General features: G+C 43.7%; 2 protein-coding genes and 1 non-coding gene across 5 annotated transcripts; 2 read left to right on the forward strand and 1 right to left on the reverse strand.

Moving 5' to 3' along the window:
* Positions 1-15,801: 15,801 nt before the first annotated feature.
* trnaa-agc (transfer RNA alanine (anticodon AGC)) lies at positions 15,802-15,874 on the forward strand. Its single transcript has one exon. It is a non-coding gene; the product is annotated as a tRNA-Ala (tRNA).
* Positions 15,875-25,712: 9,838 nt separating this feature from the next.
* Positions 25,713-80,458, forward strand: kif20a (kinesin family member 20A). Of its 2 annotated transcripts, none has more exons than XM_067996487.1 (18): positions 25,713-25,804; positions 35,639-35,929; positions 38,671-38,790; positions 46,300-46,438; positions 46,542-46,726; positions 48,010-48,127; positions 50,984-51,181; positions 51,925-52,036; positions 54,664-54,732; positions 61,509-61,652; positions 62,155-62,320; positions 64,943-65,125; positions 65,599-65,738; positions 66,854-67,016; positions 70,528-70,726; positions 76,173-76,264; positions 76,561-76,698; positions 79,100-80,458. In XM_067996487.1, exons 2-18 carry the CDS (start codon positions 35,663-35,665, stop codon positions 79,418-79,420), a joined length of 2,754 nt encoding a protein of 917 aa, XP_067852588.1. In that variant the 5' UTR covers positions 25,713-25,804; positions 35,639-35,662; the 3' UTR covers positions 79,421-80,458. The 2 variants fall into 2 exon arrangements, with proteins under 2 accessions (XP_067852588.1, XP_067852589.1); XM_067996488.1 differs by lacking the exon at positions 25,713-25,804 and adding an exon at positions 32,952-33,142.
* A 1,139-nt stretch (positions 80,459-81,597) lies between these two features.
* On the reverse strand, positions 81,598-103,902 carry cdc23 (CDC23 (cell division cycle 23, yeast, homolog)). Of its 2 annotated transcripts, none has more exons than XM_067996489.1 (16): positions 103,762-103,902; positions 101,294-101,366; positions 100,653-100,790; positions 98,997-99,039; positions 97,665-97,770; positions 95,985-96,117; positions 94,914-95,091; positions 92,983-93,080; positions 91,080-91,161; positions 89,697-89,850; positions 88,542-88,661; positions 87,590-87,665; positions 86,954-87,015; positions 85,837-85,915; positions 83,999-84,118; positions 81,598-82,743 (listed from the first exon to the last, which is right to left on the reverse strand). In XM_067996489.1, the coding sequence occupies exons 1-16, from the start codon at positions 103,863-103,865 to the stop codon at positions 82,576-82,578; spliced, it is 1,734 nt and encodes a 577-aa protein (XP_067852590.1). In that variant the 5' UTR covers positions 103,866-103,902; the 3' UTR covers positions 81,598-82,575. The 2 variants fall into 2 exon arrangements, with proteins under 2 accessions (XP_067852590.1, XP_067852591.1); XM_067996490.1 differs by lacking the exon at positions 103,762-103,902 and adding an exon at positions 101,063-101,137 and having other exon boundaries at positions 101,294-101,365.
* Between the last annotated feature and the right edge of the window lie 40,277 nt (positions 103,903-144,179).

The following is a 144,179-nucleotide window of genomic DNA, read 5'->3' on the forward strand; positions in this document are numbered from 1 at the left end:
TATTGACCTACCTACTTAGCAGTGCAAGTGTGGTACTCTGCATGGGGGTAGTAAGTGGATTTAAGTGGAGGTGGTCAATATAACCATGAAGATATGGGCACATGACACCATAGTCCAAGCATAGTGATGATCTGGGTATTGAAAGAAAATGGAGGGCCACCTCTATGGGTAAGTATTACCTTGCAGGGGAGCATGAGGTGACAAGGTTTAATGCTGCTCATTGACATTGGGTTAGATTTTCAACTTGCCACCCTGGAGTAAAACTGGCATTACAGAAACTGGCCAATTTTAATTTCCATTATGTTGAAAATCTATCCCAATATCTCCAGGAATGTTACAATGTAAGAATTAAGAGTAAATAAACTCAAATCTTATTGCATGTAACAGAGCAGGACTGACTAAAGGAACAAAAGTCACTCATCAGACTTGTGTCTAACAGGAAATTTTGCACCACAGCCCCAGTCATTCAGGTTTTTGTCTGCAAGCCTAGTTAGGAAATTATCTAACCTTTTCCAACTCATTGGAAGAGTTTAATGCTGCAAGCAAGAAATTGAAGATAAACTAGTTGCTGAATCAATCTGTGTGGACTCATGGAAATGCTAATGTTAGATGTGTGGTGGGAGCTCAAGCGGTCAAACCAACAGATTAATGATCTAATCAGTTTCTTATGGGGTTATGGTCAATGTTAGGAGGTCAGTGCACATCCCAGCCAGATTATAGATCATGCAGTTTTGTTAACAATTTATAAAATTCCTTACATTCTTCCTGCTTCTTAGGTCCCAGGTTACAGACCAGCCCCAGACTCAAAGGTCAGGTAGACCACCCAGTCCCAGGCCACCACCAATATCATTCCTGAGCCGGCCACATGCTTACATGGCCCATGCTTATTCAACCTTCATTTTTTTCCCCTCCCTGGGGGAAAATCCCCTTCAGCACAGCATAGACCAGGATCCACATCACCACCACATGGGAAATGGTGGATACCTGCTCACCAACATGGCACCCCAAGGAAAGGATGTTCTTTGGAAATCTGATCAAGGAGAATTTTTTTTTTTGTTGGAAGTAATACAATATACAAAATAACACTTTTTTTTAAAAATGATTCCTCCTGGGATACTGTGCATTAACCTCCTAACTGGGCAGCACTGGAGTAAATTCAGCATTTGTTATTTTCCAAGAGTTTGTGCTTGTAAGGGAGCAATGTTGTCTTTCCCCCCCTCCCCCACCTTGATTGTCACCTTCTGATGTTTAATCAAGTGCTGTTACATTTAAAGGGCCTTCCATTTCTTTGGATCATATTGAAGTGGTTAGACTGGAGACTCCAATAGGCTCTATTTAATTGCAGTTGGGCGCGAGACTATCTTCTCCCCATGCTATGCACTGTAACCCAGCAGCGAGGGCGAGCAGGCCTCCCCCAGTGTCCCAGTGAAACCATGCAATCGGGACCCAGAGTGATTCTTCCTTTCCTGTGAGGAGGCACCTGTCCTCTGTCCATGACTCACCATGGTGACCCAGAGTGATCCTCCTTTTCCTGTGAGGAGGCACATGTCCTCTGTCCATGACTCACCATGGTGGCCCAGAGTGATTCTTCCTTTCCTGTGAGGAGGCACATGTCCTCTGTCCATGACTCACCATGGTGGCCCAGAGTGATTCTCCATTTCCTGTGAGGAGGCACCTGTCCTCTGTCCATGACTCACCATGGTGGCCCAGAGTGATTCTCCCTTTCCTGTGAGGAGGCACCTGTCCTCTGTCCATGACTCACCATGGTGGCCCAGAGTGATTCTCCATTTCCTGTGAGGAGGCACCTGTCCTCTGTCCATGACTCACCATGGTGGCCCAGAGTGATTCTCCCTTTCCTGTGAGGAGGCACATGTCCTCTGTCCATGACTCACCATGGTGGCCCAGAGTGATTCTCCTTTTCCTGTGAGGAGGCACCTGTCCTCTGTCCATGACTCACCATGGTGGCCCAGAGTGATTCTCCCTTTCCTGTGAGGAGGCACATGTCCTCTGTCCATGACTCACCATGGTGGCCCAGAGTGATTCTCCTTTTCCTGTGAGGAGGCACCTGTCCTCTGTCCATGACTCACCATGGTGGCCCAGAGTGATTCTTCCTTTCCTGTGTGGAGGCACATGTCCTCTGTCCATGACTCACCATGGTGGCTCAGCTTAAATCTGAAACTCACTGTGTGGGACAAACATGGGTATGGAACTGGAAGCACGATATGACTCCACCACGGTGATTGCTCCAGAGCGCTGCGCCATCGTATCGTTCAACGCTGAGTCCTCTGGCAGAAACCTACAGGAAACGTTGCAAACCCATTTGGGAAGGCTACAAGTCTCTCTGTTTATTGGTAGATAAACTGTCACTTACAAAAATATCTGTCTGTAAATCTAAACCTTTGACTCTCTCGCACAGGTGCTATTATTGCAGTTACTCTTTCAGTATAAAGCATGATGTTGATTGGATTGAAAGTTTTCTGCTGGGTTTTCAACAAATGTTGATGAATAAAGGAGAAAAGAAAACTATGATGATCTCTTGTCTATTTTCACCCTTCAATTGGTGGCTGGTGATTAAATCAAACTTATAAATCGGTGAATAAACAAGAAGATTTTCTTTTAGTAAGCTTCCATCAGATCTCCCATGGTGCTGCTTGTGATATTTTACAGTGACAGGAGCGTTATACCATAAAAACAGGAGTAGGCCATTCAGCCCCTTGGGACTGCTACCCCATTCAATTAGATCATGGTTGATCTGTACGTCAACTCCTGCCTTTGCTCCATATCCCTTGATACCCTTACCTAACAAAAATCTATCGACCTCAGTCTTGAAACCTCCAATTGACCCCCAGCATCCACGGCCTTTTGGGGAAGAAAATTCCAGATTTCTACTGCCCTTTTTGTGAAAAAGTGCTTCCTGATTTCTGTCCTAAATGATCTAGCTCCAATTTTAAGATTAGGTCCACTCATTCTTGGTTCTCCCACCAGAGGAAATAGTTTATCTGTATGTACAATATTGAATCCTTTTAATGTTTTAAGCATCTCAATCTTCTATACTCATGGGGATACAACCCAAGTTTATGCAATAAAAACAGAAAATGCAACCTGTCCTCATAATTTAATCCTCTAAAACCCATTACTATGTAACACACACTATTATTCTGCTGCTAAAGTGCAGTTATTTATAAACTGGCCTGTAAGGTCACAAAGTCTAATTGTTGTAAAACCTGAAGACAATTAAAGGTTCGTTGCTGTTTGGGCAGGAAAGGTTGCAGACAGGCAGGTGCTTCTAAACTTCCAGCTCTACAGCGAGAAAAGAACAGTATGAAATGATTGCCTTTCTCTTTTTAAAAAAAAAATGTTTTCTGAAATGTGACAAACACATGCTGGACACAAGACATTGGGCCGGATTTTGCTCTGAACAGCACCTGCTGTTTGTTAGACTTACACTGCTCCATGCTCCCAAATGGTTCTTTGCTGCAGGAGGAGCATTGGAGGATTGCCCCTTTAAATAGGGCTCCTCCCGCTGACAGCCTGTAATGCGGGTGCGCAGTGCGCCCGCTGTGCAGGTCTGGAACGGGAAACCCGGAACCACGCGTAAGTAACTTCAATTAGGCTGCGGAGCACCCCGATTTCACTGGGGCGTTACCCACGTGCCCAGTCGACCCCCGCTGCCAACCCGCCTCCCTCCTAATATCTGGTCCTAGGTGTTTGTGAGCACTGAAAGATTGGTGGGATCGAAGAGTGGGGGAGAGAAGAAGTCTTGGGAGATCTTGGTGTCCAGCATGACTCAGTAGGAGCTTTGGGGATTGCTAGGATCTGGCTGTATTGGGGAGAACAGAGCATAACATCCTGGAAGGGAAGGGTGCCCAGAAAAATGGGACACAACCATTCTTTCAAACCATCAAGTCCCAACCCCCCACATATTCCCACATATCAGGTACTGATCATCTACCAGTTGCCTTCAAGCATTTAAACGTAAATTTTCTACTTGTTAAAATTAACGAATGGAAAATCATGGGCTGGGTGTGCACTTTCTTGATGTGCTCGCCTATGTGCACCAGGTGTGCATTATAAGTGTGTTCACTGACTTACACAATCTTTAATACACGAGTTTCGATGACCAAAAAAATTATCTCATGAAACACTCAAAAGTTTATCTTTTATGCAGTTTCCAAAATTTTAATATGAAAAATGAATTAAGCCTCAAAAATGGTTTGGGGGGATTTTTTTTTAACTGAGTACGTACAATGTAAAGAGATGACTGACTTTAAACGATTTATTCTCTATGAATAATCTCTGCTTCTTTTTCTAACCAGAAACAGTTGTTACTGTTTCCATGTACTGCTTCTGTTTTTCTGTGAGGAGTTCATAATAAAATAGCACAACTCCTGTATAACTTCATCACTTCCCTGAAATAAAAGCTTTGAGAATTCGGTCTCCAATTTCTTTCAAAATCTTTTGGAAAAAAAACCTCAAATTGCCACATGATGAAGGGATATCTTTCGTCCCTTTCAACTCCTGCAAACTGCATGTGCTCAGAATTCATAGATGTGATTGAAAGCTCTCTCCTAACTATTATGAGGTTAAAGTATATGAGTCGAAGCTCAGGCTTTTGAGACTTTAATAAAAAGGAATTAACCAACACTGAGGACAATTCAACAGATAAATTTAATCACATTATTTTGAAATATAATTGATGCTTTGATTTTAAAAAAAATTTGGTTTAACCCATTATTTTGGACATTACAAATTTCAGTTACTGAGGGGAAAAAAAATTTCAAATCAAAAGTTTTCAGATGTAGGTTGATAAATCTGCTCCACAATGCCACTTGGTGATTAGAGTGTGGAACTGCAGGCAGTCTCAAACCAAACTTTTTAATAGGAAATTGGAGAGTTACAGACCTCTGTGACTGAAAAATGGGACAAAGGGCTGGGTGCTCTAAATGGATAAACTAAGAGCAGTATTTGCCTCGTGCTAAGGTTCGGTTATGTACTAAATATTAATGATATTAAATACCACCTGCTTAATCTGGCATCAAGTCCGCACACGTACGATGGTGAAAAGGCATGTTTGCAATAGGCAATATGAAAATAGTTGACAAAATGATCAGAGATCTGCTATTACCATTGCGTAGTGTCCTTTCACTGGATGTCCTCGGGGCCCTGTTCAATTGCATGGTCTTAACAGCGCCCTGTGGTAAAACCTTATTACAATGCCAACTATAGGTGTCACAGGCGATTACAAATGTAACATGGGTGAGGACACACTATGTTGACAAGTGACAGGACATACCAATCTTAATAATATACAGATTGCATGGTTGAGAAACTAACCTCCACCAGCAATGTTCCCTTTCCCACTGCTCCTGCACTGATTGTGCTCTAATCAACCTCTAGAACCTTAAACTATTTTCAAATAATGAAACTCATTAAAATCAGCCAGGATTCCCACTCCAGGGGCCTGATTTTAGCACCCGCTACCGGGTGCGTTCTCGGCGTGGGGGGGCCCCGAAAATCCCGAAATCCAGATGCGGGACCGGATCGCGCCTCGATCCCGCCCACTTCCGGGTTCCCCGATGATGCGCCGGCGTGCGCGCGCAGCCCCCGCTGGTGGGAATCCCGCAGGCAATTAAAGCCAGCGGGATGCCACTTGAGTGTATTTACTTTGGTTGTTCAGGTCATTAACTGACCTGATTAAGGGACTGTGTGTGATTTTGGATAAACATGGGACTGTTTCACACACTGGGGGAAACACTCCCAGTTGAAATGGACGTGTTGCAGCCGTCAGCCTGTGGCAGCTGCAAAGGTCCATTTGACAGGTGGGGTGGGGGGGGGGGTGGGGAGGAGACCCTCAGCCATTGCAGGAGGCCGCTCTGTCACTTGGGACAAAGTTTGGCCTCCACCACCCTCCTCCTGATGGTCGAAGTCACCAACTTGCACACTTACCCCGGGGTCTGGAGACATGTACCTACCTTGCGGACCCCCTCAGATGTACACCTTGCGGGTGGGGGCCGCCGTAGCTGCAGTCATGACCTCCTCGGAGGGCGAACAGCATCACCAGCCTCGCCATCCACACCGTCCACCTCTGACACGTGGAGCTCCACAACACAGTGCTGTGACACATCCACCTGTACAGCAGGAGGGAGGGCTACCGCAGAGAGAGATGCGTCGCAGAGGGCACTACCCTCCGCACAGGGTCTACAGACCGAGGTTCAGCCTCCTGGACCTCTCTGAGCAGCAGTGCACACGGAGGCTCAGTCAGTCGACATGTAGTCATGGACATCTGCAGCCTCCTTCATGCCGAGCTGGTCCTGGCTGGCCCGAGCACCATCTTCCTACCTGTCGCTGTCAAAGTCACCACTGCCCTCCCGAACTTCTGCTCCACAGCCTTCCAGGCTGCAACCGGGGACATCCCCGATGTCTCTCAGTCGTCTGCGCAGAAGAGCCCTGCAAATACACCTACACCCACTCTGCAGTGACACACTGGGTGGCATCAGTGGTGGGTCCTCATAGGGATACCCAGGAGCGGGCATTATTCCACAAACCGGACAGGATTCGCAAAGACATGGCAGTAGTGGTGCCAATATAATGTGTGATGTGAGTTGTTCTTTAATTCAATAGAAGTAAGAACCATGACAAACCCACAAACACCCTTGTGCATCCCCTTCATGCTCACGACACGTTTGCCTTACGCTGCCTACTGCACATATGTGATGCATGCCCTGTGGCTGCAGCACAGGTGGTGGCAGGTTGAGTGAGGCTGGCCGTGAGAGAGATGCACGAGAGGGTGAGTATGGGATAGAGCCATGAGATTGTATGAGGATTGGGTCGCGTGTTAGTGGCAGGATGAGTACTGGCGAGGTGAGTAGGTGGAGGTAAGATGAGGATGGGGTTTGAGTGGGTATGAGGGGTCATGTGACAGAGTAGTGTTGGCAGTGCCGAAGGAGATGTGGGGTGGGGGCAGTGTTGTGGCAGACGGAGTGTAGGGGAAAGACTACGTGTTCTCACTGTGACTGACCTACTGAGGTCATTGGAGCGCCTCCTGCACTGTATGCAGGTGGGCGATATGTTGGTGGTGCAGGTCACCTCCTCTGCCACCTCGAGCCAGGCCTTCCTGGTGGCAGAGGCAGGCCGCTTCCTCCCGCCCGCCGGGGGGAAGATCTCTGTCCTCCCCCTCCTCCTCACCCCATCTAATGATACCTGGGGTGAGGCATCATTAAACTGGGAGCAGCCTTCCCCCTGGGCTGCTCCATGCTGTAATTTTTGCTGTTTGTGGCAGCATCTGTCAGTGGAGGACTGCCCCTTTAAATAGAGCGCCTCCAGCTGACAGATCTTACTGCGCATGCGCAGCCCGCCCGACGCGCAGATCAGCAGTGGGGAACCCGGAGGAGCAGGTAAGTGGATCCAATTAGTGTGTTGCCTGCTACGATCGCGCGGGCAACCCACTAATTTCACCGGGCGCTTTTTCAACGCGCCCGCTGGCCCACCCGCCCAGAACCCGCACCCCTGGTAAAATCGGGCCCCTGATCACTAACAGTCAATTGACCCCTGTTGGAAAGTTTGTGCACATATGTGTGGATCTCAACAAAAGATAGGGCCTCGATATTAACCCCCCCACAACGGGCAGGAGTGGGTCGGGAGAGGTTTAAAGACGTGTCCCCAACTCGCATGCACGTGCCCACCGCCTTTTTTGTGGCGGCGGATATTGTGGCGTCTGAGTGTCCAGCCCTGGAGAGGTGGGACACCTCATTAAATATATTTAAATCAGGCTCCTACAGTGCAATTGGGAGCCCGGTTTAAAATTGCCTGTTGCTGCGTGGATTTCCCAGGGGTTGGGAAACCCAGCAGTGAAAGGGAGGCGGGAGCTGCCGGCTCCGCAAGGTAAGTGCCATTTTCAGCACTCCTTGTGGGCCGGGAGGAGCAGGAGAGCTCTCCCCCACATCTTCCATGGAAGCCTTCGGCCTCCCCCCTGCTGATTGCTGGCTCTCCAACTCGATGGCCTCTCCCTCCCTCCATCCCCGATGGCCTCTCCCTCCCTCCATCCCCGATGGCCTCTCCCTCCCTCCATCCCCGATGGCCTCTCCCTCCCTCCATCCCCGATGGCCTCTCCCTCCCTCCATCCCCGATGGCCTCTCCCTCCCTCCATCCCCGATGGCCTCTCCCTCCCTCCATCCCCGATGGCCTCTCCCTCCCTCCATCCCCGATGGCCTCTCCCTCCCTCCATCCCCGATGGCCTCTCCCTCCCTCCATCCCCGATGGCCTCTCCCTCCCTCCATCCCCGATGGCCCCTCCCTCCCTCCATCCCCGATGGCCCCTCCCTCCCTCCATCCCCGATGGCCCCTCCCTCCCTCCATCCCCGATGGCCCCTCCCTCCCTCCATCCCCGATGGCCCCTCCCTCCCTCCATCCCCGATGGCCCCTCCCTCCCTCCATCCCCGATGGCCCCTCTCTCCCTCCATCCCCGATGGCCCCTCTCTCCCTCCATCCCCGATGGCCCCTCTCTCCCTCCATCCCCGATGGCCCCTCTCTCCCTCCAGCATCAACAGCCAATCTCTCCAACTGCCAAGTCCTGATCGCCAACCTATCCCCCCTCCTGTTTGCCGGACCCTCCCCAAGGGTCCCCGGCTGCAGCCCCCTTACGCTGGTTTTCCCTCCCAGCCGCCGGCCAGTCTGTCAATTTGACCAGCTGCAGGGCAGGGAACGGAACAAAAAAATGATAACGAGGTCCTGCCGTTAATTTATCAGGATCTCCGCGTTGCCGGCCTTGCCGGGTTCCTCCGCACCATCCCCGCCTCCCCATAAATATCAGGGTTCAGGTCTCTCTGAAGCCCTCTGGTTGAATTGACTGTCAACATTAATGATGGGCGGTCTTTGTGATGGAGAGGATATGGGGTCAGAAGTTCAGCTCATGATCAAATAGGACACCGAGGTTGCGAACAGCCTGGTTTAGCCTGTGGCAATGGCCAGGGAGGAGAATGGAGTCGGTGGCGAGGGAATAGAGTTTGTGGTGGGGGCCAAAGACAATGGCTTTGGTCTTCCCAATGTTTAATTGAAGGAAATTGCTGCTCATCCAGGACTGGATGCCGGACAAGCAATCTGACAACACAGAGACAATGGAGGGGTCGAGAGAGGTGGTGGTGAGGTATAACTGGATGTTGTCAGTGTACATGTGGAACCTGACTTCATGTCTTCAGATGTCGTCGCCGAGGGGCAACATATAGATGAGAAATAGAAGTGTTGAATGATAGATCCTCGGGGGACTCCAGAGGTAACGGTGTGAGAGCAGGAAAAGAAGCCATTGCAGATGATTCTCTGCCTACAACTGGATAGGGAAGAGTGGAACCAGGCAGTCCCACCCAGCTAGATAATGGAGGAGAGGCATTGGAGGAGGATGGTGTGGTCCCTGTGTGAAAGGTTTCAGACAGGTCTAGATGGATTAGGACGGATAGTGCACCATGGTCACAGTAGCAGTAGATGTCGTTTGATAAGGGCTGTTTCAATGCTGTGGCAGGGACGGAATCCTGATTGGAAGGGTTCAAACAAGGAATTGCGGGAAAGATGGGCATGGATTTGGGAGGTGACAATACGTTCAAGGATTTTGGAGAGAAAAGGGAGGTTGGAGATGGGGCATTTGCAAGGACAGAGGGTGCAAGGGTGGGTTTTTTGAGGAGGGAGGTGGTGATAGCAGATTTGAAAGGGAAGGGGGAGATAGTTTGAGATTTCCACTACCCTTTGTGTGGAGAAGTGCTTTTTGACGTCACTCCTGAACAGCCTAGCTCTAATTTTAAAGCTATGCCCCCTTGTTCTGGACTCTCCCACCAGAGGAAATGGTTTCTCTCTATCTACCCTATCAAATCCTTTAATCATCATAAACACCTCAATTAGATCACCCCTTAATCTTCTATATTCAAGGAAATACAAGAATAGTCTATGCAACCTGCCCTCATAATTTAACCCTTTTAGCCCCGGTATCATTCTGGTGAATCCATGCTGCACCTCCTCCAAGTCCAATATATCCTTCCTGAGGTGCGGTGCCCAGAACTGAGAGCAATACTCCAGATGGGGTCTAACCAGAGCTTTACATAACTGTAACATAACTTCCACCCCTTTGTATTCCAGCCCTCTTGAGATAAAGGCCAACATTCCATTTACCTTTTTTATTATTTTTTGTACCTGTCCACTAGCTTTTAGTGATTTCTGTACTTGGACCCCTAAATCTCTCTGTTCATCCACAGTTCCTAGCTTCTCGCCATTTAGAAAATATTCTGATCTATCTTTCTTAGGTCCAAAGTGGATGACCTCACACTTCCCCACATTGAACTCCACCTGCCACAGTTTTGCCCACTCACTTAATCTATCAATGTCCCTTTGCAACTTTCTGCTCCCATCTACACTATTTACTGTGCCACCTAACTTAGTGTCATCACCAAGATATACAGCTCTCTGTTCCTTCATCCAAGTCATTTATAAATATAGTGAAAAGCTGCGGCCCCAGTACAGATTCCTGGGGGACATAATGCCAATTTGAGTACATCCCGATTATCACAACTCTCTGCCTCCTACCTCCTAACCAATTCCCTAAGCTAGCCAATAGGTTGCCTCCAATTCTATGTGCTCTCATTTTTGTTAACAGTATTCTCTTATGTGGAACCTTGTCGAATGCCATCTGGAAGTCAATATAAATAACATCCATAGACACTTTATGTACCATGTTTGTTACAACCTCAAAAAATGTAACTAGGTTCTAGAAACTAGAGAAAAATATGAGTTCAGGGCTAGAGCAGGGAGGAACCTTTGGGGAGGCTTGGCTTGGTGAGCAAGGGGAAGAGAGAAATGCAGCAGAGGCAGTTGAATGGATGGTCTCAATATTAGTGAAAAAGGAGTTCATGGCCTCCTCGAACTTGTTGTTGGAGGTGTGGGTGGAGTGGGCAAAGGAGAGGGATTTAAGGAGACCTTTGGTAGCAGAGAAAAGAAGCCTGAAGTTATCTTTGCATTCCAGGATAATCCTGGAGTAGCGAGCAGTTTTGGCCGAGGAGAGAAGGGCCCGATAGTGCTTAATGTGGTCCAGCCAGATCAGGTGATGAATGGCTAAACCAGGTTTGTGCCAAATACTTTCAAGCCTGCTCCCCTTGGACTTAAGGGAGTGAAAATGGGGGCTGTACCAGGGGGGATGACCAGGTTGGGAGAAAGTAAAGGTTTTGCTGGGGATAAAGGTGAGGGTGTGATTGAGCAGATCGATAGCCGCAGAAGTGGCGAACGGAGGGTAAGGACAAGTTGATAAGGAAAATAAAAAGCATACGAGATTCATGGCATTATAGATAGGGGCATAGAGTACAAAAGCAAGGAAGTCATGGTAAAACATTATAAATCACTAGTTAGGCCTCAGCTGGAGTATTGTGTTCAGTTCTGAGCGCCACACTTTAGGAAGGATATCAAGCCTTGGAGAGGGCGTTGAGAAGATTTACCGGAATGGTACCAGGGATGTGGGACTTCAGTTACGTGGAGAGTCTAGAGTACCTGGGATTGTTCTCCATACAGCAGAAAAGGTCAAAGTGAGAAACAGTTTCCGTGGCAAGAGGATCGACAACCAGAGGATTCAAGATAATTTTCAAAAAAGCCAGGGAGGAGATGAGGAGAAATTCATTTACACAGTGAGTTGTTATGATCTGGAATGCACTGCCAGAAAGGGTGGTGGAAGCAGATTCAATAGTAACTTTCAAAAGGGAATTGGATAAATACTTGAAAAGGAGAAATTTGAAGGGCTTTGGGGAAAAAGCAGGGGAGTGGGACTAATTGAGTAGTTCTTCAATGAGCCGGCACAGGCAAGATGGGATGAATGGCCTCCTTCTGTGCTGTATGATTCTATGATTCTTTGAAATGAAAGGAGGCACGACTGGGTAACAGGAAGGGGAGGAGACAGGAGGGAAAGGCCCAAGGTGGGTAAAGAGGAAAAGGGGGATAAAAGTAATAAGCTCGGGTCTGGAACGGCAACCAAAATACACAAGGACACAGGGAAACTTAGGCACGACAAAGATTAGGATAGATATATCCTGGTTGTAAACGGAGAATAAAGAGGAGACAATAAGAGAGAGTCCAAAGTTAAAAGGCAGAGGTCCTGCGGTGGAAATTGACTTGTAAATAGGGTGGATTTAGCTTGCAGCACCGATGAACTATTGTCCAGGTTTGAAGGCAGGTATGAAGAGCAAGTGAGACCAGGAGCTCCTTGAGGGGCAGAGTATCAGTGGGCGCAATGCAAAAGGTTTTCCCATGGAAAATGGAGAGGCAAGGAGGTGTGAAGAATCCACCATGAGCCAGAATAGGTTGATCCAGGGGTCCAGCGGATGTGAGTAATGACCTTGGGGATTAGTAGTGCACACCAACGGATCTAGTATATCAGCAGAGGGACATCAGCAACAATGGGAAGCAGGCGGAAAGCGGCAGAGGATAGCATACAGGATTTGGAAAGACTATTCTAGAATCATGAGCGCACACCAGCCAGTCGCAACTCAAGGGAAGCGACGCTGAACCGGGGTGATGGCTTTGCTCTGTGTCCTTCCATTTTGCTTGTTCCTCCTTTCTCCTTCAAAATCCATTTTTGTATTGGCCCTTAAATACTCCAATTCACATCACGTCATGCGGATGCGCAGTACGCCCGCCACGCAGCATGGAGACACGAAATCCGGAAATAAAATTAAGTGCCTTCAATTGAGTTGCGATCGCTCAATCCAATGCGCTAAAATTATTTCCGGGTTTCCAACGCAACTATTTACCCACCTACTGAGTTCCCGCCGCCATGCTAAAATCACACCCCTAGTTCACAAGTGAACGGACATTCTGAGGGAGATACGGAGAGGGACGATGATAGCTGATCTGCTAGCAAAATCTACAGGGTCAGCGCGGAGAGAGGCAAATGGGAAGGGAACCCATTCTAACACTCTGCTGGGGTGTGGGGATTTACTGTAACCCAGTCTAACACTCTGCTGGGGGTGGGGATTTACTGAAACCCAGTCTAACACTCTGCTGGGGGTGGAGATTTACTGTAACCCAGTCTAACACTCTGCTGGGGTGTGGGGATTTATTATTGCAGTTTCTGGCATTCAAAAAGGAATTGGATAAATAATTGAAGGGAAAAAATTTGCAGCGCTACGGGCAAAGAGCAGGGGAATGGGACTAACTGGATTGCTCTTACAAAGAGCTGGCGTGATCTCGATGGGCCGAATGGCCTCCTTCTGTGCTGTAACTATTCTATAATTACAGATGAGGAAGCGCATTCTACCCATCTTAGTTCTTCCATTCAGAAAGACCCCAAATGATGGAAATTATAAGAGAAAAAAAAATCAAGGAAATGCTAAGAGAACATATAAGTTTTATTTGTCTTCGGGAGCAATGCATGTTCCTATATTCTATACAAACAGTAGTTGAGCAGAGTGCAGATAGTGGGATCACACTGACATTTGTGGTAGGGCTAATGGCTGTACGTAGGGTTGGAAAGTTGCACAGGAAGAGTACTGCTGGGTTGCATAAAAAGATCAAGTTGACTTGCAGAAGTTGCCATTTTCAGTGGGAACTTGGTTTGAAATGACCTATAAACAGATGAGTGAAAGATTGAGCTATGGGAAAAACAGCACATTAAGGTTGATCATAAGAGCAACAGTGAGTTAGCCAGGGAGAAAAGACTAAGGAGGATCAAAGCTCTGGGAACAGAGCGCATAGTAAGGTAAAGCCTGTTGAAAATGGGGAGACCTGTGAACATGAACATTGATGAATGTATGGTATTATGTAATGGGAAGCCAACTGTAATGTCAAGTTTCATATTTGTTTTTCAGAATTCTTGAATTTTGTATGTACAAAATAAATTTATATGTGTTATATAAATTTTATTGAAGGGGACATATACTTGGGTGTATGAGCAACCAAAATCCAGTGGCTGGAGTCATACCTGGCACAAAGGAAGATGGTAGTGGTTGTTGGAGGCCAATCAACTCAGCCCCAGGACATTGCTGCAGGAGTTCCTCAGGGCAGTGTCCTAGGCCCAACCATCTTCAGCTGCTTCATTAATGACCTTCCCTCCATCATAAGGTCAGAAATGGGGATGCTCGCTGACGATTGCACAGTGTTCAGTTCCATTCGCAACCCCTCAGATAATGAAGCAGTCCGTGTCCACATGCAGCAAGACCTGGACAACATCCAGGCTTGGGCTGATAAGTGGCAAGTAATATTCGCACCAGGCAAGTGCCGGGCAATGACCATCTCCAACAAGAGAGAATCTAACCACCTCCCCTTGACATTCAACGGCAATACCATCGCCGAATCCCCCACCATCAACATCCTGGGGTTCACCATTGACCAGCCAATAAACACTGTGGCTACAAGAGCAGGTCAGAGGCTGGGTATTCTGCGGCGAGTGACTCACCTCCTGACTCCCCAAAGCACAAGTCAGGAGTGTGATGGAATACTCTCCACTTGCCTGGATGAGTGCAGTTCCAACAACACTCAAGAAGCTCGACACCATCCAGGACAAAGCAGCCCACTTGATTGGCACCCCATCCACCACCCTAAACATTCACTCCCTTCACCGCCAGCGCACCGTGGCTGCAGTGTGTACCATCTGCAGGATGCACTGCAGCAACTTGCCAAGGCTTCTTCAACAGCACTTCCCAAACCCACGACCTCTACCACCTAGAAGGACAAGGGCAGCAGGCACATGGGAACAACACCACCTACACGTTCCCCTCCAAGTCACACACCATCCCGACTTGGAAATATATCGCCGTTCCTTCATCGTCGCTGGGTCAAAATCCTGGAACTCTCTTCTTAACAGCACTGTGGGAGAATCTTCACCACATGGACTGCAGGAGTTCAAGAAGGCGGCTCACCACCACCTTCTCAAGGGCAATTAGGGATGGGCAATAAATGCTGGCCTTGCCAGCGACGCCCACATCCCATGAACGAATAAAAAAAAAACATTGAAAATATCTGGGAAAACTTTGGGAAATGCTCAGAGACAATGAAGTAGGTGTTCTTTGATTGGCTCCTTGAAAATTTGAGCAAATTAACTCCAACCTTATCAACAGGACAAAAATGTTCCTGCACCCTACATTGTGCACACTCAGATCTTCCAATTAATAAAAGATTGTGATTTAAGAGGGACAGATAATACATTTACTTAAAATAGTTTTCTTCTTAAGAATGAGAAACACCAAATCCAGTCAAATTTTTAAATGAAATTCGGTTAGTCTTACTTCAAATAGGTATGACTTGATTGGTCTATATTTTATCTGCAAAAAAAAATCACAATTCTTTAGTGAAATAAATTGCATTTCATGGACAGAAACAAGTACATTTTGTACTAGGTAATAGCACTGGGCATCATTTAATTTGTTCCATGGCAGTAAGTTTGCACATTTATCATAGACTCCTACAGGCTTAATCACAATTGTGTGTGCGTGTGCATTTAGTTATAGCGGTTCTTGTCCTTTCACAATTCAAGTGCTTCCACCTTCTGGTCTTAGCCTTTAAGAACTTATATAAAACAATCTGGCGTATTTGTGCTGAATAACAACAAGATAAACCAATCAGAATGATCGCTGTAATGAATTCCCCCCTCCCCCTCAATACCGCCTATTTCCAACTCCGATTGGTTTACACGGGCAGCACTGCCGGAGGCGCGCGACCCTCCTTGTCTCAGCTCGCTGTCAATCAACAGTTGTGTTCACGCAAGGCGGAAATAGAATGAAACGAAAGTGATGTCATGGAAAGGTATAATACTCCAAAGGAAGTAACGGAAGCGCTTGTATCTGACGGGGGATTAGCTCAAATGGTAGAGCGCTCGCTTAGCATGCGAGAGGTAGCGGGATCGATGCCCGCATCCTCCAGCAACTGTTTTTTTTATCTTTATCTTTTAATTGTGTATATTAATGTAAAATGACATTCGCAACCAATTGATAACTTTGAATTATTTTTATTATAACATTTGTTTCTGGTTTCAATATACTTTTAACATCGATAAATTGCAGGATTATTATATGCACCATTGAGTGTGTGCAGTGTAGTTAAAGGCTTTTCTAGAGCCAGTGCTAAAAGCAGCATAATGTGTATTTTGTTATTTATTTTAAGCATTATATTATAGAGCTTTACAAGAAACAGAGCACATATAATCAACATTACATTTAGCACGTGATTAATCCTGCCTGTAGGTATGTCAGTTGCTGCTCTTGCCCTTCAGTAATACAAGTTGAACCACTTAGAATCATAGAATCATACAGCACAGAAGAAGGTCATTCGGCCCTTCGTGCCTGTGCCAGCTCTTTGAAAAAGCTATCCAATTAGTCACACTCCCCTGTTCTTTCCCCATAGCCCTGCACATTTTTCCCTTTCAAATATTTATTCAATTCCCTTTTGAAAGTTACCATCGAATCTGCTCCCACCACCCTTTCAGGCAGTGCATTCCAGATCATAACTACTCGCTGCGTTAAAAAAAGTCCTCATGTTGCCTCTGGTTCTTTTGCCAATTACCTTAAATCTGTGTCCTCTGGTTACCGACCCTTCTGCCACCGGAAACAGTTTCTCCTTATTTGCTCTATCAAAACATTTCATGATTTTGAACACCTCTATCAAATCTCACCTTAGCCTTCTCTGCTCTAAGGAGAACCACCCGAGTTTTTCTAGTCTCTCCACATAACTGAAGTCCCTCATCCCTGCTCCATTCTAGTAAATTTCCTCTGCACCCTCTCTAAGGCCTTGACATCCTTCCTAAAGTGCGGTGCCCAGAATTAGCCACAATACTCCAGCTGTGGCCTAACCAGTGTTTCGTAAAGGTTTAGCGTAACTTCCTTGCTTTGTACACTATGCGTCTATTTATAAAGCCAAGGAGCCCATATGTCTTTTTAACAGCCTTCTCAACTTGTCCTGCCACCTTCAAGGACTTGTGTACACACACCCCTAGTTCTCTCTGTTCCTGCACCCCCTTCAAAATTGTACCATTTAGTTTATATTGCCTCTCCTTGTTCTTCCTACCAAAATGAATCACCTCACATTTTGCTGCGTTAAATTTCATTTGCCATGTGTCTGTCCATTTCACCAATCTGTCTATGTCCTCCTGAAGTCTGTCACTATCCTCTTCATTGATTACTACATTTCCGAGTTTCATGTCATCTGCAAACTTTGAAATTATACCCTGTTTACCCAGGTCCAGGTCATTAATATATCAAAAAGTACAGTGGTCCCAACACCGACTCCTGGGGGACACCACTGCACAATTCCCTCCAGTATGAAAAACAAACATTCACCATTACTCTCTGCTTTCTAACCCTTAGTCAATTTCTTATCCACTCAGCCACTGCCCCTTTAATCCCATGGGCTTCCATTTTGCTAACAAGTCTATTATGTGGTACTTTATCAAACGCCGTTTGAAAATTCATATACACAACATCAACCGACCCTCATCTACCCTCATCAACCTCTCCGTTATTTCATCAAAGAACTCAATCAAGTAAGTCAAACATGATTTTCCTTTAACAAATCCATGCTGGCTTTCATTTATTAACCCATATTTTTCCAAGTGCCAATTAATTTTGTCCCAGATTAGTGATTCTAAAAGTTTCCCCACCATCGACGTTAGGATGACTGCCCGGTAGTTGCCAGGTTTATCCCTCTCCCCTTTTTTGAACAGGGGTGAAACATTTGCAATCCTCCAGTCCTCTGGCTCCACTCCTATATCTATGGAGGATCGGAAGATTGTGGCCAGACCCTCCGCAATTTCCCTCGGCAATTTATGATGCGTCCCATCTGGTCCAGGTGATTTTTCTACACTGAACGATGCCAACTTTTAAAGTACATCCTCTTTATCTATTTTAATCCTATGCAATTTCTCTACCACCTCTTCCTTTACTATGACATTGGCAGCATCCTCTTCTTTAGTGAAGACAAATGCAAAGTACTCATTTAGTACTTCAGCCACGCCCTCTTTCTCAACAACAAGATCTCTCTAATCGACCCCACCCTTCCTTTTACTACCCTTTTATTATTTATATGTTTATAAAAGACTTTTGGGTTCCTTTTTATGTTAGTCACTAATCTATTCTCATACTCTCTCTTTGCCCCTCTTCAGTTTTTCAGTTCTCCCCTGTACTTTTTGTATTCTGCCCAGTTCTCCACTGAATTATGAACCTAACATTTACCATGAGCCTCCTTTTTCTGTTTCATTTTAATCTCTATATCTTTAGTTATCTAGGGAGATCTAGCTTTGGATGCCCTTCCATTCCCCCTGGTGTGAATGTGACTAGTCTGTACCCAAATTATCTCCTTTTTGAAGGCCTCCCATTGCTCATTTACTGTTTTACCTGCTAATCTTTGATTCCAATCCACCTGGGCCAGATCCTTTTTCAACTTGCTGAAATTAGCCCTCCTCCATTTGAGTATTTTCACATTTGAATGTTCCTTGCCCTTTTCCATAACTACTCTAAACCTAATGATATTGTGATCACTGCTTCCTAAATGTTCCTCCACTGAAACATGCTCCACCTGCCCCATTTCATTCCCCAGAACTAGATCCAGCACTGCTTCCTTCCTCATTGGGCTGGAAACATACTGATCAAGGAAGTTCTCTTGTACACATTTCAGGAATTCCTCCCCCTCTTTGCCCTTTACACAGTTATTTTCCCAGTCTATATTAGGATAATTGAAGTCCCCCATTATCACCACTCCAAATTCTTGCATCTTTCTGCAATTTGCCTGAAAATTTGCTCCTCTATCCCCTTCCCACTATTTGGTGGCCTTTAGTACACACCCAGCAGCGTACCAGCTCCTTTATTGTTCCTTAATTGTAACCAAATAGATTCTGTCTTCGAACCCTCAAGTACATCATCCCTTTCCTGTGCTGTAACAGTATCTTTGATCCCCCAGCTGCCACCCCACCCCCCACTTTTTTCCTTCCTTATCTTCCCTGAATATATTGTAGCCAGGAATATTAAGTGCCCAATCCTCCCCTTGTTTGAGCCAGGTCTCTGATATTGCCACTATATCATGTGGCAACTTGTGCCTGCAGCTCACCAACCTTATTTACCATGCTCTATGCATTTATGCACATGCACGCCAAACCCATCTTAGTCTTCCTCATATTCCCCCCTGTCTGGTCTCTCCTATTTTTGAACTACTCTTTATCCTGTTGCTGTTCATCTCTCCCAGTCCTCTGTGTATCTTGTATCTGCTCTCTAATGCTTCATCCTGGTATCCCTCTCCCTGCCAAATTAGTTTTAACCCTCCACCACTGTCACAATACTTCTATGTAAGTCCAGTGTTGGCATATGTGCCCTACTGGAAAACCAGAAAAAGCTGACTACCAACTCCCAAAAAGCTGACAACGCAAGAACGCCCTGATATATATGTGTGGAAACAAGTCGTTACATGCTTTTGTAATCTACGCTGTAGGCATGCACAACATTCCTTTATTGTAGTGGAGGAAAAGATACAAGTACAGGAACGCCTGGAGGGTAAAATCCAAAAGCATAAGGCACAAAGTTGGTGGTGCATTTCTAAGAGGGTGTGGGGTCATGACCCCTACCCCCCGGAAACTTTTGGATGTTTCCATTAAAAATGATGCATTTTGGTTAATCTCAATCACTTTTCTAATTTACAATTAATAGATTTTTTAATGTTAAAATATGAAAAACAATTCCCACAACCCAATTTAAATTTGTTCTTACCCTCCCGCCAACACTTCTTCATCCCCCCAGTTCCAGCTGGCACTTTTTTCCCCCTCAAAACTCCTCAGTTCAATCTATGCCCTTTCCCCTTCTACCCACAGTTCATGCTCGCACTCATCTTCCCCTTCTTAGTTAATGCTGATGAATCAGTCCTCTTCCATGTTGAGCACCACTTGGAGGAAGCACTGAGGGTAGCAAGGGCACAGAATGTACTCTGGGTGGGGGATTTCAATGTCCATCACCAAGACTGGCTCGGTAGCACCACTACTGACTGAGCTGGTCGAGTCCTAAAGGATATAGCTGCCAGACTGGGCCTGCGGCAGGTGGTGAGTGAACCAACACGAGGGATAAACCTACTTGACCTCGTCCTCACCAATCTACCTGCCGCAGATGCATCTGACCATGACATTGGTAGGAGTGACCACCGCACAGTCCTTGTGGAGACGAAGTCCTGTCTTCAAACTGAAGACACCATCCAACGTGTTGTGTGGCACTACCACCGTGCTAAATGGGATAGATTCAGAACTGATCTAGCAGCTCAAAACTGGGCATCCATGAGGTGTTGTGGGCCATCAGCAGCAACAGAATTGTATTCCAGCACAATCTGTAACCTCATGGCTCAGCATATTCCTCACTCTACCATCACCAACAAGCCAGCGGATCAACCCTGGTTCAATGAGGAGTTTAGAAGAGAATGCCAGGAGCAGCACCAGGTGTACCTAAAAATGAGGTGCCAACCTGGTGAAGCTACAACACAGGACTACGTGCATGCTAAACAGTGGAAGCAACATCTATAGACAGAGCTAAGCGATTCCACAACCAATGGATCAGGTCAAAGCTCTGCAGTCCTGCCACATCCAGTCATGAATGGTGGTGGACAATTAAACAATTAACGGGAGGAGAAGGCTCTGTAAACATTCCCATCCTCAATGATGGCAGAGCCCAGCACGTGAGTGCAAAAGACAAGGCTGAAACGTTTGCAACCATTTTCAGCCAGTAGTGCCGAGTTGATGATCCATCTCGGCCTCCTCCCGATATCCCCACCATCAAAGAAGCCAGTCTTCAGCCAATTCGATTCACTCCACATGATATCGAGAAACGGCTGAGTGCAGTGCATACAATAAAGACTATGGGCCCCAACAACATCCCAGCTGTAGTGCTGAAGACTTGTGCTCCAGAACTAGCTGCGCCTCTAGCCAAACTGTTCCAGTACATCTATAACACTGGCATCTACCCGACAATGTGGAAAATTGCTCAGGTATGTCCTGTCCACAAAAAGCAGAACAAATCCAATCCGACCAATTACCGCCCCATCAGTCTACTCTCAATCATCAGCAAAGTGACAGAAGGTGTCATCGACAGTGCTATCAAGTGGCACTTACTCACCAATAACCTGCTCACCGATGCTCAGTTTGGGTTCCGCCAGGACCACTCAGCTCCAGACCTCATTACAGCCTTGGTCCAAACATGGACAAAAGAGCTGAATTCCAGAGGTGAGGTGAGAGTTACTGCCCTTGACATCAAGGCAGCATTTGACCGAGTGTGGCACCAAGGAGCCCTAGTAAAATTGAAGTCAATGGGAATCAGGGGGAAAACTCTCCAGTGGCTGGAGTCGTACCTAGCACAAAGGAGTGGTTGTTGGAGGCCAATCATCTCAGCCCCAGGACATTGCTCCAGGAGTTCCTCAGGGCAGTGTCCTAGGCCCAATCATCTTCAGCTGCTTCATCAATGCCTTTCCCTCCATCATAGGGTCAGAAATGGGGATGTTCACTGACGATTGCACAGTGTTCAATTCCATTCGCAACCCCTCAGATAATGAAGCAGTCCGTGCCCGCATGCAGCAAGACCTGGACTTGGGCTGATAAGTGGCAAGTAACATTCACGCCAGACAAGTGCCAGGCAATGACCATCTCCAACAAGAGAGAGTCTAACCATCTCCCCTTGACATTCAATGGCATTACCATCACCGAATCCCCCACCATCAACATCCTGGGGGTTACCATTGACCAGAAACTTAACTGGACTGGCCACATAAATACTGTGGCTACAAGAGCAGGTCAGAGGCTGGGCATTCTGTGATGAGTGACTCACCTCCTGACTCCCCTAAGCCTTTCGATCATCTACAAGGCACAAGCCAGGAGTGTGATGGAATACTCTCCACTTGCCTGGATGAGTGCAGCTCCAACAATACTCAAGAAGCTCGACACCATCCAGGACAAAGCAGCCTGCTTGATTGGCACCCCATCCACCACCCTAAACATTCACTTCATTCACCAATGCTGCACCATGGCTACAGTGTGTTCCATCCACAGGATGCATTGCAGCAACTCACCAAGGCTTTTTGGACAGCACCTCCCAAACCCGTGACCCAAACCTAGAAGGACAAGGGCAGCAGGCACATGGGAACAACACCACATGCATGTTCCTCTCCAAGTCACACACCGTCCCGACTTGGAAATATATCGCTGTTCCTTCAAGGTCGCTGGGTCAAAATCCTGGAACTCCCTACCTAACAGCACTGTGGGAGAACCTTCACCACATGGACTGCAGTGGTTCAAGAAGGCGGCTCATCACCACCTTCTCAAGGGCAATTAGGGATGGGCAATGAATGCTGGCCTTGCCAGCGACACCCACATCCCATGAACGAATTTTAAAAATTGCTGCACTTTCCTTCCCATCTCTGTCTTTGTTAATGCTTGAGCTCTCTTACTTCCTGCACCTCAAAGGCTGCTCCTAGCTCTCTCTTCGTCCTTCTAAAGCACCATTCTCAACTTCTGTACCCTTCCCTCTCCCCTTCTTTCTCCTCTTTCTTTTGCCCTTTATTTCCATCTATTTCCCTATCCCTTCACTCTCTCTCCTTCATTATCATCGGTTACTCTTTCCCTTCCATCCATGCATTCCCTCTTCCTTTTGCTCTCCCCTCAGCAGCACTCTTACAAATTGCTTCTGCTAATGAAGTGCTTCTGAGTGCTCCATACTGCAGGCAGAAACTCCTGTTCTCACAAGAACTGCTGTCCGTGTTAAGCAGAGACCAGAATCATTTCAGTAGCAGTATGACTCGAGGAGTGGAGTTGACGGGAGAGGGACGCAGACGGCGTTGATTTTTGTCAACAAATGCTAACATGCCATCCGGCTCCCAAAACACTGACTGTTGGTGTCAAATGCTGACAGTTGGCAATTAATTGATTGTCTCTCATTCTGCTGCAGGTGTAAGCTGTGAGGGCTAGTCCTAATGCCTCTTTCCAACCTTCTCCTGAGAGGGGTAGCAGGTCAGGCTCCCAGAACTTGCATAAATTTTCCTTGGCACCTGCTGCAGTTCTTAACATTATTAAGCATAGAGCTGAGGTGTGCCTGAGAGATGGCTGTGTTGTAGAGAGCCAGCTCTAATGCTGTCAGTTTGCACTGGACTTCACAGAGCACGGTGGGATCCTGAAAGTTGGAGGTGGTGGAAGTAGTCAGAGGTAGTTGGTGATATTAAATTTGTCAGCCAGCTGCTTGGAAGGACGTGATTTGCTCCTGATGAAGCAGTTCGCCCAGCAATGCTCTTTTCATGTCATACTTAGTAGCTCCTGGCACAGAGATCCTTAAGATCGTCACTGTGTGCTATAACTGGGTGAGATCAGACAAGCCCTTTCTCACCTTCAGAGTGCCATAGGTTTCCCTCAAGATTGCCAGGGTCATGGATACTACGGGTGTTTCTGGGCACCTATTGATCTTTTCTAGGGGCTTGTGAAGGGGATAGTTGGCAAAGTGGCATTTGCTTCCATGTCGACCTAGAGGACATTAGTGTTGGGTTTTATAACATTTGGATTTTCAACAGACCAACCACTTACCCAAAACATATCCAACCCCCACTGTTTAAGTTCGCAAAGCCACTCCAGCCCTCTAGATCCAGATCAGAAAATCTTTTTACCCCATCCACCTCTCCACCCTTCATAAAGGCACTCTGTTCTCCATCAACCTTCCCAGTTCATATTGGTGCTCTTCTCCCTCTCCCCAACAATTCAAACTGGCACTCATCTCCCTTCCAAATCTGTTAAGTTGGTACTCTTCTTCCACTTCCCCATTCCATGCTGCAATCTTCTTCCCCCCCCCCCCATTATTTGTTGGTACTCTCCCTCTCTCCACTCCCTTTCAGTTAATGCTGGCATTCTCCTTCCTCCCATTACCCAAAGTGCCTGTAACAAATATATCGCTGTGTATATAGTAGTTATTTATAGAGCAACAGATTAGCATTTATTTTGTGAACATTTGTTAATTTCCCTTCAAGGAGATAGATGATAGGATTTCTACCATAAATACATATATGTTATATCGCCACTTGTTCACTGTTTGCTTAATAAATGTGCTTAACAGTTTAAAACTAGAACGAAGTCCGGTATGATGTTCTATTGCTTATTGCCGACTGTCAGCATGAAACACCTATACGATTGACATGTATGGGTTAGTAATAAATGCATTAGGGGAGATTATAAGAATGTTTTCCCGCAATGCTATTAGAATATGGATTATGTTACAATAAGTGGCAACTGAAGCTGAGTCAATTTAAGGATGATTTAAATACTTCAAGAAAAATATTACCAAGGGTATGGAGAAATGACTGGAAAACAGGTTAGAGGAAAACCAATGTGGAGCTAGTACCAGCATAGTTGTCCAGAGCTGAAATTTCTATTGCCCATCTCCATCTTTACATCAGCTTATCTTCCGCTAAAACCCTCATCCATGCCTTTGCCACCTCCAGAGTTGACTACTCTAATGCTGCCCTGGCTGCCCTCCTATCCTCTACTCTTCGTAAACTTCAGCTCATCCAAAACTCAACTATCCTGCACCAAATCCTATTTTTTTTTATTCGTTCATGGGATGTGGGCGGCGCTGGCAAGGCCAGAATTTATTGCCCAACGCTAATTGCCCTTGAGAAGGTGGTGGTGAGCCACCTTCTTGAACCGCTGCAGTCCGTGTGGTGACGGTTCTCCCACAGTGCTGTTAGGTAGGGAGTTCCAGGATTTTGACCCAGCGACAATGAAGAAACGGCGATATATTTCCAAGTGGGGATGCTGTGTGACTTGGAGGGGAACGTGCAGGTGGTGTTGTTCCCATGTGCCTGCTGCCTTTGTCCTTCTAGGTGGTAGAGGTTGTGGGTTTGGGAGGTGCTGTTGAAGAAGCCTTGGTGAGTTCCTGCCGTGCATCCTGTGGATGGTGTACACTGCTGCCACAGTGCGCCGGTGTTGAAGGGAGTGAATGTTTAGGGTGCTGGATGGGGTCCCAATCAAGCGGGATGCTTTGTCTTGGATGGTGTCGAGCTTCTTGAGTGTTGTTGGAACTGCACTCATCCAGGCAAGTGGAGACTATTCCATCACACCCCTGGCTTGTGCCTTGTAGATGGTGGAAAGGCTTTGGGGAGTCAGGAGGTGAGTCCATTTATTCGTCCATCGTGCCTGGTCTTACTGACCTAAATTGACTCCTGGTCCCACAACACTCAAATTTAAAATTCTCATTCACTGTTTAAATCCCTCACCCCTCCAAATCTTTGTATCCTCTTCCCGCCCTACAGCTCCCTCCCTCTTAATTCTCCGTTCCTCTGACTCTTCCTCTTGTGCATCCCTCCCTTTGCTCCACCATGGTAGCCATGCCTTCAGCCACCTAGGCCCTGGAATTCCTTCCCAAAACCCCTCCACCTCTCCACCTTCGAGACCCTCCTTAAACTCAACCCCTTTGACCAAGCTTTTTGGTCACTCCTCCAATATCTCCTTCTTTGGCTTGGAGTCCATTTTTCATTACACCTCTGTGAAGCGTTTTGGACGTTTGTCCAGTTAAAGGCGCTATATGAAAGCAAGTTGTTGTTGATTCTATGAGAGGGCAGGAAAGAGTAATACTTTTTTTTCTGCCCTTACTAAATATGGCGTCACCCGTTCTCAAATCGGCACGGTGCCATAGTGCGCATGCGGTAAAGTGAAGTCACTGGACAGTGGACGGCGATTGGAAGCTATAGGCTGCAGCGCGATGTTTGAAAAAGGCGAGTCGTTATAGCGCAGCGCGCGGAGGTGAAGGACACATCTGGAGACGGACAGCGGTGCGTGGGGACCGAGAGGCCGCGACTTCCAGGTAAGTCCCGGCCCCCGCTCCCCTCGGGCGACGGGGCGAATTGGGTCCCTTTCCCCCCCGCGGCGGATCCGGCCTCTGCCTCTCCATGTCCGGACTCGGGTTGTGCTGGGGTCGCTATTTGACGTTTAGTTATCTTCAGGCGGCCGCTCCAATAACCTGTGAGGCAGGATGTCGGGCCGGGCAACTCATCGCGCAGCGCCTCCCTAGCACCGGGACTTACAGTGGTGCAGGTTCACAATGTGACCGATCAAAGCGGCCTCTTTACAGGGAGGTAAAAAGGCAAATGATCATAGTGGGTAAAGCACAGGAGACGGCCATTCGGCACATCGTACAAATGCGAAAGCTTTGAAAGAGTTATGCAATTAGTCCCAATCCCCAGCTCTTTCCCCATAGCCCTGTAAATTTATCCCCTTCAAGTATTTATCCAATTCTTTTTTTGAAAGTTACTATTGAGTCTGCTCCCGCCACCCTTTCAGGCAGTGCATTCCAGATCATTACAACTTGCTGTGATTAAACATGTTTCCTCATGTGGCCTCTGGCTCTTTTGCAGATCACCTTAAATCTGTGTCCTCTGGTTACCGACCCTTCAGCCACTATCAAAACTGTTCATGATTTTGAACACCCCTATCAAATCTCACCGTAACCTTCTCTGTTCTAAGGAGAACAAACCCAACTTCTCCAGTCTCCATGTAACTGAAATCCCTCATCCCTGCTCCATTCTGGTAAATCTCTTCTGCACCCTCTCTAAGGCCTTGACCTCCTTCCTAAAGTGTGGTGCCCAGAATTGAATGCAGTACTCTGTCTGAGGCCTAACCTGTGTTTTATAAAGGTTTAGCCTAACTTCCTTGCTTTTGTACTCTATGCCCTATTAATAAAGCCCAGGATCCCATATGCTTTTTTAACAGCTTTCTCAACTTGTCCTGCCACCTTCAAAGATTTGTGTGTATGCACCCCCAGGTGTCTGTTCCTGCACCCCCTTTAAAATTGTACCATTTATGTTATATTGCCTTGCCTCATTCTTCCTACCAAAATGTATCATTTCATACTTCTGTGTGCTAAATTTCATCTGCCTATGTCTGCCCATTTCACCAGCCTGTCTTTGTCCTCCTGAAGTCTGTTAGTATCCTGCACATTGTTTACTACATTTGAGTTTTGTCATTTGCAAACTTTGAAATTATACCCTCCATATCCAAGTCCAGGTCATTAATATATATCAAAAAGAGCAGTGGTCCTAATACTGACCCCCTGGGGAACACCATCGTATACTTCCCTCCAGTCTGAAAAATAACCGTTCACCACTACTCTGCTTTTTGTCCAATTTTGTATCCACATGGCCACTGTCTCTTTAATCCCATGGGGTTCAATTTTGTTACCAAGTCTATAATGTGGTACTTTATCAAATGCCCTTTGAAAGTCCATATTTACAACATCAACTCCACTACCTTCATTAACCCTCTCTGTTACTTCATCAAAGAACTCAAATCAAGTTAGTCAAACATGATTTTCCTTTAACAAATCTGTGCTGACTTTCATTTATTAGCCCATACTTTCCAAATGTCAATTAATTTTGTCCCAGATTTTTGTGTCTCAAAGTTTGCGCACTACCGACGTTAGGCTGACTGGCCTATAATTGTCGGGTTTATCTCACTCCCCTTTTTAGAACAGGGATATAACATTTGCAATCCTCCAGTCCTCTGGCACCATCCCTATATCTAAGGAGGATTGGAAGATTGTGGCCAGGCCCTCTGAAATTTCCACTCTTACTTCCCTCAATAACCTAGGATGCATCCCATCTGAACGGGGTGACTTTTCTACTTTGAGTACTGCCAATCTTTTAAGTACGCCCTCTATTTTTATCCTATCCAATATCGCTAATACCTCCTTTACTGCTATAATGGCAGCATCCTCTTCTCTAGTGAAGACTGATGTGAATACTTCACAAGAAGATCTCCTTTTTGGTCCCTAATTGGCCCCATCCTTCCTTTGACTACCCTTTTGCTATTTATATGTTTATAAAAGACTTTTGGGTTCCTTTTTATGCTAGCTGTTAATCTGTTCTCATACTCTCTTTATTCGTTCATGGGAAGTGGGCGTCGCTGGTAAGGCCAGCATTTATTGCCCATCCCTAATTGCCCTTGAGAAGGTGGTGGTGAGCCGCCTTCTTGAACCGCTGCCCCTCTTATTCCCTTTTTAAGATCTCCCCTGCACTTTCTGTATTCAGCCTGGTTCTCTACTTTATTAGAACCTTACATTTGTCATAAACTTCCTTTTTCAGTTTCATTATAATCTCTACATCTTTAGTCATTCAGGGAGCTCTAGCTTTGGATGCCCTCCCTTTCCCCCTTGTAGGAATGTGTCTACTCTGTACCTGAACTAACTCCTCATTGAAGGCCTCCCAATGTTCAATTTCTGTTTTGTCTACCAATTTTTGCTTCCAATCCACCTGGGCAAGATCCCTTTTTAACTCACTGAAATTAGCCCTCCTCCAGTTAAGTATTTTCACATTTGATTTTTCCTTGTCCTTTTCCATAACTATTCCAATCCTAATGATATTATGATCACTGTTCCCCAGATGCACCCTCCACTGAAATGTGCTCCACCTGCCCTGCTTCATTCCCCAGAACTAGATCCAGCACTGCTTCCTTTCTCATTGGGCTGGAAACACACTGTTCCAGAAAGTTCTCCTGTACACATTTGAGGAATTCCTGCTCCTCTGTCTTTTACAGTGTTACTGTCCCAGTCTATATTAGGATAATTCAAGTCCCCCATTATCACCATTCTATAATTCTTGCATCTTTCTGTAATTTGCCTGAAAATTTGTCCCTCTATCTCCTTACCACTATTTGGTGGCCTATAGCATACACCCAGTAGCGTAATAGCTCCTCTATTCCTTAATTCTAACCAAATCGATTCTGCCTTTGACCCCTCAGCTACATCATCCCTTTCTAGTGCTATAATAGTTTTTTTGATCAATACTGCCAACCCCCTCCTTTCTTTCCTTTGCTATCTTTCCTGAATACCTTGTAGCCAGTAATATTAAGTACCCAATCCTCTCCTTTGAGCCAGGTCTCTGTTATTGCCACTATATCATAGTCCCATTTGGTGACTTGAGCCTGCAGCTCACCAGCCTTATTTACCTCGCTACGTGCATTTACGCACATATGTTCTAAACTCATCTTAGATTGCCTTGCATTTGGCCTCTGTCTGATCCCATCTATTTATGAACTCTTCTTTACTCTAGTGCTATTTGTCCCTCCCAGTCCTCTGTGCTCCTGGTTTCTCCTCTCTAATGTTTCATCCTGGTGCCCATCTTCCTGCCAAATTAGTTTAAACCCTCCCCCACAGCACTAGTTAACCTTACCACGAGGACATTGGCCCCAGCTCTGTTCAGGTGCAACCTGTCCATCTTGAACAGATCCCTTGTGCCCCAGAACTGGTCCCGATGTCCCAAGAATCTGAAGCCCTCCCTCCTGCACTTTTCTCCAGCCACGTATTTACCTGTCATATCCTACAATTCCCATACTCGCTATCGTGCGACACTATACTGGAAAATATCAGGTCAGTCAACATCTACAGGAAAAACAGACTGGAGGGCCTTGAACCACTGGTTAGGTGTTTTGATACAACCGAGTGGCAGGCTAGTCCATTTCAGGGGGCAATTAAGAGTGTGGGACTGGAGTCATATATAAGCCAGACTAAGTAAGAGCAGAATGTTTCCTAAGGGCCTTCATGAACCAGTTGACTTTTTTTTTTAATGACAATCTGACAGCTTTTTATTTCCAACTTTTTGAAAACTGAATTCAAATTCTCAAACTGACATGGTGGGATTTGATTTTGTGCTGTGTGGATTAATAGATTACTACTCCAGGAACATAACCACTACGCTACCGTACCCTGTATGGTCTGATAAATGTGCTCACCCATTGGAGAGGTGTGCTCTGGGGTATTTTTTTTTTGATCACTGGAGATAATAATTCCAGAGATTCTAGTTCTAAATGCTCCAAAATTAGAAACTGCAAACTCCACTGGAGGAGATCTTGTACAGCAGGCAATATGGAAACAATTTGACAAAGAGGCCACCACAAGAGAAAGGGAAGGAAGTAACCTGTAATAGAATTCACTTAAAGTTTAACCATTCTGCCTAAGGGCAATGCTTTGATTCAGGGTAAGATATAAAGAGACATTGGAGCTGATTTTATGAATGTGTGCTACTTGCAGACAGCCTTGTCTACTGGCTGCAAATATCAGCAAATCTTGGGCATGCTGCCCATGGTTTTCTGAACATTAATTTTAATTGGGTGGAAAATTGTAGGCAGCATGCCTGCAATTTCCTGATGCACACAACTGGTTGGTGAGATTCCCTGCTGATAGTGTGCATTTGTAATATTGACTCTTAAATAATGAAAAATATGCCTGGCCACAGTAGAATAGCTTTAGTTCTTGGTGTCCGGATGTTCCTTTTATAGAACGGCTGTTCAGGGAACTGCAGACCTACAGTTCTCCCTTGCTAATCACACAAACAACAGAACCTGTGGGGAGAATCACAAAAATTCACTAAATACTTTGTTCAATTAAGACCCTCTTCCAGCAAAGTACATGAAGTTGGTCTGTTGCATTTTTACTCACTTGTGTCTCTGTTATGTAGCTGGGTCTATTAGCATGACAGAGACTGGCATCTAATGCAAATGTTAAAAAGGAAGAATGGCTCATGGAGGTCACTTTCCTGATATTAAGAGAAGTGCAAGTGTTCCTATTATTTGTTATGGCTTAAATTCATCTGTTGTAAGTGGATTTGATACTTAGCTGTTAGAGATGAACTAAAATAAGTGTGTCTTGTTGCATGTTTGATCTCTTTGTGGTATTCCTAGCATGTTTGTGGTTTGATATTAAAAGTTGCCTATTGCTGGTTTAAATTGTAAGGGATTTTTTTTGTAAACAATTTTAATTGGCGAGTTTACCAGATATCTGTGTGCTGTATATACAATGGTTGGCTGTTACAGCAATTCTTTTAATGAAGCTCATTTATATACAAATTCTGTTTGTGCATGATTTTATTTTCAAGAACCCAAGCCTGTCTATCAGTAATGGACTTTGTAAGCATTTTTTTGCATGTCAATCCAGCTTATGTGCAGCAAAATTTGGCTTCAATTTGTAGCCAGTTTATACTATCCGACAGCTTTTGTGGAATTTTGTATTTTCCTGCTGTGACTTTCATGCTGCCATGGTGGAGTTGTGGAATCTAGCAGCAACCTTTGACATGGGGAGGTCAACCGAAATGCTGTTTGCAAAGGAGAAACATGTGGTAATGCACCCCCCATTCTCTGCCAAGATACCTTTGCTTTGAAGTAAGGAGAACTAACTCCCTGTTCTCTCTAAGAACTGAGAAGACCAGTTGATTTGCGATGGTTTAATTCAGTTACTATAGGCACATATCTAGTCTTAAATATTAGGACTATTAAATTGGCTCCCCCGATGGCTGAGTTTACCTGGTAAACAGCTGAGCCACACAGACCAGGCAGATCCTGGGTTTGAGTCGTGTATTGAATTGGCTAATCTCAGCTGGAGTGGTGGTATGGGCCTGATAATTGGCTTCAGTGCCCCTAGGTTAGGGCATGGAAAAACTGGTCATGATTTGCTCTTCTAATCCCTGTCCAGAGACCCCTGTGGACGTCTGGTAAGAATGAAGAGCCACTTGGGTAAGGTACCACAGGTGCTTGTGGAACTGTACAAGATTACATAGTAATAGGAACACGACTAGGCCATTCAGCCCCTTGAGCTTTTCCACCATTCAGTTAGATCGTGACTGATCTGTATCTTAACTCCATTTACCTGACTTGGCTCCATACATCTTAATACTCTTGCTTAATAAAAATCTATCAATCTCAGTTTTGAAATTTTCAACTGACATAGCCTCAACAGTTTTTTGGCGGAAGAGGGTTCCAGATTTCCACTAACCTCGATGCCTTCGTTGTCAGCTTGGTTCAGTTGGTGTCACCCACCTGAGTCAGAAGTTGTAGGTTCAAGAACTAGAGCTCATAATCTAGGCTGATATTTCCATGCCATGTTGAGGAAGTGCTGTGTTGTCAATTGTGACAGCTATCAGATTAGACATTAAACTGTCTGCCTGTTCTGGTCACTCGGGTGAACATAAAATATCACACTTAAATGGCACTATTTAAAGACTAGCAAGGAGTTCTGTGTTCAAGTCAACATTCCTCCATCAACCAACTACCCTAAAACAGCTTAACTGATCATTCAGCTCGTTTGTTTGTAGGTTCTGACAAAAGGTCATAGACCTGAAACGTTAACCCAACTTTCCTCTCTCCACAGATGCTGCCTGACCTGCTGACTGTTTACAGCATTTTCTGTTTTTATTTTTGTTGTTTGTGGGACCTTACTGTGCAGAAATTGCATGTGGCGATTGGCTATTTAACAAGTGGTTGCATTTTCAAAAGTAATTCATTGGTTGTGAAGCACTTTGGGACATTGAGGAGGAGGAGGAAACGCACAGCTTTTCATATAAACATAAATAGAGAATATAATGAGAAAAATATTAAAAACAAATAGTACGGCAAATGTAAGCTGAACTCTCTGAGGTGTAGATAAGTAGGGATAATGATGATCTGGATAACTGAGATTCCACTGGGTTTTGAAAGCCCTGGTTCCGTAATCTTTAATGTTTTTAGTTCAGATTGAATTGCAGATATTTTCAGTTCTATCTGCGAAAGCACACTTGAATCATTTTGTCAGTTGTGAATGGTCTATTTTCCTGTGCAAACATATTTCTTTCCTGTAGCAGTTGCATTAATTAAAACAACTGTCAAAGTAGATGTTTTCTTTTTAACTAAATGCAGCCATTTACTGCTCTGGAGAGATCATTAGCTGCAAATTAATGACCATCCTGCATTGTGGATAAGGGGGCAAAGCTTCAAACACCCAAAACTCTCATTTCCTTGCAATCACAGTAGGCAGTGTTACATTGGTGATAGAATTCTGCTAATGATCTCCAGTATAACGGCAAATCGCTGCTTCCTCTTTGAAACTTTTTTATTGTGATTATAAAACAAAATTTGTGCCAGGAGCCTCTGCTGGAGCTGTGCTCAGTGTGTCAGATAGTAGTTGCCTGGAGCCTGTTGTTTTCCCCTTGAGTTGTGGGATGATTAATCTAAACAGAAACCGACCAACATCTGGTTTTACTCCAAAGACTGTTGGATGTGAAGTCACTATGTTTAGTGCTTGGAGTAACTGGGAGCATTCTTGCTTGGGTCAGAATTTTGAATTTAATTGCTAGCTGAATCACAGGCGAATGGGAAGCCTGGTACAGCCCACTTGAATTCGGTGAGTCAGCTAGATGAGCTTAAGAATGTAAATTCAGTTCATAACAGCTAACTTCAGCACCATTGTTTCCTTTTTATATTTCTGGCTGAGAACTGCAAAATTTCTTCATACACTTCTGCGAATCATGTGATTATTCTGCTAATGATCACAGTAGCCTCTTGGTCTTCAGTGTAACTTCAGCACTTTTTGTAATCATTGACATTGTTTAAATTGAGTTCACTACTGTGTGTCTGGAATTATGAGTAGAGCAGAGTGTGACATTGAGGGGGTTTAGATGATGTGCTTCGCTTGCACTTCTTTGGTATTGTCTGAATTCTGAGGTGTTCTGTGTTAAAGGTGCATAGCAGTCTGCATTCTCTTTCTCCCTCCCCTCCCCTCCCCTCCCCAGAGTTTTCTCTGCTTTCCTGTAGGTGCTGATCTTTGGGGTTACAATTCCACAGATGCTAACAATCCTCTGGTAACTCACTGACTGACTATTTTTCATGTGAGCCCAGACAGTGAATGATGGAGGGCACCATCCTGTGTTTACGTAGGAATTGCTAGACGATAAAAGACCACGGTCCATTTAGTTTGGCTTCTACCATCCTGGTAGTCACATGATATAATAATGGAGTTAATTGGTTATTCATTGCAATCAATCTCTATCAATTAGTCTACAACCGACCCAGACATGAGTGAGGAAAACCACAGTGGTGGAAAGTTTTGGGAACCATAGGTTAAAAGTCACCTGTTTCTCCAAAACATGCTGTACTTACCACGTCATATCTCAAATTACTTGTATACTGTATCACAAAATATTATTTCCTTAACACAATCAAGCTAATTTGCATTTGAATGAATCAATACAATCTGTTTCCATCACTCAATACTGTTTCCATGGATTAGTTTTGAATTCCCACCCCAACCCCCTCCCCTTTCTACCTGAGTCCTCTGGTTCTACTTTTCTGGAGAAAGTGAAACAGCTTGTCATGGCTTACATTATCTAGTCTCTAGATAATGTCCATAGAAGAACATTTTCCAGCAGAGGTTGCCAGATAGCAAACCGGAGCAGAAGCTGTGGCTTCCCAATTTAAACAAGGCATGTCGTCAAGTTTGAATGATGTCCCAATTGAAGATTTTGACAGTGCACTGGGAAGTGAAGTGAAGATTTCATTCAAATGCACAAAGCATGATGCATAGAAATTACGCAGCAATATTTGTTTCTATACTAGGTTCTCAATCAAATGCTGACTTAATTAGGATGAATAATAAAGTTTGAAGAGAGGCTTGAAAAATTTGGGAGTGAAATTGGCCTTGGACGGTAGTGCAAAGCAAGCGATAGCGAATTGGCAGCCCATTTTATGCTCCATGGAAAAGAAAATCGGGCAGAGTGTAAAACGGGATGCCGATTCGCACAACCGCCCAATACCAATTTCACCCCCTTGGTGTTTTCACTGAATAAAGTGGATAACTTCAGTTGAAGAGCCAGCTCTGGCAAGGGCACAGTGGGCCAAAAAGCCACCTTTCATGCTGTAAATTCTAGATTGTGTGTGGACGAAAACTTGTTCATCTATGTCTTGGGCTGAATGTTGTGTATAATAGCCATAAGATTGACTGGATGGAAATACTTTGCTGACTAAAGCTGTATTTCGTTATCATAAAGTTGCTATGTGAAATTGAGCTATAGTTGGCTAAATGCTTCATTACCTACCAGCACTGAGAATCAGCAATATAAATATTTGATAGATCATCACTTGATTTTGAATTGAGATGGGTCATTTTATTTTTCTACATGCCAATTGGTTATGTTCTGCTTTTATTTGGCATGTGGACATTTTTGGAGGGCTAAAATTGCAAGAGAAATGGCAATTGGAATTTGCTCTAAAGCCGAAACAAGTTTTTTAAAATTCAACGTAGACTATTATCTTATTTGATATTAGACAACTAGGCTAGATTTGTTTGACTTTATATATGAATCCCTTCTTTATCAAGTGGGTGGTTTACGAAAGAATGGGGGAGGGGGGGAGGAGGGGAGAGATGTGGTGTCTGTCATTCTCTTTCCTCCTGCTCCATCTGTATCCAGAAGAGAAGTTTCAAGTAAAAATAATGGGAAATACCTGCACATATATGCTTTTTGTGAATAACTCCAGTTTATTTCATTCAAAATAATCTATCTCTAAATGAGGTGGCTAACTGCAGAAAATGAGCATCTATTTCTCCAAATTTTACATGACCATTCTTTTTTCTTACATATTGCTGTACTTTTTTTTTGGTTTTGTTTTTCATTCTCTATGACTTGGCTTCTTTTGAGGCACTGCTCAGTCACTTTGTTTTATTCCCTACCTTTCTAGGGGCCAATGGTCATGAGTTGACAGTACAAAACCGCTTGACAATTTGGCCTTCAAAGATGAAAGTTAAATTTTGGGACGCTATTGCATTTGCTGTATTCTCTAGCTCAATAATAGACGATGTGAAATGTTGTAAGCCAGCATTATAATTATATGGTTTATATTTCAGTGCGGGGCAGTGGCTGAAAAGGAAATGGCTGCAGGAATAATTTCTCCAAATGTATTCTCCGATGATGAGGAGGCTCCCGTTTGGGAATCAACTGCTGTTGATACAGTGAATGGTGCTGTTGTGAACAAGCAATTGTTGCCAGAACTCTCTCTCATCTCACCAGGAACCAACACGACAAGATGCCCTGATCCAGGGCAGACCCCTGTGGAAACTTCTCCAGAAGAGAGAGTGAAGATTTACCTCCGAGTTAGACCTTTCACCGAGACTGAGCTTGAGAAAGGAGAGTCGCAGGTCAGTGGCAGACTGCAGAAATTGTTTTCATTGTATAACATTTTGTTTTGATTCAATTCACTGAAAATTGTTTTCATTTCATCAGATGAGGCGTTAAACAGAGGCCCCATCTGTCTTCTCAGGTGGATGTAAAAGATCCCATGGCACTATTTCAAAGAAGCACAGTGGAGTTCTTCCCTGTGCCCTGAATAATATTTATCCCTTAACCAGCATCACTAAAACTGACTATCTGGTCATTTTCACATTGTTTGTGGGAGCTTGCTGTGTGCAAATTGGCTGTCGTGTTTCCTACATTACAACAGTGACTACACTTCAAAAGTAGTCACTGTTGTAATGTAGGCTGTAAAGCGCTTTCTGTCGTCCTGGGGTTGTGAAAGGCGTTCTATAAATGCAAGTTCCTTCCTATATAATTTATCAAATTAGAAACATTGTAACTATTTTCTTCCATTTTTATTTAAGAAAAATTATTTAAACTGCTGGTGCACAAGTTTGCATCATAGAAACACAGAAATTACAAAATGGAAAGCGGCCATTCAGCCCAACCAGTCCATGTTGGCGTTTATCCTCCTGCGAGCAAATAGTTCTAATCAAATTTTACCCACCCTGTTCCCCTATCGCTTCGGCCCCTTTTCCTTCATCCACACATCCAATCTAATCGTGAATGTTGACATAGTTTCTGCCTCAATCACTAACCCTGCAGGTGAATTCCACAGCCCCATAACTCTCCGAAGAAGTTTCTCCTGCCCTCTGTTCTAAATCTCTTACATTTAATCTTATAATCTATGGCTCTTCAATCTTGACCCCTCAACTACTGGAAGTGATCTGCTTCCATCTACCCTGTTTCATCCTTTCGTAATTTCAAACGCTTTTATTATATTGCCCCCTAATCTGTGATGTGCTAAGGAAAAAATACCCAAGTCTGTCTTCATTTTTGTATTTCCTCATACTAGGCAGCATTCTTGTGAATCTGCATTGAATCATACAAATATTTAAAAAGAAGGAAGGGGAAAGTCCATTTAGCTCACTTCAGCTGCCCCATCCAGATGTGATGCAACCATGTACACCATGTACCTACCCACGTAGTCATGCAATCTCCAGGGAGGCATAAAACCTGATGTCAATTTGGGAAAAAATACTGTGAAATTCCTCTTCGACCCCTGAAGGCAGTATAATGACGCTTCAGGATACTACAGCAATTCATTAATATCTATATCTCAGCTACCTCTTGTCTGAAAAGAAATACTGGTATTTATATTCTTCATATATTCCATATGCTTGCCCCATTGTGTTCTCATGTCTAACAGAATCTAATCCCGTCATCATTTTAAAAACTTCAAGCCTATATTTTTCTAATTAAAATAACCCTAATTTCATGATCATAATCCTTATAATTAAGAGCCCTAAGACTCTATCATTTTAGTTGCCGTCTGTTGTACCTTCTCCAGGGCCTTGGTTATCCCCTGCCATGCATGGGGACCAAAAGTGGATTCATATTTTACTCAGAGTGGTGAGAATGTGGAAATCCCTACTACATGGAGTGGTTGAGGCAATTAGCATAGTTACCTTTAAGGGGAAGCTGGATAAGTACATGAGGGAGAAAGGATATATTGATGGGATGAGATGCAGTAAGGTGGGAGGAGGCTCGTGTGGAGCAGAAACACCAGCATAGACCTGTAGGGCCAAATGGCCTGATTTTGTGCTGTGCTGTAAAATTGTATGTAATATTCCAAGTGTGGCTGTACTGCGTTCTTGTACAGCATAAGTATATGTTTTTAGATTTATATTGTCCTAGCAGTACAACCCTATTTGCCTTCCTAATGGATTTGTCATACTGATTGTGGACCTCAAGTGATAGCTCTGGCCCTAGGTTGCTGTCCTGCTCTGCAATTTTTAGCAGGAGTCCCTGCATTGTGTCTCCCAGAACCAAATGTATAACATTGCACCTAACCACCTTGATGGACATCTGCCACATATGGGCCCATTCCCCTAATTGATCTCAATTGGCTTCTAACCTATATGGTCTAAAATCCCAACCCCTGTGCATATTTGTCACCTGTAAGCTTGTAGATGGTTCAATTTTAATGCCTTCATCAAAATCATTAAGATTCTTTATGGTCCCAAAACAGGTCCCCGCGAGATTCCGCTTGAGCTGGTCTCTGCAGATCAACTCCCATTGATAACTACCCTCTGAGTTTGCCACCAAGTAAGAGGATCCTATATAAATTGAGTCTGGTGCTATCTTTAGCCAGGTACCAGTCTGAGTGGGTCTGCAGTACACAACTAGCTATAATTTGGCACACATCCTCTGGGGATTTTTTTCTTCCCTCCCTGTAACTAATTATTCCCTTTTTATGTATGGTTTTGTGTCTACTTCACCTACAAAATTATTTTTGGCATCTATTGTACTATTGGTGAGGCTCTGTATGCATACAGCAGCTTTTCTTTGAGTATCATGATTTCTGGGGTTACTGGGCTAGTTTATCAAATGTGAGGCAGCAGGTTCAATGCTAACAATCGCACCAAGTCATATAAACAAGGCATTGTTATCCAAAGGGAAACCAATTGGAACTGAATCAGTCCTTCTTTCTACCCTGCTCTTTCAGATTTACCCTGAAGGTCTGTTATGCTGAAATAATGAAACATTATCATGAGAGCCCCCAATCTAATTGAATCTTTAATATTCATAGCTTTAAATTCTGGAAACAGTTGCTCAATTGTGAATATTTCTGAATTCTCCACAGGGTTGTGTTCTCATTGAGAGTTCTGAAACACTTGTACTGCAAGCTCCCAAGGACTCGTTTGCCATGAGGAGCACTGAGCGGGGGATTGGCCAGGCTGTGCACAAATTCACCTTCTCTCAGGTTTGAAATAGAAATGAGATATTTTAATGAGCTGCGCCGAAGTCATCGGAAGTGAGCCAACCAGTTTGTTGAATGCTTTCAGTACATGTTACAATTGAATTGTGATTAACTTTCATATCCTGCTTTGTATTTTCCTGTCTTCTGTTTTTGACACCAGGAAACCTCATTTAACTGAAAACACAGTGGGGGGTGAAAGTAATTGGGTTACATGGCAGTTCAGCAGAACAAGTGAATGTACTGTGCATAGTACATTAATTGCTAATTGCAGATTATGGTTTGAATCATTCACTCGGCGTGCTGGGACTGACTTCACTAGTCAGTAAATTAACTCTCTCAAAAATGCATCTGGTAGTATCTTCCCATCTGTCTTTCCAGTTCTCAAAGAACAGAAAGCAGGCTCCTCTAATACACCGCCCCCCACCCCCACCCCCCAAAAAAAAACAACTACAGAAGTGCATCCTAAAGGTGCTCTGGGCTTCCTTTCAGTGATTCCCATCGATAGATTAGATCACACAGCAACATCAGATTTGCCAGCTCTCAGCACCACATATATATTACTTTTGATTTTAAAATATTTCAACTCCATGCTTCTCATCAATTCCTTGAGTGCCAGCAGATCTTCAGCACCCACTCAGCTGACTAATAAAAATATAGCTGTAATTGGAGCTTCCTTCTGAAATTGACAAGCTCTTTAATTACCTATAAGGGGGGGCTTTTGATTATTTGTTGGCCTCCTGTAGGTGACCATCAGGTTTTAAAGAGTTGTATTTTTCTAATCTGCCTAAGTACTACTGGATAAATTCTACATCAGTACATATAGAATTACATAGAATGTACACCACAGAAACGGACCATTCTGCCCAACAAGTCCATGCCAATGTTTATGCTCCACACGAGCCTTCTCCCTCCTTCATCGAACCTTATCAGCATAATCTTCTATTTCTTTCTCCCTTGTGTTTATCTAGCTTCCCCTTAAATGCATCTACGCTAGTCGCCTCAACTATTCCTTGTGGTAGCGACTTCCACATTCTAACCACTCTCTGGGTAAAGAAGTTTCTCCTGAATTCCTTATTGGATTTATTAGTGACTATCTTATTTATGGACCCTAGTTCTGGTCTCCCCTATAAGTGGAAACGTCTTCTCTACGTCTACCTTTCATAATCTTGAAGACCTCGGTCAGGTCACCCCCCTCAGTCTTCTCTTTTCTAGAGAAAAGAGCTCCAGCCTGCTCAATCTTTCCTGTACGTAGTGCTTCAATTACCTTTATCGGAATGAAGAACTATTTAGAGTAGTGACGTGGCTCCTATTTTGATAAAAGCTGCTTTTATATTGATCCTGGGCCACCAGCTCCCAATGCATGGGTCTTGAGCAGTTGCTGGCAAGATTGAACTAAACTTACTAGACTTTGACTTGTGGCCTAGAAAACCTGTTCTTTTTATTGGGTTTTCCTGATTGCTCCTTGATTAACTGGCTCCATTAAATGCATTGCTCTGGTGTGTTCTCTATAGTAACATCATGATGTCAGTGTGCAAATGCTCCTTTAGTATGTCTTGCATGTTTTTGATCCCATGATCTCACATGTTGCTGATGTTATGACAGTACTTGCACTAGCGCAGTGTTCCAAATATCATGGCCAGATTACGCCTGTGTTACATTGGGGGCAACTTTTCAGCCAGTTGACACAGATTAGCAGCACAATTGGGAAGTAAATGTAGGAGAGTGGTACACTGGACTCATTTTCCTAAGACCCAGACTGCAATATAATAGCCGCTTAAGAGTTTAATTTGTGAGGAATTTGGTTCACTGGGATTTTAAAGGAAGAATTTTGATTTATATAGTTGAGGAAATTGACACGGAGGAGTTACTGACTACAGCCATTTTCATTAGCTGTATTATTGTCCATTGTGCTTCAGTGATCTTGGTCTTATGGTTATGGTTGCCTTCCTCCCTGTGAGGAAGTCCATAGCCCCTCCTTGCCCCTCACCCCAAATCTGTGACAGTATGCCATCTGGGAATTGGCATATGGATTCTACTTTACATTGCAGTACCAGCTGTGGGGGAGCTCCCTGAGGAAATTGCTCTCTGACTTCCGAAGGCAATCAAGCAACCTGGAGACCTTGGTTACCCATGACCTATCATTGGATATACTTGAATAACCCATGTCTTTCTCTGTTCCTTCCTCCCCACCCCAGTTTCCCTGGAGATAGGACTATACAGGATCAAAAATGACCACCTCCAACTATTGGGCTGGATCAAAAGGTTGTAAGCTGCTTGGCTCCGTTTACTTCCGATACCTTTCAATAGTCCTGTCTATCAAACACTTATTTATCACACCGTCAACATTTATAACTTCCTCCACGTCTACGTTTTTACCTATCTTTGCTTAAAGTTATATATTTACCGTGCATGTGTTTTCTTGAATCATGTCCTTTTGTCCTGTAGATTGTGCAAAGCTCATGGGTCCATTGTACCTTGGAGTGTCCTTCCATCACTTATTCTAAATTGGTATCATGTGTATATGAACTTGCAGAAGGCATTTGATAAAGTACCACTTTAGGGTACGGTAGCATAGTGGTTATGTTACAGGACTAGTAATCCAGAGGCCTGGACTAATAATCTGTAGTCATGAGTTCAAATCCCACCACGGCAGCTGGGGAATTAAAATTCAATTAATTAAATTCAATTAATTAAATAAAATCTGGAATTAAAATACTAGTATCAGTAATGGTGGCCATGAAACTACCAGATTGTCGTAAAAACCCATATGGTTCACTAATGCCCTTTAGGGAAGGAAACCTGCCGTCCTTACCCAGTCTGGCCTATATGTGACTCCAGACCCACAGCAATGTGGTTGATTCTTAATTGCCCTCTGAAATGGCCTAGCAAGCCACTCAGTTGTAAAATCTTGCTTTAAAAAAAAAAGTCATAATAAGAATAAAACCGGACGGACCACTAGGCACAGGACACGACAAAGGCAAACCAAGCCCAGTCGACCCTGCAAAGTCCTCCTCACTAACATCTGGGGAATTGTGCCAAAATTGGGAGAGCTGTCCCACAGACCAGTCAAGCAACAGCCTGACATAGCCATACTCACAGAATCATTCCTTTCAGCCAATGTCCCAGACTCTTCCATCACCATCCCTGGGTATGTCCTGTCCCACCGGCAGGATAGACAGACAGACAGACCAGAGGTGGTGGTACAGTGATATACAATCAGGAGGGAGTGGCCCTGGGAGTCCTCAACATTGTCTCTGGACCCCATGAAATCTCATGGCATCAGATCAAACATGGGCAAGGAAACCTCCTGCTGATTACCACCTACCACCCTCCCTCAGCTGAAGAATCAGTCCTCCTCCATGTTGAACACCACCTGGAGGAAGCACTGAGGGTAGCAAGGGCACAGAATGTACTCTGGGTGGGGGACTTCAATGTCCATCACCAAGAGTGGCTCGGTAGCACCACTACTGACCGAGCTGGCTGAGTCCTGAAGGACATAGCTGCCAGACTGGGCCTGCGGCAGGTGGTGAGCGAACCAACACTATGGAAAAACTGACTTGACCTCATCCTCACCAATCTACCTGTCTCAAATGCATCTATCCATGACAGTATTGGTAGGATACTTGTGGAGACGAAGTCCGGTCTTCGCACTGAGGATACCATCCAACCTGTTGTGTGGCACTACCACTGTGCTAAATGGGATAGATTCAGAACAGATCTAGCAACTCAAAACTGGGCATCCATGAGGTGCTGTGGGCCATCAGCAGCAGCAGAATTGTATTCCAGCACAATCTATAACCTCATGGCCTGGCATATTCCTTACTCTACCATTACCAACAAGCCAGGGGATCAACCCTGGTTCAATGAGGAGTGTGGAAGAGCATGCCAGGAGCAGCACCAGATGTACCTAAAAATGAGGTGCCAAACTGGTGAAGCTACAACTCAGGACTACATGCATGCTAAACAGCAGAAGCAACATGCTATAGACAGAGCTAAGCAATTCCACAACCAACGGATCAGATCAAAGCTCTGCAGTCCTGCCACATCCAGTCGTGAATGGTGGTGGACAATTAAACAACTAACGGGAGGAGGAGGCTCTGCAAACATCCCCATCCTCAATGATGGCAGAATCCAGCGCGTGAGTGCAAAAGACAAGGCTGAAGCGTTTGCAACCATCTTCAGCCAGAAGTGCTGAGTGGATGATCCATCTCAGCCTCCTCCCAATATCCCCACCATCACAGAAGCCAGTCTTCAGCCAATTCGATTCAGCCCACGTGATATCAAGAAACGGCTGAGTGCACTGGATGCAGCAAAGGCTATGGGCCCCGACAACATCCCGGCTGTAGTGCTGAAGACTTGTGCTCCAGAACTAGCTGCGCCTCTAGCCGAGCTGTTCTAGTACAGCTACAACACTGGCATCTACCCGACAATGTGGAAAATTGCCCAAGTATGTCCTGTCCACAAAAAGCAGGACAAATCCAATCTGGCTAATTACCGCCCATCAGTCTACTCTCAATCATCAGCAAAGTGATGGAAGATGTTGTTGACAGTGCTATCAAGTGGCACTTACTCACCAATAACCTGATCACCGATGCTCAGTTTGGGTTCCGCCAGGACCACTCGGCTCCAGACCTCATTACAGCCTTGGTCCAAACATGGACAAAAGAGCTGAATTCCAGAGGTGAGGTGAGAGTGACTGCTCTTGACATCAAGGCAGCATTTGACCGAGTGTGGCACCAAGGAGCCCTAGTAAAATTGAAGTCAATGGGAATCGGGAAAAACTCTCCAGTGGCTGGAGTCATACCTAGCACAAAGCAAGATGGTAGTGGTTGTTGGCGGCCAATCATCTCACCCCAGGGCATTGCTGCAGGAGTTCCTCAGGGCAGTGTCCTGGGCCCAACCATCTTCAGCTGCTTCATCAATGACCTTCCCTCCATCATAAGGTCAGAAATGGGGATGTTCGCTGATGATTGCAGTGTTCAGTTCCATTCGCAACCCCTCAAATAATGAAGCAGTCCGAGCCCGCATGCAGCAAGACCTGGACAACATCCAGGCTTGGGCTGATAAGTGGCAAGTAACATTTGCGCCAGACAAGTGCCAGGCAACGACCATCTCCAACAAGAGAGAGTCTAACCACCTCCCCTTGACATTCAACGGCATTACCATCGCCGAATCCCCCACCATCAACATCCTGGGGGTCACCACTGACCAGAAACTTAACTGGACCAGCCGTATAAATTCAGTGGCTACAAGAGCAGGTCAGAGGCTGGGTATTCTGAGGCGAGTAACTCACCTCCTGACTCCCCAAAGCCTTTCCACCATCTACAAGGCACAAGTCAGGAGTGTGATGGAATACTCTCCACTTGCCTGGATGAGTGCAGCTCCAACAACACTCAAGAAGCTCGACACCATCCAGGACAAAGCAGCCCACTTGATTGGCACACCATCCACCACCCTAAACATTCACTCCCTTCACCACCTGCGCACAGTGGCTGCAGTGTGTACCATCCACAGGATGCACTGCAGCAACTCACCAAGACTTCTTCGACAGCACCTCCCTAACCTGCGACCTCACCACCTAGAAGGACAAGAGCAGCAGGCACACGGGAACAACGCCACCTCCGCGTTCCCCTCCAAGTCACACACCATCCCGACTTGGAAATATATCGCCGTTCCTTCATCGTTGCTGGGTCAAAATCCTGGAACTCCCTTCTTAACAGGACTGTGGAGGAACCTTCACCGCACTGACTGCAGCGGTTCAAGAAGGCGGCTCACCACCAACTTCTCAAGGACAATTAGGGATGGGCAATAAATGCCGGCCTCGCCAGTGATGCCCACATCCCATGAGCTAATAATAAAAAAAACACATGATAGACTTTAGTAAATCTGAAGCCCATGGGATTAAAGGGGCAGTGGCAGCATGGATATGAAATTAGGTAAGAGACAAAGCAGAGTAGTAGTGAACAGTTGTTTTTCAGTCTGGAGGGAAGTATGCAGTGGTGTCTGTGTCCCCCAAGGGTCGGTATTAGGACCACTGCTCTTTTTAATATATATTAATGACCTGGACTTGGGTATACAGGACATAATTTCAAAGTTTGCAGATGCCACGAAACTTAAAAATGTAGTAAACAACAAGGAGGGTAAGTAACAGACTTCAGGAGAACATGCAGGCTGGTGAAATGGGCAGACACGTGGCAGATGCAATTTAACATTGAGAATTGTGAAGTGATTCATTTTGGTCGGAAGAATGAGGAGAGGCAATATAAACTAAATGGTACAATTTTAAAGGGGGTGCAGGAATAGAAAGACTTTGGTGTACACACACACACATCTTTGAAGGTGGCAGAATAAGTTAAGAAGTTTTTTTTTTAAAAAAGCATACGGAGTCCTTGGCTTTATAAACCGAGGCATAAGAGTACAAAAGCAAGGAAGTTATGCTCAATCTTTTATAAATCGCTGGTTAGGCCCCAGCTGGAGTATTGTGTCCAATTCTGGGCCCAACATTTTTTAGTAAGAATGTCAAGGCCTTAGAGAGGGTGCAGAGGGGATTTATTAGAATGGTGTCAGGGATGAGGGACTTCAGTTTCTTAGAGACTAGAGAAGCTGGGGTTGTTCTCCTGAAAGCACAGTAGGTTAAGGGGAGATTTAATAGAGGTGTTCAAAATCATGAAGGGTTTTGAGAGAGTAAATAAGGAGAAACTGTTTCCAGTGGCAGGTCTATAACCAGAGGATACAATTTTTAGTAATTGGCAAAAGGATCAGAGACAAGATGGGGAGGAATGTTTTTATGTAGTGAGTTATGATGATCTGGAATTCCATGCCTGAAAGGGTGCTGGCAGCAGATTCAATAATAATTGTCAAAGGAAAATTGGATAAATACTTAAAGGGGAAAATTTTGCATGGCTATGGGGAAAGGACCAGGGGAATGGGACTGATTGGATAGCTCTTTCAAAGAGCTGGCACAGGCACGATGGGCCGAATAGCCACCTCCTGTGCTGTATGATTCTATGTTTCTATGATCACATTTGCCTTGCTGGTACATTGGTAAAACTCTCATAATTAGCGATTCCAAGATTGCTGTCAAAGTGCCTGATTTCTTTTGCCATCTCCTTTTTAAAGTCCTTGAAAGCGCACACTCATGCTTGTATGTGTAAGATTTCAATATTATCAATTTTGCCCTTCAAATTCCAATCCTTTATGGGGAATGCAGTCCTCTAATTAGTTAGTACATACTGCCACGAAGAAATTAAGCAAATTGGGGCTGTCAACCTTGGCTCAGTGATAGCACTTTCACCTTTGAGTCAGAAGGTTGTGGGTTCAAGCCCCACTCCAGAGACTTGATAAGGCACTCTATAGATACAAGCACTGAATTTAATTATTTACACAGACATGCAATAACAATGTAAAATATGTGGTATTAAAAATTGCCATAAATCATTTAAAAATAAAATCTTGGAGTTGTTCTGATTAACGTATAAACCCTCATAACCTCTATTTTGTTTGTTCCTTCAGATATTTGGCCCTGAGACGACCCAGAAGCTGTTCTTTGATGTTGTTGTGAAGAACCTAGTAAAAGAAGCCCTGGAGGGACAGAATTGCTTGGTTTATACCTATGGTGTATCAAACTCTGGAAAAACCTATACCATTCAAGGTAAAATACATTTAGTGTCTGCTTTAATGTGATTGTAGCTGTATTACTCTGACGTGGAAGGGGTGCTCTGGGGTATGATTTATTGGCTCCTGTTTTTATTTAGGCAGCAGGCATGATAGTGGCATTCTCCCTCGATCACTATCAGTGATTTTCAGCAGCATTCAGGGGAAGCTTTATCCCAGGATGGATCTGAAGCCTAACCTCTGTAACGATGTTATCAAGCTGGATAACAAGATGGTGAGACAAGAGGAGCTGAAGAAACTCTCGTTACTGGGCATTGTCAGAGAGGTCAGTGCTGAATTTCTACTATGTACGTATGGTGCCAATAGTGGCCCTTGTAGGTGGGCCAGTTGGTATGCCATGTTGAGCACAATATGCAGACTCACTAGCATCAATCCTGTTCGTTGAGAACAGAAACCTTTCTTGGACTAGAAACTGCATCCTGTCTTTCATACTGCCACGCTGCCATCAAAACATCTGAGACAATAATGAACATTGGATTTGTTTCATGTGCATTCACTTCTTTTGTAACCCACATGGTTTCCCATTACTACTGTGCTCTGGTCGAGAGACTCCTTTGTGTTCAGATGTTCATCTATTCTTTTGTGTTTGCGCTTTTTATAAAGTCGTTTGGACTGACCAGCATCCAAGCAGATTTTTAACTTCGTATTTGAGAAGCTTCTGAAATAGAATTATATAGAAATTACAAGAATGAAGCAGATGGTTCGGCCCAGCCAGTCTGTAATGGTGTCTATTCTCCATATGAGCAATAGTCCCAATCTCATGGGCCCTCTCTATTCCCATGTTCCTTTCTTCCCCCTTCAAGCACCTATCTAATCTATTCTGAAATATTAACATGATCTCTGCTTCAATCAGAGAAATGTATGAGAGTAATGAAAATGGTGAATTCTGCTCAAAGAAAAGAGAAAGGAGATGTGTTAAACTTTGAGACCTTTATAATTGTGATTAACAAGTCATTGATTTATTGACCAATGAAGCTTGATAGTGAAAGTCTTTTTTCTCCTTTTAATAGTTTGGAAAGGAGAATTGACTTCTGGTAAAATGTGTTAAGTCGCTTTTGCTAAAAGATACTGAAAATTGAACACTATTCAGTCGTCACCACATCAGGGCCCTGACGGACTGTATGTGGAATAGTGTGCAACTTTGTGCTTATGATTTCCCCATGTAAAGAATTTTGAATGTTGCATGGGTAATGCTGAATGGAGTCCCTGAAGGATAGCCCTTTTCTTTTGCACCTTCTAGGAGCTGGCTAGAGTGGTAGCAACTTGGACTGCCTGTTCCCACAGCTGGGGATCCCCATAAGGAAAAATTCTGTACTTAAATACAGATCAATAATGTGTTGTAGCTTTACTTTCTGTTTGTTTCCCACCAGTACATGCATTATATTGCAATCTGGTTTCAGTGTACCGTGTAAGCCTTCATAGGACTGGGTAAAATTCTGCTCACTTTTTTTCTCCTCAATGTACTAGGGTGGAAATGGCTTAAACATTGGTGCTGAGCACCTTATTTTGTGGTATTAATCTTAGTCATTAATTTTTGACTTTAATTAGGAGGATTTGCAAACACCAATGAAGAAGAACATCAGCACAGAGTTTAGACAGAGGGCAGGTCTGAGCTGTGATTCTGATAGTGGTATTGGGGGCATGTCCTCTGTGAGTAATTTGGAAGGTAAGGTGGTCACTCACTTGAAATGTATCTGATTTGGATGTTGTACTTAAATGGAAATCTGTGACCAGTGTTCAATTCTGGAGCAATTTCACCTGTTTTTGCCTTTGTACAGTGATCATGAGAACAGTCTGCCTATAAAGTGCAGTAATCATAGAATCATAGAAAGGTGACAGCACGGAAGGAGGCCATTTGGCCCATCGAATCTGTGCCGGCTCTATACAAGAGCAACCCAGCTAGTCCCACTCCCCTGCCCTTTCCCCTGCAAATTTTTTCCTTTCGAGTACTTATCCAGTTCCCTTTTGAAGGCCATGATTGAATCTGCCTCCACCACCCCCTCAGGCAGTGCATTCCAGATCCTAACCACTTGCTGTGTTTAAAAAAAAAAGTTTTTCCTCATATCACCTTTGGTTCTTTTGCCAATCACTTTAAATCTATGCACTCTGGTTCTTGACCCTTCTGCCAATGGGAACAGTTTCTCTCTATCTACTCTGCCTAGACTCTTTGGGATTTTGAATACCTCTATTAAATCTCCTCGCAACCTTCTCTGTTCCAAGGAGAACAACCCCTGCTTCTCCAGTCTACCCACATAACTAAAGTCCCTCATCCCTGGAATCATTCCAGTAAATCTCTTCTGCACCCACTCTAAGGCTTTCACACCTTTCCTAAAGTATGATGCCCAGAACTGGACACAATACTCCAGTTGTGGCCTATAAAGGTTCATCATGACTTCCTTTTGTACTCCATGCCTCTATTTATAAAGCCCAGGATTCTATATGCTTTTTTAACAGCTTTCTCAACCTGCCCTGCCACCTTCAATGATTTGTGCACATATACCCCCAGATCTCTATGGTCCTTTAAGAATTGTGCCCTCTAGTTTATATTGCTTCTCCTCGTTCTTCCTACTGAAATGTATCACTTTGCATTTTTCTGCGTTAGATTTCATCTGCACGTGTCCGCCCATTCCACCAGCCTGTCTATATTCTCTTGAAGTCTATTACTATCCTCCTCATTGTTCACTACTCTTCCAAGTTTCGTGTCATCTGCAAATTTTGAAGTTGTGCCCTGTGCACCCAAGTCCAAGTCATTAATATATATCAAGTAGTCCCAGCACTGACCCCTGGGGAATACCACTGTACACCTCCCTCTAGTCTGAAAAACAACCATTCACCACTACTGTTTCCTGTCCCTTAGCCAATTCTGTATCCATGTTGTTACTGCCCCCTTTATTCCAAGGGCCGCATTCTTGATGACAACCCTACTATGCGGTACTTTATCAAACGCCTTTCGAAGGTCCATATACACCACATCAACTGCGTTGCGCTCATCGACCCTCTCTGTTACCTCATCAAAAAACTCTATCAGGTTAGTTAAACACGATTTGCCTTTTAACAAATCCGTGCTGGCTTTCCCTAATCAATCCACACTCGTCCAAATTCTGTCCCGGATTATCATTTCTAAAAGTTTTCCCACCTCCGAGGTTAAACTGACTGGCCTATAGTTGCTGGGTTTATCCTTGCACCCTTTTTTGAACAAGGGTGTAACATTTGCAATTCTCTGGCACCACCCCCATATCTAAGGATGTTTGGAAGATTATGGCCAGTACCTCCGCAATTGCCATCCGTACTTCCCTCAGCAACCTAGGATGCATCCCATCCGGACCGAGTGACTTATCTAATTTAAGTACAGCTAGCCTTTCTAGTACCTTTTCTTTATCAATTTTTAGCCCATCCAGTATCTCAACTATATCTTCCTTTACTGAGACTCTGGCTGCATCTTCTTCCTTGGTAAAGACGGATGCAAACTACTCATTCAGTACCTTGGCCATCCCCGTGCCTCCATGAGTAGACCTCCATTTGGTCCCTAATTGGCCCCACTCCTCCTTACTACCCGTTTACTATTTATATGCCACCAGTCTATTCTAATACTCTATCTTTGCCCCTCTTGCATCCTTTTTCACTTCCCCTCTGAACTTTCTATATTCTGCCTGGTTCTCACTTGTGTTATCAACCTGACATCTGTCATATGCCCTTTTTTCTGCTTCATCTTACTCTCTATCTCTTGTTATCCAGGGAGCTCTGTCTTTAGTTGCCCTATCTTTCTCCCTTGTGGAAATGTACCTGGACTGTACCCAAACCGTCTCCTCTTTAAAGGCTGCCCACTGTTCAATTACAGTTTTGCCTGCCAACCTTTGATTCCAATTTACCCGGGCCAGATCTTTTCTCATTCTGCTGAAATTGGCCCTCCTCCAATTGGGTATTTTTACTTTAGAGTGGTCTGTGTCCTTTTTCAATGAAAGAACTTGCATGTATGTAGTGCCTTTCATGTCACCCAAAGTGCTTCACAATCAATTAATTACTTTTTGAATTATAGTCACTGTTTTGTGGCACCCAATTTGCATACTGGAAGATGCCACAAACAGCAATGAGATGAATGATCGGTTAATTGTTTTTTAGTGGTAGAGGGATTAATGTTGGCCAGGACACTGGGGAACATTTCCCAGAAAAAAAAAATTGCCTTACCCAGTTATCAAACCAGGCCAGTTGGTGTATTCAGTGCCTGGGTCAGTTACAGCATAGTATTTGTTTCACTTTTAAATGAATATTTTTTTTTTAGACCTGTTTCAGTACAGATCCTTTGCAAGTCTTCCTAGTTGGTTAAATTGATGCAACTCAGGAGCATATTTTGGTAATGCTTAAAATGTCTGCATACTTGAAATTACTTGCGTACAGTGCTATCCAAAAATATCATGCAGACCACCACTATGCTTTATCAAAACTTCCATGACTGATTGCTGAAAGATTTCACTGGTTTCTGCCACCTTTCTTTCCTCCTTTTCTCCTTTCCTTGCTATCCCAGAGTCTGCATCCCGCTGGGCTGATCATGATACAGTTCTTCTTCATCAGGAAGAGCGCATCCAGTACTCCATCTGGGTCTCCTTCTTTGAGATTTACAACGAGCTTGCCTATGACTTGCTGGACACTGCTCCTGCTGCAAACCGCAAACGACAAACCTCAAAACTGTGTGAGGATAAGAATGGAAATACCTATGTAAAAGGTACTTGCCCTAATCTGCAAATGGCTTTTTACTTTTTTGCTTAAATTTTTGAAAGAATGTTTTGATCCTGGTATGTTTGTGTTTCACATTCTGAAAATGGAGATTGCGCTGCTGTTATTTTTAAATAAAAGCTGAGGATGTAGTGAGGTGAGGGATTATGTGGATGCTATGTGCTGACCAGTTCACATGTCCTAGGGCTGAACACCTGATTCTCTATACTTGTGGTACTAGCTTTGGGTTTGACCAACTTACTGAAACAGGACAGTGTTTCCTAGAATTTCATTGCACTGTCTTTGTAACTGTGTTCTGCACCTGACTGTCTAGTCTGTTCTGGTTGTGTGTGCTACAGTGTTTGTCTTCCAATGTAAAGTTGGTCATTGTTTTTGGGATACTTTTATTTCAGGAGTTTCCAAAAATTAGGCTGAGATATAAACCCTAGATGAACCCTTGCAATATATTCAGATTATGACCTACAGTTGTATTTGATATGTATTTTTTTAATGCTAGTATATGATTTAATTTGTGCTGGTAATTTAAGTTTGGGATTTCCCCTGCAAACACAAAAGGCCGAGGTTGAAAGTGATTCAAGAACCCGGACCCAAGTTTTTGACAAATTAAAACCAGCATCATGACCCCTTTGTGTGTTGTCATTGATTACATAATTCTGGCTGTTAGTGAATCAAAGCTTCTGTAAAGGGGTGCTTTGACCAATTCAACAGTGGGATTTATTTGTTTCATTTCAGATCTGACCTGGATCAATGTGAATGATGCAGAAGAAGCCTGGAAAATTCTCAAAATTGGCCGTAAAAACCAAAGCATGGCCAGCACACATGTGAACCAGAACTCCAGCAGGAGGTAACTGTTTATTCAGAATTTTGCCTGGTGCTCCATTAAAGGCATCATCGGGGTTCAGCTGGTATCGGTCATGGTGGTAGGGTCCAGGGGCTGCTGGGGGAAGAACATACCCCAGATCATTAGGTACAATGTTCCCATTATGAAAACATTCACACGTCTGACTGTTCGAAAGTATTGGATTTTTTTCCCCCAAAATCCTGCCTCTTTCAGATTTATTGTGCACAGAGCTAGATATTTGTACTGGCAACTTACAACTCCAGAGATTTAGGGCCCGATATTAGGAGGGAGGCAGGTTGGCAGCGGGGGGGTCGACTGGGCGCGTGGGTAACGCGGCCAGTGAATCCGGGGTGCTCCGCCACGCGATCGCAAGTAAATTGAAGCCACTTACCTTAGCTTCCGGGTTTCGCGCTGGAAAGCTGTGCAGCGGGCAGACGGCGCCCCCGCATCATAGGCTGTCAGCTGGAGGAGCCCTATTTAAAGGGGCAGTCCTCCACTGACTGATGCTGCAGAAAGGAGCCAAAATTACAGCATGGAGCAGCCCAGGGGGAAGGCTGCTCCCAGGTTTAATGATGCCTCACTCCAGGTCCTACTGGATGGGGTGAGGAGGAGGACAGAGATCTTCTCCCCGACGGACGGGAGGAAGTGGCCTGCCTCTGCCACCACGAAGGCCTGGCTCGAGGTGGCAGAGGAGGTCACCAGCACCACCAACATATCACGCACCTGCATACTGTGCAGGAGGCGCTCCAATGACCTAAATAGGTCAGCCCAAGAGAGTACACTTACTCATTACCCTACACTCCGTATGCCACGTCACTGCCCCCCACCCCACATCTCCTTCTGTACTGCCAACACTACTCTATCACATCACTCCTCACACCCACTGAACCCTCATCCTCATCTTACCTGCACTTACTCACCTCGCCAGTACTCATCCCATCACTACCACTCAACCCAATCCTCATACAATCTCATGGCTCTATCTCATACTCACCCTGTGATGCATATCTTTCACGGTCAGCCTTACCCAACCTGCCACTACCTGTGCTGCAGCCACAGGGCATGCATCCCATGTGTAGTAGGAAGCGTAAGGCAAACGTGTCGTGAGCATGAAGGGGATGCACAAGGGTGTTTGAGGGTTTGTCATGGTTTTTACTTATTTAATTTCTGACCAACTCACATTACATATTATATTGTCACCACTACTGCCACGTCTTGGCCATTCTTGACTGGCTTGTGCAATAATGCCCTTTCCTGAGGATCACCATGAAGACCCACACCTGATGCCACCCATTGTGTCACTGCAGAGTGGGTGCAGGTGTATTTGCAGGGCTCTTTTGTGCAGACGACTGAGAGACGCTGGTGATGTCCCTGGTGGCACCCTGGAAAGATCCAAAGGAGAAGTTGTTGAGGGCAGTGGTGACTTTGACAGCGACACGTAAGAAGCTGGTGCTCGGGCCAGCCGAGAGCAGCTCGGCACAAAGGAGGCTGCAGATGTCCACGACTACATGTCGAGTGACTGAGCCTCCGTGTGCACTGCTCTTCAGAGAGGTCCAGGAAGCTGAACCTCGGTCTGTAGACCCCGTGGCGAGGGTAGTGCCTTCTGTGACGCATCTCTCTCAGCGGTTGCCCTCCCTCCTGCTGTGCAGGTGGATGTGTCACAGCACTGTGTTGTAGAGCTCCACGTGTCGGAGGTGGACAGTGTGGCCGGCGAGGCTGGTGATGTTGTTTGTCCTCCGAGGAGGTCATGACTGCAGCTACCGCGGCCCCCATCCGGAAGATGTACGTTTGAGGGGGTCCGCAAGGTAGGTAAGTGTGTCTGCACACCGGGGTTGAGGTTGCAAGTTGTTGAATTTAATGTTAGGAGGATGGTGGAGGCCAAACTTTGTCCAAAGTGACAGAGTGGCCTCCTGCAATGAGTGAGGGTCTTCCGCCCCCCCCCCCCCCCCCCCCCAACACACCTGTCAAATGGACCTTTGCAGCTGCCACAGGCTGGTGGCTGCAACACGTCCATTTCAACTTTGAGTGTTTCCCCCAGTACGGGAAACATGCTCAGTTTGGATGAAAATCCCACCCCTCCTTAAAATATCCTCCAAATCAGGTCTCCTAACTACCTGAAGTATCAAATTAATTGCTTTAAGTGGGATCCCGGCGGCTTTAATTGCCGGTGGGAGTCCCGCATGCGGGAGCTGCGCGCGCATCTAAGCGCGTCATTGGGGAACCCAGAAGTGGGCGGGATGGAGCCAGGCTCCGGACCTACCCCGCGAATCCCCAATTTTCGGAGCCCCCCGCCACAAACGCACCCGCTCGACGTCCGAAAATCGAGCCCTTAATCTCAATTGTAAAAATGTTAAGCGTTTTCCACAGTCCGGATCTTCAACTGATTTTTAATCTGCGCCCTAATCTTTTCTTTTTAAGACTAATTGTGTTTTAAATGAAGTAAAAGTTTGAAAGTGGAGAGTGTAAGTAACCATATCTTGTAAGATCAAGCAATATTGCTACTTAAAAATGCAGTTGGGCTGTAATGCTCATTTTTTGTCTTCTGATGCACTATGCCTTTATTGGGCGAGGGAATGAAATATTTGGTATTTTGCCTTTTCTGCTCACGTCTTTTTTCCTCTTGTTTATAGTCACAGTATCTTCTCCATTCGAATCCTACATGTGTCTGAAGATTGGCAGTCTATTCTTAAAACAAGCGAGTAAGTATTGATCAAAGTAAATATATTGCTTTTATTCTGACTATCCTTTGAAATGTTTGATGTACAATAAATATTTTGTGTCCCCACCCTCCAACATTGCTTCATATAAGACCACAAGACCAAGTATGGTCTTATATGAAGCAATGTTGGGGGGGGTGGGGGATAATTGGGCCATGGTACACAGTGTAATTCAGTCCCCCTTTTTTAAGTTGTACATTCTGTCCTTTAACCAGTCCTCTATCCACGCTAATGTATTACCCTCAACCCCATGAGCCCTTATCTTTTGTAACAACCTTTTGTGTGGCACCTTATCGAATGTCTTTTGAAAATCCAAATGTACTACATCCACTGGTTCCCCTTTATTTGCCCTGCTAGTTACGTCCTCAAAAAGTTACATCCTGTTGTTTTGTAGGGAAATGCAGCAGCCAATTCGTGCACAGCAAGGTCCCACAAACAGCAATAAGATAAATAAGACCATAAGAGATAGGAGCAGGAGTGGGCCATTCGGCCCCTCAAGCTCCGCCATTCAATGAGATCATGGCTGATCTGATTTTTACCTCAACTCCACTTTCCTGCCTTTTCCCCATATCCTTTGACTCCCTTGCTGATCAAAAATTTGTCTAACTCAGCCTTGAATGTATTCAATGACACAGCCTCCACAGCTTTTTGGAGTAAAGAATTCCAAAGATTCACCACCCTCGGAGAAGAAATTCCTCCTCATTTCCGTCTTAAATGGGCGACCCCTTATTCTGAGATTATAGCCCCTAGTTTTAGATTCTCCCATGAGGGGTAACATCCTCTCAGCATCTACCCTATCGCGTCCCCTCAGCATCTTGTATGTTTCAATAAAATTTCCTCTCATTCTTCTAAACTCCAATGAGCATAGACCAATCTATCCTCATAAGGCAACCCTTCCGTACCCGGAATCAGCCGAGTGAACCGTCTCTGAACTGCCTCCAATGCAAGAACATCCTTCCTTAAGTAAGGGCACCAGAACTGTACGCAGTACTCCAGGCGTGGTTTCACCAGCACTCTGTACAGCTGTAGCATGACTTCCCTGCTTTTATACTCCATCCCCCAAGAAATAAAGGCCAATATTCCGTTTGCCTTCCGGATTACCTGCTGCACCTGTATGTTGACTTTTTGTGTTTCATGTACGAGGACACACAGATCCCTCTGTACTGCAGCATTTTGTAGTGTTTCTCCATTCAAATAATATTTTGCTTTTTTTATTTTTCCTCCCAAAGTGGATGACTTCACATTTTCCCTCATTATATTCCATCTGCCAAATTTTTGCCCATTCACTTAACCTGTCAATATCCCTTTGCAGACACTTTGTGTTCTCATCGCAACTTGCTTTTCCACCTATCTTTGTATCATCAGCAAATTTGGCCACAAGGCACTCTGATCCTTCATCCAAGTCATTGATATATATTGTAAATAGTTGAGGCCCCAGCACTGAGCCCTGCGGCACCCCACTAGTTACAGATTGCCATTTTGAAAATGACTGTTTTCTGTTAGTTAGCCAATCCTCTATCCATGCCAGTATATTACCCTCAACACCATGAGCTCTTATCTTGTGCAGTAATCTTTTATGTGGCACCTTATCGAATGCCTTTTGGAAATCCAAATATACTGCATCCATTGGTTCCCCTTTATCCACCCTGCCTGTTACTTCCTCAAAGAACTCTAATAAATTTGTCAGACATGATTTCTCCTTCATACAATCAAGGAGAGTCAATATGGTTTTATTATGAGTCTCCAAATGTCCTGCTACTACTTCCTTAATAATGGATTCTAGCATTTTCCCAATGACAGATGTTAGGCTAACTGGTCTATAGTTACCTGCTTTCTGTCTCACTCTCTTCTTGAATAAGGGTGTTATGTTTGTGGTTTTCCAATCCGCTGGGACCTTTCCAGAATCTAGTGAATTCTGGAAGATTATAACCAATGCATCCACTATCTTTGTAGCCACTTCCTTTAAGACCCTCGGATGCAAGCCATCGGGTCCAGGGGACTTGTCCGTCTTTAGACCCATTAGTTTACCAAGTACTTTTTCTCTAGTGATAGTTATTGTTTTTAGTTCCTCCCTCCCCTTTGCCCCTTGATTATCTACTATTATTGGTATATTATTAGTGTCTTCTACTGTGAAGACAGATAGAAAATATCTCTTCAATTCCTCTGCCATTTCCCCAGTCTCATCCTCTAAGGGACCAATGTTTACTTGAGCTACCCTCTTCCTTTTTAAATACTTGTAGAAGCTTTTGATGTCAGTTTTTCTATTTCTTGCTAGTTTACTCTCATAATTTATTTTCTCCCTCTTTATTATTCTTTCAGTCATCCTTTGCTGGTTTTTAAACTTTACCCAATCTTCAGGCTTAACAGTAACCTTTGCCATGTTGTATGCTTTTTCTTTTAACCTGATACCATCATTTACTTCCTTAGTTAGCCATGGTTGGTTCACCCTTTTTGTGGAGTCTTTCCTCCTAACGAATATTTTTGTTGCGAGTCATAAAATATCTTTTTAAATGTTTGCCACTGATTTTTTTTTTTATTCGTTCAAGGGATGTGGGCGTCGCTGGCGAGGCCAGCATTTATTGCCCATCCCCAATTGCCCTTGAGAAGGTGGTGGTGAGCTGCCGCCTTGAACCGCTGCAGTCTGTGTGGTGAAGGTTCTCCCACAGTGCTGTTAGGAAGGAAGTTCCAGGATTTTGACCCAGCGACTATGAAGGAACGGAGATATATTTCCAAGTCGGGATGGTGTGTGACTTGGAGGGGAACGTGCAGGTGTTGTTCCCATGTGCCTACTGCTCTTGTCCTTCTAGGTAGTAGAGGTCGCGGGTTTGGGAGGTGCTGTCGAAGAAGCCTCGGCGAGTTGCTGCAGCGCATCCTGTGGATGGTACACACTGCAGCCACTGTGCGCCGGTGATGGGAGTGAATGTTTAGGGTGGTGGATGGGGTGCCAATCAAGTGGGCTCCTTTGTCATGGATGGCGTCGAGCTTCTTGAGTGTTGTTGGAGCTGCACTCATCCAGGCAAGTGGAGAGTATTCCATCACACTCCTGACTTGTGCCTTGTTGATGGTGGAAAGGCTTTGGGGAGTCAGGAGGTGAGTCACTCGCCACAGAATACCTAGCCTCTGACCTGCTCTTGTAGCCACAGTATTTATATGCCTGGTCCAGTTAAGTTTCTGATGTTGATGGTGGGGGATTCGGCGATGGTAATGCCGTTGAATGTCAAGGGGAGGTGGTTAGACTCTCTCTCGTTGGAGATGGTCATTGCCTGGCATGAATGTTACTTGCCACTTATCAGCCCAAGCCTGGATCATGTCCAGGTCTTGCTGCATGCGGGCACGGACTGCTTCATTATTTGAGGAGTCGCGAATGGAACTGAACACTGTGCAATCATCAGCGAACGTCCCCATTTCTGACCTTATGATGGAGGGAAGGTCATTGATGAAGCAGCTGAAGATGGTTGGGCCAAGGACACCACCCTGAGGAACTCCTGCAGCAATGTCCTGGGGCTGAGATGATTGGCCTCCAACAACCGCTACCATCTTTCTTTGTGCTAGATATGACTCCAGCCACTGGAGAGTTTTCCCCCGATTCTCATTGACTTCAATTTTACTAGGGCTCCTTGGTGCCACACTTGGTCAAATGTCAAGGGCAGTCACTCTCACCTCATCTCTGGAATTCAGCCCTTTTGTCCATGTTTGAACCAAGGCTGTAATGAGGTCTGTAGCCGAGTGGTCCTGGAGGAACCCAAACTGAGCATCGGTGATCAGGTTATTGGTGAGTAAGTGCCACTTGATAGCACTGTCGATGATACCTTCCATCACTTTGCTGATAATTGAGAGTAGACTGATGGAGTGGTAATTGGCCGGATTGGATTTGTCCTGCTTTTTGTGGACAGGGCATACCTGGGCAATTTTCCACATTGTCAGGTCGATGCCAGTGTTGTAGGTGTACTGGGACAGTTTGGTTAGAGGCGTAGCTAGTTCTGGAGCACAAGCCTGCAGCACTACAGCCGGGATGTTGTCGGGGCCCATAACCTTTGCTGTATCCAGTGCACTCGGCCTTTTCTTCATATCACGTGGGGTGAATCAAATTGGCTGAAGACTTGCTTCTGTGATGGTGGGGATATTGGGAGGAGGCCGAGATGGATCATCCACTCGGCACTTCTGGCTGAAGATGGTTGCAAATGCTTCAGCCTTGTCTTTTGCACTCACGTGCTGGACTCTGCCGTCATTGAGAATGGGGATGTTTGCAGAGCTTCCTCCTCCCATTAGTTGTTTAATTGTCCACCACCATTCACGACTGGATGTGGCAAGACCGCAGAGCTTTGATCTGATCTGTTGGTTGTGGAATCGCTTAGCTGTCTATAGCATGTTGCTTCCGCTGTTTAGCATGCATGTAGTCCTGAGTTGTAGCTTCACCAGGTTGGCATCTCATTTTTAGGTACGCCTGGTGCTGCTCCTGGCATGCTCTTCTACACTCCTCATTGAACCAGGGTTGATCCCCTGTCTTGTTGGTAATGGTAGAGTGAGGAATATGCCGGGCCATGAGGTTACAGATTGTGCTAGAATACAATTCTGCTGCTGCTGCTGCTGGCCCACAGCACCTCATGGATGCCCAGTTTTGAGCTGCTAGATCTGTTCTGAATCTATCCCATTTAGCACGGTGGTAGTGCGCACAACACATTGGATGGTATCCTCAGTGCGAAGACGGGACTTAGTCTCCACGAGGACTGTGCAGTGGTCACTCCTACCAGCACTGTCATGGACAGATGCATTTGCGACAGGTAGATTGGTGACGACGAGGTCAAGTAAGTTTTTCCCTCGTGTTGGTTCGCTCACCACCTGCCGCAGGCCCAGTCTGGCAGCTGTGTCCTTCAGGACTTGGCCAGCTCAGTCAGTAGTGGTGCTACCGAGCCACTCTTGGTGATGGACATTGAAGTCTCCCACCCAGAGTACATTCTGTGCCCTTGCTACCCTCAGTGCTTCATCCACCATCATACCATCTAATCTGTTTACCTAGTCCACTTTAGCCAATTCCGCCCTCATTCCTTTACAATTGCCCTTATTTGAGTTTAATACAGTAGTTTCACATCCAAGATCCCCTCTCTCAAATTGGATGTGAAATTCTATCATGTTATGATCACTGCTTCCCAAGGGATCGTTTACTTTGAGATCATTAATCCTGTTTCATTACCAATAACCAGATCCAAAATGGCCAGTTCCCTGGTTGGTTCCCCGACGTATTGGTCTAAGAAATAGTCCCTAATACACTCTATGAACTCCTCCTTGGGGCTATTTTTGCCGATTTGATTTGTCCAATCTATGTGAAAGTTAAAATCGCCCATGATTATTGCATTACCTTTTTTACAAGCCCCCCTTATTTCCTGATTAACATTTTGCCCTACAGTGTAGCTACTGTTAGGGGCCTATATACTACTCCCACCAGCGATTTCTTTCCCTTGCTATTTCTTATCTCCACCCAAATTGATTCGACATCTTGATCTTCTGAGCCAAGATCATTTCTCACTATTATACCAATTTCATTCTTTATTAACAGAGCTACCCCACCACCTTTACCTTTTTTCCTATCCTTCAGAAATGTTAAACAACCCTGAATATTTAGCTCCCAACCTTGGTCACCTTGCAACCATGTCTCTGTAATGTTTTTGATAGTGCTGGTTGAGGAATAAATCTTGGCCAGGACACCAGGAGAACTCCCTGCTCTTCTTTGAATAGTACCATGGAATCTTTAACATTCAATGGAGAGGGAAGGCAGGACCTTGGTTTAACGTTTCATCCGATAGATGGCACCTCCTGATAATGCAGTGCTCCCTTTCTCAGTATAGCACTGAAGTGTAAGCCTAGATTATGTGTTCAAGTCCTGGAATGGTGCTTGAACCCACGATTCCACTGTGGATGTGATATAACTGAAAGCTTGGCTCAAAAGTACTCATGGCTGCTGCAGGTACCCATGGACATTATAGGCCCTCCAAGAATGAAGTCTGAAAAACTTCATGTAGTTCTTGGCAAAAAGACAGTATGGGGGTAATTTTAACCTAATCTACCCAGTGGGAGCTGACAGGAATGGGTTGGCCACCATTTTACACCCTGTCCGATTTTACTCTCCATTGAAGTCAATGGAAGGTAAAAACGAGCAGCCAACTCGAGCAGGGCTGATTCTTGCCTGGTGAGTTAGATTAAAATGACCATCTATGTATCTCTTGGTTTTTAGTGAATGCAAATTTTACATTGTAAAAATGAACTTGCATGTCACATGGTGTATCGTGTTGTTTACCTATCTCAAAAAAATGTTTTATAGGTGCTGGTTGACCCTCCTGATTGTTTCAATTGTGAAATGTTGTACTGCTGGTCTCACCTTCAGAATTCCTTCACTTAAACAAGATGGCAAACTTTTTGGTTTGGACAATTTTTTAATGGCGGCAACATTGGGCGAGTAACTTGGAGAAGTTGCACCGCTAAACAGCATAGATGAATTGTACTGGAGTTTCAGTTGCCAGATACTCAGTGACTCCAGCTGTTGCTGGTACAGTGCCTCCACTCTGCCAGTATTGTCCCTTCCTCTGTTTTGGGAAAGGACTCTAAACAAAAGTACCATTTGAGGGGGAAAGAAAATTGATACTGTTAACTTTAACTGCTGTTGATGGGAAAACTCTTCCGTTTTAAGCTAATTATTTTGCTGTATTCAAGAATTTACTGTAATACTGGCAAAGCCAACCGTTGATTTCTTTTGTTTGCCCCAGACTAACTTTGTGTGACCTGGCGGGCTCTGAACGCTGCAAAGAACAGAAGTGTGGCGACAGGATGAAGGAGGCAACTAACATTAACACCTCCCTGCACACACTAGGCAGGTGCATCAATGCCCTGCGCCAGAACCAACAGATCAAGTACGTACAACATTATCTTATTGTTTTACCACTCCACTTAATTTCATTGAAAATCTGCAAGTGCTGAAAACATTTTGTTGCACGGCCACTGGAGCAGCATTGGTACAGAGCTGCCTGTGGATTGTCTGTTCAGAAGGAAGAGACAAATGAGAATAAAGGCCTCAAAACTGAATGAGTCCTTGACCTTGCTTGTACATATGCAGTGAAAGCACTTCTAATTTTTATTTTTAAATGTACAACTGCTACAGAGCAGGATATAGAGATTGAATGAGAAAATGATTTTTATTCTTATTTCAGAAAGTTGACATCCCTGTCTTGCTAAGTGATGCACTGCTTGGCTGTGAAATGCGTGACTCTGACTTGGTTTGGTGATTTGAACATTAGGCAGCCTTGCAACTAGCTCACAAGTGCCACCTTCTGGTTTGCAGTAGGTCGCTCAACCTTGTGACTCCAATTTGTTCTGAGCGACCAAATTCCTGAAGTTTCTGTCCTGTAATTCCAGGTCAAAGCCAAATGTGGTGCCCTTCCGAGACAGTAAATTGACTCGTGTGTTCCAAGGGTTTTTCTCTAACCATGGGAAGTCCTGTATGATCGTGAATGTTAATCAGTGTGCGTCCACGTATGATGAAACATTGCAGGTCATGAAATTCTCTGCTATTGCCAGCCAGGTAAGCAATCCATAGCTCTCATAATGACTTTATAAAAACTAGTGAATGGTGCAAACTACTATGGGAATCCCATCAGTGTGATGGTTAGGACCTGTGCATTTTTGATTTGGATTTGCTCTTCCTCTTGCAATTGAGATGTAACGGTCTTCCCTGGCTCTTATACCGCAGTGTTCTCAGTGTTCTTTTTATACAAGATGTGTTCTAACCTGATTTCCTTTTTAGAAGATTATTAAGGTTACTAAGACTTATTTGCACTTGGTGACCTGCTTTTGCAGGCACATGCCACAATGATGACCGCATCAATTTCACTAGGGACATTCGCCCATTAACAACACTATTTGATGGTATACACTACTTTTATTTTAATCGTCCCACCCCAAACTGACTGCAGACTGAGGTGAGCAGCTAGTCTTGTTGACTTTTCTGGGTCTGGAGCTGCATCCTCCTACATGGCAACAGATGCTGAAGCTCTGATGTGCTGAGTCGTGCTGTGGGATGCTGTTGCGTTGTATTGGGTTTTAACACTACAATAAATAAAAATCCCCGGATATCAAAGATACATCATTTGATAGCCACAGTATTCTCTCAATTGAGAGAGAAAAATATTTTACAACATTTCTGTTTGTAGTCCGCTAATTTAATGCCTTTTGCACGCAACCATTATTTTTATGTAAAAATAATCTCCTTTATTATGGTGTCTAGCAGAGTCAACACGGCTTTGTGAAAGGGAAATCGTCTTTGACTAATAGAGTTCTTTGAGTAAGTGACAAGCAATGTGGATAAAGGGGATCCTGTGGATGTGGTGTACTTGGATTTCCAGAAGGCTTTTGACAAGGTGCCACATCAAAGTCTACTACACAAAATAAGAGCTTGTGGTGTAGGGGGTAACATTTTAGCATGGATAAAGGAAATAGAGTAGGCATAAATGCGTCACTTTCAGGTTGGCAAGACGTAACGAGTGGAGTGCCACAGGGATCAGTGCTTGGGCCTCAACTATTTACAATCTATATCAATGACTTGGATGAAGGGACCAAATGTATGGTTGCTAAATTTGCTGATGACACAAAGGTAGGTAGGAAAGTAAGTTGTGAAGAGGACATAAGGAGCATGCAAAAGTATATAGATTGGTTAAGTGAGTGGACAAAAATTTGGCAGATGGAGTATAATGTGGGAAAATGTGAACTTGTCCACTTTGGCAGGAGGAATAGAAAAGCAGTATATTATTTAAATGGAGAGAGATTGTAGAACTCTGAGGTACAGAGGGATCTGGATGTCCTAGTACATGAATCTCAAAAAGTTAGTATGCAGGTACAGCGAGTGATTAGGAAGGCAAATGGAATGTTGTCATTTATTGCAAGGGGAATGGAATATAAAAGTTTTGCTAGAGATGTTTTGCTAGAGTTGTACAGGGCATTGGTGAGACCACATCTAGAATACTGTGTGCTGTTTTGGTCTCTTTATTTAAGAAAGGTCATAATTGCTTTGGAGGCGGTTCAGAGAAGGTTCACTCAACTGATTCCTGGGATGAGGGGATATCTTATGAGGAAAGGTTGGACAAGTTGGGCCTGTACACACTGGAGTTTAGAAGAATGAAAGGTGATCTTATTGAAACATACAAGATTCTGAGGGGATGTTTCCCCTTGTGGGAGAGACTAGAACTGGGGGCCACAGTTTAAAAATAAGGGATCTCCCATTTAAGACTGAGATGAGGAGAATTTTTTTCTGAGGGTCATAAGTCTGTGGAACTCCCTTCCCCAGAGGCAGGGTCATTGAATATTTTTAAGGTTGAGTTAAATCGATTCCTGATTAACAAGGGAGTCAAAGGTTATAGTAGGTAGACTGGAAAGTAGGGTTGACGTCACAATCAGATCAGCCATGATCTTATCAAATGATAGAGCAGGCTTGAGGGGCCAAATGGCCTACTCCTGTCTTAATTCGTATGTACGTATGTTGTTGAGGATACTGGCAGTGCAAGTCCTGTTGAATTAATGTAGAAATTCAATTGATTAAATGTACTCAGCAGAATGTTGCTCCTTTTTTTGAGGCAGTTCTGAGGCAAGATAAAAGGTTATAAGAAAAGTGCTTATAATATGGGGTTACTGTTGCTTAATACGGGGCTCTTGTAGTATAGTGGATGGTGCACTTGCTTTGCAAATGAGGGTTTGAGTGGGGAGAACCCTTAGGCAAGTTTCCTTTACTCCCAATGCCTCTGTTCACCTAGCAGTAAGTAGAAACCCAATTGTTAGCAGATTGGCTAGGATAATGGTTCTGCCACATCAGATAGCAAGTGATCTGGTCTTTTTGGATTCTTTGACATTGCTTGCTATCTGAGTGTGGTTCAGCCGCTTCTACACTATAAAAAGAAATTTACATACCCAGATGTTTGCATGTCACATGTGTACGGTCATCTTCGACAACGAAGCGCAAACCATTACCATTATAATATTGCTCAATATACTCAATGGTAAAGCCTCTGATTTATTCCTTGTTTGGTACCAAGAGACCAAGATTAATAGGTGATGTAGTGCTGTTACCCTGTTCGTGATTGAATTGGCTGTTACTGTGTACCACACAAATCCAGTTCAATGGAATATATCTGATTGCTGTACCTTTTCATTGTAGCTGATCCAGGCACCTTCATCAAAGCTGTTTCCTTCTATTCGGTCACTACTCCGAGAGCATAATGGCTGGAACAACTGCAATGCTCAAGAACCAGTTGAGGAACAGGAGGAATTGGATGATGATTATGATGAGGAGGAGGGTGACACTGAAGATGAGACGGATATCAGTACACTGGACAAGGAGGTGGGTTCATATTTCACATTGGCACATAAAGCAGAGAATTTCTATCACATCCTTGGACTTGGGTGCCTCTTGAGTCTTCCCTTGTGCTCTAAGATTATAGAGTCCTAGCAAGTTATTAAAAGGCATTACACATTACAAAATGTGTAATGCCTTTTAATAACTTGCATTTTTTAAAAATTTGTAACAGGACGCAAACTGATTGCTGGAGTGTACGTGTTAATATTGCAGTTTCCATGGAAGCTGAACGTGCTCAGATTGCAATTCACTTCCATAGATCTCTGGTTGGTGACCTTAATTTCAGGAAGTGTTCACTTACTGGCATTTAATTAATCTATTAAGTCTTTGTTGCTCCTGGCTGAGATGGTGTGACCCATCAACAGTTTTGCAACAAGCTGACTTGGTTTCTGAGGTTTTTTTTTCGTTTGTTTGTCTTGTGCTTTTATCATTGAACTGACCATGACTTTACTCCTCAGTCATTACAGAAAATTATTGAGGGCCTGCAGCAGCACCTGATTCAGGAGAAGCAGGAGAAGCTGTTAATGGAAAGTGAAATCAGGCAAAGCGTTGTCAATGAGATGATGGAACAATACAATGTCATGGAGAGACACTGGAGGTAGATATTGCTGGGTATAGAGTGTGACACTGCTGCCCACTATGGTTAATTTTTAAGTAAATACTGTTTTAAAAGTATCATCAAGGATTGATAGAGTATAGAATATGTTGTACTGGACTCATCCAAACTTGTTTTGTATTCTGAGGTTTGATAATTACTCAACTGAGATCCATGATGAAAAGGCATCACTGGCACCTGGTGCCGTGCCTCTTGTCTGTGGAAAAGAAAGAATTGCATTTATGTAGCGTTTTTTACATCTTCAGGACATCCCAAAATACTTCAGTCATTTTTTATAAGCAAGTTCCCACAAAAGGAAACCAGTTAATCTGTTTTTGTTATTGATGGTTGAAGGATGAATGTTGGCCAGGGCACAGGGTGAACTCCTTGCTGCTCTTTGATGGGGTCTCTTGTGTCCAACGGGGCAGGCAGGTAGACAGCTTCAGTTTAAGATGGCACCTCCAACAGTGCAGTACTGAGGGATTGTTGCATTGAAGTGTTGGCCCAGATTATGTCTCCAGCCCTGGAGTGGGGCTTGAACACATGACCTGACTCAGGCACGAGTGCTATCACTGAGCCAGGTTGATGCTCAAAGGGAGGCTTGAGCCCTTTTTTGTATCCTGGGTTTAGATGTTGGGACTTGTGCTGTATTTTAGCTTCCTTTATTGCTGGATATAGTTCAAATGCAAGTTTGCAATCTGCCCTCCTCTAATTTTTTTAATGTACCTGAATCTTTTTTGAAAATTTTACATTCTAGTTAACTCTGACCCTGCATGTGTATGCAATTCCTTGACCGTTTTGGACTTTGGGTCTCACTTGTCTTGCAAGTGTTTTTTTTCCATCCTCTTTGGTATCTGTAGAGATGCACTTTGAACCCAGTTTTTAATACTCCACTCCACCGGTATCTTTGTTTTCAAGCCAATTGAATTGACCGTGACTTTACTCCTCAGTATTGCTGCCTTGTATTTTGCAATGAAAATCCCTTTTGACCCCCTGACCACCAAAATGCATATTGTGAAGGAAAACATGTTCTTCAATTTATAATCCAGTTTCCTGGGAGGGAAGGCAGTATCCTTGTGGGAATGGGATGAAATTCAACCATTTGTTTACCCTCTCAGAGAGCAGCTTGAAGAACAAAAGGATCGTCTGGAAGATGCCTTTGAAGCGAAGATGAAAAACTATCAAGAGTATGTGAAATTTTATTATCAGCTATCCTCCGCTGAAGAGGAAGATTCTGATGATTCTGATGACTCTGATGATATGTGTGATGGTAAAGCATTGGTAAGAAATCTCCTGTTACTTATTAATATTGTCATGTCTAGAATAATCTGGGAAGCATTAGGTCCTATTTTGGTTTATGGAGCAATGAGAAAAAGTCAAAGGAATGTAACAAATACTTAGAACTGACTGTTGATAGGACTGAATGACTGACAGTGCTAGTTTCCCAGGGAGAGAGCACATTAAATATCAGTGAGCTTCCCAGTGACCCACTGAGTTTATCTATTGAATAACTGAGCCATAGAGATCAGGAAAGTCTTGGGATTGGTATCCTGTCTGTGCTGTACGAACAACCCCTGGGTTGCGAAGGAGAAAATCCAGTAGGCTTTCCGCTCCTGATCGTTACCCAACGATCCTAGCTGAAAATGAACATGGATGGGGTGTCTTGGCTGCAGTGACCCTCTAGATTGAAAAGTCATCTCGTTTTTCTGACCGGGCTCACACTTGAAAGTCACCAGAGGTTGCTTGGTACTTGTGGAACTGTCCTCCAGCAAAGAATTACTATTTTCAGGAGAGAGGAAGAGAAAAAAATCCTACTCTTAAATGGCCGCATTGTAATGAGCCTCTTCACAATTGACATTTTGTGGTGATCACATGCTGGCCTGTGTGGGAACAAATGGAACAAACTTGTAGGCATAAGACGACTCTACCAGATAGGATGCTGCTATTGGCCCCAGAGTGCCTGAATTATAGAATGGCTCAAGATGGTGTAGATTTGTATCTTTTAGATTCGTCACTGCTTGTAGCACAATATTTTGAGTTGTTGATAGGCAGGACCTCGCCCCCACACCCCCCCAAAAAAAACCTATTAATTATTAGGATGTTTGTTTTAAACTAGAAATTGGAAAGCACTAAGCTTTTCAATAATGAATGATAAAAGTTTAGGTGGCTCACAAAGATCAGCAGAGTGTGATTTTAATATCTTCAACTACCAGCCAGTTATGTGTTCCCAATATATTATTTTTTTAATGGGAAGTGTTACTGTGGGCAGTGTGGGAATTGGAGCATCCTTTGACTACTAGTTCTTTTCTAGAAGAATATAGAAAGGTATATTCCACTGTGGGGATAGATACTGTTCAAGGAACTGGGATTTGGAATTAATTGGCTACTCCACTCAAAGTATCAGTTGAAACTAATGGGCAGGTTTTAACTCTTGGACGGCTGGCTGGCGGGAGGCTCGATCTATATTGAGACTGGACCTCGTTACCATGCTGCTGGTGAGCAGCATGCCCAGCAGGCGAATATCAGGCGATCCCAAGGCTGACCCGGTTGGCAAGAAAGTAGGTCTGGAGTGGAGGGAAAGCTCAGGGTGGCATCAGTCCTGCATTATTCATTCCTGATCCCACAAGTTATTTTGCACTTACCTTTTTTGGGCCCCTTACTCTTCACCGTCTGGTACAATCAGATACTTTGCCCAGTTGTTCCTTGATGTGTGTGGGTATGGTTCTGAGTGAATACTTTGTATCTGTCTTTGGAGAAGAGGGGGATGACTCAGATATTGTAGTTAAGGAGGAGGAGTGTGAAATATTGGATGGGATCAACATAGTGAGGTAGGAAGTATTAAGGGGATTAGCATCTTTGAAAGTAGATAAATTGCCAGGCCTGGATGAAATGTATCCCAGGCTGTTAAGAAGCAAGGGAGGAAATAGCAGAAGCTCTGACCATCATTTTCCAATTCTCTGTGGCCACAGGCGTGGTGCCGGAGGATTGCTAACGTTGAACTGTTTAAGAAGGGAGAAAGGGATAGACTGAGTAATTACAGGCCAGTCAGCCTAACCTTGGTGGTGGGCAAATTATTGGAAACAATTCTGAGGGACCGTATTGATCATCATTTAAAAAGGCACTGATTAATCAAGGACAGTCAGCATGGATTTGTTAAGGGAAGGTCGTGTCTGACTAACTTGGTTGAATTTTTTGAGGAAGTAACAACGAGGGTCGATGAGGGTTGTGTGTTTGATGTAGTCTACATGGATTTCAGCAAGGCTTTTGACATGGGATCCAAGGGAAAGTGGCAAGTTGGATCCAAAATTGGCTCTGGCAGGAAGCAAAAGGTAATGGTCGACGGGTGTTTTTGTGACTGGAAGGCTGTTTCCAGTGGGGCTGTGCAGGGCTCAGTACTAGGTCCCTTGCTCTTTGTGATGTATATCAACGATTTAGAATTAAATGTAGAGGGCATGATTAAGAAGTTTGCAAATGATACAAAAATTGGCCGTGTGGTTGATAGTGAGGAGGAAAGCTGTAGACTGCAGGAAGACATCAATGGACTGGTCAGGTGGGCAGAAAAGTGGCAAATGGAATTCAATCCGGAGAAGTGTGAGGTAATGCATTTGGGGAAGGCAAACAAGGCAAGGGAATACACAATAAATGGGAGGATACTGAGGTGTAGAGGAACAAAGGGGCCTTTGAGTGCATGTCCACAGATCCCTGAAGGTAGCAGGATGGGTAGATGAGGTGGTTAAGAAGGCATACAGGATATGTTCCTTTGTTAGCTGAGGCATAGACTACAAGAGCAGGGAAGTTATAAAGGAACTGAATAAAATACTAGTTAGGCCACAGCTAGAGTACTGGTCTGGTTACAGTTCTGATCACCACATTACAGGAAAGATATGATTGCACTAGAGAGAGTACAGAGGAGATTTAGGAGGATGTTGCCAGGACTGGAGAAATTTAGCTATGAGGAAAGATTGGATAGGCTGGGATTGTTTTCTTTGGAACAGAGGAGGCTGAGAGGAGATTTAATTGAGGTGTATAAAATTGAGGGGCCTAGATAGGTCCTTCTTATTCACTATTTCCCTTAGCAGAGAGGTCAATAACCAGGGGGCATAGATTTAAAGTAATTGATAGAAGGATTAGAGGGGAGGTGAAACCAGAGGGTGGTGGGGGTCTGGAACTCACTGCCTGAAAGGGTGGTAGAGGCAGAAACCCTCATCGCATTTAAAATGTACTTGGTTAGGCACTTGAAGTGCCATAACCGACAGGGCTACGGACCAAGAGCTGGAAAGTGGGATTGGGCTGGGTAGCTCTTTTTCACCACAGCTATTTTAACTCTGCTACCGCTCCATTTCTGCCGGGCGGTCGGTCTACATTAAAATCAGCCCTTGAGTTTCTTATTTCTTCTTCTTCCCCAACCCCACCCCACCCCCCACCACCTCATTGCCTTGTCTTGCACATTGTTGCCTGAGATGTTGATGGAATTGTTCCTGGGCTTCAAGGTTAAGTAGAAGAGTGTGCTTTTTCCCCGCCTTGCTGCCTTCTCTTAAAAATGGGTAGAAATGTGCAAAGGAATATTTTTATAACTTTATAATGATGACTACCAAGAAACCCTGCTATAATATTGAAGACCATAAGTTTATTCATCAATAACAGGTGATCTCTTAATTTTTTTTAAAGTGCTATGGCTCCATTTCTGGTTGGGATACTTGTTTTTATACTCCTAGAAGAATACAAGTGGCTGTAGTCTTTAGTAATAGCTCCTTGGCCTCAACTTTTTTTGTTTGTTTTTTTTCCCTCCAAGTCTAAGAAAATCAGTGAACTGGAAGCAACTATTCAGCAATTGAAAGCAGAGCGAAAGTCTTCTGGCCGGCCGACAAGGCAGTCTGCTCGCTTGACCAGTACGAACCTCCATAATGAACTGCAGAATCTGCAACTGGAGCTAGTAAATGTAAAAACTGAGCTGGAACAAAGCAAAACTGAAGCAGCGTTCAGTGCAGAAGGTGAGTGCACCCTGGGGCTGGCACTAGTGTTTGTTAATCTTAGCAAATAATAGATGAGTAAAGAGGGGAGAAATGTCGGGAGAAAGAACCAATAGATGATTTGTTTGTGTTCAGTGCTACTCTGAGCATTTCTACGGTTCAAAAAAAAAGTAAAAAATAACTTGACATGGTTGGGTGGGTGGAGCCAATTTCTCATTAAGGCCTTGTTAATGGCCAATAATGAATTGATGCAGCATTCCCAGGCTGCGCAATCTATTGAAATGTGAATATTTTACTCTAGTTAAGATTAACAAATAAGATTTCAAACTCAACAGAACTGAATAATAAGAATTTCTTAGAGAATGCCACTGGTGAGTTCATTGTAGTGGGGCAAAAGAGGAAGGCAGCTGTCAACTTCAGGTACCATTTTGGGTAACAGATATGTTGAACAGAGTCAAACACTTGGACATAGTGGATGAGGAAGCTCTGACTCATTGGGTAGGCTGTGACAGGTGAGCCACCTGGACCATGAAAACCTACAGGATAAGTGAACCATCCGCACTGCACAACCAGTGGCAGTGAAGGCCACCACTGCCGTAAACTTATTATCCTGCAGGGACTGTCCAGGCACCTACAGGTAACACCTCTGTCGTCAGTCACTTTGTCCACTGAAGCCATGTATTCCCACACCCCACATTGAGAAAATCAGTATAAACCAGTTTTTATTTTGAATATCATTAAAACTCAAGAAAAAAAAAAGCAAGGGACTTATAAGGAACAGCTAGGCTAAATGACAGCCCAAAATTATTTACACAATTCATAGGTGCCACTTTTATAGGGCTCGTCATCAGACATTCAATTAACCCTAAAATGTATTTTTTTTTAAATTACAATGTAGTTGAAGCTGTGTTTATTGTTGTGGTTTCATCCACTTAGGTACCACTATGAGGTTGGAATATTTTTTTTTAAATGTTGGAGATTATGCACAAGGGAACCGTTGTAATTTGCTTTTAGTAAGCAGTGCCTTGGTGTGTGACCTGATTCGGTCTATGATTGATGACTTTGGGGATTAGTGTGGTAATTGTGTCAATACACTGCTGTCCTTGCTCCATACCCAACTAGGAATGAAAGACTGCTATTTGCAGTAGTATAAAAGAATATGGTCCTCCCAGCAGTATCTCATATTGATCCGAGTTTTTTTTTTAAAAATCCAAATTACACAGGCTTGGATTTCAGTGAACAATAGGTCCAGAGTTATACCTGCATCACATCAATGATGTCAGCATGGTACATACAGCATGCAGTGTACATGCTGACCTCACCGATTCAATTCACGCATGTTTCCGGCTGGATAGTTTGGTAAGAATACAAGAAGCCTTGTCTACTTTTCTGATTTGGGTGGAAATTGGTTTATACTAATTTAACCACCCAAAACAAAATCTGTGAATTTATTAGTGGAAATGGGTACAAACTAATTTTAAAGATCCTGACCCACATTATGTAAATCTCAGCAAGAACCAGTAGCAGACCAGGGATTACGGACAGACATTCACAGGTGCACAAGAATCATATTCACATGTTCTTTCACTGATCTCTGCAATTGGGCACTATTTTCTTTTGCGTGTATTTAGTCACTGACTACTATATATCATCTCTGTTTTATGTTTGACATTTGGATAACTGACAATTTATTTCTGCACAATGATAAAACAACAGACTGCCGATTAATGAATTAAGCTTTGTTTTCAGTGTTTGTTTTGCTGCCACATTTGCCTCTAGTGCGCTATGAACTTTTCAGTATTTAGTTGTGGATGTAATCTATTAAATGTTTCCCTAGTTGAAAAGCTAGGAGTGAAGTATGGCAGCATGACCAACTTGCCAGCTGCAGGTGATGTAGAAGGCTGTCTGCCTGTATCTGCGACTAGCCTTGATAGACCTTCATCAGTACCAAGGCTGCCACTGCAGTCACTGCATTCAGAACTGAGAGGTTATACCTACCAGGAAAGATTGAGCGGACTGGGGCTCTTTTCTGTAGAAAAGAGAAGACTGAGGGATGACCTGATAGAGGTCTTTAAGATTATGAAGGAGTTTGATAGGGTAGACGTGGAGAAGATGTTTCCACTTGCAGGGGAGTCCAGAACTATGGCTAACAAAAGAAATTAAGGATAGTATTTGATCCAAAGAGGAGTCATATAAAGTTGCCAGAAAAAGTAGCAAGCCTGAGGATTGGGAGTAGTTTAGAATTCAGCAAAAAAGGACCAAGAGATTGATTAAGAGGGGAAAAATAGAGTGAGAGTAAACTTGCAAGGAATATAAAAGTGGACTGTAAAAGCTCCTACAAGTATGTAAAAAGAAAAAGATTAGTGAACACAAATGTCAGAGATGGGAGAATTTATAATGGGGAACAAGGAAATGGCAAAGCAATTAAACAAATACTTTGGTCTGTCTTCATGGAAATGCTAGGGTACCAAGGGACCAGTGAGAAGGAGGAATTAAAGGAAATTAATATTTTTTTTAAAAAGTGCTGGAGAAATTAATGGGACTGAAAGCTGATAAATCCCCAGGGCCTGATAAACTGCATCCCAGAATACTAAAAGAGGTAGCCATTGAGGATTTGAGTACAGGAGCAAGGATGCCTTACTGCAGTTATACAGGGCCTTGGTGAGACCACATTTTGGAGTACTGTGTGCAATTTTGGTCTCCTTTCCTAAGAAAGGATATACTTGCCATAGAGGGAGTGCAACAAAGGTTCACCAGACTGATTCCTGGGATGGCAGGACTGTCTTATGAGGAGAGATTGGGTCGACTCGGCCTGTATTAACTCGAGTTTAGAAGAATGAGAGGGGATCTCATTGAAACGTATAAAATTCTGACAGGGCTAGACAGACTGGATGCAGGGAAGATGTTCCTCCTGTCTGGGGGGTCCAGAACGAGGGGTCACAGTCTCAGGATACGGGGTAGACATTTAGGACTGAGATGAGGAGAAATTTCTTGACTCAGAGGGTGGTGAACCTGTGGAATTCTCTACCACAGAAGGCTGTGGAGGCCAAGTCACTGAATATATTTAAGAAGGAGATAGATAGATTTCTGGACACAAGGCATAAGGGGTATGGAGAGAGAGCAGGAATATGGTATTGAGTTAGAGGATCAGCCATGATCATGTTGAATGGTGGAGCAGGCTCGAAGGGCCGAATGGCCTACTCCTGCTCCTATTTTCCAAGTTTCCATGTAACTAGGGGCCATAAATATAAGAGAGTCACTAATAAATCCAATAGGGAATTCAGGAGAAACTTCTTTACCCAAAGAGTGGTTAGAATGTGGAACTTGCTACCACAAGGCGTAGTTGAGGTGATCAGCGTAGATAAATTTATGGGGGGGGAAGCAAGATAAACACGAGGGAGAAAGGAATAGAAGGATATTCCGATAGGGTGGGAGGATGCTTGTGTAGAGCAAAAACACCAGCATGAACCTGTTGGGCTGAATGGCTTGCTTCTGTGCTGTACATTCTATGTAATTCAGAAGTGGTGCTTTCTGTCACTTGTACATGGCTGTATGATGGCATAGAGCTGCCACTGAGCTGCAAGACAAACGGCTGCTCGTGTTCCCGGATGCCATTGGTGGGGGTATCTGATCTGCGTGAATGTAGAACAGTGATCATCATAGGTTTTGGAATCCTCCATCATGGTTGCTGTGCTGCTCTTTGTACCTCCTTGCATGCAGGGAGTGCAGCCCTTCCCCCACTAAAAATGTGCTTGTTTTACTCAATCACTATACTTCCTAGCACTTGCAGAGCCTTGCCCACGAGGCTGCTCTTTGCTGGAGTTCAGTTTCCTTCAACAGTTGCACAATATACGCAGATGGATTGCTGAGCTTTGATATTGGTGATTAAGCAGCTTCTTAGCTGCTTGAGGAGCACTAAGGAATTGCAATTGCAGTCATTACGATACAATGCCATTTTTTCATTGCAGCAACATTGCGCCCTCCAATAACGTTTGAAAACTTGCTGTGATCATTTTGAAATTAGCAAAATGACATTCTTTTCTCCTGGGTTTTTTTTTGAGAAACCAGAGTTAATTTATTAATCTTGTAGCCTGTTCTTTGTGCACAAAGGGGAAACAAAAACAGGAATGGCCTTTTTTTACATGTCCCTCCTGGAGGTGAGTTTTGTTGACTGACTGCACTAACATAAAACTTATTGAGCTACTGATGGAACTTAACTGCAGGCTTTAATGTAATGAGCATTCCCAATATCCAGTTTTAATTTTATTTTCCCTTGCACAGCAATTTTAATGGGAATAGTTGCCATTTACTGTGAACTCCGTTCCACTGTTCAATTGCCCGTGACCTGGGGTTGTGACTCGAGTGGCTGTGTAAGCCATCTTTGCCTGTTTGGGATCAGAGTTCTGGTACAATTTGTGTACCTGTAAGTTGCAATTAACTGCTTTTGTCACTAGATTTTGCAACTGGCTTGAAAAGCAGTCTCTATTCTCCTATCCACCCATTAAATATCACTGTTAAAGTGGATCTTGCACATATAAACCGTTTCAAATTGAATGTTTGGCATCTAGGATTGTGGGAATTTCCCATTGCAAAATAACTACATGTGCCTTTGGAATTTGAGTCATTACCCAGTTTAGACTAAAATATGCTTGGTGATAGCTTTTCACAATCAGTTTTGAGATGCCCATAAGAAATTGGAGCAGGAGTAGGCCATACGGCCCCTCGAGCCTGCTCTGCTATTCAATAGGATCATGGCTGATCTTTGATCTTAATTCCACTTTCCCACCTGATCCCCATATCCCTTGATTCCCTTAGAATCCAAAAATCTATCCATTTGAGCCTTGAATATACTCAACAACTGAGCATCCACGGCCATCAGGGGTAGAGAATTCCAAAGATTCACAACCCTCTGAGTGAAGAAATTCCTCCTCATCCCAGTCCTAAATGGCCGACCCCTTATCCTGAGACTATGCCCCCTAGTTCTAGACTCTCCATCCAGGGGAAACAGCCTCTCAGCATCTACCCTGTCAAGCCCTCTCAGAATCTTATGTTTCAATGAGATCACCTCTCATTCTTCTAAACTCCAGAGTGTATAGGCCCATTCTACTCAACTTCTCATGGGACAACCCTCTCATCCCAGGAATCAATCTAGTGAACCTTTTGTTGCACCGCCTCTAAGGCAAAAATATCCTTCCTTGGGTAAGAAGACCAAAAAAGTACACAGTACTGTGGGTGTGGTCTCATCAAAGCCCTGTACAATTGGAGCAAGACTTCCTTACTCTTGTACTCCAACCTCCTTGCAATAAAGGCCAACATACCATTTGCCTTCCTAATTGCTTGCTGTACCTGCATGTTAACTTTGTTTCGTGTACAAGGACACCCAAATCCCACTGAGCACCAACATTTAATAGCTTCTCACTATTTTAAAAAATATTTAAAGACGCACTATTTCTCTGCCATGTTACAGAATTGAAGCGATACAAGGACATGGTCGAGCCTCCTGCTGGAATGAAACATCTTACAGTCGATGCAGACCGAAAACTAGAAGAAGGTCAGAGGGTGAGTGATGTATTTCCCGTTTGGTCTAATCGAGCGCAGTGGGTTATTTCTTGAACATTTTGATTCCAGCAGACTGCTTAGAGAGATTTTGGGTTCCTGCACAAAGCTGCTTCATGGCACAACTGAGGCACTATGAGGCATCCATCTCAGCAATGCTGTCAGGGGAGGGAGCCTAGCTGGAATGCTTGATGTGCTCACAGATTCCCTAATAACCTGATTTAATAATATTTCCTGCACCTCTTGTTTCATTCTTTTGGCAATGATCTCTATTAATGTCTCTTCATACTAATTTTCAGAATGCAAAGGCCCTGCAGAAAGAGCTGCAGAAAATAGAGCAGGCAATGCAGGCATCGGAGAGAGCATGTTGCCATAACACCGGAGCAGAGAAACTACGGCGTACTCTAGCCAAATGTGAAGACCTAATGGCAAAACAGGTGTGTTAGCAATCGTCTTTTGACTACAAGTCAGTAGCAGCACCGAGCCACATGGATCTTAGTTCAATGCACAGATTTTGCAATCTTGACCAGCAACGGATAAATTTTCAAAGCATTTCTTCAGACAAAATTGTTTTTTTGGGGGGAGGGGGCAGAATTTGAGGTTAGGAGTCACAGAACTGGAAAGGCTGATTTTTAAAAAAAATTTGATTCTTATCTTTTAAAGTTGAAGTATAGTTATAGAAGAAAATTGGTGAAAATAGAGAGAAAATTAAACTCAAAGTTATCTGATAAAAGAACAAATTGAGCAGCAAACAGAAACCAGCTGAATCAGATTGGCCCACAAGTATTACAGTGCACTATTCAGTTAGTGCCACACCATTCTATATAATGCTGTTTTCCCTCAGCTCCTGAGAATAGCATTGAATCGAGGGAGAGATGTATTTCATTTGAACGTGTATGATTACCCATTATCTGTCACTCTTGTAATTGTTCCTTATGCTGCATAGTTGCAGATTGGATACAGACCTTTTTGTGTAGAAAGTTGTCCAAAAATTCATATGCCATAACCATCTGTGAAACTTCATGTGCTGTTCCTGTCAGTGGAACCCAGTCCCAAGCAATGTCATTGGCTGAGGCTCTGTCCTGTTTTATATGTATAAATTTAAAATATAGATTATCTACATGTTGCTGGAACATTTTATTAGGCTGTGGGAAATGTCACGTTTTGTCTGTTGGTAACCTTCTAGGAATTTTCTATCTTTCTCTTTCCAGCATTTTTAAATTCATTCTCGGGATGTGATGCGTCACTGACAAAGCTGGCATTTATTGCCCATCCCTAGTTACCCGCAGAGGGTGATGGTGGGCCACCTTCTTGAACCGCTGCAGTGCAGCTGTTTGATATATCTCAGTGGTTTGCTAGGCTACTTCAGAAGCTAGTATGAGTCACATGTAGGCCAGAACGGGTATAGACGACAGGTTTCCTTTCCTAGAGAATATTAGTGAACCAGTTGGGTTTTTACGACAATCCGACAGCTTTATAGTTACTTTTTAGAGACTAGCTTTTTATTTCCATGTTGAAATTCTTAATTCAAACAAACTGCCATTGTGGGATTTGAACTCACATTCTCTGGATTATTAGTCCAAGCCTCTGGATTGCTAGACCAGTAACATTACTACTATACTATCTCTGATATACCTACATTGTGCTGTGCTCTATTATATCATGATGTGGAGATGCCGGTGATGGACTGGGGTTGACAATTGTAAACAATTTTACAACACCAAGTTATAGTCCAGCAATTTTATTTTAAATTCACAAGCTTTCGGAGAAGCTTGTGAATTTAAAATAAAATTGCTGGACTATAACTTGGTGTTGTAAAATTGTTTACTATTATATCATGTAATATATTAGGGTTGGGACAAAGAAACTTATGCTAAAGGCAACTTTGGAACAGACTTTTTCTTGATCTTCCCCTGCTACGACATCACGAAATGAGGTAGGCAGCATTCTCTAATCAAGGTGTTTTGGCCCGAGAGCATGAGAAAAAAGCTGACTAATAACCAAAGTGTTGAAGGAACATATCTATACATGGTATTGTGGTAATTCATTAGAATATATTTGCTTTTCAAGTGCTCAACGGGGCCTTGATTTTTAAAAATGGCTGTAGGATTGTACAGCACACTATCTTGCATAACTCGCATGGATGTTAAGGAGGAATCTGGGTTCATGCCTAGACCCAGGTAATTTATCTTCAGGTGCTGGCTCTTGCTGTGGTATGAGCCCTCTGATACACTGTCGAAGTGGCCATTCTTCATGTCAGCAGCTTATTTGATCATTGGAGGGCATCACAGACAAGCCCCATCCAGTCACTGCCTTGTGTCCACGCACATACCTTTTCCAGCAGGAGTCACTGGTTAGTGTTGGGATTTGCAACCTTGGTTGTTTCTTTTCTCTTTAAGGGGTGCTGAGTCTAACTGTGCCTTAACTGCTGCCCTGGCTGAAAATGAGTTCAGCACAAACCAGAAATTAAAACTGGGGCCTGCCAGCCTGTATGGCTTAGTGCCTGGCAGTGCTTTTACTCACTGGGCCTTCCACTTGTTGAGTTCCTGGTCCCAGCCATGTTGCTGTGGGAAGCTGTTCATCAAAGAGCACGCATTCTGCAGTGAGCGGAGAGTTATCCCTGCGCTGAGGCTGCATGGTACAACTTCAGAATGGTTCGGGTAGGAGACTGTGAATAGGTTCCCCTATACCTGCTTCTGGCTGGGAATGTGTCTGGCAAATGTTTTTTCTTTAATTTTGGGATGGGTTTGCCCTCATTGCCCTTCAGTGCAAGTACATTTAGGACATTTTATTGTCACTGTAGAGAACTCGAAATTAAAGAGTCTTTCTTTCTGACAGGATCACACCTTGGCAGAGCTACAGAAACTGATGATTGTGTTAAAATTGGACCTGAAGAGAAAAAATGCATGCATTGCCGAGCAGTATCACACAGTCCGCCAGCTCCGGGAGGGTCCTGGCTGCAACAAGCGTCGTTGTGCTGCCAATATTGAAAATCAACCACCCCCGGAGAAGAGGCCATTCCTAACTGGGCTCCTGACCCCACTGAGGAGTGCCCAGCAGCAGAGCAATAACACTCCCTCCAACTATATTCTGCGATCCCGAGCAAGACTGGACAAGCCATTTCACCTCTCGAGTGCAAAATATCGAGTAAACTATTAGGGGAAGTTAGCTGGTTTTGTAGACCTTTTTTATTTTTAGGAAAGCATTTTATTTGGAAATTAGTTCCAATGAAATATATTTACATGGCAATGAGTTCCAACATGGAAATCTGACATTTCACGATGGTAGTAGTGTTTGCTCTGTTTTTATAACCTTGTGATAATCCAATTTTTGGCAAAAGATTTGTGAGTGGAAATACTAAGCCTGGAGATTTGTGCCAGAAGTTATACGATCATTGGTTACATTGTAAGTATCTTGTGCATTATGCTGCTCGAAGAATCCACTCTTCAACCTGTTTTTTTATGTCCAGCCAGTGTTTGCTCTTTTGTAGCTGTTTGTGAAATGTGGTTTGAAGTCCTGCTCCACACTGGAGTTGGCCAACAAAGTCCAACAAGAAACAGACGACTATTAATGCACAAGATGTTTTGTAGGGAATATAGTGTGTGACTACAGGTAGAGCCTGTATCTTCATCTGTCCTGACAGATTAAGAATACCAAAGATAAGTTTTTTTTAAAAAATCTTGGGATTGAGAATTTCCTTTGTGGCCTGTTACCACTCTATAGAAGATTTAAATGGTTTTGTTTGGGTAAAGTATTGGATCTTGTGTTGTATTTGAATCTGCTGTATGGAATAAGAGTGGCTTTTTAACCAACACTTTTTTTGTCTCCTTTTGTTAAGCTATATACAGTTCATATCAATGTTACTAATATTTCAATTAAGCCATATTTTCATAACTGGTGTGCTTCCTATATATTCCAAAGATATTCTCTTGAGGGGAAAGTTTTGCACCAAAAATGTAAGTTCAGTCTCAGTGTCCCTTTTTTGAGCTTCCACTTTCCTTTCCTGAAAGTTTGAATAATTCTGTTAGTGCCTTGTATATTGCTTGTATTGTAAAATGCTTTATAAGTAATGCCTCCATATGGTTTAACACCAGTGATGCTTACACTAATGTAACTTGTAGAGCTTTTACTAAAATGGCAAAAATGTGGACAGTGGTACAACAGTTTTAAAAATGCAGTAAAGGTGCTTTTGTCAAAGTTCATGTGATGTTCATATTTATTTTTAAACCTGATTAAAAATACAGAGCCCAAGTACAGAAAATGTTAATGGGTAGTGCAGTACTCGCTGTGTGTATCTTTTACAGTTCTACTGGGCAATATTTCTTTATTTCTTTTTTCCCCTGTTTTGATTTAAGGCAGTCTTGCTTAAAAACAGATTGTCTTCATACTTAATGTGCTCCTTGGGAGCCATTGTGCCTGACGTACCAAAAAAATGGAGTAATAACATTACATAAGTAAGCTGATTGTTCACGCTTACACTCCTGCTCTGATATTATGAACAGGGCAGTTTCTGCAGAGCATGAGAATGTATGTTGTGCTTGACTGAGTTATTTGGTGTATTCCATAAGGTTAAATTTGCTTGTAAAATTATAAATATCACCATTCTACTTTACACACTACTGTATTGGTATAATTTGAAATGATTACTCTCACCCTCTTGGATCTTGCTGTTTGCATATGAAATTAGGGAAATTAAAATTAAGTTTCAATAAGTAATTTGTAATTTTTTTAATGCAAAATGGTCCATGTTCTAAAGTACATATTGGTGTATCTTGCCCATGGTACATTATGCACATCCAGCACAGGTCTATCAGCACAGAGTCACAAGCTCAAGAGATGTCCTTGATTCTCAGGAATTGCTGCTGATGTGTGATGTGAACAGCCTTGCTCAACCCATAAAGGAAGGGTAGCTGAGTTCTGGTTGCCAATATTTTTTCTAGATGTTGTCTTCTGTTCCCAGCTGCCTATTTTAGCTTGCGCTGTGGTCATTGTTGAAATGTCTGTTTTTAACCATTAGATACTGACTGGCTATAAAATCAAGTTATTACATTTTTACTTTGTGTTTCAGCAATCGCATATTTATTTATTTGCGAGTGTAATTGCTTAATGGTCTGCCCCTTGTAGGCATTCATTGGCCAAATGAAAGGAGAATGAGCTCTGAGAATCCTTAAAGCAAGAGAGAATGGTGGGGGAAAGTAGTTCAGCTGGGTTGAGGGTTTTCTATATATAAGGAGAAAGTTAGCTGCAACAAAAAGTTGTAGGAATTTGGTACATCTTTTAGTAAATCATTCATTGAAAGATATATTGTAAAATAATAGTGCACTTCAGTCACTACCTTCTTGATAAACATGTTTAATATTTACACATGCAGATACTTGGACAGTATGCAATACATTTGAAAAGATAATCTGATTCACATTAAGTACAAAATCCACCTGTCCTTTTTTCTAAATAAAATGACTTAAACCTGCTCACATTTAAGTAGTTAAGTTTCTTCCCTTTGCTGCTTTCCTGCTGGCACTGGCTCCTTTTAATGGGGAATTAGCTATATTTTACAGGGAACACTGACAATAGCAGTTTATTTGACCAGCTAAACACAATCTTCTAGTAATATCACCTCCCTCCTTTTACATACACTCTTATCTGCCCCAAGAATATTGACTGATTTCAATTGTAGCACTGCATCAGCTAACTGCACAGATCAGGGGATGAACCTGCCACCTTCCTGGCCTGTATGTGTTAATTATGCAGAATATTTTTTCACTTCATACATATCATCAACTATTGTAATGAGTCCACACACTTAACCTTTTGAATTTCTAACACCATACATCTCAATCCGTTTTGTGCTTCTTGCTTTATCTGTGACACTGATTCTTTTGAGTCTGTACAAAGTACCACTGCAGATATATTTAATGCTGGCTAGTAGCATGACCAGATCTGGGACGACTAGTCACGGAAAGCCACGTGGGTGAATCTAAAAACTGTTAAAGCACAGCAATGAAGAAAGCAAACCACCTTTCCCTTTGTAACCACCAATGTTTGGGGCAAAGACATTTGGGATCCCACTTAGCAAAGCACAATACCTTGTAGTTTAAAGTTGGGGGGAGGGGGAGAGAAGGAAAGAGGTCAGAATGAGCAAAAATGGAATATTTGAAGAAACTAAGTCAATTTCTTAATTCAAATCCACACAAGTTGAACTTACTATTAGCAACTGATTTGCCAATAGCTACTATGAGATGCTGAGACTGTAATGGGAACAGTCATTTTAGATATATAGGAGTTGTTGGTTTCAGATGGTGGCATTGACATTTTCATGGTGTTATGGAAGATAGGTTGAGTGGGGGTAGTTTTGCAGAGGGGGTGTTGGCTCCAGGGACAAATGTCCGTGATACATCTGCAGACATGGGCGTTGGTGGCACATCACCCTGGCTACGAAGCTGTGAAATCTGTCTGAGCAGAGCTTTGCCTTCTTCTCTGGTCTGAAAGAAATCAGAATAAAGTCCAACAATCCACTTGCCAACTCAAATCAAAGTAATAATACTCTTCCATGGAAAGTTAACTTGGATTAATACTTTACTGTTATTGCAGGAGAGATCAGCTCATTTGTATAACAAGTTTGAAAGTATCAGTGTTTGAGAAAGAACTTGCATTTATATAGTGTCTTTCATGGCCTAAGGACGTTCCAAAGTGCTTTGCAGCCAATGAAGTATTTTTGAAGTAATGTAGAAAACGTGGCAGCTAACTTGCCCACTGCAACTGAATAAATGACTAGATCTTCTGGTTGGTTGAGGGATAAATGTTGGCTAGGACACGGAGAACTCCCCTGCTCTTTTTTTTGAATAGGACCATGGGATCTTATGTCCATCTGTAAGGTCAGCTGAGCAGAAACTTTTCCTTAAGGGCCAAGGTGAGCATATTTATGCTGACTAGTGCAAGTGAAGTAATGACTGTTATTCAGTGTGCTCCTGCCCATAGACTGTACCAGTGTGGTTTTTTGGTAGCCATAAAGGCCAGATTCCTAATAGTATAAACCTGTATACTCGAGCAACCTACCAACAGTGATTGGCTGGTTGATGCCATTTGGCTTTATCAGCTGGCACGGTGAAAAACCTATTGTGGACTGAAGCTAGCCCTGACTGACACTCGTAGCTGTACGGCAGCCCCATACCTTCAAGCATAACAGTCAAATACATGCAGTTTGAATGCAAAGCAGGTAGGGATCTCCTGTCCTTTCTACAAGTGTTTGGTTTGTTGGTGTGTTTGTATATTTCAAGTTTTGGAAAAGATATTCTGTATGTTGAATTCCATAATTTCAGAACCCTGCACCATACAGAACCCCTTGTCCCACAGATATGATTTGGGATTCAAAGCTAAAATGATTTTTAAAGTCTAAGTTTAACTAGATTAGGTTTAATGCTAGTTTCTAAAATTTAAGCCATATTAAAAGCTGATTGATATGCTAGTGAGCACATAGGCCTAAACATTTCCTGCCGTGTAACTCATTGATAACTTTCATAGTCCTGAACTTTGAATAAAATTTAGCAGAGAGACTTGTCCTTGTAATCCAGTAGCTTGTGCAGCCTAAAACTACGGGATTAGATTGCTTTAATCAGTTTCAGGATTTGGAAATAAAAAACTAGTCCTCACACCTCCACCTGCACATTGTTCCCTTCTCCAGCCAGACAGTAACCAACCTGAAATGGCTACCAGTAAAAAGACATGCTTAAGACTTACATCATTATAATCACAACACTTCTGTGCGCAGACTGATGCCTCATCCCACCGTTTACATTTGAAATAGTATTGTGCTAGGGCTCGGAACGCAGTGCTCATTTCATGATGCTCCAGAATCTCCTAAAGATTTGAACAAAAATTAATTAGTGAGGAAAGAGTGACTAAATGAAAGCTAATTATTTTTCACTTGTATGTATTTGGAATAGCTTTCTCTGGAACCCTTTACAGGTAGAATCATAGAAAGTCACAGCACAGAAGGAGGCCATTCGGCCCATCGTGTCCGTGCCAGTCAAAGAGCTATCCAGCTTAATCCCACTTTTCAGCACTTGGTCCGTAGCCCTGTAGGTTACGGCACTTCATGTACTTTTTAAAACGAGTTGAGGGTTTCTCTTATAGGCAGTGAGTTCTAGACCCTCAGCTCTCCTCTAATCCTTCTACCAATTACTTTAAATCTTTGCCCCCTGCTAATTGACCTCTCAAGGGAAATAGGTCCTCCCTGCCCACTCTATCTAGACCCCCTCAATTTTATACACTTCAATTAAATCTCCCCTCAGCCTCCTTTGTTCCAAAGAAAACAATCCCAGCCTATCCAATCTTGCCTCTTAGCTAAAATTCTCCAGCCCTGGCAACAAACTTGCAAATCTCCTCTGTACTCTCTCTAGTGCAATCACATCTTTCCTGTAATGTGGTGTGCACAGTACTCAAGCTGTGGCCTAACTAGTGTTTTATACAGTTCCAGCATAACATCCCTGTTCTTATATTCTATGCCTCTGCTAATAAAGGAAAGTATCCTGTATGCCTTTTTAACCACCTGTCCTGCTACCTTCAGGGATCTGTGGACATGCACTCTAAGGTCTCTCTGTTCCTCTACACCTCTCAGTATCCTCCCATTTATTGTGTATGCCCTTGCCTTGTTTGACCTCCCCAAATACATTACCTCACACTTCTCTGGATTTAATTCCATTTGCTGCTTTTCTGGCCATCTGACCAATCCATTGATATCTTCCTGCAGGCTATAGCTTTCCTCCTCACTATCAACCACACAGCCAATTTTTGTATCATCTGCAAACTTCTTGATCATGCCCCCTACATTCAAGTCGAAATCATTAATATATACCACAAAAAGCCACAATGCAGTGTAAAATGCACTTATTCCACCATCAATCCTATAAATCAGGATTTAAGAGAATAAGGTATTCACTCCAACAGCTGCTCATTATTTTCAGGCACCAGAGGAGTGCAGCCTGAAGTACAAATCCTAAAAACATACCTGCCCCCGGCACCGTAATCACGCTTTAATTTCCAGATTTAGGAGGCCCAGACGAGGCCAAACCCAACAGCTGAACCATGGAGGGTGTTGCAGTGGCCAGAAGAGGCCAAGTTAAGTCTGAAAAAGTAACTTTCTGTGGAATCCTTGTGGGCCAGGATCCACAAGGAGTCCTTGGGCTCCCCAGCCCCGGGTTCACCTCTCCCTCTCAGTGTTAACTTTATGCCAGAGACCGTGCCCATCGGCTAAAAGCACCACCAGCTAAAATCGACCCCCATTATGTCTATGCCTATCCATCTGCTCATTAAAAGCACTGAACAGCTGGAAGAGATTGCTTGTTTCAATATTTAAACCTTGGAAATGCTGTGAAGATGGCAGCCCTGAAAAGGTGATTGGGATCCTAGAGTTAAGTTTTAAAAGAATGTGTAAAAGATATCTAATGGAGTGGTAAGAGTACATGGACAAATACTTGAGGATGAGGTCTGAAGTTTTCCTTTCAAACGTTGTAACAAATGAAACGTCAGCATTATAAAAGCTGCCAAGGATCCACGTGAACCCTGAAGAGACTTACCCCACAGTCACAGATATCTTGGACATATTTGATGTAGCACTGAGCCGCTTGATCTGATTCACCCAACTGCTCGTGAATTCTGCAACGTTATGGAAGGAAATGTTGAAATTAAACCAGTACAAACCAAGACGATAAGCTCTGTGGCCCCTACACTAGCAATGCTGAGGCTATTACAGACTACACCAATTGAAAGCTCAAATGACTGAAGGCTCTTTGCAACGAGCCATTTTGTTTACACTCCCTCTACGCATTCCACAACTTTGTAGTCTAATAAAAAATACCTTTGTCTAAAAAAAAATCTTAAGACACAGAGCAGGATACCACCGAGATCTTGGACTTGGGAAACACGGCAGCTAACAAAGTGGTGCCTAATGTTTCCTGGTGTCAGATCTTCTATTTAGATCCCATCAGGAAGACAGTGTATTGGTACAGAGCAGAGGCACATAGGTTTGATTTATCTTGTGCCCGAGTTTCCAATATGTTCCCCCAAGTCACTGCGGCACATGTCTCAACGACTGGTTCAGAGTGAGAATGGCAGTTATGGGAGCAGGTCAGTCAATTGTGGGACATAAATGGTCCAGGGAGACCTTGGTTTAAAACTCACTTTTTTTCCTTTCCACTTTTTCTCACCAACTTTTTCCTCTCCTGAGAGACAGTTCCACAGGTACCAATACACTTCATCTACCATACCCAAGTGGCCAGTCTTAATCTGTGAGCCTTCATTGTTCTAAATCCTGAGTCTAAGCCTCTTACTACCAGCTGCTAACCACTGACAGCAATCTTTCACTATTTATCCTATCAAAACTTTTCAGAATTTTGAAAACCTCAGTCACCTTAACCTTCTCAGTTCCACTGAAAAAAGTTCCCAACTTTTCAAGCTTTCATAGCTGTAACCTCTCATTCCTGGGATCGCTCTAATGAATCTTCACTATAACCTTTCCATGGCTCTAATATCCTTCTTCACACATTCCTTTTGACAAAATAAGAAATTCAGACTTCCTCACAAACACTGGAAGTGAAATCATTTAATTGCAAAATAGTCTGCTTGAAACAATATAGGACTTTTCCAAATCATCATCTGCAATGGGGCAAAAACTCCCCAGAGATTAGTACTTACTTTGCTAGTTTCACCAAAGCCATTTTCTCTACATCACCCACAGAAAATGCCCTCCAGTAACACTGCCAATTAAAAAAAGAAAGGAAGGTGAGCAATTAGTTTCATTTCATTTCACCGCTAAGAGATAGGCCTCTTAAACATACTGGTGGCAGTTAGGTGGCTAAACGAAAGCAGGTATTGTCACAATTCGGTTTACTGCATTGAAGAGTACAGACGTAAATGCCTGAAAATATCTAACCTGTTCAGCTGTTTAAATGTTTCTTATGAGTAAACTGGGAATAATCAGTGATATGGTGACAAATAACATCCAAATAATAGTCGAGGTTCATGCAGAGCATTTCTAATGACATCGTGATTTTAAAAAATGAAATAAAAGACAGAACTTTCAATTTTACCAGACACTTTCATCAGAGAGTGACAGTCCACCTGTGAGGCTTGTGTTCCGGCTTCATTATAATCAACTTCACCCTTTTGATCATTTAACAGATTAAAAACCACTACTTTTCACAAATGTACAGCAAGTATGGCTTCTGCTTCCTTGTATCTTTCTCTAGTAAAGCTGGAATATGCCATCCTTTCTTGCAGTGCCACTTTCAAAGTCAATTTACCTTCTGATTAAAAGAAACTGGAAACTACCTTCTTGGCTTCAGCCAGCTGATTCAACTTTTCATAACATTCACCCAAAGCAATGAGCATTCGAGAATCATTGGGTCTGTGGGGAAAAGTCATCAATTAGTTGTAGTGGAGGTAACCTGGGCAACGATAAGACAACAGAACATGGTATGGAGACTATATGCAGCTTCAATCTTGAAAAATCTAATTTATTTTTTTCAAGAGTATACATTATTCCAAAGGGAAAGATTCTTCTACTTTCTGCCTGTGCCCTGTACCAACTGTTAAGCATGGTGGGATGTTATTTCTACATTAAATGTGTTATATAAATAGAAGTTGTTGATTGTTTTTTTATTCATTCATGGGATGTGGGCGTCGCTGGCAAGGCCAGCATTTACTGCCTATCCCTAATTGCCCTCGAGAAGGTGGTGGTGAGCTGCCTTCTTGAATAACTGAGTGGCTTGCTAGGCCATTTCAGAGGGCGATTAAGAATCAGCCACATTGCTGCGGGTCTGGAGTCACATATAGGCCAGACCGGGCAAGGACGGCAGGTTTCCTTCCCTAAAGGACTCATCAGCTTAGGCTGCAGCTCGTTTTACTTTAAGGTTGTCATACGTCTGAATGGAACATTACAGCTAATTTCAGAGATTTTTTTTCTAACTAATTCATACAAAGTCAACTCCCCTCTTAGAAGTGATATGAAATCTTAACAAAAATAGGATACTTAACACAAGTTTAGGATCAAAACATACACTTGTTCAATGCAGATAAAAAGATTGAAATGTGAGAAATCTGTCTGCTCAGCTCAGCTAATTCCACACAAGAAGTTTAATTCAAAAATCAATAAATATCTCACAAACCAAAAAAATCTACGACAGTGAACGTCACATTGATTCTGAATCTTCTCAAATTTCAGATGCCACGTGCTAATAGAAGTTTTAGTTGAGTTGCAGTCTTGATCTCTTCAGTGCCTTACCTCAGCTGATGGGCTCGTCTGTAATAGTACAAACAGTAAAATGGCATCTTGAGGATCTCATAGGTCTGTCCCAGTCCATACCATGCCCTGTAATCTCGTTTGTTCACCTCAATGGCATGTCTGCAGGGACACAAGGAAATTGAAGGTATGGCACAAGGAATAATTGGTGCAGGCTGCTCTTTGGTGTGTTACACAGCGAACTGACAACATTTTTCTCAGATCTCTAATCGCTGCACTGAATGAATGTATGTAAACATGATGGGACATGGAGTTGCTGTTTATTCAATAAATGAATTGTGACATAGGTTGGTAATTGGTTGGGAGGTAAAAATGCAGAATAGAGATAAAGAGAATGTACTCTGGGGGCACAAGTGGTGTACGCCAGGGATCTGTACTGGGGCTTCAGCTTTTCACCATATAAATCAATGACTTGGAAGAAGGAATAGAGAGCTGTACATCCAAATTTGCAGACGACACTAAATTACAAGGCACAGTGTTATGTAGATGGGAGCAGAAAGTTATAAAGAGACATAGACCGGTTAAGTGAGTGGGCAAAACTGTGGCAGATGGAGTTCAATGTGGGGAAGTGTGTGGTCACCCACTTTGGATCCAAGAAAGGCAGATCAGAATATTTTCTTAATGGCGAGAGACTAGAAACTGTGGAGGAGCAAAGGGATTTGGGTGTCCATGTGCACAAATCACTAAAAACCAGTGCACAGGTACAAAAAGTAATCAAAAGGCTAATGGAATGTCAGCCTTTATCTCAAGGGGTGGAATACAATGGGGAGGAGGTGATGCTTCAGTTGTATAAAACCGTGGTCAGACACCATCTGGAGGGTTGCGTCAGTTTTGGGAACGGGACCCCAGGAAGGATATATTGGCCTTGGAGGAAGTACAGCGCAGATTCACCAGAATGATACCAGGACTTAATGGGTTAATTTATGAGGCCAGATTGCATAAACTTGGCGTGTATTCCCTTGAGTTAAGAAGGCTGAGGGGTTATCTAATTGTGTTTAAAATGATAAAAGGACTCGATTGGGTGGATACAGAGAAGGTATTTCCTCTGGTGGGTGCAGTAAAATTTTAGTCTTGGATATGTACCAGTTTAAAAAGAGTGTCAGATTTTCGATACGAACAGTCAATTGGATTGTGTACCTGTAGGCCTGAATAGCTGCTGATATGTTCTTCATCTCCATATACTCATGACCCATTAGTGTCCAGGCACCAAGGTAGCGAGGATTTAACTTCAGTGCTCTCTGGAAGTACAGGGCTGCTTTCTCGTGTTGAGACCTTAAACTGTAGTAATTGCCTTGATGAGAAGAGAAAGAACATTGGATTCTCAATTCAGATGCAACAGCACTAAGCCATACAGACCTGAAGAACTCAGGTTCGAATCCTGATCTGTACTTAGTCAGGTGACTGAGTGGGGGCAGCAATTGGGGTGCTACAATTGGCTTCAGCATCCCTTAGCCAGGGAAGGGGAAAACTATCACCACATTTCTATTCACCATTGCTATCAAATGACCTTTGCTACTGAGTGACCATTGCCTGTCACACTGGAAGAGAACAAGATCAGGCTTGGATATCATGCCCTCCATAGTTGAACAGCATGTCATTCTTCACGCCTGAGGAATGCCCACTTGGGTCAAGTACTGGCACCTGTGGAGCTATATCTTAACAATAGGAGGGGATAAAAATTGGGGGGGAAACAAATATAGCCAACTCGTAAATGGACACTTCACTCTAAAATTTTTCACCTCCTCTGGTAGAGATGACTGACCTCAATAGTTTACACTTCTGTATTGCTCTCTTCAGTTGTGCCGTGCATCAGAGTATCAACGTGTAGCACTTGCAATTCCCCATTTGGAAGCTCCCTGATCTCCAGTGCATCTAATTCCTATTGGTCTTGTGAAGGGGACAAATCTCAGTTCCATTCAACTCCCTAGTGGTATACTGGACAATTTGTCTCTTAATTCCCCAATGGTCTTATGGAGAAGGTTGGGCGGTAGTGGGGGGGGGGGGGGGGGGGGGAAGGGTGGAGAGAAGGAAGATAAATAATGTGTCTGTTCCAATGTGGACCTTCAGGTAACTGCAATTAAATCCTTCTAAAAGGACTGGATGCCAAGTGGCACATTGGAGTCCAGCTGCTCTGTGCCATTGGGTGGGCATGGCAATGGAGTGCAGGCGTGATCCTTGGCATAGAATTCCCAACCTCAGGCATGCCACCACAGGAGAGATCAAGCAGAGTACAGGCACTTTCTGAGGGAGGGGAGGGGAGGGAGGTAGATAGATAAATATCAAAGAATTAACCTGGACCATTCTCACACATGATTCCTGGTTTCAGAGAGGCACTGGCAAAAGCAGCCAATGCAAAAAAGATTGAGAAACTCAAGAAAACAGGAGCTAAAACAGAACATAGGAGACTCATCCTGCGCACAAATTAAAAACAGGTTAAATGGACAGTGACTGTAAACCAGAATATTTGCTTTGGTTTTGAGTTTACCAATTTAAAATCTGTCAGAGACAAATTGTACTCACCAATCACACAGCAGGTTTCCACTCGATACTTGTCAATTTCACAGAGATTGTGAGCCAGGTAGCTCAGCTCTGGCTTCATATTCTAATAGAAAAAGAAGAAAGGGAATGGATTTAAAATAAAAACACAAATTTGCACAAGTACTGTAAAGGAAATTGCTCAATTGGGATTGCAGTCTATGCTTTTTAATTCAAAGTTGCTTAAATGAAACTATCTGATAATTCAAATTCTGTTAGCACAAATACAACTTGAAATGATCAGGAGTAGCCTGTATGCTGCTACTCCTTTTATTCCATGGGCTTCAATCTTGATGACAAGCCTATTATGCAGCACTTTATCAAACGCCTTTTGAAAGTCCATATACACATCAACCGCATTGCCCTCATCTACCCTCCGTTACCTCATCAAAAAACTCAATCAAGTTTGTTAAACATGATTTGCTTTTAACAAATCCATGCTGGCTTTCCTTAATTAATCCACACTTGTCCAAGTGACTGTTAATTCTGTCCCGGATTATTGTTTCTAAATTTCCCCGCAACTGAGATTAAACTGACAGGCCTGTAGTTGCTGGGTTTATCCTTACAGCCTTTTTTGAACAAGGGTGTAACATTTGCAATTCTCCAGTCCTCTGGCACCACCTCCGTATCGAAGGATGTTGGAAGATTATGGCCAGTACCTCTACAATTTCCACCCTTACATCCGTCAGCAACCTAGGATGCATCCCATCTGGACTGGGTGACTTATCTACTTTAAGTACAGCTAGCATTTCCAGTACCTCCTTTTTATCAATTTTTAGCCCATCCAGTATCTCAACTTAATCTTCCTTTACTGAGATTTTGGCAGCATCTTCTTCTTTGGTAAAGACAGATGCAAAGTATTCATTTAGTACCTCAGCCATGCCCACCATCTCCATGCATAGATCTCCTTTTTGTTCCCTCATTGGCCCCAACCCTTCCTACTACCCGTTTACATGCCTGTAGAAGACTTTTGGATTCCCTTTTATGTTGGCCGCCAGTCTATTCTCATACTCTCGCTTTGCCCCTCTTATTTCCTTTTTCACTTCCCCTCTGAACTTTCTACATTCAGCCTGGTTCTCACTTGTGTTATCTGTAACACGCCCCTTTTTTCTGCTTCATCTTACTCACTATCTCTTTTGTCTGGCTTTAGTTGCCTTATCTTTCTCCCTTGTGGGAATATACCCAGTCTGTACTCGAACCATCTCCTCCTTATTGGCCACCCATTGTTCAATTATTGTTTTGCCTGTCAATCTTTGATTCCAATTTACCCGGGCCAGATCTGTTCTCATCCCACTGAAATTCGCCCTCCTCCGATTGAGTATTTTTACTTTTACTGTTAGAGGCTATTTGAAGGATTCACAGCCAAGCCCGCGCCAGCCCCCACCCAATGTTCACATGTGCACTTTCCAGCAGGGAATAATCAGAAGTGGGTAATTCAGGGACACTGAAGCAAATTATAGAGACCCAACTAATGCCAGGGCTGAGACCAATTAACTCAGCACAAACCTGGGACCTACTGTTCTATTTGGTTAGTGCTATACTGGGTAGTGTCTTTACCCATTAAACCACGGGGGAGCTGGCAGGTGCAATTTTATATGAACTGCTGTCGATAACTAAATGCAAAAGGTCTCAGCTCCTGCCAATAAGGATGTCTCGGTATTGTGTAAATTCGAGGATACAATTATTCAGAAAGTTGCTATCAGAATGTGTCACTGATCCCGATACTATGGAATAAATGAAAACTTTTAAAGAGTTTTGTAACATTTCTGCACAAAAACTGAAAAAATAACTGGATTAATATTGGGATTATTCAAATAGATGGGATGAAAATCAGTTCCATTCTACCTTAAACCTCTACCAGCCCATAAACCAGAATAGCCAGCCTTACCCGGACATACAGCAGATTGGATAAAGTGTCCATATTCTCTATCCTATACGGGTCCTGATTCCGTAACTCATTGAAAAGGGTTAAAGCTCTATCAATGTCTAAAAAATTGGGGGAAAAGAAAAGTTCAGCATTTCTTAAATACAATAAATCAAAAGAACCCTTCATCTAATAGACACAGGATAACACACACTCTGGCGCACATCATTCAGCAATAACACGCTGAAGGGTTAAGATTATTTCATAAGTCACAAAAGTAAACCTGGAAAGATTTATAATATCTTCATTCTAAAAGATGTTACTGCACTGCCACACGATTCAGTGTGTGATATTCTGTACCAAAGATAGAAATATTTCTTACAAGATTCCATTTCCATTTTTTACCACGTTCTTGGAATCAAATCAGGCAGGTTGACAAACATTATCAGGATTTACATTACTGATTGGTACAGGGGACTATTACAGCTTATATAGGGTACAAGAGCAGCACTCCAGTGAACTGGAGAGAGAGAGAGAGAGAGAGAGAGAAAAGAGTTGTTATTTTTTTAAATAGACGATCAATGCCAAGTGATCCATCCCGCAATAATCTAAAATAAAAACTGGTGTTTTTCCTCATTGTTGTCGCTGTCCTCTGTTTTGCTTACTGACATTTTTCTCATCTCTCTCTCTGATAAAATTACCAGAATTGAGTGCACTCTGCACAACATGTGACTGTTATCCTGATAAAAAGAAGATTCCTTCGACAAATCACAGAATAGCAGTCATGTGTTATGTGAAATTCATCCAGTGCTGGTAACCAAATCATCAAACTTTTTTTTTGTGGAAATATAAAGAAAATTGGTAGAATTAAATTTAGATTTGATTTTTATTCAAAGATTAATACTGAGGCACTCCTTGCCTAATCAGGTGTGTTTTATTTTGTACAAAAAGTAAAATGTAAAGAAATTGTTCAAAGTCCTGTATGAAGCAGCCACAATCTCTCAGCTGCCCTCACAGACCCTAGCATTAAAACACTTCATTATTTTTACAATGCACAAAGGAATTCCTCTGATACTCCTGGGTGACCAAAAAACTAATGATTTAATTAAATTCTGATTCATAATTTTAAAAGCTCAAACTTATGGCCTGCAAGTACTGCAGGGACACCGGGGTGCAATAAAATGAATGCTGTTCAGCAACAAAAAGAGTGTCAATCAAGAGAAATGTCAAACTAGAATTTCAGCAAGAAAAACGCAGATCCCACTTCTGAGTGGTACACATTTGATTGGTAAGGTCTATTTAAGAAAGTTAGCCCCAATTTTCTTTTAAAAATGTTAAAATGGAGTCTGGTCAGGAGACGTTACCTTTATGCAATTGGTAAGTCCAAGTCAAAAACTAATTTGAACCTCATCTCTAGCAGAATTCTAAGTTGCAGCCCCTCTTCAGAGAGGGCTGTGGGGATAAAGTGAATCGCAGCAAACCCTGCACCAAAAGCTGCCACATGCCACATCACTGCAAAATGTCAGGAATCAGAAAGTGCTTCATTATCTCCCCCGACAGTGCCAGTTTACATTTTTAGAAAATATCCAGACACCCTATATTAGAAACAGGACCGCCCAGTCCAAAACCAGATCGGTGGCAACCCCAACTATACGCTGGCCAAGTTTTGCATTTGATTTTCTCATTTACAAAGTGATCTCAGTCAAACAAGTGAAGGTTTTCTGGCCAGAACTGGGTTAGATCAAGGCCAGATACTAGCTACACTTGGGTGTCACTGCTGGGACCAGGCTCTTGGTCTTCTGCAAACTTTCCTAAACTTGAAAAAAGTTGACTGGCAGGAACAGATGCTGAAGAATTGAGTTTTTAAAAAAAGTTACACCCAAAATGAGGGAACCATCTCAATTTGATCTTACAATACAAAAATGAAGAGACTGCATCTTAACCCCAACACTGACCTCTGACATTGTGATAAGCCACAGCAATTTGGGAGATGATATAAGTGCTTTTGGAGAAGCCAGCATCAATCAGTTTCTGGTATTTTTGCAGTGCCTCCTCAATCAGCTGCAGCTCTGTGTATATGTGAGCCAGGAAGAACTCCTTCATCCATGTACTAGGCAGAACCATGGGCTTGAGCTGGAAGAGAAAAGCAAAGAATAACTGGTACCAGCAAACTCACTGGGATCAGAGCTTTAATCCAAGTGCCTGGGGAGACATCTCTCGAACTTCCGGGCAGAGTAGTGGAGGCAGAAACCCTGGAATCGTTTAAGAAACAATTAGATGCTGCAACAGGGGCGTGTAGAGTTGTTCTGGATAAATGAATTAGGATGGGCCGAATGGCCTTCCTCATCTGTAAGCATCGTGATCTCATCTAACATTGGGTCATTAGCATACCCTAAACTCAGAATCTTCACGCTGAAGTTAGCCAAGGCAGACTGAAGGGTTTTTAGGGGAGTGATCCAGGCATTGGTTCATGCCAGGCTCAAACAACCAGACTTGAAGTTAAATCAGGAATAGATCCAACTTTTAAAACGAGAAAGATTGAAGAACAGGTGAGAAAAACCCATCGAGATACGTTGGGGGTGCGAGTTAAACAAATGTATCCTACTTAAATCTAGAGAATGCTCCAAATGTATTTTTATTTGGCACAAAGCTTCCACCATACTTTGGAAACAAAAACAAAGAACTTGTATTTATACAGTATCTTATCACATCTCTCAAACATTCCACTGCACGTCACACAGTAAATTACTTTGAAGTGCAGTCACTGTTGTTGTGTAGGCAAATGTGGCTCAGTCATCCAATGTAAGGGTTTTATTCAGTTTTCATTCACTTTTGGGCCAGCAGCAATCCAGGTCACTGATGCCCAATAATGATTAATGATTTTTTTCATGCCCAACTCACGATTAAATAAAACTGTTCAAAATTCTGTCCTACATAGCCACTTTGTTGAAGTGAAACAAATGCACCCACCAAGTTACCAGCCTTGACAGAATCTCCCAGGAAAGGAATAAATTACCATCACTTACCATCTCCTTGTCAGTAATGAGATTGCAGAGTTCGAGCCAAGCTCCCCAATGCAGAGGCAGACTGTGCGTGGCTTCCACAAACACGTCGATGGCTTCTTTAATCAGGTCCAGTTTCCGCAGGACTACTCCGTACCTAATATGCAAACTCTGACTAAACTTCATCTTGTACAGATACATATATCAAACTTATCTAAAGTTATATATTACGGTTTAACTCACAATGTAATGCAAAAAGAGAACAGGCACCAATTACAAGCCAATAACGTAACTGAGGTTTGGACAACTTGTTCAATGGGAGAAAATGATGCGCAATTTAAAACAATCATTCCAGAACTCAACTTCAAGCTTTGACATCTCTTAAAACATAAATAAACGCCATTTCGAAGTGAGTGCTGTGCTCAATTCCACCACTCGGCCCCCCTCCCCTCCCAAAAGTGCTGATTCTTGCTTGTGTACCATTCCGCAAACACCCGAGTCCTCTGGCACCTCGCCCATGAGTGCATCTGACCACTGAAAACTTTCCTTTTAATGCTCCTGCAATGGGGTAGTCACTACTCACTTTTTACTATCGGTCATATTTTGTCCGTAAAAGAAAAGTACAGTCAATTTTATTAGACCGACAATGAATGTATACATTTCCAAGTAACTATGAAAATCCCTTGATACAGTGTTAGAAAAAAATATATTCTACTGAATTGTAACAACCTTAAGTAAGTGTTTTAAATGAGGGCTATTTTAGTGTCTTTCACTCATTCCTTGTTATCACAAGATAGATTCCGATGGGGAATGTCATTTGGCTCACCTAGTCATCCATCCAGAAATAACCTACACTTCTCCCCTGATCACAGCATCCACCTGTCCCTTTGATAATTGCAGACTTTTCCCTCCTCCACCCTACCCAGACGTCGATTCCATGTGGACGACTCTTAGCACGGAGAGGAACTTCCTGACATCAGTCCTAAGTTTGCTTTTCACCAGTTTAAATTTGGGCTCCCTTGCTCTAGTCTTATGATTTGGTTTGAAGTAGGGTTCAGATTTACCTTTTATACACCATTTACCATCTTATACATCTTTGTGAGGTCAGTTTTCAGTCACATCCTTTCAAAGCTAAAAAGCCCAAGGACCTCCAGACTTTCCTGGTAACTCAGTCCTCTGGCACAAGGGATCTGACTTGTGGCTCTTATGTCCATTACCCCCAGGGCCTGAATGTCTTGGTGAACAGAACTGAATACATTGCTCAAGTAGTGGTCTGATCAAAGTACTGTGTGCTGTAAGCATTACTTCCTCCGACTTGCAATCTATTGTTTTGGCTATGTTTTGCACTTTAAAGAGCCTGGAATCTGACATTTTGTGTTCACCTCATTGCTTCAGGAAACTCTAGTCACATCAGAAATGAGGACTATAGCTCGCTATCTCTGGTCACAATGTCACTCGAGTACAGCTTCCCGATGGGATGGCTTCTACCCAAATTGTTAGTTTCCAGGCAGCCTCTTACCAATTCGAAAGTACAACATAGGGCAACAAACGATGACTGAAATATGGGACAGTGCACAGGTACCTTCCTTTATCATATACAAGGTTATGGGGAAATTCAATAGAATAACCTTCCCCATAATTATCACCTCTGTCTTGTTCAGCACACATTAAAAAAGTTTTTAAAAAAGACATATTGGTACGTACAAGTAAAGTCCAAATCCATCCAGTTCCCTGGCTTTGTGTTTTTTGCTCAGTTCCACTCGCAGTTCTCTCAGAGACTCGTTCTTCACCTGTCCTTTCTCCAAGGGACCTGCCAAGCAGATAGAAGATAAACCATCACACCCACAGGCCTGGTGGAAGCCAGATGTAGCTTTGAGTCACAGATCACAGTTTGGCAGAACAAACTATGCAGCATCCTCTATGCTCCCACACAAAGCGCCTGTACCGTTACATCAAAAAAAATTGCACGCGACCATGGTCTTTCAGTATTGTAGTATAAGGCTGCTATAGGCCTTTGTAAAGCTAAATAATGGTCCAATGAAATATATCTGAACTTAAAGCATCCTTCCCCCAAAAGCTTAGCACCTCCCATGGAGGATAGTCCCACAACAGATTCTAGGCACATTTAATGAAATGTAGATGCCATTAATAATGCAGATCAATAAAAATATTGTAGTCACCGCCTCTTACTCCAGATACAGAGTGAATTAAAACTTTAAATATATAAATGATCAACATACTGAAGTTAATAGTACAATATTTAAAGAGGTAAAAAGAACTAAAAGATGACGATGGATAAATCAGTGTTGCCCACCAACAGACTAGATCCACAATCTACAAGGTTAATAGAACATCAAATACTAATGGCAGGCAGTTAACTGAGAAGTACAATATAAAAAAAGGGGCTATTTTCAACTAATCTACCATATGTTCAGTATTATTGTATTTAATTGAGGTTAAATCTCTTCAGCAGCTCCCCCAATGATTCAGCCAATAACCAATGAGGAGATGAGCCACACAGATCAGAAGGCCCCAGGTTTGACCCTGGTCTGCACTGAGTTAGCTGATCTCAGTCAGGTTGGCAGTCAGGTATTACAGTTGGCCTGAGTTAGAAGGAGGAGGTAGGAAGAAAGTATCAGCCTGGAACCCTGCTGATTGGTATCCAGTGATTCCCTTCACACCTTGCTAGAAATACAGGTGTGGAAGTCAGATGAGAACAAGACTGTGCTTGACATCTGCGATGCCCCAGCAGTCAAATAGCCTGATGCTCTCAACTTAAGGTTACACATGAATAATGGCTAGCTAACAGGGAGTGACCATTACATATGGTACCACACCCCAGCAAGGAATCAACACCTTCAGGTGAGGAATGGAGAATATTGCAAAAAAAACTCTAAAATAAAATTAATCTTTTTAATACTGTTTTCACAGGAAAACCCTATTTGAAGTTTGAGAAGCAAGTTCATGCAACAGACAAAAATCACAACTTATTACTGTGGTAGCCAGTTATTCATGCCAGATGGACTATACTCTTACCCAAACTGTCCACTGTTTCATCATCCTTCTTCTTTTCTCCAGACTAGAATACCAAAAACAATTACTAAGCAGTTAATAAGTTCATCCCATTACAATCGGAGCATTACAGCTTAGAATCAGAGCTACAACATAACAGAAACAGTAGTTGGGACGATCTTTACATTATACATATTCCTTTTTAATCACTCAGAAATGTAGGCATTGCCAGCAAGGCCGGCATTTATTGCCCAACCTCAGTTGCCCTGAGAAGGTACTTGATACAACTGAGTGGCTTGCTAGGCCACTTCAAAAGGGCAGTTAAGAGTCAACCACGTTGGTGTGGGACTGGAGTCACATATAGGCCAGGCAGATTTCCTTCTCAAAAGGACATTAGTGAACCTGTTGGGTTTTTACAACAATTCAACAGCTTCATGGTCACTTTTACTGTAACTAGCATTTTTATAAACTAAATTCAAATTTCCAACTGCCATGGTGGGATTTGAATTCACATTTTCTGGATTATTAGTCCAGGCCTCTGGACTACTAGCCCCATAATATAAACACTACACCACCGTACCCACCACTGATAAGGTGTTGCAGTGGCAAAATACAAATTCATGCCCTAAAACTACTAATCTCTGCTATTCGAACATATGAAGTTGACGGGCAGGAAAAGACCAGCTGGTCCATCAAACCATGCCAGAAAGGGAGAGAAAAATGAGGGGACTTGTCGCCCCAGGATTCTTGCAAGGACTGATTTCACCTTCACATGTAGAGGCTTGGGGCAGGTCATCTGCCTTCCTTCTTGGCAGGGTAACAATGTATATAAAGAAAGATCAAACTTGCATTCATAAAACCCCTTTCATATCGTCAGGTCATCTCAAAGTTCATTACAACCAACAGATACTTTTGACGTGTAGTCACTGCTGTTATGTTGGTATAATATGAGAAGACTGTGATTCGAGAGTGAGGTAAGGAAATTTAAAAATCCATTCAACTGAGCAAACAAAAAAAATTAACTCTTTGAGATCCCAGTCTCACCCATATCACCATGGAAGGCCCAATGTTTTCCTAAAGGGTGGGATGTGGAATTTGGGCAGGGATTCACCTTGGGCCGCTTGCACATTTCCTTAAAAAGACTTCACATTCAATGTGGCACCGGCAGGCCTGTGAGCAAGTTGCCTGCTCTTGGTTTGGGTTGATCCGTGGCGTAGGACGGTTCAAGAATCGGAAAGGAAGATAATGCAGACAAATTTCCATTATATTATATTCAATTATCTGACCGCTTTTCACGCAACCAAGCCTTGCACAAGATATCAATTCAATACACAGTACCTCCGACAATGCAATACTCCCATGCTTAGCATAATGCTGTATAAGTATAATTTGGGGACTCTTGATTATCTGTTCATTTCCATTATCCATATGGATTCCCCTCCAATACAACAGATAACGAAAGTTCCACTGTATCTTAAAAAATGGTATATATTATGACCCTGTCCAGCAAAGATGCCAGATTATGAATTTCATCCCATCAGTCTGGACTGAATTTGAAACAAGCCCCAGAGGTGAAAATGCAGCGGCTAACCCACTGTACCACCCAGTCACCCAAAAAATGTATTTGTAGGGCCACTGCAGGCTTACCAGTGATCCCATCACTAATGAATGATCCCTTACCAGATATCTGGAATACATATATAGGAAGTAAGCCTTCTGACTCTGACAGCCTTTGAGAAAATACGCTGCTCGGTCATACTCCTTCAAGTCAAAGTACGACTTGGCCAAAGTGTAGGCATCCAAATCCACCAGGTCTTCCTAAACATAAACAAGTTTTTATTAAAAATAAATAAACTCAGGAAATGTAGATACAGCCCCTATCCATGATACTGAACTGTACTGTTGATTTTCTCTATCACACGGTTACCAGCATTTTGTTAGTAGACAGAATAGAATGAACAGGGGCTTCAATGCTTCTCCTCCTTCGTCCTCCCCCTCAACCCCCCCAAAGCAAGCACCAGGATAGACAAGTGTAATTTATACTCTAATGTATTATTATTATAGCCAGGCATCCCCCTGCTCCATTATACCTGTGTGCCTCCTTTCTAATAGCGGGGAAGAGGGTCAATACAATGTTCCTTTTAAACACGTTTTCTAATATCAACCTAGTAGAAGACAGAAAAAAAGCTTCAGTTCTATGGGTTTCATACCTTATGATACTGTGACATTCCCAATTATGAGCTGCTTTTATAGTTGCCTGTTTAAGACTAGTGTAATCTGTGTGCAGAGTAACCGAAGACCTTTTATAAAAACTGTCGTACCTCTGTTAATGGAGGGGCGGGTGGTAACTCGTCCTTAGGAAGAGGATCCAGAGAGAAGGCCAACTCTGAAGCCCTGTGCAAAAAACAAACGGTCAACCTCAACTGCATCAGGACGTGTCAAATCCAGACCGTCCCCCCACCCTACCAAGCACCATGTGACACAGGCAACCCAATCACAATGACTGATTACTATACACCTCAACTACCAGGGAACATCATTCATTGTTTTGAGACTTTGTCACCATCCAGGGTTGCAGGAAATTACTAAATGTTACGATCTTAGAGCTTTGCTAGATATTTTCACATGCTTTGATCCAAGGACCACTCCCACTATCAAGCCTAACTCCCTACAATGTGTGACCTTATAGGCACAATATCTGGTAATGTTGTCTTGCTCAGAGTCATTATCATGAGCTGTTCACTAGAATTCACATAAGCCCACTCACGTTCTCTCAGTCTTTGGATAGCAGGAGAATAAATACTATACCAGGCTGTGCCATACAGGCTATAAACTAGGAATCGGGTATATTAAAAATAAAAATTAATTAGTTGCAGAAAATAAATACAGGTTTTACTTGATTACAGAATGTTTAACTTACCCCTTGGATACAAAATCAGTAAAACTCCCTTAATACTGACCTTGGGACAGCAACCATTACACAAACTTATGCACCCCCCCCTCCCCACAAGCTTATTACTTTATAAAGTAATAATCAACAATTTGTCATTGAGAGTTGAAAAAAATCATCTGTAATACAAACAAATAACTATGCACACAAACAACTTCTAACTTTGTATACTATATTTAAACAGTTATACTTCAGAACACCTGTATGTGGCAAACCAATCTTTGGCCCATGTAGCCCATTTCTATACATCTGCACCAAGCAGAGGGCTGTTCAAGCTGCTCTGACTGATCCACACAGAGCTGAGGGCTAATGTACTGTTGTGCCTTATACCATTACTGTGTTGCCAGTAGCCATTTAACAGGGAATATTAGACTAAAGCATCAGGGAAATGTTAGGAGTAAAATTTATAATCCTAATGGATGAGACAGATTGCAACAGCACTTAAATAAATCCATAGTGCTGTGTTTATATTTAAGGCTGCATTTTCAGTACGTGTAGCACTGGTGCAAACCAGTTGTAGTGTAAATCCAGAGTTTGGGTCCAACCAACTCCAAAGCAAACCAAGTTCATTGGCACCCCATCCACCACCCTAAACATTCACTCCCTTCACCACCGGCACACTGTGGCTGCAGTGTGTACCATCCACAGGATGCACTGCAGCAACTCGCCAAGGCTTCTTCGACAGCACCTCCCAAACCCGCGATCTCTACCACCTAGAAGGACAAGAGCAGCAGGTACATGGGAATAACACCACCTGCACGTTCCCCTCCAAGTCACACACCATCCCGACTTGGAAATATATCGCCGTTCCTTCATCGTCGCTGGGTCAAATTCCTGGAACTCCCTTCCTAACAGCACTGTGGGAGAACCGTCACCACACGGACTGCAGCGGTTCAAGAAGGCGGCTCACCACCACCTTCTTAAGGGCAATTAGGGATGGGCAATAAATGCTGGCCTTGCCAGCGACGCCCACAAAACCCCTGAACGAATAAAAAAAACTCAGCCTCACTAGGGAAAGAAAGACTCATCATGTTTCACTTTGGAGTCAGATTAGGTTCATTCTGCAGATTTAGACTGCAAACTCAGCATTGGTGCAAAGCAATTGTAGTTTAAATCCAAAGTCAGGATGCAACCCAACCACAAACAAAGAATTTGCATTTATATAGCACCGTTCATGCTCTCAGGATGTCCCAAAACACTTTTACAGTCAATTAAGTACTTTTTAAAATGTTGTGAACACAGCAGCCACTTTGTTCACAGCAAGGTCCCACAAACAGCAACGTGATAACGACCAGATAATCTGTGTGATGTTGATTGAGGGGTAAATATTGTTCCAGGACACACAGAGAGATCATCTTCCAGTAATATCAGGAGATATTTTACATCCACCTGAGAGGGCAGACGAGTTTAACGGCTCATCGGAAAGACGGCACCTCCGACAGTGCAGCATCCCCCGAGTGCTCCACTCGAGTGTCAGCCTGGATTATGTGCTCAGTTGCTGAGAGTCGGGGCCCAGGGCAGCGAGACCCCTCGATCAGGCCGGACTCATCATCATCATCACCGCCGCGCCGCACGGTGAAGGGAACCCGAGAGTGAGGCTCGTCCGAACAGGCGGCAGTTTTAAACGGCGCCGCTCACCCCGGAGGCCTGAGCTCTGACAGCCCGGCTCAGCTCCGCCTCTCTCAGGGCTTTGGGCCAATGCTGGGGGCGGGTGGTGTTGGCTGCGGCCCAGGGGTGGCTGCTCGTTCCCCCCCCCCCCCCCCCGGGCCCACTGGACGCTGCGCTCGGACCCTCCTCCCCCCCCCCCCCAAATCCCGGCAGGCTGGCTTCGCCACTCACCACTTGGCGCTCTGCAGCAGGCCGCGCTCCCGGCACAGGCCGCTCACCGCCATCAGGCCCCGCTTCACCTCCTTCAGCTCGGGGAACTCGCTCACCGCCGCCATCTTACGCTCGCTCCTCCCCGCAGCCAATCGCAGCGCCGCTTCCTTCGCACCCACTGAGCAACCCTGCAGCCGCCGGCGTCGCCTCACTTGATTGGTCGCGGCGCCTCTCGCCCGGTGGAACTGGAGGGAGATGATTGACAGCTGCCCATCTCCGGCTCCAGGGGACCGGGGAGATGCTACAGTTTGCACGTTAGTGATGTTTAATGATGGGAAGGACTTTAATAGTGAGTGCACCATTATTATTCATAATATAAATTGAGCATTAATAAATATATAAAATGGGAGAAAAAATATATATAATGGAACCAAAAATAAACTACTTAAAATTGGCAGGTTGTGGGCAATGCAAACCTTGCAGGGTATAGCCTGTCTTTGTTTTAATCCGATCCGCTGTCGTATTACTGCTGATACCACTGCTCCAAGTCACTAACCTGCTTCGGTTATTGTTAGAGCAACTGAGTTGTGTCTCCTCAGCACTGCAGGAAAAGAAAGTGTTTTCAACCAATCAGAAATTATGCTGCAATTAAAGGATCCGGTGCAAAGCCCCGCCAAAAAAAGGAAAGCTTTTAGTTAAAACAAACTCTAGTACCTGGAGTATCGCCATTCACGTTTTAATGATTGGAAAGAACTGACTAACTTGTCAACTTTTTTCAATCGTTAAAAATCGCAGTTGGGGGTGAGAGGCCTGTGAGCAGCATTCTGTCCAGGCACTGATTAGGATGTGTGCAACCCCATCTTCTACAACTTCACAACAGTGCAGACAGCTTGGAAAATGTGGGCCCACCGTGTAAATAGAGCCCACGGTGCATGCTTCAGAGCAGTGTGAACATATTTATTCTTCTCTTTTTAAAAAAAACTTTTTTCTCTCCTTACGTCTTTTTCTGTCTTTGCAACTACCAGGTTACAGTTGGGGTGCTGCTGTTGCATTTTCTGTTGCTTTCCCTAGAGGTTTAATAGAACGCTATAATTTGTGCCATAGATGTCGGAATAGTCCTAAAGCTCTCTTGCACTCTCACTGATGAGAGATACATCGAACTGAAGCCCAGATTTACTGGCACAGTCCATCAGGTGTGAACCACGGCCCTGAGGTGGAAGGATATCAAATTTCAACCTTCTGTGCCCTAAAGTGGGGAAGTGTTAGTGGGCCTGTGATGTGACATTCTAACTATTGGAACTTTTTGTTTTGTTTCTTAAAATGTTCAATCTCTGAATATAAACAACTTCAGTGATGCATTTTCTGGACAAACACCAATCTTAACAAAAGCTAAATAAAAGATCAACATTGTTTTTTCAAATGATGGTGGAATTTCCTGTTGAACAGACATTAAGGCTTATGTAGTGAGTAACTGGTTCTGAATAAAATTCCATTATGTTTATTTCTTCAGGGGCCAAGTTTTCACTTGCTGGTTCTCTGCATCTCAGCCAGGAACTTACCAAACGAATGACAGCATTATTTGCAGGACTAGGTTTCCTCTACTGAACATATGTGTTTGACATTAGTTTGTACCACTTTCACCTCTGGATCAGAAAGCTCCAGGCCAGTGCCAGGACTTGAGCACAGAATCACGCTGACATTCCAGTGCATTGTTGAGAGCGTGTAGTTTGGAAGAAATATTAACCCGAGGTTGTGTCTACCTGTTCAGATGGATGTAGAAGATCTCATAGCTCTATTTGAAGAAGAGCAGGGAGCTTCTCCGGTGTCCGGGGCCAATGTTCCCCTCTCAGCCAACACCACCAAAAAACAGATCAACTGCCTATTCATCTCGTTGCTGTTTGTGGAACTTTAACTGGCACAGAACAGCTGTTGTATTTGTCTACATACTCCAAAAATCGTGTGAAGTACTCAGAGACATTTTGATGTGAGAAATTTCTTTACACAGAGGGTTGTTGAGCAGGGACTGCTTTGCCACACAGAGTTGTTGAGGCAGACACCATTGCATCTTTTAAGAGAAAAGTGGATAAATATTTGAAGCAGAGGAAGATACAGGGCCGTGGGGAGAGAGCAGGGCAGTGGGATGAGTGCTGGATCTCTCTGGTAAAGGGCTGGCGCGGAAAAGTTTCCTTCCTAAAGGACATTAATAAACCACCAGCTTTCTGGTCACTTTTTACTGATACCAGCCTTTTATTTCCCTATTTTAAAAATGAAATTCAAATTCTCAAACTGCCATGGTGGGATTTGAACTCACATTCTTTAGATTATTAGTGCAGTAACATAACCGCTACACTACTGTATCTCATCTCCTCTCCAAATCTTTTCAAACTTTGTGGTGTCCTGTACTAATGGGCCTTGGCCCTTCACCTAAGGTTCTTAATATGAACAAAAGGAACTATTTCTCCAGCTGATAAAGGGGAATACCACAGCCTCTAATTAAGGACGTAACATTGGCATCAAATGATCTGTCTGTGATTCCACCTTCCTCACCCTATCACTCATTCAGGGTCAACCCCACTGGCTGCGTGTACCTTACTGCTGTATGTGATGTTCCTGGTATCAGGATCTTAAGCACATGCGGGGGATCAAAGGTGCAAAGCTATGTCCCACCACTGGGTGGCAGAGTGTGTTCATTATCCAGCGAGCTGACCTGCTCAAGTTAATTCTTTTATAATAAAAACAGAGCTGTAACTAAAGTATAACGCTTCCAACATGGCGCTGCAGTCGTGGAGCTTTTACAACAGGTTGTTCCAAGTAGCCCAAGGGACAAAACCTTTTAGGGTACATCAATATACATCGGTTGGCACTGCAGATTGACACAAGAGTGGCAGCACAGCTCTGGAGTTGAGTTGTGAACTGGCTCCATAAAATAGCGGTGCGAGAGTCCCTCAGCCAGACCGTCTCACTCTGCTTGAGCTTAACACCAGCTGTAGTATCACCGCCAATGTCTCAAATGTGCTCAGGTGGCCCACTGAATCTCCTGGGCACTTTATAAACTCACCGTGCTCTTCTTTAATGTTGGAACATAAAAACATAAGAGATAGGAGTAGGCCATTTGGCCCTTCAAGCCTGCTCCGCCATTCAATGAGATCATGGCTGATCTGATTCTGGCCTCAACTCCACTTTCCCGCTTGAATCCCAAATCCTTTGCCTCCCTTGCTGATCAAAAATTTGTCTAGCTCAGCCTTGATTTTATTCAATGACTCAGCCTCCACCGCTTTTTGGGGCAAAGAATTCCAAAAGTTCACAACCCTCTGAGAGAAGAAATTTCTCTTCATCTCCATCTTAAATGGGCGACCCCTTATTCTGAGACTATGCCCCCTAGTTCTAGATTCCCCTAGGAGGGGTAACATCCTCTCAGCATCTACCCTATTGAGTCCCCTCAGAATCTTACATGTTTCAATAAGATCTCCTCTCACTCTTCTAAACTCCAGTGAGCATAGACCCAACCTGTTCAATCTTTCTTCCTAAGAAAACCCTTCCATACTCGGAATCAACCTAGTGAACCTTCTCTGAACCACCTCCAATGCAAGTATATCCTTCCTTAAATAAGGGCGCCAAAACTGTACGCAGTACTCTAGGTGTGGTCTCACCAGCACCCTGTAGCAAGACTTCCCTGCTTTTATACTCCATTTGCCTTCCCAATTACCTGCTGCACCTGTATGTTAACTTTTTGTTTTTCATTTACGAGGGCACCCAAATCCCTCTATACCGCAGCATTCTGTAGTCTTTCTCCATTTATATAATATTTTGCTTTTTTATTCTTCCTATCAAAGTGGATGACTTCTCATTTTCCCACATTATATTCCAGCTGCCAAATTTTTGCTCATTCACTTAACCTGTCAATATCCCTTTGCAGACACTTTTTGTCCTCCTCACAACTTACTTTTCCACCAAATTTGGCCACAGTACACTCACTTCCTTCATCCAAGTCATTGATATATATTGTAAATAGTTGAGGCCCCAGAACTGATCCCTGCGGCACCCCACTAGTTACAGATTGCCATCCTGAAAATGATCCATTTATCGCGACTCTTTGTTTTCTGTTAGTTAGCCAATCCTCTATCCATGCCAGTATATTACCCCCAACACCATGAGCTCTTACCTTGTGCAGTAACTTTTTATGTGGCATCTTATCAAATGCTTTTTGGAAATCCAAATACACTACATCTACTGGTTCCCCTTTATCCACCCTGCTCGTTACGTCCTCAAAGAACTCTAATAAATTTGTCAGACATGATTTCCCCTTCATATGGGATCTTTTACTTCCACCTGAGAGAGCAGCTGGGGCCTCGGTTTAACGTCTCATCTGAAAGACGGCACCTTTGACAGTGCAGCACTCCCTCAGTACTGCACTGGAGTGTCAGCCTCGATTTTGTGCTCAAGTCTCTGGAGTGGGATTTGAACCCACAACCTTCGGACTCCTGGGAACCTCCGAGTATTCAGATGACCATCCCATTGCACTGGACTGGGTTGGTGGGGAGTGTGTCCTTTAAAAGTTGGAAGAAATAATTGTAACAGTGAAGGGTACAAAATAAAAATGTCTTTGTTTCGATTGCCTATTTAAAGGTTGTGGTGCACTTTTGATAACAATAAGAAACTCTCACTGAGTCGACTCTACAGCTGGAACAGTGCAGTGCTTGGTGCCCCAATACCTGTAAGATGCGAAAGACAGTGGGCTCTTTGCACAGGATATTGCTTTCCTCTCCAGCTGTGGGTTAAATTGAGGACCTGCAGTCACTTCCTTGTATCCCTCATCTCCTTTCCCCCTCCCAACCCCACTTCCTTCTGTGTTCACCCCTGGAAAAAAACTCTCCCCCAAGTCACTTACAACGGCACTTTCAAATTCCCAACTATCTACTCTTTGGCCCTCCATTCACCATGACATTTCTGCAACTACCAATCTGCTCAATCACACCCACACCTCCACCTTTGATGCTCTTGTCCCCATTAAAACCATTACTCTTGCTCACCCTGGTCGTTCCCCCTGGTATGGCCCTCATCCTCCGCTCCCTTAAGTCCAAGGGACGCAGATTTGAACGTTTATGTCGGACAACTGGTTTAGTCATTCATCGCCGGATATGGCTGGACCACATAAAGCCAAGAATATGAAAGTAAACTAGCAAGAAATATAATCACAGATTGTAAGAGCTTCTACAAGTATGTAAAAAGGAAGAGAGTAGCAAAAGTAAACGTTGGTCCCTTAGAGGCTGAGACACGAGAAATTATAATGGGGAATCGGGGAATCAGGAAATGGCAGCTGCGTTAAACAAATATTTTGTATCTGTCTTCACAGTAGAAGACACAAAAAAATACCAGAAATAGTGGGGAACCAAGGGTCTAATGAGAATGAGGAACTTAAAGTAATTAATATCACTAGAGAAAAAGTACTGGATAAACTAATGGGACTAAAAGCTGACAAATCCCCTGGACCTGATGGCCTATAACATAGGATTCTAAAAGAGGTGGATGCATTGGTTATGATCTTCCAAAATTGTCTAGATTCTGGAACGGTCCCAATGGATTGGAAGGTAGCAAATGTAACCCTGCTATTCAAGAAGGAGGGAGAGAGAAAACAGGGAACCATTGGCCAGTTAGCCTGACATCAGTCGTCGGGAAAATGCTGGAATCCATTATTAAAGAAATGGTAACAGGGCACTTAGAAAATCATGATATGGTCAAGCAGAGTCAACATGGTTTTATGGAAGGGAAATCGTGTTTGCCAAATTTATTAGAGTTTTTCGAAGATGTAACTAGCAGGGTAGATAAAGGGGAACCAGTGGATGTCGTATATTTGGATTTCCAAAAGGCATTCGATAAGGTGACACATAAAAAGTTGTTACACAAGGTAACAACACTCATGGGGTTGGGGTAATATATTAGCATGGATAGAGGATTGGTTAACAGACAGAAAACAGAGAGTAGAATTCTCATCCTTGTTTTCAAATCCCTCCATGGCCTCGCCCCTCCTTTTCTCTGTTTGCTCCTCCAGCCCTACAACCCTCCGAGAATACTACGCTCCTCAAATTCTTGCCTCTTGCACATCCCCGATTTTAATTGCTCCGCCATTAGCAGCCGTGCTTTCAGCTGCCTAGGCCCTAAGCTCTGGAATTCCCTCCCTAAACCTCTCCGCCTCTCTACCTCTCTCTCCTCCTTTAAGATGCTCCTTATAATGTACCTCTTTGACCGAGCTTGTGTTCACCTGACCTAATATCTCCTTATATAGCTCGTTGTCAAATTTTGTTTGATAATGTTCCTGTGAAGCGCCTTCGGATGTTTTACTACGTTAAAGGCGCTATATAAATGCAAGTAGTTGTTGTTGTCTCCCACAATCCTCCAATTCTTCATAAGCACCAGCAGAGGGCGCAGCAAACTAGCTTTTGGTTGTCTCAGATTCACCTCACCACACAAGCAACAGACTGGTACCATGGTTGCCTTGACAAGCAAGTGCACCAGACCAATTAATTTACTAAAAGGTTTTCCACCAGAAGATGTTTTTTTGATTTCTGCAAAATGAACTGACACCTAGGTGCTCCTGCACTCGACAGTGGGTTCCTAGGAAAGTGATTTATAACTCCCTGTTTGCTGATAGTTACAAGGGAGTCAATGTTCTGTGGCAGCTGGTGAGGTAAACAGATGGGTAATCCAAGTATTGTTTACAGGGCTAGAACAGGTGTGCGCTGGTTCAAAGTTTCATTTTCTCATTGTTGGAAAGGTCACTCTGACAGACGGAAAGGTTTCAGCCTGATTATAATTATAGTTCCACCTTCTGTCAGGTTATATTGAGAAAGAGCGGTTCTTGTCTGATTGACCGACTGGACTAACACCAGTCTGCAGTGAGGTCTGATCATGCAGGCCCTGTTACACAGTCTCATTAACATACTGGACTAGTCACCATAGTGAATTCTGGCTATGCAAATCTCATTTTCATTATATGTCTCACTCACTCATTCACTCACTCAACTACTAACTCATTCATTTTAACTAATTCATTCATTCAGTCACTCACTCATTTACTGTAAACATAACAGAACAATGCCCTCAGATCACTATTTCTAGCAAAATCGTAAAGCCATTCTTTTACATGCTTTTATGATTTTGCTAAAATACTCAACATTGGAAATTTACTTGCCACGTTTAGTGACCAGAGGAAATCTTCCACCAAAGTATGTGTCTCTCTCACACTGTCCTCTCACTTTTTGCCTTTCGTCTCTTGCACTGTCTGCTTCTCTCAAACCTCATTTTGCTCTGTGACATATCAGTACTGGGGGAGATCAGTAACAATTCAAGATATCAGTACTGAAAGAGGCCAGTAACAATTCAGATATCACTACTGAAAGAGGCCAGTAACAATTCAGATATCAGTAGTGAAAGAGGCCAGTAACAATTCAGATATCAGTAGTGAAAGAGGCCAGTAACAATTCAGATATCAGTAGTGAAAGAGGCCAGTAACAATTCAGATATCAGTAGTGAAAGAGGCCAGTAACAATTCAGATATCAGTACAGACAGCCCAGTAACAATTCAGATATCAGTACAGACAGCCCAGTAACAATTCAGATATCAGTACAGACAGCCCAGTAACAATTCCGATATCAGTACAGACAGCCCAGTAACAATTCAGATATCAGTACAGACAGCCCAGTAACAATTCCGATATCAGTACAGACAGCCCAGTAACAATTCCGATATCAGTACAGACAGCCCAGTAACAATTCAGATATCAGTACAGACAGCCCAGTAACAATTCCGATATCAGTACAGACAGCCCAGTAACAATTCAGATATCAGTACTGGGGAAGACCAGGAACAGTTCAGGTATCAGTACTGAGAGAAATCAGTAACAATTCAGATATCAGTACTGGGGGAGGTCAGTAATAATTCAGATATCAGTACTGAAAGAGGCCAGTAAGAATTCATATATCAGTACAGACAGCCCAGTAACAATTCAGATATCATTTCAGACAGCCCAGTAACAATTCAGATTTCAGTACTGGGGAAGACCAGGAACAGTTCAGATATTAGTACTGTGAGAAATCAGTAACAGTAATGGCGTATATTAGCAACAGTCCCACTATCCTGTGTGATATCAGTAACAGTCCCGCTATCCCGTGTGATATCAGTAACAGTCCCACTATCCTGTGTGATATCAGTAACAGTCCCACTATCCTGTGTGATATCAGTAACAGTCCCACTATCCTGTGTAATATCAGTAACAGTCCCACTTTCCTGTGTGATATCAGTAACAGTCCCACTATCCTGTGTGATATCAGTAACAGTCCCACTATCCTGTGTGATATCAGTAACAGTCCCGCTATCCTGTGTGAAATCAGTAACAGTCCCACTTTCCTGTGTGATATCAGTAACAGTCCCACTATCCTGTGTGATATCAGTAACAGTCCCGCTATCGTGTGTGATATCAGTAACAGTCCCGCTATCCTGTGTAATATCAGTAACAGTCCCACTTTCCTGTGTGATATCAGTAACAGTCCCACTATCCTGTGTGATTTCAGTAACAGTCCCACTTTCCTGTGTGATATCAGTAACAGTCCCGCTATCGTGTGTGATATCAGTAACAGTCCCGCTATCCTGTGTGATATCAGTAACAGTCCCGCTATCCTGTGTGAAATCAGTAACAGTCCCACTTTCCTGTGTGATATCAGTAACAGTCCCACTATCCTGTGTGATATCAGTAACAGTCCCGCTATCGTGTGTGATATCAGTAACAGTCCCGCTATCCTGTGTAATATCAGTAACAGTCCCACTTTCCTGTGTGATATCAGTAACAGTCCCACTATCCTGTGTGATTTCAGTAACAGTCCCACTTTCCTGTGTGATATCAGTAACAGTCCCGCTATCGTGTGTGATATCAGTAACAGTCCCGCTATCCTGTGTGATATCAGTAACAGTCCCGCTATCGTGTGTGATATCAGTAACAGTCCCGCTATCCTGTGTAATATCAGTAACAGTCCCACTTTCCTGTGTGATATCAGTAACAGTCCCACTATCCTGTGTGATATCAGTAACAGTCCCGCTATCCTGTGTGATATCAGTAACAGTCCCGCTATCCTGTGTGATATCAGTAACAGTCCCGCTATCGTGTGTGATATCAGTAACAGTCCCGCTATCCTGTGTAATATCAGTAACAGTCCCACTTTCCTGTGTGATATCAGTAACAGTCCCGCTATCCTGTGTAATATCAGTAACAGTCCCACTATCCTGTGTGATATCAGTAACAGTCCCGCTATCGTGTGTGATATCAGTAACAGTCCCGCTATCCTGTGTGATTTCAGTAACAGTCCCACTTTCCTGTGTGATATCAGTAACAGTCCCACTATCCTGTGTGATTTCAGTAACAGTCCCACTATCCTGTGTGATTTCAGTAACAGTCCCACTTTCCTGTGTGATATCAGTAACAGTCCCACTATCCTGTGTGATTTCAGTAACAGTCCCGCTATCCTGTGTAATATCAGTAACAGTCCCACTTTCCTGTGTGATATCAGTAACAGTCCCACTATCCTGTGTGATTTCAGTAACAGTCCCACTTTCCTGTGTGATATCAGTAACAGTCCCACTATCCTGTGTAATATCAGTAACAGTCCCACTTTCCTGTGTGATATCAGTAACAGTCCCACTATCCTGTGTGAAATCAGTAACAGTCCCACTATCCTGTGTGATATCAGTAACAGTCCCACTATCCTGTGTGATATCAGTAACAGTCCCACTATCCTGCGTGATATTAGTAACAGTCCCGCTATCCTGTGTGATATTAGTAACAGTCCCACTATCCTGCGTGATATTAGTAACAGTCCCGCTATCCTGTGTGATGTCAGTAACAGTCCCGCTATCCTGTGTGAAATCAGTAACAGTCCCGCTATCGTGTGTGAAATCAGTAACAGTCCCACTATCCTGTGTGATATCAGTAACAGTCCCACTATCCTGTGTGATATCAGTAAGTCCCGTTATCCTGTGTGATATCAGTAACAGTGTCACTATCCTGTGTGATATCAGTAACAGTCCCACTATCCTGTGTGATATCAGTAACAGTCCCACTATCCTGTGTGATATCAGTAACAGTCCCACTATCCTGTGTGATATCAGTAACAGTCCCACTATCCTGTGTGATATCAGTAACAGTCCCACTATCCTGTGTGATATCAGTAACAGTCCCGCTATCCCGTGTGATATCAGTAACAGTCCCACTATCCTGTGTGATATTAGTAACAGTCCCGCTATCGTGTGTGAAATCAGTAACAGTCCCACTATCCTGTGTGATATCAGTAACAGTCCCGCTATCCCGTGTGATATCAGTAACAGTCCCACTATCCTGTGTGATATCAGTAACAGTCCCGCTATCCCGTGTGATATCAGTAACAGTCCCACTATCCTGTGTGATATTAGTAACAGTCCCACTATCCTGTGTGATATTAGTAACAGTCCCGCTATCCTGTGTGATTTCAGTAACAGTCCCGCTATCCTGTGTGATATCAGTAACAGTCCCACTATCCTGTGTGATATCAGTAACAGTCCCGCTTTCCTGTGTGATATCAGTAACAGTCCCGCTATCCCGTGTGATATCAGTAACAGTCCCACTATCCTGTGTGATATTAGTAACAGTCCCGCTATCCTGTGTGAAATCAGTAACTGCGTCACTATCCTGTATGATATCAGTGACAGTCCCGCTATCCTGCGTGATATTAGTAACAGTCCCGCTATCCTGTGTGAAATCAGTAACAGTCCCGCTATCGTGTGTGAAATCAGTAACAGTCCCACTATCCTGTGTGATATCAGTAACAGTCCCGCTATCCTGTGTGATATCAGTAAGTCCCGTTATCCTGTGTGATATCAGTAACAGTCCCACTATCCTGTGTGATATCAGTAACAGTCCCGCTTTCCTGTGTGATATCAGTAACAGTCCCGCTATCCCGTGTGATATCAGTAACAGTCCCACTATCCTGTGCGATATTAGTAACAGTCCCGCTATCCTGTGTGAAATCAGTAACTGCGTCACTATCCTGTATGATATCAGTGACAGTCCCGCTATCCTGTGTGATATCAGTAACAGTCCCACTATCCTGTGTGATATCAGTAACAGTCCCGCTTTCCTGTGTGATATCAGTAACAGTCCCGCTATCCCGTGTGATATCAGTAACAGTCCCGCTTTCCTGTGTGATATCAGTAACAGTCCCGCTTTCCTGTGTGATATCAGTAACAGCGTCACTATGCTGTGTGATATTAGTAACAGTCCCGCTATCCTGTGTGAAATCAGTAACAGCGTCACTATCCTGTGTGATATTAGTAACAGTCCCACTATCCTGTGTGATATCAGTAACAGTGTCACTATCCTGTGTGATATTAGTAACAGTCCCGCTATCCTGTGTGATATCAGTAACAGTCCCGCTTTCCTGTGTGATATCAGTAACAGTCCCGCTATCCTGTGTGAAATCAGTAACAGCGTCACTATCCTGTGTGATATTAGAAACAGTCCCGCTATCCTGTGTGAAATCAGTAACAGCGTCACTATCCTGTGTGATATTAGTAACAGTCCCACTATCCTGTGTGATAACAGTAACAGTCCCGCTTTCCTGTGTGATATCAGTAACAGTCCCGCTATCCCGTGTGATATCAGTAACAGTCCCGCTTTCCTGTGTGATATCAGTAACAGTCCCACTATCCTGTGTGATATCAGTAACAGTCCCGCTATCCTGTGTGATATCATTAACAGTGACGCTATCCTGTGTGATATCAGTAACAGTCCCGCTATCCTGTGTGATATCATTAACAGCGTCGCTATCCTGTGTGATATCAGTAACAGTCCCACTTTCCTGTGTGATTTCAGTAACAGTCCCGCTATCCTGTGTGATATCAGTAACAGTCCCGCTATCCTGTGTGATTTCAGTAACAGTCCCGCTATCCTGTGTGATATCAGTAACAGTCCCGCTATCCTGTGTGATATCAGTAACAGTCCCGCTATCCTGTGTGATATCAGTAACAGTCCCACTTTCCTGTGTGATTTCAGTAACAGTCCCGCTATCCTGTGTGATATCAGTAACAGTCCCGCTATCCTGTGTGATATCATTAACAGCGTCGCTATCCTGTGTGATATCAGTAACAGTCCCACTTTCCTGTGTGATTTCAGTAACAGTCCCACTTTCCTGTGTGATATCAGTAACAGTCCCACTATCCTGTGTGATGTCAGTAACAGTCCCGCTATCCTGTGTGAAATCAGTAACAGTCCCGCTATCCTGTGTGATATCAGTAACAGTCCCACAATCCTGTGTGATATCAGTAACAGTCCCGCTATCCTGTGTGAAATCAGTAACAGTCCCGCTATCCTGTGTGATATCAGTAACAGTCCCGCTATCCTGTGTGATATCAGTAACAGTCCCGCTATCCTGTGTGAAATCAGTAACAGTCCCGCTATCCTGTGTGATTTCAGTAACAGTCCCACTATCCTGTGTGATATCAGTAACAGTCCCGCTATCCTGTGTGATATCAGTAACAGTCCCGCTATCCTGTGTGATATCAGTAACAGTCCCGCTATCCTGTGTGATATCAGTAACAGTCCCGCTTTCCTGTGTGAAATCAGTAACAGTCCCGCTATCCCGTGTGATATTAGTAACAGTCCCGCTATCCTGTGTGATATCAGTAACAGTCCCACTATCCTGTGTGATATTAGTAACAGTCCCACTATCCTGTGTGATATCAGTAACAGTCCCGCTATCCTGTGTGAAATCAGTAACAGTCCCGCTATCCTGTGTGATATCAGTAACAGTCCCACTATCCTGTGTGATATCAGTAACAGTCCCACTATCCTGTGTGATATCAGTAACAGTCCCGCTATCCTGTGTGAAATCAGTAACAGTCCCGCTATCCTGTGTGAAATCAGTAACAGTCCCGCTATCCTGTGTGATATCAGTAACAGTCCCACTATCCTGTGTGATATCAGTAACAGTCCCGCTATCCTGTGTGATATTAGTAACAGTCCCACTATCGTGTGTGATATCAGTAACAGTCCCGCTATCCTGTGTGAAATCAGTAACAGTCCCACTATCCTGTGTGATATCAGTAACAGTCCCACTATCCTGTGTGATATTAGTAACAGTCCCACTATCGTGTGTGATATCAGTAACAGTCCCGCTATCCTGTGTGAAATCAGTAACAGTCCCGCTATCCTGTGTGATATCAGTAACAGTCCCACTATCCTGTGTGATATCAGTAACAGTCCCACTATCCTGTGTGATATCAGTAACAGTCCCGCTATCCTGTGTGAAATCAGTAACAGTCCCGCTATCCTGTGTGATTTCAGTAACAGTCCCGCTATCCTGTGTGATATCAGTAACAGTCCCGCTATCCTGTGTGATATCAGTAACAGTCCCGCTATCCTGTGTGAAATCAGTAACAGTCCCGCTATCCTGTGTGATTTCAGTAACAGTCCCACTATCCTGTGTGATATCAGTAACAGTCCCGCTATCCTGTGTGATATCAGTAACAGTCCCGCTATCCTGTGTGATATCAGTAACAGTCCCGCTATCCTGTGTGATATCAGTAACAGTCCCGCTTTCCTGTGTGAAATCAGTAACAGTCCCGCTATCCTGTGTGATATTAGTAACAGTCCCGCTATCCTGTGTGATATCAGTAACAGTCCCGCTATCCTGTGTGATATCAGTAACAGTCCCGCTATCCTGTGTGATATCAGTAACAGTCCCTGTTGACCGGAGGTCACCGGTTACGGTTATTGGCTTAGTACAAAGAGGAGAAGAGTCAATTCTCTCTTAACTCTCAATTCACTTTATTCATGCCGTTAGATCATATACATATAGCTTATACGTCTGGTTAGATATAGGCATGCAGTTTACACCAGGCTACACCGTCTTATACCCAAACTAAAATCTAAACGCACACCCACTAGGTTTCTCTGACACTCCCTGTGTGGTCACAGAATATAAAGGATAATACCCGAAAAGGAGATCTGACGCTGGCCAGGTGTTCCGTTCTCTCTCTCTCTCTCTCGACGTTGTCTCTACGTCCCTGACGTAGGGTCTTCCACTTCTGCGATGGTTGGTCTCCGGAGTCTTCGCTCTGGCTCCACGCCCCAGATCCTTCATTCTTATTCCGAATCTTATCTTTTCAAGCTGTGCTGTCTCTCTCACTTTGGTTTAGGCCTACTCGCCTTTTGCATGGGTCTTCTCCTCATTGGCTCTGTCCCAAGGACTTTGGTAGCATTACCTCATTACTCCTTTTCTAAATAAGGACTTGTGTCTTATCACATTTCCTTTGTCTTTCACAAAACTTCGTTAATTCAAACCGGTTCCAGCCAGCTGAGGCCAGGACTGAACTCAGGTTACTTTAGTTCAAAAGTCGTTCCTGCCTGTGTGTATCAGCAGCTGACGTCTCAGGTTACCTTCTGCAGCCCCTGGCCAACAGTCCCGCTGTCCTGTGTGATATCAGTAACAGTCCCGCTATCCTGTGTGATATCAGTAACAGTCCCGCTATCCTGTGTGATATCAGTAACAGTCCCGCTATCCTGTGTGATATCAGTAACAGTCCCGCTATCCTGTGTGATATCAGTAACAGTCCCGCTGTCCTGTGTGATATCAGTAACAGTGTCACTATCCTGTGTGATATCAGTAACAGTCCCGCTATCCCGTGTGATATCAGTAACAGCGTCACTATCCTGTGTGATATCAGTAACAGTCCCGCTATCGTGTGTGATATCAGTAACAGTGTCACTATCCTGTGTGATATCAGTAACAGTCCCACTATCGTGTGTGATATCAGTAACAGTGTCACTATCCTGTGTGATATCAGTAACAGTCCCACTATCCTGTGTGATATCAGTAACAGTCCCGCTATCCTGTGTGATATCAGTAACAGTCCCGCTATCCCGTGTGATATCAGTAACAGCGTCACTATCCTGTGTGATATCAGTAACAGTCCCGCTATCGTGTGTGATATCAGTAACAGTCCCGCTATCCTGTGTGATATCAGTAACAGTCCCGCTATCCTGTGTGATATCAGTAACAGTGTCACTATCCTGTGTGATATCAGTAACAGTCCCACTATCGTGTGTGATATCAGTAACAGTCCCACTATCCTGTGTGATATCAGTAACAGTCCCGCTATCCTGTGTGATATCAGTAACAGTCCCGCTATCCCGTGTGATATCAGTAACAGCGTCACTATCCTGTGTGATATCAGTAACAGTCCCGCTATCGTGTGTGATATCAGTAACAGTCCCGCTATCCTGTGTGATATCAGTAACAGTCCCGCTATCCTGTGTGATATCAGTAACAGTCCCGCTATCCCGTGTGATATCAGTAACAGTCCCGCTATCCCGTGTGATATCAGTAACAGTCCCGCTATCGTGTGTGATATCAGTAACAGTCCCGCTATCCTGTGTGATATCAGTAACAGTCCCACTATCCTGTGTGATATCAGTAACAGTCCTGCTATCCTGTGTGATATCAGTAACAGTCCCGCTATCCTGTGTGATATCAGTAACAGTCCCACTATCCTGTGTGATATCAGTAACAGTCCCACTATCCTGCGTGATATTAGTAACAGTCCCGCTATCCTGTGTGATATTAGTAACAGTCCCACTATCCTGCGTGATATTAGTAACAGTCCCGCTATCCTGTGTGATGTCAGTAACAGTCCCGCTATCCTGTGTGAAATCAGTAACAGTCCCGCTATCGTGTGTGAAATCAGTAACAGTCCCACTATCCTGTGTGATATCAGTAACAGTCCCACTATCCTGTGTGATATCAGTAAGTCCCGTTATCCTGTGTGATATCAGTAACAGTCCCACTATCCTGTGTGATATCAGTAACAGTCCCACTATCCTGTGTGATATCAGTAACAGTCCCACTATCCTGTGTGATATCAGTAACAGTCCCACTATCCTGTGTGATATCAGTAACAGTCCCGCTATCCCGTGTGATATCAGTAACAGTCCCACTATCCTGTGTGATATTAGTAACAGTCCCGCTATCGTGTGTGAAATCAGTAACAGTCCCACTATCCTGTGTGATATCAGTAACAGTCCCGCTATCCTGTGTGATATCAGTAACAGTCCCGCTATCCCGTGTGATATCAGTAACAGTCCCGCTATCCCGTGTGAAATCAGTAACAGTCCCACTATCCTGTGTGATATTAGTAACAGTCCCACTATCCTGTGTGATATTAGTAACAGTCCCGCTATCCTGTGTGATTTCAGTAACAGTCCCGCTATCCTGTGTGATATCAGTAACAGTCCCACTATCCTGTGTGATATCAGTAACAGTCCCGCTTTCCTGTGTGATATCAGTAACAGTCCCGCTATCCCGTGTGATATCAGTAACAGTCCCACTATCCTGTGTGATATTAGTAACAGTCCCGCTATCCTGTGTGAAATCAGTAACTGCGTCACTATCCTGTATGATATCAGTGACAGTCCCGCTATCCTGCGTGATATTAGTAACAGTCCCGCTATCCTGTGTGAAATCAGTAACAGTCCCGCTATCGTGTGTGAAATCAGTAACAGTCCCACTATCCTGTGTGATATCAGTAACAGTCCCGCTATCCTGTGTGATATCAGTAAGTCCCGTTATCCTGTGTGATATCAGTAACAGTCCCACTATCCTGTGTGATATCAGTAACAGTCCCGCTTTCCTGTGTGATATCAGTAACAGTCCCGCTATCCCGTGTGATATCAGTAACAGTCCCACTATCCTGTGCGATATTAGTAACAGTCCCGCTATCCTGTGTGAAATCAGTAACTGCGTCACTATCCTGTATGATATCAGTGACAGTCCCGCTATCCTGTGTGATATCAGTAACAGTCCCACTATCCTGTGTGATATCAGTAACAGTCCCGCTTTCCTGTGTGATATCAGTAACAGTCCCGCTATCCCGTGTGATATCAGTAACAGTCCCGCTTTCCTGTGTGATATCAGTAACAGTCCCGCTTTCCTGTGTGATATCAGTAACAGCGTCACTATGCTGTGTGATATTAGTAACAGTCCCGCTATCCTGTGTGAAATCAGTAACAGCGTCACTATCCTGTGTGATATTAGTAACAGTCCCACTATCCTGTGTGATATCAGTAACAGTGTCACGATCCTGTGTGATATTAGTAACAGTCCCGCTATCCTGTGTGATATCAGTAACAGTCCCGCTTTCCTGTGTGATATCAGTAACAGTCCCGCTATCCTGTGTGAAATCAGTAACAGCGTCACTATCCTGTGTGATATTAGAAACAGTCCCGCTATCCTGTGTGAAATCAGTAACAGCGTCACTATCCTGTGTGATATTAGTAACAGTCCCACTATCCTGTGTGATAACAGTAACAGTCCCGCTTTCCTGTGTGATATCAGTAACAGTCCCGCTATCCCGTGTTGACGATCCGGATTCTTTCCCCTCAGTCTGGTTCAGTAATAACTGAAGTCGAATACATTTTAAAGTTCAACACATCTTTAATAGCAGGGTTCTTAGTCTGCAGCATTGATTTGGACTCCTGATAGAGTCCCTCTATGCTGGCAGAGCAAGAACAAAAACATACAGAAATCCACACGTTTTTATACAAATCAATAGGGTTGGAACATACTTAACGAGGGTCAACACCAATCATAAGCCGGGCATAGGTTGCCATGCGAGGTTACATTATTTCCGGCCAATCATAAATCGTCCATGTGCTGATCATGCTGCTGTTAGACATCAAAGGGGATAACTTCCTCACTTTCCAACTTAGAATGTTCTTCCCTGTTCCTTCTGTTCCTTATCTCCCAACCTGGAATGTCCTTCAACTTTGGCTAAGCTCGTTACCTATATTGATCTGCCATAAACATGGAGACATTCAGACCAGTCCTTGACTCACATCAAAGACTCTACATTGCTAAGACCATGCAACCCTGCTGACGAAGCAAACATATGGCCCAGCAGGAGGGCCAGGCCACTTGTATCAATCTCAGTTACTAACTAATTAACCCTTTCTAACCATTTTGCATTCTGCTTCTTTGCCACGTAGACATTTTAATATTTTACCGAAAACTGACCACGTAGGGATTCTCAGTGTGATATCAGTAACAGTCCCGCTTTCCTGTGTGATATCAGTAACAGTCCCACTATCCTGTGTGATATCAGTAACAGTCCCGCTATCCTGTGTGATATCATTAACAGTGACGCTATCCTGTGTGATATCAGTAACAGTCCCGCTATCCTGTGTGATATCATTAACAGCGTCGCTATCCTGTGTGATATCAGTAACAGTCCCGCTATCCTGTGTGATATCATTAACAGCGTCGCTATCCTGTGTGATATCAGTAACAGTCCCACTTTCCTGTGTGATTTCAGTAACAGTCCCACTTTCCTGTGTGATATCAGTAACAGTCCCACTATCCTGTGTGATATCAGTAACAGTCCCGCTATCCTGTGTGAAATCAGTAACAGTCCCGCTATCCTGTGTGATATCAGTAACAGTCCCACTATCCTGTGTGATATCAGTAACAGTCCCGCTATCCTGTGTGAAATCAGTAACAGTCCCGCTATCCTGTGTGATATCAGTAACAGTCCCGCTATCCTGTGTGATATCAGTAACAGTCCCGCTATCCTGTGTGAAATCAGTAACAGTCCCGCTATCCTGTGTGATTTCAGTAACAGTCCCACTATCCTGTGTGATATCAGTAACAGTCCCGCTATCCTGTGTGATTTCAGTAACAGTCCCGCTATCCTGTGTGATATCAGTAACAGTCCCACTATCCTGTGTGATATCAGTAACAGTCCCGCTATCCTGTGTGAAATCAGTAACAGTCCCGCTATCCTGTGTGATATCAGTAACAGTCCCACTATCCTGTGTGATATCAGTAACAGTCCCGCTATCCTGTGTGAAATTAGTAACAGTCCCGCTATCCTGTGTGATATCAGTAACAGTCCCGCTATCCTGTGTGATATCAGTAACAGTCCCGCTATCCTGTGTGAAATCAGTAACAGTCCCGCTATCCTGTGTGATTTCAGTAACAGTCCCACTATCCTGTGTGATATCAGTAACAGTCCCGCTATCCTGTGTGATATCAGTAACAGTCCCGCTATCCTGTGTGATATCAGTAACAGTCCCGCTATCCTGTGTGATATCAGTAACAGTCCCGCTTTCCTGTGTGAAATCAGTAACAGTCCCGCTATCCCGTGTGATATTAGTAACAGTCCCGCTATCCTGTGTGATATCAGTAACAGTCCCACTATCCTGTGTGATATTAGTAACAGTCCCACTATCCTGTGTGATATCAGTAACAGTCCCGCTATCCTGTGTGAAATCAGTAACAGTCCCGCTATCCTGTGTGATATCAGTAACAGTCCCACTATCCTGTGTGATATCAGTAACAGTCCCGCTATCCTGTGTGAAATCAGTAACAGTCCCGCTATCCTGTGTGATATCAGTAACAGTCCCACTATCCTGTGTGATATCAGTAACAGTCCCACTATCCTGTGTGATATCAGTAACAGTCCCGCTATCCTGTGTGAAATCAGTAACAGTCCCGCTATCCTGTGTGATTTCAGTAACAGTCCCGCTATCCTGTGTGATATCAGTAACAGTCCCGCTATCCTGTGTGATATCAGTAACAGTCCCGCTATCCTGTGTGAAATCAGTAACAGTCCCGCTATCCTGTGTGATTTCAGTAACAGTCCCACTATCCTGTGTGATATCAGTAACAGTCCCGCTATCCTGTGTGATATCAGTAACAGTCCCGCTATCCTGTGTGATATCAGTAACAGTCCCGCTATCCTGTGTGATATCAGTAACAGTCCCGCTTTCCTGTGTGAAATCAGTAACAGTCCCGCTATCCTGTGTGATATTAGTAACAGTCCCGCTATCCTGTGTGATATCAGTAACAGTCCCGCTATCCTGTGTGATATCAGTAACAGTCCCGCTATCCTGTGTGATATCAGTAACAGTCCCTGTTGACCGGAGGTCACCGGTTACGGTTATTGGCTTAGTACAAAGAGGAGAAGAGTCAATTCTCTCTTAACTCTCAATTCACTTTATTCATGCCGTTAGATCATATACATATAGCTTATACGTCTGGTTAGATATAGGCATGCAGTTTACACCAGGCTACACCGTCTTATACCCAAACTAAAATCTAAACGCACACCCACTAGGTTTCTCTGACACTCCCTGTGTGGTCACAGAATATAAAGGATAATACCCGAAAAGGAGATCTGACGCTGGCCAGGTGTTCCGTTCTCTCTCTCTCTCTCTCGACGTTGTCTCTACGTCCCTGACGTAGGGTCTTCCACTTCTGCGATGGTTGGTCTCCGGAGTCTTCGCTCTGGCTCCACGCCCCAGATCCTTCATTCTTATTCCGAATCTTATCTTTTCAAGCTGTGCTGTCTCTCTCACTTTGGTTTAGGCCTACTCGCCTTTTGCATGGGTCTTCTCCTCATTGGCTCTGTCCCAAGGACTTTGGTAGCATTACCTCATTACTCCTTTTCTAAATAAGGACTTGTGTCTTATCACATTTCCTTTGTCTTTCACAAAACTTCGTTAATTCAAACCGGTTCCAGCCAGCTGAGGCCAGGACTGAACTCAGGTTACTTTAGTTCAAAAGTCGTTCCTGCCTGTGTGTATCAGCAGCTGACGTCTCAGGTTACCTTCTGCAGCCCCTGGCCAACAGTCCCGCTGTCCTGTGTGATATCAGTAACAGTCCCGCTATCCTGTGTGATATCAGTAACAGTCCCGCTATCCTGTGTGATATCAGTAACAGTCCCGCTATCCTGTGTGATATCAGTAACAGTCCCGCTATCCCGTGTGATATCAGTAACAGTGTCACTATCCTGTGTGATATCAGTAACAGTCCCGCTATCCCGTGTGATATCAGTAACAGCGTCACTATCCTGTGTGATATCAGTAACAGTCCCGCTATCGTGTGTGATATCAGTAACAGTGTCACTATCCTGTGTGATATCAGTAACAGTCCCACTATCGTGTGTGATATCAGTAACAGTCCCACTATCCTGTGTGATATCAGTAACAGTCCCGCTATCCTGTGTGATATCAGTAACAGTCCCGCTATCCCGTGTGATATCAGTAACAGCGTCACTATCCTGTGTGATATCAGTAACAGTCCCGCTATCGTGTGTGATATCAGTAACAGTCCCGCTATCCTGTGTGATATCAGTAACAGTCCCGCTATCCCGTGTGATATCAGTAACAGCGTCACTATCCTGTGTGATATCAGTAACAGTCCCGCTATCGTGTGTGATATCAGTAACAGTGTCACTATCCTGTGTGATATCAGTAACAGTCCCACTATCGTGTGTGATATCAGTAACAGTGTCACTATCCTGTGTGATATCAGTAACAGTCCCACTATCCTGTGTGATATCAGTAACAGTCCCGCTATCCTGTGTGATATCAGTAACAGTCCCGCTATCCCGTGTGATATCAGTAACAGCGTCACTATCCTGTGTGATATCAGTAACAGTCCCGCTATCGTGTGTGATATCAGTAACAGTCCCGCTATCCTGTGTGATATCAGTAACAGTCCCGCTATCCTGTGTGATATCAGTAACAGTGTCACTATCCTGTGTGATATCAGTAACAGTCCCACTATCGTGTGTGATATCAGTAACAGTCCCACTATCCTGTGTGATATCAGTAACAGTCCCGCTATCCTGTGTGATATCAGTAACAGTCCCGCTATCCCGTGTGATATCAGTAACAGCGTCACTATCCTGTGTGATATCAGTAACAGTCCCGCTATCGTGTGTGATATCAGTAACAGTCCCGCTATCCTGTGTGATATCAGTAACAGTCCCGCTATCCTGTGTGATATCAGTAACAGTCCCGCTATCCCGTGTGATATCAGTAACAGTCCCGCTATCCCGTGTGATATCAGTAACAGTCCCGCTATCGTGTGTGATATCAGTAACAGTCCCGCTATCCTGTGTGATATCAGTAACAGTCCCACTATCCTGTGTGATATCAGTAACAGTCCTGCTATCCTGTGTGATATCAGTAACAGTCCCGCTATCCTGTGTGATATCAGTAACAGTCCCACTATCCTGTGTGATATCAGTAACAGTCCCACTATCCTGCGTGATATTAGTAACAGTCCCGCTATCCTGTGTGATATTAGTAACAGTCCCACTATCCTGCGTGATATTAGTAACAGTCCCGCTATCCTGTGTGATGTCAGTAACAGTCCCGCTATCCTGTGTGAAATCAGTAACAGTCCCGCTATCGTGTGTGAAATCAGTAACAGTCCCACTATCCTGTGTGATATCAGTAACAGTCCCACTATCCTGTGTGATATCAGTAAGTCCCGTTATCCTGTGTGATATCAGTAACAGTGTCACTATCCTGTGTGATATCAGTAACAGTCCCACTATCCTGTGTGATATCAGTAACAGTCCCACTATCCTGTGTGATATCAGTAACAGTCCCACTATCCTGTGTGATATCAGTAACAGTCCCACTATCCTGTGTGATATCAGTAACAGTCCCACTATCCTGTGTGATATCAGTAACAGTCCCGCTATCCCGTGTGATATCAGTAACAGTCCCACTATCCTGTGTGATATTAGTAACAGTCCCGCTATCGTGTGTGAAATCAGTAACAGTCCCACTATCCTGTGTGATATCAGTAACAGTCCCGCTATCCTGTGTGATATCAGTAACAGTCCCGCTATCCCGTGTGATATCAGTAACAGTCCCGCTATCCCGTGTGAAATCAGTAACAGTCCCACTATCCTGTGTGATATTAGTAACAGTCCCACTATCCTGTGTGATATTAGTAACAGTCCCGCTATCCTGTGTGATTTCAGTAACAGTCCCGCTATCCTGTGTGATATCAGTAACAGTCCCACTATCCTGTGTGATATCAGTAACAGTCCCGCTTTCCTGTGTGATATCAGTAACAGTCCCGCTATCCCGTGTGATATCAGTAACAGTCCCACTATCCTGTGTGATATTAGTAACAGTCCCGCTATCCTGTGTGAAATCAGTAACTGCGTCACTATCCTGTATGATATCAGTGACAGTCCCGCTATCCTGCGTGATATTAGTAACAGTCCCGCTATCCTGTGTGAAATCAGTAACAGTCCCGCTATCGTGTGTGAAATCAGTAACAGTCCCACTATCCTGTGTGATATCAGTAACAGTCCCGCTATCCTGTGTGATATCAGTAAGTCCCGTTATCCTGTGTGATATCAGTAACAGTCCCACTATCCTGTGTGATATCAGTAACAGTCCCGCTTTCCTGTGTGATATCAGTAACAGTCCCGCTATCCCGTGTGATATCAGTAACAGTCCCACTATCCTGTGCGATATTAGTAACAGTCCCGCTATCCTGTGTGAAATCAGTAACTGCGTCACTATCCTGTATGATATCAGTGACAGTCCCGCTATCCTGTGTGATATCAGTAACAGTCCCACTATCCTGTGTGATATCAGTAACAGTCCCGCTTTCCTGTGTGATATCAGTAACAGTCCCGCTATCCCGTGTGATATCAGTAACAGTCCCGCTTTCCTGTGTGATATCAGTAACAGTCCCGCTTTCCTGTGTGATATCAGTAACAGCGTCACTATGCTGTGTGATATTAGTAACAGTCCCGCTATCCTGTGTGAAATCAGTAACAGCGTCACTATCCTGTGTGATATTAGTAACAGTCCCACTATCCTGTGTGATATCAGTAACAGTGTCACTATCCTGTGTGATATTAGTAACAGTCCCGCTATCCTGTGTGATATCAGTAACAGTCCCGCTTTCCTGTGTGATATCAGTAACAGTCCCGCTATCCTGTGTGAAATCAGTAACAGCGTCACTATCCTGTGTGATATTAGAAACAGTCCCGCTATCCTGTGTGAAATCAGTAACAGCGTCACTATCCTGTGTGATATTAGTAACAGTCCCACTATCCTGTGTGATAACAGTAACAGTCCCGCTTTCCTGTGTGATATCAGTAACAGTCCCGCTATCCCGTGTGATATCAGTAACAGTCCCGCTTTCCTGTGTGATATCAGTAACAGTCCCACTATCCTGTGTGATATCAGTAACAGTCCCGCTATCCTGTGTGATATCATTAACAGTGACGCTATCCTGTGTGATATCAGTAACAGTCCCGCTATCCTGTGTGATATCATTAACAGCGTCGCTATCCTGTGTGATATCAGTAACAGTCCCGCTATCCTGTGTGATATCATTAACAGCGTCGCTATCCTGTGTGATATCAGTAACAGTCCCACTTTCCTGTGTGATTTCAGTAACAGTCCCACTTTCCTGTGTGATATCAGTAACAGTCCCACTATCCTGTGTGATATCAGTAACAGTCCCGCTATCCTGTGTGAAATCAGTAACAGTCCCGCTATCCTGTGTGATATCAGTAACAGTCCCACTATCCTGTGTGATATCAGTAACAGTCCCGCTATCCTGTGTGAAATCAGTAACAGTCCCGCTATCCTGTGTGATATCAGTAACAGTCCCGCTATCCTGTGTGATATCAGTAACAGTCCCGCTATCCTGTGTGAAATCAGTAACAGTCCCGCTATCCTGTGTGATTTCAGTAACAGTCCCACTATCCTGTGTGATATCAGTAACAGTCCCGCTATCCTGTGTGATATCAGTAACAGTCCCGCTATCCTGTGTGATATCAGTAACAGTCCCGCTATCCTGTGTGATATCAGTAACAGTCCCGCTTTCCTGTGTGAAATCAGTAACAGTCCCGCTATCCCGTGTGATATTAGTAACAGTCCCGCTATCCTGTGTGATATCAGTAACAGTCCCACTATCCTGTGTGATATTAGTAACAGTCCCACTATCCTGTGTGATATCAGTAACAGTCCCGCTATCCTGTGTGAAATCAGTAACAGTCCCGCTATCCTGTGTGATATCAGTAACAGTCCCACTATCCTGTGTGATATCAGTAACAGTCCCGCTATCCTGTGTGAAATCAGTAACAGTCCCGCTATCCTGTGTGATATCAGTAACAGTCCCACTATCCTGTGTGATATCAGTAACAGTCCCACTATCCTGTGTGATATCAGTAACAGTCCCGCTATCCTGTGTGAAATCAGTAACAGTCCCGCTATCCTGTGTGATTTCAGTAACAGTCCCGCTATCCTGTGTGATATCAGTAACAGTCCCGCTATCCTGTGTGATATCAGTAACAGTCCCGCTATCCTGTGTGAAATCAGTAACAGTCCCGCTATCCTGTGTGATTTCAGTAACAGTCCCACTATCCTGTGTGATATCAGTAACAGTCCCGCTATCCTGTGTGATATCAGTAACAGTCCCGCTATCCTGTGTGATATCAGTAACAGTCCCGCTATCCTGTGTGATATCAGTAACAGTCCCGCTTTCCTGTGTGAAATCAGTAACAGTCCCGCTATCCTGTGTGATATTAGTAACAGTCCCGCTATCCTGTGTGATATCAGTAACAGTCCCGCTATCCTGTGTGATATCAGTAACAGTCCCGCTATCCTGTGTGATATCAGTAACAGTCCCTGTTGACCGGAGGTCACCGGTTACGGTTATTGGCTTAGTACAAAGAGGAGAAGAGTCAATTCTCTCTTAACTCTCAATTCACTTTATTCATGCCGTTAGATCATATACATATAGCTTATACGTCTGGTTAGATATAGGCATGCAGTTTACACCAGGCTACACCGTCTTATACCCAAACTAAAATCTAAACGCACACCCACTAGGTTTCTCTGACACTCCCTGTGTGGTCACAGAATATAAAGGATAATACCCGAAAAGGAGATCTGACGCTGGCCAGGTGTTCCGTTCTCTCTCTCTCTCTCTCGACGTTGTCTCTACGTCCCTGACGTAGGGTCTTCCACTTCTGCGATGGTTGGTCTCCGGAGTCTTCGCTCTGGCTCCACGCCCCAGATCCTTCATTCTTATTCCGAATCTTATCTTTTCAAGCTGTGCTGTCTCTCTCACTTTGGTTTAGGCCTACTCGCCTTTTGCATGGGTCTTCTCCTCATTGGCTCTGTCCCAAGGACTTTGGTAGCATTACCTCATTACTCCTTTTCTAAATAAGGACTTGTGTCTTATCACATTTCCTTTGTCTTTCACAAAACTTCGTTAATTCAAACCGGTTCCAGCCAGCTGAGGCCAGGACTGAACTCAGGTTACTTTAGTTCAAAAGTCGTTCCTGCCTGTGTGTATCAGCAGCTGACGTCTCAGGTTACCTTCTGCAGCCCCTGGCCAACAGTCCCGCTGTCCTGTGTGATATCAGTAACAGTCCCGCTATCCTGTGTGATATCAGTAACAGTCCCGCTATCCTGTGTGATATCAGTAACAGTCCCGCTATCCTGTGTGATATCAGTAACAGTCCCGCTATCCCGTGTGATATCAGTAACAGTGTCACTATCCTGTGTGATATCAGTAACAGTCCCGCTATCCCGTGTGATATCAGTAACAGCGTCACTATCCTGTGTGATATCAGTAACAGTCCCGCTATCCTGTGTGATATCAGTAACAGTGTCACTATCCTGTGTGATATCAGTAACAGTCCCACTATCGTGTGTGATATCAGTAACAGTCCCACTATCCTGTGTGATATCAGTAACAGTCCCGCTATCCTGTGTGATATCAGTAACAGTCCCGCTATCCCGTGTGATATCAGTAACAGCGTCACTATCCTGTGTGATATCAGTAACAGTCCCGCTATCGTGTGTGATATCAGTAACAGTCCCGCTATCCTGTGTGATATCAGTAACAGTCCCGCTATCCTGTGTGATATCAGTAACAGTCCCGCTATCCCGTGTGATATCAGTAACAGTCCCGCTATCCCGTGTGATATCAGTAACAGTCCCGCTATCGTGTGTGATATCAGTAACAGTCCCGCTATCCTGTGTGATATCAGTAACAGTCCCACTATCCTGTGTGATATCAGTAACAGTCCTGCTATCCTGTGTGATATCAGTAACAGTCCCGCTATCCTGTGTGATATCAGTAACAGTCCCGCTATCCTGTGTGATATCAGTAACAGTGTCACTATCGTGTGTGATATCAGTAACAGTCCCGCTATCCTGTGTGATATCAGTAACAGTCCTGCTATCCTGTGTGATATCAGTAACAGTCCCGCTATCCTGTGTGATATCAGTAACAGTCCCGCTATCGTGTGTGATATCAGTAACAGTCCCGCTATCCCGTGTGATATCAGTAACAGTCCCGCTATCCCGTGTGATATCAGTAACAGTCCCGCTATCCTGTGTGATATCAGTAACAGTCCTGCTATCATGTGTGATATCAGTAACAGTCCCACTATCCTGTGTGATATCAGTAACAGTCCCGCTATCCTGTGTGATATCAGTAACAGTCCTGCTATCCTGTGTGATATCAGTAACAGTCCCGCTATCCTGTGTGATATCAGTAACAGTGTCACTATCGTGTGTGATATCAGTAACAGTCCCGCTATCCTGTGTGATATCAGTAACAGTCCTGCTATCCTGTGTGATATCAGTAACAGTCCCGCTATCCTGTGTGATATCTGTAACAGTGTCACTATCGTGTGTGATATCATTAACAGTCCTGCTATCCTGTGTGATATCAGTAACAGTGTCACTATCCTGTGTGATATCAGTAACAGTGTCACTATCGTGTGTGATATCAGTAACAGTCCCGCTATCCTGTGTGATATCAGTAACAGTCCCACTATCCTGTGTGATATCAGTAACAGTCCTGCTATCCCGTGTGATATCAGTAACAGTCCCGCTATCCTGTGTGATATCAGTAACAGTCCCGCTATCCCGTGTGATATCAGTAACAGTCCCGCTATCGTGTGTGATATCAGTAACAGTCCTGTTATCCTGTGTGATATCAGTAACAGTGTCACTATCCTGTGCAAGTCATCACCTTAACTAAAATAACAGGGAAAAGGATCCATACAACCTCGTTGGTGCTTTGTTGCTAATATCATACAGCATCATTTCTATCCCACAGTCTTGGAAACTTTGATGAAGACCTTACAGGAAGAATTACCAGAAGCTTACAATCACAACATGATTGGTCAGAGTGCAGAAATTTCTGGCTTGCAAGCCTGACCTCAAGGGCCCAATCAATGATGAAGTTGTTTAGTTATTTTATTGCAATGTGTCCGCAGGACTGTTCCTTACATCATTAGTGAAGTGATATTTTAAAAAATCAATTCTGATAGATTGAAAATTGATGTTCTTACAGCACTTTAATTACAGTGCTGACTCGGACAGGCATTGTCTCAGTTACATATTAGAGCAATAACAGGACCGTGTATACCATTTGATGTGTTTATGGTGGTTTTGGTGCCAAATCTCTCCCCCCCCTTTCCTGAAGGCAGGTACATTTCCACAGACACTCCCCACGCTCCAGCACTTCACTGCTGTGGCCATTCTTCATGTAAATGCCTGGGTCACGTGTACTGCTGATTAAACTTGCAGCTATTCCCAATCTCAGTCTATACCCACAACCGTGTCTGTTTCCAGCAGGGGTTTTGTTTCCTGCTGCCTAGTGCTGAAGCTGATTGCAGTGCCTCAAACACTGCCTCGGCTGAAGTCATCTAACTCAACCACAGACAAGGGACCCTGTAAAATTCTGATCCTTCTGTTCAAATCCCTCCATGGCCACGCCCCTCCCTTTCTCCGTAAACTCCTCCAGCCCTACAACCCTCCACGAACTCTGCGTTCCTCCAACTCTGGCCTCTTGTGCATCCTCCACTTCCTTTGCCCCACCATTGGCAGCTGTGCCTTTAGCTGTCTAGGCCCTAAGCTCTAGATTTCCATCCCTCAACCTCTCCGTCTCTTTTCCTCCCTCTCCTCCTTAAAAGCTATCTCTTGACCGTCATCTGTTCTAATTTATCCTTCTTTGGCTCAGTGTCAATTTTTGTCTGATTACACTCCTGTGAAGCGCCTTGGGATGTTTTACTATGTTAAAAGCGCTATATCAATGCAAGTTGTTGTTGTTGGTCTTATGGCTCGGTACCTCTGATGTTTACCCGCTTGGCCATCACAGCCGCCTGGAACAGACTATTTCTGAGGTGCTACAGGTTTTTTTTACAAAATCCAAATGCATCACCCTCATCCTTCTTATTTTGTTTCAGTTTATTTTAAAGTTTCGAGGGCACCAGACATGCAGTACTCTGGGATCCCAAATGCAGTGATGAAAGAGCAACAACAACTTGCATTTATCTAGCGCCTTTAATGTAAAACAAAATTGTCGAGGTGCTTCACAGAGGCTTAGGTGGGGTGACCAAAAGATCGGTCAAGGAGGTGGGTAAGCCTATTACGTATTGTACCACTGGAGGATTTCAACTTCCTCCATATACTTCCAATGGGATGAAGAGATGAGGATGGTAGCAGAGTAATAATGTGTCTTGGCTTTCCGTCGTGACAGTAATTTCTTGGAAAACAAAACATTGCTTCATTTAGGTATCTCGTGTAAAAGGGGTTGAAATTCTTCTTTTAACAAAGAACAGGACAGAGCATTTCTTCTGCATAATTAATGACCTGACAATAAAATTGCAGATAGGTGCACTTTAAAACATTCGATTTTTAAAAATGTGGTTTTATTACTTGGTCCTTTATTTTGGACAAAGGAATTTTGGAGAAACGAATTTCACCTTCAAGCTTTGCAGTTTTGACTCCACATTACCCTCATCCTCCCCATATCGTCTGTTGCTGCTGAAGATGAGACACTCGCTTTCTAAAGTGACTCATCCACCACCTGCACGTTCCCCTCCAAGTCACATACCATCCCTACTTGGAAATATATCGCCGTTCCTTCATCGTCGCTGGGTCAAAATCCTGGAACTCTCTACTTAACAGCACTGTGGGAGAACCTTCACCACACGGACTGCAGCGGTCAAGAAGGCAGCTCACCACCACCTTCTCAAGGGCAATTAGGGATGGGCAATAAATGCTGGCTTTGCCAGCGACGCCCACATCCCATAAACGAATTTAGAAAAAACACTGGAAAGAACCTTCCATTCCAGGTGTCATCCGTGGCTCAGTTGGTAGCACTCTCACTTTTGATTTAGAAGGTCATGGGTTCAAGCTCCACTCCAGAGACTTGAACACTAAATCGAGGCTGACACTTCAGTGCAGTGCTGAGGGAGTGATGCACTGTCGGAGGTGCCATCTTTCAGATGAGACGTTAAACCGAGGACCCATCTGCCCTCTCAGGTGGATGTAAAATATCCCATGGCATCATTTCAAAGAAGAGCTGGGGAGTCCTGGCTAATATTTATTCATCAGCCAACATCACTAAAAAAACAGATTATCTGGTCATTATCACATTGCTGTTTGTGGGACCTTGCTGTGCACAAATTGGCTGTCGCATTTCCTATATTACAACAGTGACCACACTTCAAAAGTACTTCATTGACTGTAAAGCCCTTTGGAATATCCCGAGGGCATGAAAGGCACTAAATAAATGCAAGTTCTTTCTTTTTTTTTCTTTATTCCGTAACACGTTGAAATGTGTCTTCAGCGACTCCACAGCCACTCCTGCTCTTGACCTGAGCAGCTCATCACTTACAGACTATTGCTTCATGAAAATATTGAATGGTTTACTTAACAATCAATGAGGGGACTGCAGCTAGTTCGACAGGCGATGTCCCCTATAGGGCAAGGAATCACTAAAGAGACTACCCACGGCAAGGAATCACTAAAGAGACTACACGATAACATCAACAAGTTCCATCCCACCATCAAGCTCACCATGGACTACTCCTCAGAATCAGTTTCTTTCTTGGACACACGAATCTCCATCAAAGACGGGCACCTCAGCACCTCACTCTACCGCAAGCCCACGGACAACCTCACGATGCTCCACTTTTCCAGCTTCCACCCTAACCACGTCAAAGAGGCCATCCCCTATGGACAGGCCCTGCGAATACACAGGGTCTGCTCAGACGAGGAGGAACGCGATGGACACCTACAGACGCTGAAAGACGCCCTAGTAAGAACGGGATATGACGCTCGACTCATCGATCGACAGTTCCGACGGGCCACAGCAAAAAATCGCATAGACCTCCTCAGGAGACTAACACGGGACGCAACCAACAGAGTACCCTTTGTCGTCCAGTACTTCCCCGGAGCGGAGAAACTACGCCATGTTCTCCGCAGCCTTCAACATGTCATCAATGAGGACAAACACCTCGCTATGGCCATCCCCACACCTCCACTACTCGCCTTTAAACAGCCACCCAACCTCAAACAGACCATCGTTCGCAGCAAATTACCCAGCTTTCAGGAGAACAGCGTCCACGACACCACACAACCCTGCCACGGTAACCTCTGCAAGACATGCCAGATCATCGACACAGATACCACCATCACACGAGAGGACATCACCCACCAAGTGCATGGTTCATACTCCTGTGACTCGGCCAACGTTGTCTACCTCATACGTTGCAGGAAAGGATGCCCCAGAGCATGGTACATTGGCGAGACCATGCAGACGCTGCGACAACGGATGAACGGACACCGCGCAACAATCGCCAAACAGGAGGGTTCCCTCCCAGTCGGGGAACACTTCAGCAGTCATGGACATTCATCCACCGACCTTCGGGTAAGCGTACTCCAAGGCGGCCTTCGAGACACACGACAACGCAAAATCGTCGAGCAGAAATTGATAGCCAAGTTCCGCACCCATGAGGACGGCCTCAACCGGGATCTTGGGTTCATGTCACGCTACACGTTACCCCACCAGCGAACAAATGTTATCTGTTTTTAATATAACGGGTCAGTTGCTGTCTTTTCTATGTTTCTACCTCTCTATCTCTGTTTTTTTTTGTTTGTTGTTTTTTTTTGGTGATTTGTATATTCTGTGAGACCTGGCAGGTAACACCTGTCTGTCTGCACACTGATTGCCTTGGCAACGGGCAGTTGAAAAAACTGTCTGTACTCACCAAGCATTGTTCTGTGAATTATAAATGCGATTTCATTTCGAGGATTTCATTTTCACATTGTTCACCTGACGAAGGGGGAAGCCTCCGAAAGCTTGTGAATTTAAAATAAAATTGCTGGACTATAACTTGGTGTTGTAAAATTGTTTACAATCATAAAAGCAGAACATTTATAGATGCTGATAATTTTTAATGTAAAAAAAGTGAGATGGATTGTTCTAGAGGATTCTTTCCGTAATGTAGAGGGCATTCTAAAAGCTCCTTTAAAGGTCACATGAATCTGAGTTGTTTATTGCACAGAGATGGTGAGGTCCAGAATAAACACTTTAAGATGGATTAATTCAGCATCGTTCACAGGCTGACATGGAGCCAACCTGCAAGTTGTTGTTATTTAGCAAATGTAACCCCGCTATTCAAGAAAGGAGGGAGAGAGAAAACAGGCAACTATAGGCCAATTAGCCTGACATCAGTAGTAGGGAAAATGCTAGAATCCACTATGAAGGACGTAGTAACGGGGCATTTAGAAAATCATAATATAATTAGGCAGTGTCAACGTGGTTTTGTGAAAGGGAAATCGTGTTTGACAGATCTATTATAATTTTTTGAGGGTGTAGATAAGGGCGAACCAGTGGATGTAGTATATTTGGATTTTCAAAAGGCATTCGATAAGGTGCCACACAAGAGGTTGTTACAAAAGATTAGGGCTCATGGGATTGGGGGTAATATATTAGCATGGATAGAGGATTGGTCAACGGACAGAAAACAGGTAATTTTTGGGTTGGCAGGTTTTAACTAGTGGGGTGCTGCAAGGATCAGTGCTTGGGCCTCAGCTATTTACAATTTATATCAATGACTTAGATGAGGGGACCGAGTGTAATGTAACCAAATTTGCTGATGATACAAAACTAGGTGGGAAAGTAAGCTGTGAGGAGGACGCAAAGAGACTGCAAATGGATATAGATAGGTTAAGTGAGTGGGCAAGAAGGTGGCAGGTAGAGTATAATGTGGGGAAATGTGAAATTATCCACTTTGGTAGGAAGAATAGAAAAGCAAAATATTTTTCATAAGGTGAGAGACTAAGAAATGTTGGTATTCAGAGGGATGTGGGTGTCACAAGAAGTTAACATGCAGGTACAGCAAGCAATCAAGAAGGCAAATGGTATGTGGGCCTTTATTGCAAGGGGGTTGGAGTATAAGAGTAAGGAGGTCTTGCTGCAATTATATTGGGCTCTGGTGAGACCACATCTGGAGTAATGTGTACAGTTTTGGTCTCCTTATCTAAAGAAGGATATACTTGCCCTAGAGGGGCTGCAACGAAGGTTCACTAGATTGATTCCTGGGATGAAAGGGTTGTCCTATGAGGAGAGATTGAGTAGAATAGGCCTATATCCTTTGGAGTTTAGAAGAATGAGAGGTGATCTCATTGAAACGTATAAAATTCTTAGAGGGCTTGACAGGGTAGATGCTGAGAGGCTGTTTCCTCTGGCTGGAGAGTCTAGAACCAGGGGTCAGAGTCTCAAGAAATGGGGTCAGCCATTTAGGACCGAGATGAGGAAAAATTTCTTCACACAGAGAGTTGTGAATCTTTGGAATTCTCTACCCCAGAGGGCTGTGGATCCTCTGTCGTTGAGTATATTCAAGACTGAGATCGATAGATTTTTGGACTCTAAGGGAATCAAGGGATTTGGAGATAGGGCAGGAAAGTGGAGTTGAAGTAGATCTTATGAATGGCAGAGCAGGCTCGAGGGGCTGTAAGGCCTACTCCTGTTCCTAGTTCTTATGTTCTTATGTTTACAGTGACTCCTTTTTTACCCAAAGTGTTTGGGATTCTACACAAGACTGACATTAAGCCAGGCCACACTTGGAGTGCTATGCACAGTACTGGTCTCCATTTTACAAAAATGATATAGAGGCATTGGAGAAGGTGCAAAAAAGATTTAAATGGATCATACCAGAACTGAGAGGTTCTAACTATCAGGAAAGATTGAACAGGCTGGTGCTCTTTTCTCTAGAAAAGCGAAGGCTGAGGGGGTGACCTGATAGAGGTCTTTAAAATTATGAAGGAGTTTGATAGGGTAGACGTAGAGAAGATGTTTCCACTTGTGGGGGGAGTCCAAAACTAGGGGTTATAAATATAAGATAGTCACCAATAAATCCAATAGGGAATTTAGGAGAAACTTCTTTACCCAGAGAGTGGTTAGAATGCGGAATGCGCTACCACAAGGAATAGTTGAGGCAAATAGCATAGATGCATTTAAGGGGAAGGTAGATAAACACATGAGGGAGAAAGGAATAGAAGGATATGCTGATAGGGCTAGATGTAGTAGGGAAGGAGGAGGCTCGTGTGGAGCATAAACACCGGTATGGACCTGATGGGCCGAACGGCCTGTTTCTGTGCAGTACATTCTATGTAATTCTCTGTAAACACTTATAAAAATTGTAACCTTATGAATCACACTATTTACTTAGGTACCTGGTCTCTCCCACCCCTGGTGCCCAGTCTCTCCCACCCCTGGTAGCCGGTCTCGGCCACCCCCAGTGCCCAGCCTCACCACCCTGGTACCCGGTCTCGCCCACCCTGTTACCCAGTCTCACCCATCCCAGGTAGGGAACGGCAAACGTTTGAAGGAAAGGCTTGCATTTTGGTCCTTATCACGCCTCTCAGTTATGTCTTAAAGTGCTTCACATACAATTGGTAAGTGTAGTGACTGTTGTTGTATGGGAAAGTCACTGCCTTCTAATACTGCACAACTTGTGTGTGTCTCAGGGTCAGCTCCTGTACGCGTGCAATACGCAGCAGTATAAAAGGGAAGTAGTCACTCCTCTCTGGTCCCCTACGGCTCGTATAAACTCCTGTATATTTGTGCTGTAAGTCATGTAAGAGCAGAGGAAACACATCTGTGGACATAGCATGCTGGTGAAGGAGGAACAGCTATTCATTCATCGGACATCTGAGAGACGCAGCAGCTGCAGAAATCGCGGCAGTTCCCTCTTGAATCACATCTGGCATCCTGTACGAATGGATCCCATTGATACATGTGACAGCGTCCGTTTGTGGGTGGTATGTTAAGTTCCTCCTGTTCTAACTCACCCCATGGTTTGAGATTTGGCGGCTTCAGGCTAATGACCAGGCTCAGTCACGGATGGATAGAGTCGCCACAACTGCCATTAGCTGATGAAAAGCCTGTTTAAAAACGACGCTCATTAATGTTGTGCTCAATTAGTCTCAGCAGCAGTGTTATCAAGTTCCATCAGACAAAGACAATTACAAACAGTGAATCGATGCTCTAAAAGGACAGGCTAGCCAGTAAATTAAAGGCGAATGACTCAATATTTAGCCGATTGATCACATCATCCCAAAACATTCCAAGAGGGAGCTAACTCCATGCTGACTGTTCCTCATAATTGCTTCTTATCGCTGGGCTTTATGCTTTAGAGGTAGCCTGGAATGAAACAGATTATGTAGACCTCCTCCACTGTGACACCTTGATGGCAATCAAGACTAAAAGGGCATGGCGTGCTGTCTCTGACTCTGAGACACATAGTATCAGAAGATGATACTACAGATGCTCACTCACCAAGCCCAATCCTGAGAGGTACTTCCCAATAGAGTTTCATTTCCGCCTTCTAACAATCTTTTGCTGTTTTAATTTTTGTCTTTGTGTAATTCTGATAATATCTAGTATAGAGAGCAGGAATGGGTCTGATAGTCTGGAGTGATGCCAGCCAGCGAGATTCTCTTCAGTGCCCCTGGTCTGCAGGGATGTCTCCTTACAAACCTCACAGGCCTTAATATTACTGGTTACAATAACAGAAATAGGAATGTGGTATGAATGAGCTAAGAATCATATGCTAATATTCACACGCAGACACCCAGTCTTTGATTCCACACCCCAGTCTCTAACAAATTCACACAATTCTCACAATTAACTTCCCTATTAACTAATGAAAAGAAAGACTTGCATTTATATAGTGCCTTTCATGGCCTCAGGCCGTCCCAAAACACTTTATAGTCAATGAAGTACTTTTGAAGTATAGTCACTGTTGTAATGTAGGAAACGCAGCAGCCAATTTGTGCACAGCAAGGTCCCACAAACAGCAATGTGACAATGATGAGATATTCTGCTGTTAGGTGTTGGTTGAGGGATAAATATTGGTCACATCTCTCCAGCTCTTCTCGAAATAGTGCCCTCAGTACTGCATTGGAATGTCAGCCTAGAATATGTGCTCAAGTCTCTGGAGTGGTACATGAATCCATAACTTTCTGACTCAGAGACGAGAGTGCTACCCACTGAGCCACGCAACTGTAATAGGAAAGAAATGGGAATAGTGACTGGAGTTCCACGATGGAATGAGCTCATTGATGGGAGCAAAAGGGTCCGGTTTGTGTCTATATCAGTTCAAATGCAGCTGAGCTACCCTCACCTAAAGGCTTCATTAAGAACCTCTGAGTCTCAACATACATATGGGCAAACAAGTCAGTGTCAGTCAGTGACAACTACAGCCGTGTGACGAAGACTCAAAGACTCTAAATCACCAAGGAGTCAAAGAGGCACCATATTCATGAAAAAGGTTTGCCAGCACAATCGCAGAAATGCTTCATCGTGTCTCTTGCGTGCAATGTCTATTATGGTTTGTTTCTGAAACTTTAAGTTGAATACAAATTCAGGTAACTCACCATAACAGTAAAACACATCTTGGTTCATTCAATGTGTCACACAACTGGTTCCTAACCAGGGATGCCTGAAGCAGGAGACATTTTAGTAGGTTAAATACTTCCCAGTGGTAAAAAAAATAATTTCCCCTAATATAAACCTATAGTCTATTCTACCACAATGTTCACTGTGACAACAGTGATGCATGACTGCTCACCCGCCAAAAGAAAAAAAGAACCAGCTTGGGAAACACTTCCTCATGAAGAAACACTTCTTCATGAGGATAAAACTGGATGTCTGGATAAAACTGCAGACATTGGGGGATAAAAAAAGGCACTCATTAGTCTTAAACTGCTTTGAAGGAGACAAAATAAATCACATCGTATTTATAAGGCATTGCATTAGTCAGCTTCAGCTGTAGGAAAGGGCCACTAACCGGTTGTAAAAAGGAGGTGTTGTTGGGCGACAGACTGGGGTGGGGTCCTTTGAGGCATCCCTGGTTATGAACCAGTTGTGTGATACATTGAATGAAACAAGATGTGTTTTACCGTTATGGTGAGTTACCTGAATCGTGGAAGGAGTTTGTTTGTGTCACATTCACAGAAACACAGTAATTCAGTCATCCGTAGTATACTTTAAACCAAAAGATTTGAGTTCTTGTTCCTTTATGAAAACTGCAGGGAGTGCGGCCCACACTGTGACTTGCACTCAACATAGCAGCTCTTAATCCTAAAAGCCAATTAAATGCTCCCAGCAGTCTTTAATCAAAGAAATAACATTTGTGCTTGTAGTAAGTAAGCGAATGTAATTATTAATATTCTTCTGATTAGGCCCTGCCATTACCCCAGGCTTCTCGGAGGTAATTATTCAATCCTCTCAATGTGCTTATCTCCGAGTGAGTAACATTCCAAATGGATACGTAATCATTTTCTATTTAGGCCAGGGAAAATTAATGGGCCGGTAATTACTCGTAAAATAACGGTGAGCCTAACAGCGCTCACCATTATTTCAGGGCAAATGGAAGAGCAAATTTCGGCGACCATGCCTGCGCAAATGCAGAAATCCAGAACTTGCTCTTCCTGATTCCCTGCTGGTATGACAGCTTCGCGTTAAAGAGATATCACAGGCTGGAGTCAATGGACCAGCGTGAACTTGCTCTCCTGACCAGCTGGAAAATAACTAATCTCACCAGAAAAAAGGTACACTGAGTTATATCAGGTCTAAACTAGCCTTTAATGCCATTGTAAGTAATAATGACTGTCTAACAACCTCTCTGGCGCTGAAAATTAACTTGTAAAAATGTGGAGTGACATTACTCCCAATTTTAATAGTTTTTGGACATTTAAAAAATACATTTTTTAATTTAAAATTTAAAATTTTAATTTTTTTACTTTTTCTTTCTGTCTCTTTTATCTCAGTCTTTTACTCTTACCCTCTCTTTATTTTGCTTTCTATATCTGATTTTATAGTACATTTACTAATCTTACCTGACACTTCCTGGTTCTTAGTCTGCGCGGTTTGTGAATGAGCTTCACTTCCTGGTTCTCACAATGTGGCTTGCTTCAAGCTGATTGGCGGAGGGGAGAGAGAGATCCTTTCCCCTCTCTCACACCTCAGAGAAGCCCAGGAACGATTGCTGCATTTCCTGCATCTCTCAACTAAAGCAAGTTGGCGTCCAGAAGCCTGTGAAAATTTTGTGAGTGAGCTAATTACTTACCAGTGGAGGGCGAAATGTGTTTGCCACTCAGCGCAATTTCCGGCTGGATGAGTTTTTGCTTGGATGTAACCATCAAGGGTAAGGAGAGGCCACCAGGACCCTTTTCTCTCCATCGCAGGTCTAAATATATCTAAGTGGAACTGGCTCAGACTGCAGGCCTGTACTCAGGAATAGATTTTTCAGAAAACAAGAAATGACAGTTTTTTTATGGTAATTCAAGAGCCATGGGTGAAGTTGTGGGAACCTGCGACTTTGAAAGGCGTGATTGCTAAGAGTGCAATTTGATCGGTCGCAGTGAAAACCTAGCAATGAATCACGAAGCACCTGCAAAAAGGATCTCTTAACACTGCTCAAGGAGCTGACAAGCCACTAAAACAGATTAATTGCCCAAAAGTTCATTAATCCGAGGGTAGATTTTACAAATTTCTGTGGATAATGGTTCGACGATAATTGTGAAAAGCCCAACTTACCAACAATGCCCTACGATTTAAGGAGGTGCGCATGGGTAAGCTATGAATATTACTGTAAAGTAGAGATTTATATGGACATGAAGGAAAGTGTTAGATACTAAAGATATCTGCAAAAAATGCTGTAAGACACAAATGTTAGCAAGGTTGTAGCAAATAAAATGAAAAAAACGGTAAGATTTGCATTTACATAGCACTTTTCAGGCCCTCAGGACGTCCCAAAACACTTTGCAGCCAATTAAGTACCTTTGAAGTGCATTCACTGTTGTAATGTAAGAAACGCAGTAGTCAATTTGCTGCAGTACCTGGGTTGCGCAGAGCTGTCATTAGTCATGGTTGAAGTCCATAACCCATATCTCTGAGGAACCACGTATCGTTCCTTCTCCTACAAAGAGCTGTGTCCAGTTCAATGACCTCAGAACAAAAACATTATCCCGATGCAATCATTCTCCCTGGGGATCTGTGCGTTACGGTGCATTGTTTTCTTACAGGGGTTGGGCCACATACCATTCATATATTGACAAAATAATAGGCTCAACTATTTAGGTATTTTGTGGGATTGTTGGTGGGTACACGCATATAATCAACGCATATAGATACGATGTATCTTAAGGAAGACAACAATTTGGAAAAACTTGCAGCCTGTGCAGCGGTAGCTGCTGGTGAACTGTACTTAGAGCAGGGTATATGGCAATACAGGGCTTCAATTATCTCCTTAATGGGGTAGTGCATGGCTCCTGAACAGCTCTGTGTACCATAGAATCATACAGCACAAAAGGAGGCCATTCAGCCCATCATGTTTGTGCCGGCTCTTTGAAAGAGCTCTTCAATTAGTCCCACTCCCCTGCTCTTTCCCCATAGCCCTGCACATTTCTCCTTTTCAAATATTTATCCAATTCCCTTTTAAATGTTACTATTAAATCTGCTTCCACCACCCTTTCAGGCAATGCATTCCAGATCATAACAACTCGCTACGTAAAAAAAAATTCTCCTCATTTCCCCCCTGGATTTTTTGCCAATTATCTTAAATCTGTAATCCCTTTCTGATCATCCCCTAGCATTGATCAAGACTGCTTCTAAGGGTGCATTTACACTACATCTTAGCGCTGGTGTACTGCAGTACACTGACACAAAAGTCGCAAGGGTAGATTTATGAAGACATGCTCCCAGCAGAGGGAATTTGGGCACAAGGGTCAGCAGTGGATGAAAAATCCTGTGGAGCTTGATGTTCTCTGTGCCTGAATTCTCGATGGAAGGTGCTTGGGTGCCAATATACCACAGCTTTAACCTCAATCTCAGGGTCACTAGCTACAGAACCATGATGCAATGCAGTGAATTTCAGGACCTAGATTATATTCAAATCCAGACAAATGCAATGAAAAGCGAGACAACTCTCATAAAGGCACCAGGTAAAAAGCCATCCCATATTGCATATCGCAGTTAGCTGGTTCCACATGATATACCACACAGCCAGCTGATCAGGTCCCGTGTTATATATCACACAGCCTGCAAACCAGGTCACATGTTCTATATTACACAGCCTGCAAACCAGGTCCCGTGTTATATATCACACAGCCTGCAAACCAGGTCCCATGTTCTATATTACACAGCCTGCAAACTAGGTCCCATGTTAGATATCATACAACCCGCAAATCAGGTCCTATGTTATATAT

Source organism: Heptranchias perlo, chromosome 14, assembly GCF_035084215.1.
Source record: "Heptranchias perlo isolate sHepPer1 chromosome 14, sHepPer1.hap1, whole genome shotgun sequence".
Taxonomy (NCBI): domain Eukaryota; kingdom Metazoa; phylum Chordata; class Chondrichthyes; order Hexanchiformes; family Hexanchidae; genus Heptranchias; species Heptranchias perlo.

Bases quoted from the DNA above. Each gene is read 5' to 3' on its own strand.
- kif20a (XM_067996487.1), top strand. From the start codon at position 35,663: ATGGCTGCAGGAATAATTTCTCCAAATGTATTCTCCGATGATGAGGAG. The intron at 51,182-51,924 runs GTACTTGCCCTA...GTTTCATTTCAG, and splicing joins TGGAAATACCTATGTAAAAG to ATCTGACCTGGATCAATGTG. The intron at 54,733-61,508 runs GTAAGTATTGAT...TGTTTGCCCCAG, and splicing joins TCTATTCTTAAAACAAGCGA to ACTAACTTTGTGTGACCTGG.
- cdc23 (XM_067996489.1), bottom strand. From the start codon at position 103,865: ATGGCGGCGGTGAGCGAGTTCCCCGAGCTGAAGGAGGTGAAGCGGGGC. The intron at 93,081-94,913 runs GTCAGTGTTGGG...CCAATTTTTTAG, and splicing joins GGCTTATCACAATGTCAGAG to ACATTGATAGAGCTTTAACC. The intron at 88,662-89,696 runs GTACACAATCCA...GTGTCCCTGCAG, and splicing joins GCAGCTATTCAGGCCTACAG to ACATGCCATTGAGGTGAACA.